The 114,726-nt window shown below is 34.0% G+C and overlaps 7 protein-coding genes and 1 pseudogene across 8 annotated transcripts; 5 read left to right on the top strand and 3 right to left on the bottom strand.

The window, feature by feature from the left end:
* Nucleotides 1-3,675: 3,675 nt before the first annotated feature.
* On the top strand, nt 3,676-7,330 carry LOC145584235 (cadmium/zinc-transporting ATPase HMA2-like; annotated as a pseudogene). Its single transcript, XR_014100342.1, has 9 exons — nt 3,676-3,772; nt 4,290-4,545; nt 4,836-4,939; nt 5,040-5,295; nt 5,482-5,619; nt 5,718-6,049; nt 6,126-6,327; nt 6,435-6,640; nt 6,734-7,330. The product of XR_014100342.1 is annotated as a cadmium/zinc-transporting ATPase HMA2-like (transcript).
* Nucleotides 7,331-20,699: 13,369 nt separating this feature from the next.
* On the top strand, nt 20,700-22,330 carry LOC145586478 (1-aminocyclopropane-1-carboxylate oxidase 5-like). The gene is made up of 3 exons (XM_081643319.1): nt 20,700-20,909; nt 21,021-21,247; nt 21,482-22,330. The coding sequence occupies exons 1-3, from the start codon at nt 20,808-20,810 to the stop codon at nt 22,116-22,118; spliced, it is 966 nt and encodes a 321-aa protein (XP_081499445.1). The 5' UTR covers nt 20,700-20,807; the 3' UTR covers nt 22,119-22,330.
* A 2,388-nt stretch (nt 22,331-24,718) lies between these two features.
* Nucleotides 24,719-33,774, bottom strand: LOC145586477 (NAD kinase 2, chloroplastic-like). The gene is made up of 8 exons (XM_081643318.1): nt 33,168-33,774; nt 30,304-32,223; nt 29,298-29,419; nt 28,704-28,845; nt 28,387-28,611; nt 28,022-28,096; nt 26,751-26,852; nt 24,719-25,173 (listed from the first exon to the last, which is right to left on the bottom strand). The coding sequence occupies exons 1-8, from the start codon at nt 33,378-33,380 to the stop codon at nt 24,970-24,972; spliced, it is 3,003 nt and encodes a 1,000-aa protein (XP_081499444.1). The 5' UTR covers nt 33,381-33,774; the 3' UTR covers nt 24,719-24,969.
* Nucleotides 33,775-35,686: 1,912 nt separating this feature from the next.
* LOC145585257 (uncharacterized) lies at nt 35,687-47,515 on the bottom strand. Its single transcript, XM_081641972.1, has 17 exons — nt 47,138-47,515; nt 47,009-47,051; nt 44,345-44,466; nt 44,072-44,179; nt 43,674-43,815; nt 43,479-43,592; nt 42,847-42,939; nt 42,249-42,738; nt 41,724-41,866; nt 41,205-41,554; nt 38,916-39,083; nt 37,787-38,077; nt 37,350-37,691; nt 37,065-37,109; nt 36,897-36,982; nt 36,611-36,692; nt 35,687-36,455 (listed from the first exon to the last, which is right to left on the bottom strand). The coding sequence occupies exons 1-17, from the start codon at nt 47,312-47,314 to the stop codon at nt 36,375-36,377; spliced, it is 2,877 nt and encodes a 958-aa protein (XP_081498098.1). The 5' UTR covers nt 47,315-47,515; the 3' UTR covers nt 35,687-36,374.
* A 2,358-nt stretch (nt 47,516-49,873) lies between these two features.
* On the bottom strand, nt 49,874-66,863 carry LOC145586476 (ubinuclein-1-like). The gene is made up of 13 exons (XM_081643317.1): nt 66,130-66,863; nt 64,905-64,991; nt 64,642-64,731; nt 64,370-64,446; nt 63,395-63,932; nt 61,357-61,456; nt 61,139-61,248; nt 60,938-61,024; nt 60,379-60,504; nt 58,777-58,911; nt 58,601-58,648; nt 56,409-56,510; nt 49,874-50,723 (listed from the first exon to the last, which is right to left on the bottom strand). The coding sequence occupies exons 1-13, from the start codon at nt 66,454-66,456 to the stop codon at nt 50,214-50,216; spliced, it is 2,337 nt and encodes a 778-aa protein (XP_081499443.1). The 5' UTR covers nt 66,457-66,863; the 3' UTR covers nt 49,874-50,213.
* An 8,177-nt stretch (nt 66,864-75,040) lies between these two features.
* On the top strand, nt 75,041-81,386 carry LOC145585256 (PLASTID TRANSCRIPTIONALLY ACTIVE protein 6, chloroplastic-like). The gene is made up of 6 exons (XM_081641971.1): nt 75,041-75,588; nt 75,974-76,042; nt 77,155-77,259; nt 77,448-77,567; nt 80,806-80,895; nt 81,034-81,386. The coding sequence occupies exons 1-6, from the start codon at nt 75,112-75,114 to the stop codon at nt 81,148-81,150; spliced, it is 978 nt and encodes a 325-aa protein (XP_081498097.1). The 5' UTR covers nt 75,041-75,111; the 3' UTR covers nt 81,151-81,386.
* Nucleotides 81,387-87,599: 6,213 nt separating this feature from the next.
* On the top strand, nt 87,600-90,262 carry LOC145585255 (agamous-like MADS-box protein MADS9). Its single transcript, XM_081641970.1, has 7 exons — nt 87,600-87,787; nt 87,950-88,016; nt 88,764-88,825; nt 88,987-89,086; nt 89,256-89,285; nt 89,507-89,551; nt 90,134-90,262. The coding sequence occupies exons 1-7, from the start codon at nt 87,600-87,602 to the stop codon at nt 90,260-90,262; spliced, it is 621 nt and encodes a 206-aa protein (XP_081498096.1).
* A 2,587-nt stretch (nt 90,263-92,849) lies between these two features.
* On the top strand, nt 92,850-99,259 carry LOC145585253 (floral homeotic protein PMADS 2-like). The gene is made up of 7 exons (XM_081641969.1): nt 92,850-93,154; nt 93,281-93,347; nt 94,166-94,227; nt 94,399-94,498; nt 94,676-94,705; nt 94,900-94,944; nt 98,738-99,259. Exons 1-7 carry the CDS (start codon nt 92,967-92,969, stop codon nt 98,882-98,884), a joined length of 639 nt encoding a protein of 212 aa, XP_081498095.1. The 5' UTR covers nt 92,850-92,966; the 3' UTR covers nt 98,885-99,259.
* Nucleotides 99,260-114,726: the final 15,467 nt, after the last annotated feature.

The following is a 114,726-nucleotide window of genomic DNA, read 5'->3' as shown; positions in this document are numbered from 1 at the left end:
TGGTAGATTGGAAACGTTAGGAGAGTTAGGGTGTGCTTTGGTGTCGAGTTAATAGTTAATAACCATTTTAGTTAAAGTTTGTCGATTTCATTTGTATTGATTGATATATGAACAAATTTAATGGTAATAGTTAGGTGTGTGGGATGTTAATTCTAGTCATTCTAATTAAAGTTTGCTAATTTTATTTCTGTTGATTCATATGTGAATGTATTTAGGGGTGATTAATTCGGTGTGTGGGGTGTTGGTTTCTTATTATTCTTATTATAAAGATAACAATCTATTATTTTTACATATCAGGACACCTTATTCTTAAACTGAGTATTGTTAATCCTTTTTAAAAAAAAGGTCAAGAAAAAAACGTAACAAAAAAAATTAAAAAATTAAAAAAAAAAAGGAGGATGGCAGTGGTGAGGGATATGGAGAGATGGAAAATGGTGGGCTGAGTCAGTGAGTTTGCTTGATTATGCTTAGATGAGTTAGTGAGGTTGCTTGCTTATGATGATATAGTCTTTCATGTTTTAAGGAGTCAAGTTATGTGTTACTATTTTGGTCATTTGACCATCCATACATAGCTTTGAATATGTACTATGGTCTTTGGCATTGGTATTGTTATGAGTGTTACTTATTAATGTTGCTTAGTGTGTAGGAGTTTAGCTAGCTTTTTTTTCCCTTTTTTCCTTTTTTTTTTTTTTTTTTGTATTGGTTATTTGTTTTTTTAAAAAAAAAAATTGTAATCAGGTTATTTGGGTGCTTGTATATATATATGTATAGGATAGGCTTGTTTCTGTAGAAGAGAGAATGTGCTCTACATTCTGAAATTTAGTGGTTTGTATTTTGCTTTTACTCAGGGTTGACAGAAAAGGTATACAACAGATCCTTAGTTTTAGCCAAGAAATATTCAGGTAACTTACCTACTGCGACATATTTACGAGCTATATTCTTCCTGATGTAGTCTTTGCTTAACCACCAGCATTGTATGGACCCTGTCATACTAGAACTTCCAGTTATTTGCTATGCCAGAGAATTGATCAGCCATGACATTAGATGTTCCTATGCGTTATAGGTATATGACAAGGACATAGTAGAATTCATAGCCTTTGTGGTTATAAATATATTGTGTTTGCTGTTGTTGTTTGCTTGTGACTGATGGTGTTTAGATAATGTTGATATATGCTTTGTTTAGTGCTGTGTTAATTTAATAGTGGCTTGTATTGATGGTGTATGTTTTGGTTGTGCTTTGTCTGTCTGTCTGTGATGCTTATATCGTAGTAGTTACACAATGGTTGCAGCAGATCAGGCTGCTCAATCTCAGACTGGAGATTCTGGACAAAAGAGAAAGAGATCTAATGTTGATGATGAGATTGTTGTTACTACACCAGCAAAGGATGTCCTTGAAGCAGTAACACAGACAACAGAAAAAGTTTCAGACCCCATCAAGGCAAAAGAAGCAGAACAAATTGCTCGTGCTGTTCTCAAAGGAAAAGTTGTTAGCATTGATGGAGAAGCAAGTATTGCAGAGAAAACAGAAGGCATTAAGCAGGAAAATCATACCATGCGTCGAGCCCTCGTCTTTCAAGATGATGAGTCTAATGAGGACATATAAAAAGAAATAAACCAGATAATGCAGATCAGTTGGGTAACAGCTTCATCTATAAATGTTTCCTAATATATCTACTCATTACGGCTAGACTACAAGCTTAAATTTTTTGCATCATGTTACTTCCATCTTAGATCGGCTATGCTTTAGTGTATATAGCTTTTGCATCCTATGGCTTACATCAGAAGTAGATATGCCTAGACTACTTCTTATGAGATAGTGCAACCTCAACTAAATGAGTATGCATTATCATTTAGCCTTTTGGAATATGTGGCTTTGAATAGGAACAAGTTCTATCACTGTACATGTTCCTATATAACACCACTTTTTAAAGTACTAGATTAAGAAAGTTGTAATTAGTTAGCTTTTGCAGCCTGATTACTAGCAGGGCTTTAGATCAGGCATCAAGCATTATGTACTTGTGAAAGAACAAGCTGCTACTGCTGTAGTATTGTAAGCAAGTAAATCAATCTTATTATGTAAATATAATGCAAAATATTATTATTATTATGGTTAGTTAAGTACTTTGGATGTTTTAGTTCCTTTCCTATCAGATTCACTAGAGAAGTAAACACATAAATACACTAAATTACCAGATAATATCTAATATAACAAACATAAAATTTAAGACAGCTAAGGAGATACCATCAGCACTTCAAAATGCACCATACTTTCATATTTCATTTGATAATAGATCTTTACACCCTACTTACATGCTTACCTAACTAATTTACAAGCCATTCACTCCTAACAAATTTACTATAATCTACAACTAAAAAAAATCCCCTGACAGACTTTAAATCTGCTAACATTTCTGAAATCTAGCCAAAAAACACCACACCATCAACAAACAAAAAACAACAATGGTGTCTAATTCTTTACAGCTAATTTTCAATCAGGAATTTTCATGGCAAACATGGAAGAGTCTTCGCTTGTCTCTTCATTTGCTCCCTGATAATTCCCCGAATCAGACTTTGCGCCGCTATCATCATCATCATCATCGTCATGCTCATGACTCTTTGACTCAAACGATACATCAGACTCTGCAGCAGCTTTTTCCTCGCTTCGAGTTTCAGACTCGGAATTCATATCACTTTCAGCATTCTCATCAGTCTCGTCATCTTCCTCGGTCTCCTCTTCTTCTTCAGTATCTTCCCCTTCTTCTGACTCACCTCCTTCTTTCTTACCATCTTCCTCAGCCGTATTTTTCCCTTTAGCATCCTCCTCATTCCCTTCTGCCTCACCTCCTTCCTTAGGATCATTTAGAACTTTATCACTTTCTGACTCAATAATAATCACAGGCCAATCTCCACAACCATCTCTCTCAATTTCTCTTTTTCTCTTCTTACTGGATTCCCCTTTTTCCTTTTTGCCTTTCCCTACCCTTGAAATTTCTTGTTCTAGAAATTCCAGGTGACTGTTCATCTTCTCCGTCATATCCGTCACATACGCACGAAAGCTTGCAGCATTCTCTTCCTTTGATCTTGATTCATTTGGTCTCCAAATCGGAGGTGTAAACACCCTCCCAGAAGTAGCAGTACTGTCAGTACTAGCCATTGTTGCACGAAAAGAAATTAGCTTTTTAAGAGAAAAGGAAATAGAAAAAGAAGACTGAAAAGTAGACAAGAAAGGCAAAGCACAATTTATGGACCACGCAACCCAAGTACATCAATTGACCAATCAAGTAGCAAATTCAACAATCATGACAACATCTAAAAGAATATAGACCTTAAGACTTCCATAGTACAACTTTGATGTACGTACTCTTAAACAATCTAAAATAGAAAATAGCTTTTCATAACCTTCCCTACATGCACAACATTTATACACACGTGTCAATCGAGTTTTCAATTTTATAGATACGCCGAGCTATTACTTTAAAGACCTGTCTTACAAAAATCTAAAAAAAATTTAAAAGACAATACTTAATCAGCACAATAAAAATTTATTCAATATTAGATAACACAAAAACAAAATCGGACATAATCTAGCCCGATATCCACTAAACTAATGATTGCATAACGTATTATTTCTAATCATTACCTTCTCATCAAACGTTCCCATAATTCAAAATAACCATGTTAAATAGCAACAACCCCACCCATTTATACCACCAGACACAACAAATCCTTAATTCGTTTCCTTTAAAACCTTCGATTTATTTCAATCCAATACGTGTGAATTGGGCTATCGCGCGCGATGGCACAACTAGTTTAATTAAAAGTTTAAAACACAAATCATTAGGTGCAGCCTACCCCTTATACCTCTATGTTTTCCTATTTTTTTCATGTTTGTTTTCCTTGATGTGATTTTTTTTTTTTTTTTTAAAAAAATCTTCTAGCCTTTTCCCCTCATCTAATTCTCTCTTTAGGAATTAAACATTCAACATCAATTCCTCATCAATAATACTTATATTATAGCAATAAATAAACTCGCTCAATTACGTATGTAAATTTTTTTTTTCTGTCTCTCTTTGTCCTTTATTTTATTCTTATAAGGTTTAAACACGCATATTAAGTGTAAATAGTCTAAGAATATAACTTACATTATGTACACTTACACTATTATTTTGTGAACTAGAACATGATCTTACTCCCTCTGTCCCTATTCACAAAACAAGTAGCTTAGTGAGCTAGTATGATCATCATTTCCTAACACTTTCTCCTCCCTTTTATCGTGTTGGGTGTTTCAGTACAAGCATTGAATCAAGCACGACTAGAAGCAAGTGTTCGACCTCGAGGAGAAGCCAACTACACCAAGAAATGGCCAAGGAAGTGGAACATAACTTGTGGTGTATTGCTTCTGTTGTCATTGTTGAAATATGTGTACCAACCTATGCAATGCTTAGCCATTGTTGCTGTCCTTATTGGAGTTCCAAACATTATTTGGAGAAGAATTGCATCTATGAAATCTGACTCTCAATATTAATGTCATTGTTCTAATTGCAGGTAATTAGCTCATCTTTTAATTACCTCTTGCTTCTTGTAAAATGGCATATACTTGTAGCACTAAGGGTCTGTTCACATTTACTGAACTGAGCTGAACCGAACTGAACAGATTGGAGCTGAGCTGAACTGAACTGAGCTGAAATGAATATTTTATGAGAGAGGGAAATTAGGAGCTGAACTGATTGGAGCTGAACTGAACTGAACTGAACTGAAATTAAGTAAATGTGAACAGGCCCTAACATGACTCGAGTTTTGGGACAATAAAACTTCATGTCACATCCATTTCTGAGCTTGTATTGGAAGAACAATAGCGCTGCAAGATTACACAGATGCAGCTATAATCGTCTTCTTGTACAACATAGCTCAGTGGCTCGAGTCAAGAGCTAGTTACAAGGTATGGTTTCTCTCCTATATGAACTTTCATCCGTACCTTTTGAGATATATAAGTTGTTGATTATGAGTTGTATACATTTATTCGTGTTGTAATTATGTAGGCTATGTCTGTTATGTCATCTCTAACAAGCATGACGCCCCTGAAAGCAACACTGGCTGATTCTGGTAAACAAGTTGATGTCACGAGTGTGAATCTAGGAACCATAATCGCAGTTAAAGCAGGCGAAGTTATTCCTATTGATGGAGTTGTTGTGGAGGGTAAATCAGAAGTGGATGAAAAGGCATTGACTGGTGAATCTTTTCCTGTCATCAAAGAAATTGGCTCTACTGCTTTGGCTGGCACTATCAATTTAAATGGTTAGTTCAACACTTGTTAATTAGTATCATTTAAATTGAAACACAGTTTTTGGATGCAAGTAAAGTTCTTTTAGCTGTGAATTAAACTTGGAGATAGCCTTAGTATTTGCAGTTGTCATGAACCAAAAGATCAGATGAATTTATTGTTCGACTAACTCACTTTTGTGCCTGTTGAAATCTCTCTAGGCTATATCGGTGTAAGAACAACAATGTTAGCCGAAAATTGTTTAGTGGCAAGGATGGTGAATCTTGTAGAAGAAGCTCAGAGTAGGAAAGCAAGAATTCAGACATTTATTGAGAACTGTACAAAGTGGTACATTCCTGGTAAGTAACAGATTAAATCTAAGCTCGACAATGGTTTGCATCTACTGCTAGAGAATTTTCAATTTTCTTACTAATGTTACTACTTAGCTTTTTTGCAGTTGTTGTTCTGATATCAGCTGGTGTTGCTGTAACTCCTATTGTTTTACAAAGTAGTGATAAAACGCGCTGGTTTCATCTAGCCTTGGTTGTACTGGTGAGTGCATCTCCTTGTGCACTAGTAATCTCTACACCAGTCACAATTTTCTGCTCTCTTTCAAAAGCTGCAACAGCAGGGCTTCTCTTCAAAGGTGGAGATTACCTTGAGCTTCTTGCCAAAGTTAAGACTGTCGCCTTTGATAAAACCGGGACAATCACAACAGGAGAATTTGCTGTCACACACTTTCAGTCCCTGCACGAAATAGTTAGTATTGAGAAGTTACTCTTCTGGTTAGTTTCTAGTCCTATTCATTCAACTAGTAGTACTCACTTTCTTCTCTTAATTGCTGATTTATTTGGACATTGTCAAGATTTCGAGCATTGAGAGTAAATCGAGCCATCCAATGGCAGAGACACTTGTCAACTATGCTGCATCACATTCCATTAAGCCAAGTCCTGAAATGGTGGAGGAATTTCAAAACCATCCAGGAGAAGGAATATATGGAAAAATTGAGGGTGAACATATTTTCATTGGGAATTATAGAATCTCTATAAGAGCAGGATGTACAGAAAGTGAGCGCGATTTTATTTTTTTATTGAACTCGAAACAACTTAGATTAATTAAACTATAATCTACAGAAATGTTGTTTAACCACAGATTTTCTGCTGCTAATTTTCAGAATATGACAATGATGAGTTACATAAGATGGAAGAGAAAGCGAGTGGATTTATATACATGGGAGCAACTCTGGTGGGAAACTTTGCTCTATCCGACAATTGTCGGTCAGGAGCCATGGAAGCAATCAAAGAGCTAAAGGAATCAGGGATTAGAACAGTTATGCTAACTGGTGATAATCATGCTGCAGCACAACAGGTGCAATATCAGGTATGTACAAGTACATATATTGTTAATGTAGTATTTTTTTTGTTTGTTTGAATTGCAAGAATTTTCTCAATGACAAAGATTAATTGTATGCAGTTAGAGAACGCGCTTGACATAGTTCACGCGCAGTTACTACCAGAAGACAAGGCTAAAATCATTGAGGAATTGAAGAAGGATGGAGTAGTAGCAATGGTAGGAGATGGAATAAACGATGCACTTGCTTTAGCAACAACTGATATCGGAATATCAATGGGAATATAAGGTTCTGCACTTGCAATGGAGACAGGACATGTAATTCTGATGTCCAATGACATCAGAAAGATACCAGAAGCAATTCGAATATCAAAGAAAGCATCTACAAAAATCGTTGAGAATGTGATCATATCATTTTCGACAAAGGGTTTAGTCCTTGCATTAGCCATTGCTGGCTACTCTATGCTCTTAGTTGCTGGTGTTACTGATGTTGGTACATGCCTGCTTGTAATACTCAACAGCATGCTGCTTCTACGAGGGGCTGACGAGTACAAGAAGCCGAGTACTAACATTGTTCAGAATAAGTCTTGCTGTGATAAAACTGCTAAGGGAGAAGTTAAGTGCCAAAGTTCAGTTAGCAAAAAGGCAATTCAGCAGAGTAGTGAGAAGGCAGAGGAGCTGAAAAAAGGGTGTTGTGCTAAAAAAAACTTGTACTGCTAGCGCGATTAAGGGTGGATGTAGGGTGGATGTTGTAAGAGATCAGCTTCAAATTGTAGGACTGAGAAGTGCAAATCTTCTAGTGGGTGTAGTCAGTTTGGTGCAAGTAGTTCAATTGATGTTGTGATTGTATAGATAGATTACATGAAAAATATGAGTTTGTTGGTTTTTTTTTTAATCATTTTTGGATGTTAATTTTTCTCATGATGATTGTAGCTTAAAGTTTAATCTTCTCAAGTACGAAGATATTTAAAGATATAATAATTAAATTTATGTATTAGAAAATGTGATTAAACACATGTCAATTAATTTGAAACAAATGGTGTAGATACATAGGGTATGGTGCTGGTGAGTATGACACAAACGCGTATATAGAAAATGATAGTTTTGTGGAAATGTGCATGTGCCCAACTTTATCCAAATAAGCTAAGATCGATGACTATCTTAGGCTCTTAGCGGTGGAACTTGAGCATACTTGGGATGCCCAAGTTATCCTACACACTTTTTTTTAGTCGGGTACAATCGTATTACAACATTAGATTCCATGAGAATCAAACCCTTGCTACTAAAAAAGACACCAAGCATGTATTTCGATCTTGAACTAGAGCATTATTATAATTTATTATGAATTGATGTATTTAAACTGAATACCGAGTTTATTCTTGATATTCGATCATCAAGTACGTGTAAAAATGGTCAAGTTTACTTTATAACTTTACTAGTTTTGTGTTTTTTTTTTTGTGCGATACCCAGGTTGTTTATTGAATTTTAAGATAAATTTTTAATCTATATGTCAAATTTTAAAATGTATCATTGATATATAATTAGTTAGAAATTGATGTACTTTTGTAACGATTTGCTATATAATAGGCATGTAATGACTAATAATAATGTTTGTGGAAATGTTCGATTTAATTCATTAAAACAATAAAAAAAAATAGAAAAAAAAATAAATTAAATAAAATAAATGTTCAAAGCCCGATGGGTTAACCCGAACCCAAAACTTTGGGCAAGGGTTGAACATTTCTTGACTCGTAACCTAAAGTGACCTAATCTAAGATGACTCATGACTTGAGCCTAATTTACAGGTTTATATAGTAATAAAATTCTATTAGATTGTGAAGTATATTATTTTAATTGATTAGTATATATTATAAATGGATGTTTTATAATTTGAACTACTTCTTTCGCTCCAAAAAATATTATAATATAAAAAATAAATTAATATGATACTCCCTCCGTCCCTAAATTACATTCCTACTTCTCTCTATTATGTGAGGAATAAATGTTAGAAGTAGGAATGTAATTTAGGGTTGGAGAGAGTATTTTTTTAGAATTATAATCTAATAATTTTTTTGAATAAAATTATAATTCAATTTGTACATCTGAAATATTGGTATTTTATCGAAAATAAAACTCTAAACTAACAATTCTATCCTAAAATTCTATCCAAATAGAATTCTAAACTAATTTTTTTATCTTATAAAGTCTATTTAAATCTATCTAATGTGGCGTGACACTTGGCGAAAAGTTAGAACGCCAAGTGTCGTTGTCTCGTGATCTGGCTAAAAGTTTAGCTTTATATATTAGTTATATGATTCATCACAAACTTTTATATAAATCGGATGTACAATAAAATATTATCCTCCGTTATAAAGTTATCCTAAAATGAGCAAAGATTACCCTAATATGAATAAAAATTACAAAGTATTTATGCTTTATTGATAAAAGTTACCCAAAAAAAATGTAAAAAATGACCCTAAATTTGATAAAAAAAAAAAATGACCCCTGATGTACAATAAATTATTGTACACCAGATATATACAAAAGTTATTCTTAGGGTGTGTTGCATTTACTTGATTTTTACTTATTTGAATTTATCTTATCTTGACATCTGAAGACTTTAATAAAACTTATTTCAATTACAATTTGAAATTGCACAAGTACTATCAAACCTTATTTTTTTTGGCTTAAATTTATCTAAACTTATTCGATCATTAGGATGAACAAAACATACCTTTATTATTCAAAGGATGAGGATTGTTTCATATGGAGTTTGCCTTTTGTTTTTTAAAGGATGTGCATTAGTTATTTTTGGATTATTAACAAACGATAAAGTTTTGAGATAAATTTTTTTGAGGGTAACTAAAATTAAAATTGAGACATTGAATAAACAACCTTTATTGATGTAGAAGCTCCAATAGGTATGCATTTAGCAATGCAACAAGAAAAACCTTAGTAGCCATTTTAAGACACGCAAATAACTTCATCCGCCGCCGCCGAAAATCATCGTTTGATCAAGTATAAGGCTGTAGAAGAGAAGTTTAAGACGCACGCAGCTTGGCACTACCTTTCATACACATACATGTCTATATATGAATGTCTCAACATATTATAAAACATGAAAAATGAAAGATGGTGCCAAGCTTCATGTGCCCTAAACTCTCCTCTTCCTACATACTAACATACGTATGATATTTCGCTCTATTATTTTTTTTTTTTTTAATTTATTCCAAGTAAAATTTCATAATGAACATGAGAATAAAGGAAGAGCCTAATAACCACTTATATAGATTGTAGCCAACTAGCTAGCTAGCTCGGTGACATTTGGCTAGTTTTAGGCTTTGTAAACTTTCAATGAACTATAATAGTAGCACAAGTATACTTGTAGTTTATCTTTGGGAATAAAACAATAGGTGTCATTGTATATGCATTACTAGTGTTATTGTCATATATTCACCAACAAATCCATTCAATTAAATATAGTTTTTTTGTCGGTGACATTATCAAAACTTGATCATAATAACTATTTAGAGGTGATTAATTATGATCCGGCCTGCTAGCCTGGTTCGGTAAAGGGGCAAATTTAGGCAAGTCTAGAAACACAATTTTAGTTAAAAATCCGAATCCTGCTAAAAAAAAAATCCAAAAAAATCCGACACTTTTTACGGGTTTGGACATTAGATTTCATATAAGGCCCTGTTTGATTCAATTTTTGATCACCTCTAGTTTCATATTTAAATAAAAAGTGAGTAATCAATTAAATTTATATACTTTTTAATACGCATCTAATCCTAGTTTAATTCCTTTAATTATGTAGAACAATTCACATGTAAGTGGCGAGTCCCTTTATTTCTCATATTCCATGAAGTCATAAACTTTCTTGTTCGTATTGGATCGAATTGAACAACTATCACGATGTTAATGCCCCTATTTTGAGCCAAGGCAAACAATATTAATAACCTAAGGTACTTCCTTCGTTCCTAAAAGGTTATTTTTGTCTTTTTAGACGTTTTTTTTAACGGTTGCATTTTAACTATTTCTATTTTCAATAGATATACTTTGTACGTTTGACCCCTTATTATTGAAATTTTCTTAAAAATTCTCCTACTTACAATGTATTCCCCCAGTCAAAGTATTAGTTTGAACATTAAAAACAAATTATTAAATTAAATATTACTGTAGTAACCCTATAATATTAATCAAATAACTCATATATAACCCCTGTAATAATGCATGAGTAACCCTTATAATGATGACGAAATAATCTCTTTAACACAGACTAACTAATTCCTATTGCACTATATATCGAAGTAACCTCTATGATATGATGGTTGGTAACACGGTGTGACCAGCCACATATAAGAATTTGTAAAATAAACTTATTCACTCGGCCTTTTCGAAACGAAACGGAGGTAATACTCATAGAATCGTAGTAGAAGAATTGGATAAATTTTGACTATGTGGACAGGAGGCATCGTTTCGTCAGGACACTATTTAGACAGTTGGAGTAGTGAAAGCAATTACCCGCAAAGTTGACACACAAGAGAATTAAATACTAGTTCATGGGCTCATGGCTCACGTAGACTCTTCCATGGTGACTTCAAACTCCCTATAGTGTTTTGTTCTTTACCCCCATCAACCGACCAAGGTTACTCCAAATTTTTTTATTCATAACGATCGTATTGAGGATGTTAATTTTATTTCTGATTTATAATAACAAACTTATTAGAAACTATATATTTTTGTTATAAATTGAATTTGGATTACCCTTATTAGCTCTTATTAAAATTAATCTAGACTTATTTTTGCAGATTTTTGTCTTATTTAAACTTACTTTATTTATTGAGTTATTTGAACTTATTTTTACTAAAATAAATCGAAATATATGAGTTGACAAAAGATGATGACCTATATTAAATTTTGTATATTAAGACGACGAAATGAGAGGGTGGTCGTGGCAATTCGATCCCATATACAGGTGTTCAATAATAGAAAGTACAAACGACATAAATCTAGTACATGCCAAGTATAAATCTTTACGTACATGCACCCTAGACTGATTTATGAACCTCATCTACTCAAGATAATGCCTATTTGAGAGACACAATTGGTCAGCCAACATGTGATACACATACAGAAAAATTATGAAAAACACTAAATTAAAGGAGCCTTTAAACTAAAAGGGTTACATAAAATTAATCAATCTATATATTAAATATTATATGCATGTACATAATATTGATCTAGTTGGCACAACCGATTTGTGAGAGACGGAGAGAAATTATTATTTGTCTGTCTAAAATTCTAAATACTCACACTATTAATGAGAGTTTTCCTCAACTTTGTAAGTGAGGGTTGCCAACCTATATTTACCAATACATTTAAAATTTCTACATTTTCTCATTTTATTAACAGACTACACATACACCACTATAATTAGATATTATTCTTTTCTAAAAATCATATAAATATACATTGAAAAGAATCCAACAAAACTGTATTTGTGCAATACGTAAAAAAAAAAAAAAAAAAAAAAAAAAAAAAAAAAAAAAAAAAATTGATAAAAGGGAGAGATGAAAATGTATAAACATTTAATATGATATAGATAACTAAAAATTAGACCAGAGGAAATATTTTTTTGTACCTATGGCTTATATGGCTAGGCTTAATATAAAGCCATAAATTATAGGTTCAGGAGCAAAGAAATGATGATTGGGTGATTGAATGAAATTAAAATTATTGGGCACTTTTTTTTTTTTTTTTTTTGACAGGGAATTATTGGGCACTTACATATGATAATATTATTGAGAGTACTCTTTAATAGTTATTGGTTATGACTTCAATCCCAAAAATATAATTGAGTCGTTCCTAGTAATCTTGGGATGTAAGAATAACGTTAATTTCAGTAGATGTCAATAGTTGAAAACTGATTGTCATTCTTAAATCCTCGGCAACATGTACGTTTTATTATGGGGGGAAAATATGCTAATTAAATATTCATGCACATAATTCACGTGTTTAGCAAAAATTGTTTCACCAAGCTCCCTCGGTCAGTCGGTCCCTTCTAATTGCCAATAGGGTCCAAATCCATAATTAGTTTCTTGATCAGACCCCAACCCCTTCCGGTACAGTGGTTCTCTTGTAGTGGTGGTGAGGCGGCCGATATATTCAAGATTAAGCCATGAATTATTTAAAGTTACTAATGAGGTAAGAGGATGGAAGATGAGTTGGTTTAATTAATTTTATTTTAGTGTCTGGCTTATATAAGGGCAATAGTTGATTCCTACAGGCACATGTATGGTGTAACGTACAGTCCTTTTGTAGGAAAGAACATGATATATAAAAGTAATGAACCTATAGTTATAGTGAAAAGAACATACTATTAAAATATAATGAACATATACCTGGAGACCTAGAGTGAAAATAACTTACTATCAAAATGTAATGAACATATACATAGAGTGAAAAGAACATATTTGCACAAAAAAAAATGAAAATAATGATAGAGGGTATAAAACATATTCCTGAGCCTCAACCATCAATTTAAGCTTTTGGTTAAGTTGGTCTTTTAACATGGTATCGGAGCAAGCGTGACACAAACGTCACGGGTTCGAATCTCATCTCCATGTTGCATCCACACTTCTAGCCCAAATGTAGACGTGTATTACATAATATACCTTTCCTTCCACACACACACACACACACACACACAAAAAAAAAAAAAAAAAAAAAAAAAAAAAAAAAAATGTCATGGAGTACAAATTATGTTAAGAATATTATTTTTATTTTTTGCTTAAGTTATAATTGTCAATATGTTTTTTTTTTTTTTTTTTTTGAAAACTTGTATCAAATCTTTTTCCTCAAAAAAAAGTTGTATCAAATCTTAGCTTCTATTATACTTTTTATGTAATTATTACTTATATGTAGAAAGATTTAATTTGTTTCTTAAATTGATTTTTCCCAAAAAAAAAAAAAAAAAAAGAAAAAAAAAAAAAAAAAAACTTATGAACACACCAGGAGATGACATGTGTCATTGCTTGTGTGTTTTTTAGTATATAGTTATTGATTGATAGAAGCTTCTTGCGTGAAAGTCTATTCCTTCTTTTCTCTCTCAATTGCCAAGGATGCCTTAATTACATTAAACATTTCCAAAAAAAAAAATGATAATAATAATAATAATAAATAAATAAATAATTTTAAAAATTGATGAAATTCAAAACAATGGCCATTTATCTTTGCAAGGGGCGGCCAAATAAAGTTAATTGAGTGAACATGGGAAAAACTCAATCCCTAAATCTTGGTCTGCACATATAACTTCCATCTCATTATCTTCTTCTTATGGGAGAAGTAATCCAACGACTTTTTATAGTTGCGAAACGGTCAATGTTTAACATAAAGTGGGCCCTGTACTAGAGATTCTAGCCGGAATAATAATAAAAGAGGTAGTGTTGCTTAAACCTTTTACATATTTGTAGTAGTTTTTTCAAAATAAAAATTTAATTGTTAGTTGTTGGCAAAATTTCTTACCTTTAGTGAAAGTTATTTTAAGATGGAGAAGAGACAATGTAATAAACTAACACAATTTTGTTGTAATATCAAATCGGTGACAAAGTTGAACTAATAGAGTTTGGATTATGTCGTGGATCTTAATTTTGATGTATTCTTGCATTATTTCTAAGAATAAAATCATTTTTGAAATACTTGTTGAGTTAGTTCATGAAATTATTGATTGGTTACACCCCTACAAAGATTTTAGACGCTAATTTGATCTGAGTAGGTGAGAGTTAGAGCCAGAAACTTCCAGTGTCTTCATGAATGATACTCCTAATCCACTAATTAAGGCCTAATAATTTCTCAAATAATACAATTATGAAGAATAATAACATCTTGAAAAATGCAAGTATATCCCACAAAAAACTTTATTGTATATGAAGATTTGAGCTAAACAATATGATACGCATCGCCTTTTTCTTGATTACATGATATGATAATGGACCTCCTGCCAAATTATAAACCAACCCTCATAATAGCCTTTTTATAGGCCCACAAGCCCAACACCTCTTCTCAACCCTTCTAGCGTGTCTATAGCATTTTGGGCAATCTTTCATACATGTATATCAATTATGTAATGTAAGTAATTATTAAGAATTTCATGTGGCCTGACTTATTTTATTTTGGTTATTTTATGTGTATTTATTAATAATAATAATAATAATAATAATAATAGTAGCAAATGTCAAAAAAAAAAAATAATAATAATAGTAGCCGTAGTAACAATAATAATAAATGTAGGAAATGATTCTTCCAATCCGGATTAGATTGGTTAGATTCTATTTAGCTTCACTGCAGTTCTTAATTTCCTTCTCTTATAAAATATTCATTTCATTTCAGCTCAATTTAGTCAATCAGAACGGGCTCTAAATCTGTCTAGGTGATCATGAGTTTTTTTTTTTTTTTTTTTTTTGGCTCTTATTCAACTATGCTATTGATTTGCTTGTTTTTATAACTGAATAAATTAATAGTAATTCACAATAATATTTTATCCAGGTCCTAATTTTGACATTAAATTTCGAGTTGTGATCAATTAATCTATAAGAGATGAGTTAGTTTTGTCAAGTATGTAAATCTCTAGATACACGTAATTTAGTCAATTATAATCATATAGATGCATTTGCCTCTACCACTCAACACTCAAATGAGCAATAACACATTAACAACACTAGTTTATTTGCTCTTAAGAGCAAAACGTACATAAACTTTATGTTAGATGTAACATTTTGTAGTACACGTACACCCATATCCGCTTGTATGTAAGAATTTGTACATATTTAATCTATTCTCATTGTGATATTCACTGCTTTTTTCTTTTCTTTTCTTTTTTTTTTTCTTCTTTGTAGTGAATTCTGCGTAATAACACAACCTAATGCTTGTCCAAAATCACATCATTATATTGTCAAGAAATGTTAAAATTAGCCAGCTAATAACCACTCATATTTTAGACAAGTTCTGTAACACTTTCGTGGGAAATTTAGTTAATCATTTGCAACTTGAAAATTTTGACTCATCACCTTATTATTATTATTATTATTATTATTAATATTATTGATCTTTCAACATTATTAACGGCCATTTCATTACCTTACAATATCACTTTGTTTCTACTCTTTTCTTTTCTCGAAACATGAAGCATGCCACTTTGATTATTTTATTATTGTTGATCACCTTTCTAATTAAATCTCTAATCTAGCTTAGCTTAACCATAATTGCTTTTGTTTAAATCTTATACGTGTATAAGCAACGGTTGACAGTTGGGAACATTTCTCGAGGCAAATAATGGATTAGTTTAATCTAGGTTAATTAGTTTCCTTAATTTGACTCTGCAATGTGTCTATCTTATAACTCATATGTCGTACAAACCACATGCACTTTTGATTCAAAGTACTCTTGTAGGACAATAATCAGTTAATCACTCCTATTATATTCATGTTTTATGTACTTTGGTTGTAGTTTTATTTATAGTTATTGTTTTTACATAGGCTTGATGTGCATTAGTGCATTACTAACTAAACACGCGTTGTAGTAAAACTAATACCAATACAAACACGCGTTTATAGTAAAGCAAATAAGAGTTTGTACTAATTACGATTTCACCTTATTGTAATAATGGTTTTGATTAACTAGTTGTATAAGGTGCTTAATTTGCACATAAAAGTGTTCGGTATTACTAGATGAAATCTGTAGCTGTGTTTATTATTTGAAAGTGTAATATGATATACAAGTACTAGAATATGGTTATAATTTGCCATATAAATTTGGAGAAATTAGAAAAAATAATTCCAACTTTCATCCATTTTTGTAGAATAATCTTAACTTTAGATTATTCTAGAATAATCCGAACTTTGGGGGTCTTCTTTTTCTTCAATCCCAAACCGGTCAACAAAAGTCAATGACCTGTTGTAACAGGTTATGTGCCATGTGTCAGGCTACAATTGGTCCAAAAAAAAGAAAAATAAAAAAAAAATTAAATTTAAAAAAAAAAAACAAAAACCCTTAATCCCCTACCTGACAACCGTAACCCCCACCACCACCACAACCTGCCACCGCTGGCCGCGCCAACTCCTCCCTTCCCCTGCCCCAATTGTGCGCCTCTTTCCCCCCAAACGCCCTATGCCGGAGTTGCGACCCACTTGCACCCACAATTCCCTCATTTTCCAGTCGAAACTCCCTTTGAAACCCCTCCCCTACTCCCGAAAACCCCCAACAGCCTATTTCTCACCGTCGAAAACCCTAGCGGCTTGGGTTTTCAATGGTGGGGGAAGGATATTTGGGGGTTTTTCAAGAGTTGGGGAGGGCTTCAAAGGGAGTTTCGAGTGGTGGTGGTGGCTCGAAAAAGAGTTTTGACTGGTGGTGGCGGTTGGAAAGCGAGTGATGGTGCCGGCGGAAAAGGAGGGGACGAATGTGGGTCGCATCACCGGGTTTGGGGGGGGGGAACCGGTGTTGGGGGTAGGGTGAAACCGGCGCAGGGGAGGAAAGAGTAGCAGCGGCTGCCGGAGATAAGTTTGTGGGTGGCCGGATTGGTTTGGGGTGGTTATTTTCTTTTTTTTTTTTAAATTTGTTTTTTAAAATTTTTTTTTGTTTTTATATTTTTTTAACCAATTAACGCGTGATACGTGTCACTTTTTTAAAAAAAAAACCTATTCAACCGGTAACCGGTATTTGGGATTGAAGAAAAAGAAGACCCCCTAAAGTTCGGATTATTCCAGAATAATCTAAAGTTGGGATTATTCTACCAAAATGGATGAAAGTTGGGATTATTTTTTCTAATTTTTCCTATAAATTTTAGTAACTTTAAGACAAAATTGTCATTTGGCTATATTAATTTCACAACTAGATAACATAAAAATCTCATATTTCCCAACAATACATCAAAGGGTTCAACACTAACACTTCATTAATTCAACTCTTTAGCAAACAACAAAAATAGTGGACTTAACCTTCAAAATAGGTCAAATCAGCTCACTTTGATCAAAATTCTCTTTACCAAACAAAGCCTTGGCCACTTTTATAAACCAATAAGCACTAAAAATTTTGTAATATGCTTTTAAGGTATAGGTAATATAATGACCTAAATCGACATGTGCACTCTAAACTTTTAAAGTAGAGGTGTCAAAATCAACCCGACCTAAAAATTGACTTAAAAAAAAAATGATTCTAATTTTATAATAAATAATCCGGTCTGATTCAATGTTACATAACTCAATCCGAACACAATGTCAAAAAAAAAAAAAAAAAAAAAAAAAAAAAAAAAAAAAACTCAATCCGAACACCCGAATAAACCCCTCCAGCTACTTCAATGTTGAAAATGAAGCTTGATTTACCAACTTAAGAAGGCAAAACCACATCCAATACATGCAAATCTAAGAGTTAAATATACAGCAGAGTTTTAGTATAAGTGTCTTAAAAGGACAAAACAAGAGCTTACAGTACAACTGTATAAGTACAACTAGTATCAGGCAACCACACCGTGAATTATTATTCCACTATTATTTTTTAAAAAATTTAAACCCCAAATAAAACAAATTCCAACCGATGGATTTCCTCTTTCCTAAATACAGTAATTATCTGGCGGTGATAATACTGCCACGTCTCCAATAATGTTTCTACTTATTTGGGCAAATCACAGTTAACAGCATCAGAAGGTTACAATAGTGCCAACTGTGCCAATTATCTTCCATTTAAGAATATTATTCACATTTTGTCGGACGGCTATAATATTATTGCTTCATAAAATAATGAAGCTACAACTCTAATTTTGGATTTTGAAATAATTATAGCAGGAGGTATTTTAACTTTCACCGATTAAAATTGAGGTGGTCTTTTTTATTTCTGCTATATAAGTCAACTCTTGAAAAGTTTGGTGTCCACTTAAAAAATCTAATATGTTCTTAGGGTCTGTTCACTTCAACTTAATTTCAGTTCAGTTCACTTCATCTCTAATAAGTTTAGTTTAGTTCAGTTCAACTCCTAATTTCCTTCTCTCATAAAATATTCAGTTAAGTTCAGTTCAGTTCAGCTCCAATCAGTTCAGTTCAGTTCAGCACCAATCAGTTCAATTCAGCTCAGCTCACTTCAGTAAATGTGAACAGACCCTTACTTTTAATTGCAAATTAAATTTTAAATTGTTCTACTATTTTTGTCTTAAATTTATAACATGTGTTGCGAGCATTTAATTCTAAATACTACCGTATAATCATTACTCGTACAAATTAATAAGCAACATTTTCAACAGTTGTAACTAAAAAAATGCTTGTAATTCTCATTAGCAAGGCTTGTCATCAATTCAGATGTTCTTAGACGCATTTTATTTTGATCATAAAAGTGACAACTTTCGTTCTGTTTCTGATACGACATCAAAGTTTCGTGTGACAATTAAATCGAAACTAGAGTAGTAGAAGGCGTGTTCAATTCTAATGGATAATTAACAAACTACTAGTAGGAAGATAATGGGTTGACAAAGTAGACAAAGATTGATGATGACTTATTTATGTTACTAACTGTTGGTTTTATGGCTCTAAAGTGTTCTAATTACTTGGCCCTCCTACTATGCCGACAATTAAGTTATCTTAAATTCTTAATTAATTAGTTGATATTCAAAAAGCAAACCCCCCATGTGTTAAAAGTCAATTAGGAGGCGTGGAGTTTATCTTAATTTAGAATATATTTTAATTTGTTGGTCAACATGAATTAGGGCTATAATAGAGTATTAGTCGGCAGAATTTTGATTTTTAAGCAAACACAAATCATATGAGCAAGCTTAAGGCTTTGAAAGTAAGAAACTTTTGTGCAACCTTGAAAATAGATGGTACAACTTCGGTTTGGTACAATTACATTTTTTTAAAATAATATTTTCAAGATTAAAGTAAGTTATATCAAATTAATAAGTTATATTGCTAAATTGAAACATTATTTTTGTATGATTTATCGGGGGAAAATTAAATCACAGCTGATCAATAAATTAAACAACCCAACATGGTGTCGTAGCATCTACAATATGGTTGGTATGCTCGTAGAAAAGGATAGCTATTTCATAAATGGAATGTGTTAAAACCCCATATTATATTTTTGTGTTTTAAAAGTTCCATATTTAGTGTTATCATTACTAAAACTAATGCATCATTAAATGCATTAAAATATATTATGATGAACTAGTAGTTGACTGTTTGTGCCATTTTATAATATAATAATATTTAAAAGTCAAAACTTCAAATTGCATCAACTTCCCGTCAAAATAACTTGCATCAAATTCCTATTGCAAGTACGAGACCATAACAATACACAAATGAAATCTTAGACGTTATTACTAAATATATGTTCATTGAAGTTTTTAAAGTACTCTAATCTAGATTATTGTGCAAACTAAAACAGTACTGTATGATTTTAGTATTAGTTTTAAAATTTTCATCATTCCTTGATTAGTAAGCTTACACGTCTTTTATTGTCTAAACACGCTTATACACAATATTACAAAGTATTTTGCAATACATTTAATAAAGTAAATTTTTTTTCCTTATCGATTATCAGAGTCAATTAGATATTATATACTATTACTCAAAAGTTCTAAAGAACAAAACATTTTCTTTTATACATATTTTTTTGTTGATTCAATTATCAATCAACTTGTTTCATCTTATACTTTAAGGAACAATTCTTGAAAGATTCGGAAAGTGGAACTATACTAGCCAATACCATACCTATATCAATATACATACCATATACTTTGACAATCAAGTTTTATACTCCGTATTATTCTTTTAAGTAAATAACATTGCCTCATCAATGACACTAAACTTGACTATGCTTTTGTTATAACTAACCAAGTAAGCGTGTACTAGTAGCATTGACCTAACTATAATTTGCTTTATGTAATTAATATAACTAATAATTACTGTAACTCCTAATTAAGGCCTCACAGTTCCTATCACTTCAAAAAAGAAATTATATATATATTTTTTACAAAAAAGAGTTATGATTGACTAATAATCCCACTTTTTGGGAAGAAAATTAGCATTATAAATAGCCTCTACCTCCACCCTTATTCTAACACACAGCATAGCAAGCTTAAGAAAAACATAAAATCATACACAACTTTTTCTCTTGCTCTATCCCTTTCTCTCTTAACACATCTTCTACAATCACAATGGGGGTTCCCGTTTACGATTTTTCTAAACTTGATGGCGAAGAGAGGGCTGCTACCATGGCTCAGATCCATAATGGATGTGAAGAATGGGGATTCTTCCAGGTACTTTATTGCATAAATATTTGTCTTGTAATATAATTTTGATCATTTTGTTATAATGTATTGGCCTTAAAAAGAGTTTGCTAAAGAATGTGGAGCTGATTTTTCTTGCAGTTGGTGAATCATGGGATTTCAGAGGAGCTTCTGGAGAGAGTTAAGAAAATCAGCTCTGATTGTTTCAAGCTTGAACGAGAAGAAGAGTTCAAGAAGTCGAAGCCTGTGACAAAGCTGAATGAGATCGTCGAGAGCAAAAGTGAAGAGAAATTGGATGATGTTGATTGGGAAGATGTCTTTCTTCTTACTGATGACAATGAATGGCCATCAAAACTTCCTGGATTCAAGTAAGCAGTTTTCTTTATTCCTCTGCAAAATCTTTTTCTTGGGTTTTCAGAAACATTTTTACTAACAGTCTATACTGGTCCAATATAATAGCATAAAAATGCATCCAAGCTTGACAAAGATCTTCAAATCTCGGAAATTTTTAATCATCCCTAATAAGGATATAATTATTGTTTGTTGAATTATTAATTATGGACTATGATATTTAATAATATCAACAATCATGTGTATGACAGGGAGACAATGACAGAGTACAGAGCAGAACTGAGGAAACTTGCCGAAAAACTGATGGAAATAATGGATGAGAATCTTGGTCTGCCAAAAGGCTACATCAAGGCGGCCTTCAACGATGGAGAATCTAGTGAAGGAGTGGATGAGACTGCCTTCTTTGGCACCAAGGTGAGCCACTACCCACCCTGCCCCCACCCTGAGCTTGTGACAGGCCTGCGAGCCCACACAGATGCCGGTGGGGTGATCCTGCTCTTCCAAGACGACATTGTTGGTGGTTTACAGATGCTTAAAGATGGAGAATGGATCGAAGTGCAGCCTGTTCCAAATGCTATAGTCATCAATACAGGAGATCAGATCGAAGTCCTAAGCAATGGAAGGTACAAGAGTGCCTGGCATCGGGTTTTGCCTAATCTTGAAGGGACTAGGCGGTCCATTGCCTCGTTCTACAACCCATCCTACAAGGCATCCATTGCCCCAGCCCCACAGCTCATCGAGGAGGTCAAGGAAGAGGAGGAGGTAGAGAAATCTCCCAAGGAAAGTGTCAAGTATCCGAGGTTTCTGTTTGGAGACTACATGTCTGTTTACACAGAACAGAAGTTCCTGCCTAAAGAACCCAGGTTCCTAGCTGTTAAGGCCGTGTAAATTTTCTCTATTTTAAACTTCAAGCACATAATATAACTGTTGGAACACAAAGTTCCATCAGTAATTTTTTTTAATCTTTATTCCTTTTTTTTTTTTTGTGTTTTTTCAAAGCATTCTACCCTCTAATTGTGGGTTGGTGGATGTCTTTGAAGTAGTATGGTGTTAAGAAGTTGGATTAATGTAATCCTTATTGTGTAATCTAGACTTCTTTTAATTTTTCGCGGTATCAGTAATCCTGACTTATTTATCGCAGCTTATTATGTACGGAGTACTTATGTTCATGTTTGGTTTGTTTCTGATACTTCCCCAAGCAATACAGCACAGTTAATTCCTTTTTCGGATCAAATCATTTTAAAAGTTTTGACTATACTTTTCAGGAAATTATGATTCAGATTCATTAAGAAATGCAAAAGTTTCTCTCAGTTTCACGCAATATACTTATATATGTTCACCCTCATGAAAGCAGTAATTATTTATATACATCAAAAACATTAAGTCAAACAGCAAGAAGAGATTTGTGGATAATACTATACATATTTGCAAAACTAATGCAGAGTGTTAAAAAAAATATGGAAATGTGATAACAATAATAAAGGCATGCAACAAAAGCAAAGTATACAAGCAGATAAATATCAGCTAATTCAGCAGCAACAGGTACTTCTAATAAAAGAGTTATAGACTAACAGAATGCCTTCGCTTCGGTTTTCTTTTTCGCTTCACCCATTGAAGTCTTCATCATCTTAGTGCAACGTAGTCATAAATTGTTGTAGAAGTTCTTACTTACTACCAGCTGTCCCCAAAACTTCGACCCTTTTAAGTTGATTTCGCGTTTATTAAGAAACTTAAATAAAAAGAAATAAAAACATATTAAAAAGATAAATTTATATGAGATTTGTAAAAAAGTAAAGAGATAAAGTATTAAAAAATACATGGAAAAACAAAATTTTATATGGAGAAACTAATTTTGCACAAATATTCTTGTAAATTGGTGGGTATTTTAATGCAAATGGGTTGATCATTTTCGAACTAAAATTAAACCTAAAAGGTCGAAGTTTTGGAGACGGAGGGAGTAGTATTTAGAAGATGATTTTTTACTGTTAGGTTTATTTTCCCAAAAGTTGGTCATAATTTTAGTTACAAGATTCTTCATCTTGCTATGTTTATAACATTAATTAGGCAAATTACTGTAAAATCAGGGAGCAAAATTGTTCAGCCTACACCAAGAGGAAAATGGAAGCAATAATAAAACTCAATACAGAATCGTAGTTTTACCTCTGCTTTCTGGTATTCCACTGCCTAAGACACACTACTGATCTAAGATGCCCTCAAATTTTGAGCATCTCATCAAAAATGTTTTGGACCTCCACTTAACATTTGGTTGCGCTTTCAATCACATCACAGAGCAGTAACAATCGGTACAAAAGCTCACTCGTAAAGGATAAAATCAGTAATATTCATCTCATTGTCCAGTGTCCACAGGCCACGATAGGGTTAACGCCTCCAAATTGAATGCACCAGAAGGTTAAGTGTGCTTTAAGAAATTTTGTAAGACTACCTAGAGCACTGGCCTTTACACTGCTCCCGCTCAGTATAGACTTACTTGTACAATAGATTCTATTTCAAAGCTGCAAAGATAGCCAACTCTATACTGAAGAAACAAGGAAATGTCCTACCTCCTGACTGTTCCGATAAGATTTCTACTCCTACTCTCTTCTATTTCTGCTCTTCTCATAAACAGCACAATAAATCTTAGAGGAGCGATAGATTGATCTAAGCCCTTAATGTCAAGTATAGCCAAAGCCATTTTAATTACCCCCACAGGCACACAGCCATCACCTTTTTACTCGCTACATTTAGCAACTCTATCATACATTCTTTTCATTTCAGTACAACTAGGCTTCATGTAACTCATACACAGCATTAATTTTGTCAAATTTCATAATCGCTTTGCAGTATTAAAATATAGTTACACTCTTAGCAGTTTTAAGTTTTTAACACAATATCTAACGAATAGGTTTTCATATCAAAAAATATTATTTTCCATATTACAACTCAATTAAAACCTTTTGATATTGTTATTCTTTGTAAATCACTTAACTTTGATTACATTAATCAAATGTGGGCAGTACTACATAGAATAATGCAGTTCAACATGACAAAAGAAGCAGGAAACCTCAGTTGGGAGAAAACAAGGTGCTAGTTTAGCAAGTGAGGCAAGATGCATGTTGTAGTAGTTTGTACTGAACCACAACATAGTGGTATGTTCTAGATCCAATCAAATTATGTTTTGGGTTTATTTTAATAATTAATGATTCGATTCCAGGTTAGTTCTTAAGGAGTACACTCATTCAATTAGATTGGAACTGCATTGTCAGACAACCAATTCTGAAACAAATAAGATTCAAGTAGAGGCTAAATTATTATAAGAAAACAAAATGTGTCATATAATGACTGTGTTAATCAGCTTCAACATACCTTTTGATGAGAAAAAAATTCCAAGTTCGACGTTTCAATTGTTTATACTCTTCTGAGATCTGGGAAATTCCTGTTATTTACAACTGAAGCAAATTGCAATGAAAATAACAGAAGAAAGATCTCTATTGTGCTAGAGAAATAAATGAGTTTGTTGTTATATATGTATGGGACTGAAACAGTATACAGTGTGACTTCAAAAAAATTGTGTAGAAAAAAAATGACGTGGCAACCGGTAACTTTACGTTGGAAGCCGAAGTAGGAAATAAATGGTATTGTTAAACCCTATAATTATGATATTTGCAGACTATAATTAACAAAATTATGTACAGCAATTTACATGAACCTGTAAAGTCACCACAAAACCATGGAGCCTGCTTCAAAGGGCCTTCTGATCAAGCCTCTCATTCCAGTTTAGGCAACGGATTAAACTGTGGAACCAATCGCCGGTCTGATCTGCTTTGTTAACTGTTGGGATTGGATGCTGGCTCATCGATATCCGCACCGAGTCTCCTCGAGAGAGTTGTTGCCTTCTTTTGCCATCAAATGATACCCATGCATTGCTTCTTGCATCGTCAGGGACCTGATTTTCAATTCACCAGTGATTAAATTCCAGAATGAATACTACCCCAAAGAAAAATCTAAAAAAATTGAATAAATAAGTACACTGCATCAATTTAATATTAAAACTTTTCCAGTGTAACTTTTATATGTAGATGTTATCTAGAACTGCTGCATCACAAGACCTAACAAAACTAACCTAATTTAACAAATGTTCTCTCTGTTATTTTATTGATATACCCTCTCTCCAAATTGATGATATTTATTTGATGTACCCATTTCTACTTTGTTCTATTTTTGGCAAACACATTTTATCAATTTTAAACCCTCACCCACAATGTCTATCCCTTATCACTCACTCTTTCTTAATTTAATCAACCCTTAATTTTTACATAAGGAATCTATGTGATCCTGGCATACCTCATAAATTGAAGGGTAAATTAACCGAACGACAATAAGGCCTGCTTTGTTATATGGTATAAAATGTTAGGCTATAAAGCATTGCCACGTGCATAAGATAAATGTGATGGAGATGTGTATGTTGCAATGGACGTGTGACCATACAAGAAAGGATCGGTTGAGGGATGAGATAATTAGAAAGAAAGTAGGGATTACATCGATTTGAGTAACAAGATGAGGAAGAACCGGTTAGGGTTGTTTGGTCATGTAAGAAAAAGACCAAGTCAGTCTCCAGCAAGGAGGCTTGAACAGGTGCAAAGTGTTGGGATTGCGAGGGGTAAGGGAAATACCTAAGAAAACTTGGAAGAAGGTGATTGATAGTAATTTGAGTGCTTCGGGGAATGAGGAGAATATAGTGTTTGATAAGACAGTGTTGAGGGAGAAGATTCACGTCAACGTGTCATGATTATATATCTATATAGTTTGTTTATTATATTTTAGCATTTAATTTTATTATTTTACTTAATTCCTGTTTTATAAACTTTATTAATTTCCTTTTCTAAATTTTTCTCAAACCATTACGTTTTTTAATCACTCGTTTTTACCACCCTTTTAATACTTTATTAAATTTATTCTTATCATTCTTTTAAAACTCTCCTAAATTTTACTTGGATGCTCCTTATTTTTCACTTTACACACCTCTTTTCAAACTTTTTCAACTATCTTGTTATATCCTTTTTTCTTTGTCGGATATTTTCTTATGTCGATTCATGTTAGCCAACCCCAAATCATTTTGGGACTAAGGTTTTGTTGTTGTTTTCATGTTAACCAACCACAAATCATAATGGGACTAAGGCTTTGTTGTTGTTTTTTTTGCACCAACCCATTTTTTAACAACCTCTTTCTTGTTAGATCCGCCTTTTTTCTTACACCCACTCACTTCTCCTATGAACAAGAGTCTATGGGTTGGGTAGATCCAAAGAAAACGGAGTAAATTATTCTGTAAAAAGGGTTCCATAATGTTTCATATTCTCATAGCTTAGCCAACACATACTGAAGCCACAACTACCACAAGTATAATGTATGAAGGTATATCGTCTATATGTTATCATTAGTTTATAGTGTGGTTGGAAAATTCATGTTCAGGAAGCAACACAATTTTCACTTTCATATAAATATATGCAAAAAATTTGACTTTACCTTCAATTCCAGTCGAGCAGAATCTGGGAGTATCACTGGCCTAAATGAAAGCGAGTGTGGGCAGATAGGGGTAAACAGCATGCAGGGAACATTTGGATGAACCTGTATATCCATTAAATTACAAGTAAATCGTTATGACATACGCATGCAAATTAGTTGTACAGTTTTGCTGCAATAGAAGAGTATATTGAGAAAGGAAAGCAAGAATAACAATATGAACACTATTTAACAATACTATTCCTCACTACTACTATGATTTAGCTCTCAAGGAGAAATGTAGAACAGAATCAGAAGACGAGCCAAGAGAACAAAAGGTGCAAGGTACCTTTAAACTCACCAGACGACTTCATCTGAGCTTCTCAATTTTTAGGGCAGATGAGCCTGGGAGGCTGTGATTTTGGTTGTTAGTTGGTTAGCAACCCACCCAGTATTCTTTTTTTTTTTTCTTTCTAATATAGAGTACTAATATAGAGTATAAAGGAAAAAGGGGGTTAAAACCCTTAAAAGATGTCTAGCTGAAATAGAGAATTTCATAATTTGCTGAAATTCATAATAGCCAGAATTAAATGTTGCCTTAGGACAGCTTGACGGGTGAGATAGAAATATTGCAAGTTTGAAGGCAAAAGATCACCATATATTGATAAATATACATACGACCCGTATGGTAGAAGGTAATAAATGGCAGTAATGGCAAAGAATTTTATGTAGTTTTGTAAGGAAGATTCCACTGTCAAGTGCATGGTAATTTTTTAATGCTCATCCATCACATATATCTCCTTTTTCTTCATAGATGACCATTAATAGACCATTACCACTTATGAAGTGGCAGAGGGATAATGAATATATATTTAGAAAAACACATGATTGGAGATGCAGTTACATTATCAAATTTTTTAACATAAGGATGTCTTTTCTGCAGAACATCTAATTAAAACAGAGGGAGAGCTGACAGCCATGTCTTAGATCAAGGATCTAATGGAAATAGCTACTCCGTTACCATAAGGGTAACTATGAACATTGACCCCCCGCCCCCCTCTCTTCTCAACCCACGAACACACATATATACACAAACACACACTAGGTGGGGCCTCTGTATAAGCCTTGGGAAAAGTCTATATTGCGTTGAACTGTTGAAGTATATCATTGTAATGCTTTCAAGAATATCATCTATTTAAACGTGAAAAAATAATTCATAAAGCAGAATCCACAGATAGATGACAGTAGAATGGATTATAAAGTTTTTGAAAACAATTTCAGAAAAGTAAGCTCACCATGGAACCTCCTGCAGCTGTTGAATACGCTGTGCTTCCAGTAGGTGTTGCCACAATGATTCCATCACCTTGGACCTGCAGCACAATATATCAATTTGGAAAATAATTTGCAAGAAGAATTTAAGGAGAAACACAATTTTTTTCCTTAATCATGTCAAAGACTTGGAAAGAAAATGTTCATGTCATACAAGTTTAAGTTAAACTGACTGCAAGAACTTTCATTATTTTTCCTACAGGCAAGTATCCTAAACACTTGTTATGGATGATTGACATATATCTAGGAGGAATTTTCAACACAAAGAAATCACCCAAATGATGTTAGGTCATAATGAAGCTAGTAAACTTTGGAATTCCAGTCACTGTACCTTGGTTATAAGTCGGTCATGCTCATAACACTCAATTTTCGACAGGTAAGGATTTGAACCACGATCAACCACGACCTCATTTAACACATCAAAAATTTTACCAGGCATTGCCTTGCCATTCCGAAAAACCTCACACCGAAGTCGCATTCTCAGTGTTATATACACACCATCTATAGTATTATTTCCGTGAATAACTTGTCTAAGGTCTTGTTTATAGTCATCAAACTGCACAAATTACTCTGAAGAAATTAGTTGATGACCAATAAGTTAAATGGAGACAAGCAACCATTTAATAAAGCACTTGGTCGGAACCGCACACTATGGGAGGTGAGAAAGCCAAGAGATCCAAGGTTAAATGACACTACTGGAGGCACGGCATCTCTAAATAAATTTGATGCATGAAGAATCACCCCATCTCCTCCGAGACATGCAACAAAATCAACCTTTTCATGAAGATCGCTGCAATAGAAGAACAAACTAGCTCAGAGAGCTTGCAACTAGAATTTTCCCACATGAACTGAAGGACTAATCATGCAAATAAAATAAAATTCTATGTTGCTCAGATTTGGGATTTGGGTACTTGTGTCTAACAGGGGTGGGTGTCCAAGCATTCTGACTTGATAACTATGAAAAAGACTCAAAATGAAGGGTTAAAGTGTTCAGAGAACTCCTAGCGGCATACTGTGTAAGATCAGTACAATTTTGGTACCAAAAAATGTGTGTTTGTACAAAAAATTTTGGTACCAAAATCACATATTTTGGTACCTGAGTAAGATTTGGTAAATACCTCACTGTGAGGCCTGCGACTTACTCTAAAGTGTCCTACCCTGCTACCCATGTCCGAGTCAAGACTCCAACATGAATACTTGAGGTAAATGAAGAGTTCGAGTGGACTTCGAAAAAATTATTACCTTGTATCTTGACCATAAAATGTTTGAACAAAACCAAATCCAGGTATTCTTGCAAATATGTCATGCACATCTGGCTCAACAAGAACATTCATTTTTTCTTGATAATACAAGAAATAAGCAACCTACACAGCCAGAAGAGAAAAGATTGCCCTGAGAGGTCGGCATGACATATAGTTGCTTACAGATCAAAACAAAACATGACACATTGTTTGTCATTATTCACTACTGTATGTCTGTTACTAAACAATATATAGTAATGCGTCAATGAGAGAGAATAAAATGCAGCTACCTTGAATGTACTAACACACCAAAAACCAATTACAAGCAAAATATTTGTCACAGGTAAGCAAGCAAACTCAGTGGGTGACATTTCTTGGCCTCTACAATTGAATATTACATGATACTTATCAAGTAAAAGGAGAATACATAGATGGATGGGTTTGGCTGCAGAACCTTATTAATGGGTGCAATTGTTTGTCATCAAAGCTTAAATGACAGGTTTCATCAAAAAGGAAATGCCATTATTGATGAACAAGCCCAGTATATCTAATGCAACTATTGTAAACCTAACAATAGAACACTACTACAGCCAAATCAATCTTCGCCACAAATAATTTATGAAAATATTTTCCTTTTTCCACTATTGCCATCCCTTCCCCCTGTTTTAAGCAGTTGTGAGAAGGTCGCACCAATAATGCAATGCACCGTTGTATAAGCAGATTTTTGACATATGTATGAGCTATGATTCTTTCATTATCATGTAAATTTTTGGATTAGCATTAGCATAAGAAACCATATAAACAGCATTTATCCCACCTTCAGCAGAGTCTAGGGAGGTTAAGATGTAGACAGCATTACCACTGGCCAGTTGAGACTAGTAATGGCAGCTGTCTCAGTCTCTGAGACCCACAAAATCATCATTTAAAAAAAAGGGGCCCAGAAAGATGGGGAGTTTACAAAAATTGTTTGAACATCGGGAGGAAAAAGTAAAGAGAGAAATTTTTACATCTTTAGCCTCTTCCATAAGTTCTGGTCCAAGCTTCTTCAGTAATAGAACAGTCTTTGGTGTAGATTTCCACATAAGCATCTGCTGCTGTGTACTTGGGTGAGTAAATGCAAGTGACGATTCTGTCACCTTTTCTCTTGTACAAGAGAATCCATCAGTGCGTACAAGGAACATTTCAGCTTTTTTTCTTGACTGTATCCTAACAACACCAGTTGCCGAAGCACACATGTTCTCGTCAACACCCTTTTCTCCTGGAACAACAGAAGAATGACCATTACTCATCTGATCAGACTTACTAGCATCAGATGTGTCCCTGGCCAAATTTTTATTCGTCACACTAGTTACAACATCACTCCTTATAACAAGAGGCCTGTCTCCATTAACAATTGTGCCACTAGAGGCATCTCTGTAAGCTAGAGTCATACCATTGCCTGTGGCTTTATTTAAGTCACGGAAAGAGGAATCTGTGCTGCCAGTTGACCCATTTGAATTCTCAGGTTCTGTCAGCACCGACTCAGACTCAATTCTAACTTGCTCAATTTTCTCAATGCTACTAGTGTATGTTTCTCTGGGGGAAGGAAGCAACACTGAACTCCTCCGTTGTGTTTTGACAAAAGTGGATGGGGAGATCTTTCTGCTACCAAAAAATCTGGACATTTCTTTTCTAGACAAGACGTTGTTGGGAGGAAACTGTGACTTAAATGGGTTAATATTTGCGCCTGTACCGGACTCTAACATACTAGAATTCACTTCAGTCAATGAAATACCACCACTGTGAATGATGGGACCCCCCTTGGTTTGCTGAACATTTGTTTCAATAATTACAGAATCTTGACCATGCAGCACCCCATTGAAGCTACGTGTATAATCTGTCATATTTGGAAGCAGAGCATTTCCATCCTTCAGCTGTTTCTCCTTATTTACACTTGAAGGTGCATCAGTTGAAGACATTCCATCTCTTCCTTGCACTAATGTTCCATCAACTGAAATGGGACTATTGGAAACGTGCTGTGACTCATAGCGAGCCACATATTGCCTCCATCTTGAAACCACAGCAGATGTTCTCCACACACCTTCTTTACTATGCAGATAGAGGGGTCTCCGGCTGGGATCAGATACCAAAGATGAAATTTTCTCAACCTGCTCCATTGAAGGTGATGTTCCAATCTCAACCGGCAACTTAATTAGTTCAACCTTCCCAGAGCCAACAGCCTCATCTATTGCAACTTGATAGAAATTGTCTTTCACAGTCTCAGCTCTAAGATCAACAATGGTCCGAAATCCTTTGTCTAATAGCCACTGTAAACCTTCTTCAGTCACCTGACCACCTCTCCAAAAAGCCACATCAGAATCAGTGGGCGTTATATCTTCTTTACTAGTGGACATAGATACTGGAACCCAATTGGCAAACAACATATGACTGGGTGACTCTTCCCCACGTTGGAAACCCAAATCATAGCACACGTTTTTAAGGCGCTGGAGTTTCCTCCATACATCAAGGTTTTTATCATCTCCAGGTGTCAAATAATTCTCCAGAGCAACATGCAAGCTTTCACAACACCTCTTGATTTCACTCCTAAAAGTTGCAAGTGGTGGAAGTTTATCCTCCATAGTGTTTATTTCTTCAACTCGAAAGGATGTCATAAGTGATGACCTGCCAGAAAGAACATCTTGTCTTCCTTTATTTAAAAGAGAGATCATCCATCCAAGAACTGTTACTATTTTATCTTCCAACACCTCTGAGGAGAAATCATACGACACTGTACAAACACCAGTGAGAGGGTCACATAGCATGTTCATCAGCGTAGTATGTAAAACTTCTGCAGCCCTAAATATCCTGCAGTAAGCCTCCACCTCTGCAATATCTCCAGGAACAGGACCAATCCAACGCAGTTGATTAACATCATGAGGTTGATACGTCTGCCAAGCACAATAAAGCATCTTCTAAATTTTTTTTAAAAAAATGACGGAAAAGAGCTTCAAACAAATTGTAACTTCAGCATCCAATATGACAAAATTATTCCATATTGGTCCAGCTGACAGAAGACATAATACATTTACTAGCCAGCACACAGAAATACATTTAAGATGTTGTGGAACCCAAAAATGAACAGCTGTCTGGTTTCAGTTAGTCAATATGATACCAAAATAAGAAATGAGTGTATGCTACTCAAACCAACCACAGCCTCTTGTCAACAAGCATTAACTGTGGGAAAACAACAAATGTAGGAAAGCCTAGTTTAGCATCACAATATCTCTTAAGTTTAAACAAATTCTACAATATTGACTAAAAATTGATGATGTGAGAAAGACTCTGTCAGTAATCCATCTCATCATATGTAGACTTACAAACAAACATCGAAACTGCGAGGAAGACACGGGAAAATCGAAATGTTCACAAAATTAAAATTGCAGTATTGACCATATATGATGGAACTTGGTGTGCAAGGAGACAATGATTGAAATTACAACAGCAGAAGATTCAGTCACCAACAGAAAATAGAAATTGAGCCTTGAGACACTGTTTCATTGCCATCAAAATCTCCAATACAAACAGAAATAATAATGAACAAAGCACTTAAATTAAAAGATTTCACCACTCCTAAAAATAACCAAACATGCATAGGTTCAAGCATCCAACTCTTTGCAAAAACAACAACAAAAAATTTGGAATGACAACTAGCTTAGTTGATTAAAGACTCGAGGGATAGTACCCAACACCTCAGATCATATTCCGTCTACATCACTGCCCTTCGTAACTCCCAATACCCCCATAAAAAACAACAAAAGAAACCCTATTCATGGCAATTAATTATCAATTTCAATGGCATCAACAAACATCAAATTACTAATAAAATCAAAACCTGTGAATCCAAACCGAAATTGAGAGTAATAGGCCTAGGAAGCTCAGCAGAAACCACAAATTTGAGGCGATGAAGCTCCTTCCTCTGCAACACTAACCCATACGAACCAACAAACAGCTTCTGGGCATGCCTAAAATCGGAAAATTTGAAGTACCCATGAGGGCAAAATTGGAAAGAAGGTGCAGTGCTTGTTGCTGCTGGAGAATGGTTCATTTCAAATTACCAGTAACCAAAGAAACCCCACAAAAAAGCATCAAAAAAGTTCGATTTTTTTCCTTAATTTTCAGATTCTTACAGGCTGATCATCAGCTCAAATAATCAGGGAAGATTCAAACTTTTGTGGGTATTTTGTAAATTTCAGAAATTCATATTTAGTGAAGTTGAAAATAGTGAAAGACTGGTAAGATTGTGGTGGGAGTAAGAGGAGAGAGAAAGTGTGGATGAAAATGGTGTGGGTAAGGTTTAGGACGAATTGGGTGTTGGGATTTTGAAAAGGGTGTCATTTTCAACCTCAAAATTATCATCTTATAATCAAATCAAATCAAGCTCAAGTATTCTTTTTTATCCAAATTCCAAAATTTTCTTGGGTGTGGATTTATCAGTGTTTGTGTTTGGCACAGAGGTTGAAGGTGACAATGTAATTTGGCAGCAAGCATAGATAGGGGTGTAGGACAGTAGCCATACGCAGATACGCTTGATGAGTCCTACTGTCCTACATTGATTGGGATTGTACCCAATTAAAATGGGTTTGGACTTTCGAACTACACCCTTGTTCTGAATTTTAAGAATCGTATTTACATGGGTAAAAATGTTCACTCTACTTTTTTTTTTGGTGTTTAGAGAGCCATAAGGGTCTGAAGTTTAAAAATCGTACTTACATGGCTAAAAATGTTCACTCTACTTTTTTTTTGGTGTTAGAGAGCCACAAAGGCGGGTGACGAGAATCAATTCCAGTATCACCTGGAATCGGGAGAGGAGCTCTAACCACTTGAGCTATCCCTCACTCTCAAAATGTTCACTCTATGTTCTTTCAAAAAAAAATGTTCACTCTATGGATTAAGAAATGTATCATTGGGTTTTCAAATAATGTTATCGGAGATTTAATGATGTCGTACAAAATCACTCTTAATGTTAGTGGAATTGGTACTGTACAAAATCACTCTTAATGGTACTATACAAAATACACTATTAATGGTAATAAAATAGTTCCAATTGTATTTTATATGCGTCCATGGGTAATAGTCCCATGATTTTATTTTCTCGTTTTGCACGTGAATGTAAATCCGACAAAAAGGTGTGAGCCCTTTTTATAACATAAGAAAACCTTAAATACACCCCAAGTAAATCTCAAATAGTCGTCATGTGGTAAAAACTGAATTAAGAAATAATTTCATAAGTTATAACACCTTGATCAAAACCACTGAGCTAGAGGTTGTCGCAAGCTCCATAAGGCCGAGCTATAGTTTACTCGCCTAAAGCTATAGCTCGGTGCTGCTATGTTGATGTGTGAGCTGTACTTCACTCTTCGTCGCAACTTTCTTACCTACGCATTAGCTTGCTAATCCAAAACATCGATTTAAGGTATATTCCGACAATTACTCGTGAAAATTACTTTTTACTAATTTGCTATTAAATTTAATCTTTGATCGGAAGTTATTGATTTTTACTTATAATTTTTGCTAAAGATAACTTATTTTTACTAAACCTTGATGAATTTATAGAATTTGTTTTTGACATTTTTTAAAAAGGTGAACACTTCATGGCATTAAAGGTCATTTGGTTATAATTAAGATTAAGATGATGTTATGTTCATTGAAATTAGCCTTTATATTCCTGGAAGTTAGACTTGATGTTTAAATGCACAATGAATACTATGTATACACCTTACCATCAACATTGACAAACCATACTTTGTATTATCTACGTATATATAAAGTACCTTGTAAATAGGAGTCATACATACTATGTATCAATCAAAATAATAAATAAATAATTGTAAACTTGCATGAACCAAATAGAAGACACGCGTGTTATGTGTCTACCGAAGTATGTACTACTTTGAAATATAGAAAATCCAATTTTGAATAATGAATATGCTAGGATGAATATTAAAATGTTTCAAGATCAAGGGTCTGTTCATATTTACTGAATTGAGCTGAACTAAACTGAACTGAACTGATTGGAACTGAACTGAACTGAACTGAATTGAGCTGAAATGAATATTTTATGTGAGAGGGAAATTAAGAGCTGAACTGAACTGAACTGATTGGAGCTGAACTGAACTGAACTGAACTGATTGGAGCTGAACTGAACTGAACTGAACTGAAATTAAGTAAATGTGAACAGGCCCCAAGAGTCAAGTTATAGCTAGGCATGAAAAAATATAGCTCGCGCCTAGCTCTTAATGAAGTGATCAAATAATTAGTCCCTTGTGGTGGGCCCGGATGAACTATTTTTTTGTGTAACTTGCACAAAGATTACCAAGCAAATATAATATTTAAAAGGAAACGAAGATCAAGGAACAAAACGCTACACAAAGCTCATGCAACAAAATGCAACCTCCTTCATACAGCATAAAGGCTACACATTACACTAGTGTCCAATTATTATACTACCTCCAATTTTTATTATTTGCAACTTTGGAATATTTTATATCTTACAAATAATACCCAAAAGTTGCAAACAATAAAAATCGGAGGTAGTATTTACAAACAACCCTAGCCACAGCATATACAGAATCCCATGTACAAATAAGAATCCTTGAGAAAGATAGGAATTTCCGTGCAACAAGCAAATGCATTTCAGAAACCGAATCACAATGCATATTTATAGCAGCCTGTATCAGTAATTACCGTTCACTAACATGTGAATCAGCAGCTTTTGATTCCAGCTTCCAAGACTGGAAGTCATATACGGGAGAAGCAAAATGATGTCCAGCTGCTGTTATCTGCTGCACTCCTCTGTAATTCATCAGACCCTTGAAAAGGCTTAACCAACTGCCAAAAATGATGATCACTGGAAACAAATGCTCCATTCCAATGTAATGATTTATCAAGTCAGAGTGTCAGACAATCTGAAATTCAATTCTGCAGAGGGAAAACCTATTTAAGTTCCCCCCTGCAAGGCCATGATTTTAGTGACTTCTTAAGCATTCCCTACCGGAACATAGCCCTGCTCCATTCCTTCTCATTGAGTCAGTAGAGAAATTCAAGTCATGCTACTACTTATGGTTCGAGCTTTGTCCAACAACAACTGTCTGCCACTTAGATCTTCTTCATAACCAACCAACTGCAATTGTGACTTTAAGTTAGCAACATCTCAGATAATTGAAAAGGATTTCAATTGATCCTCTACAAGAAGTCATAGAATGTAAATCTTCCCATGGATTGGATTGTTGAAGAAATAAAGGACAGCGAAAAAGGAGATTTTATCAGTACAATGACCTGAGAATCTTGTGTTTCAGTAAATCCATCGTTATTGCCTGTGTTAAGATCTCGAGAAGCAATGTGAAGCTCCTTCCCTAGACTAAACGATTACAACCAAAATAAACCAGGTAAGCCAAAACATGATGCAGAATGTGAATCACGAACTCAAACAAAACAAATTATGGAAAAATTTCAATCAAATCATATCCCAACCCAATGACCCATAAGTGCAGTAGAAACAAAGATATCCATAACATCTACAAACTTTTTAGGTAGAGATATGGACAAAGGTAGAGAAGGTTACCTGCTTAACCAATGTCTTGAAGGCCCAAACGCAGAGTGAGAACCTGAATGATCTCTAACGAGAATTGAACAGTCAGATGAATAAATCTATTTCATCATTAAGGAAGAACAAAAATGACACACAGAGTTAGCAAGAATAAAAAACGAGGATAGCAAAAAACAAGGATACTTTTGTTTCACACTCTCTACTAACTGGTGACTTTAGATCCTGAATCTGACATCCAAAAGAAAAGTTTTAGCCAGCAATTGATTACATAATAAACATTAAAAAAAATGCAAATAAAATGGCCAGAAAGGAAGCATACAGTTCATCATTCATACACTAGGTGTAGAATAACAGATCTCAAAAACATGCATGCACTTGAACTGACTAATTAAGATATCTCCACACCCACAACCATTATTCAACGAAACACTACAAACGATCATATCAACTTAACAGAGCAGATTGTACCTTGCTTGTTTGCTCCAATAAGTCCTCTATAGCAGCAGCAACATCAGGAACACTTTGACCATTTTCTTTAGCATTGCTATGAATCTCCACAGCTGCAGAATTTATATGCGATTTATCATCCTGATCAGAAATTTGCTTTGATTCCGATAACCTTAGCCTTTTACTAGAATGTATGGTATTTTCCTTTCTCAAATCCTGGGACTGACTTGAGAACTGTGACGAATTATCCATAGAGATAAATGTAGCAGCTTGAGTAGGATACTGTGTCACAGTGCAAACCCCTGCCTCAGGATGTTGAGGAACTTCTTCTGGATGGAAATCATCTAGCGAAACAATATCATTCTGCATAAAATAGCATGTCCAAATTGTTTACAAAAGGGATACAGAAATAAGATGGACTATTAGCATAAAAATTTGGATGTACCTGGAAGTCTTACCTTCCTGACACACTCATAAAGCCACTCGCATCTAACTGGACGTACTCCCCATTTGCCAGCAGCTTCATATTTGGGGCCATTGGCGAATTTGCATAACAGATGAGTAACCTTCCTCGTAAGTTTCTCCGCAAACTTAGCACCAAGGACAAAACACAAATTGCGCAAAAGCATTCGCTCTTTCTCCGGATATTGTGATACACAGAACCGTAAGCCCTCAAAACCAGGTAAGGGAACCCGACAGGGAAGTGGAGAAAAAAGTATGTGACTATCAGCATCTAGCAAACGTCCATCCTATAATGCAAAATTACTTACTTTGTTAATTTTTTCAATAGGGAGACATACGTCAGCAAAGGTCATTAAATTCTTCAGTATTCTCAAATCAATAGTGACGGAAGTCTAATGAACATGGTGTCTACCCATGTTCTAGCTAGCTAGAGGCAGCTAGAGCAAAATAGAAGTCGAAAGAGATTATTGCAAATGATATTATATTACTCAAACAGCAAAGTGCTTCCAGATAAAGCAGCAAAATGCAATCGCAAAAGGCGCAGCAAGTGCTGTGGTTTCTTCTCTTAATGACAACTTGATGACCTATAGTATATACAAACAACTGTGCTATTACCACCGCCCCCTCCTCTTTTTAAAAAGGGACATACGAAAACAACAGATTCTTTTGAGAAGAGAATCAATTGACAAATATTGTGAAACACGTGGAGTAACAAGATACCAAGTGCAGCTAAGTGGGACATCGGTTTAGTCCATTATAATTCACATCTGAAAAGATTGTCACCTTTGGGCCAAACTTGAATCTTTTCAGACGTGAATTATAATGGACTAAACAGTTTTGGGTATATTGAAATAGAAGAACATGCTGGGCCAATTGTTTGTACCAGTTAAGTAAAGCATCATTCCCTCCACAGCAAAGTCAAATTTAATTACAGTTCAATAGTATTTTCAGCAGCATTGATATGAGTAGGAAATGACCAGATCATGAAGAAATCATTCACATCAAAAGCTTCATTTCATAATTTCATGCATCAACATTAAAACATACTAGAAGTAACCCAATGGAGTAGTATTCAATATGACCAGTTGAATAAACCTCCAAAGGTACACATAAATACGGAAATACCTTTAGGCAAGACCGAATCCAGTGACTTGACACATAAGTAGTTTGCAAAGTGTTGGTTGGTCTGTCAAGCGCACCATGGGATTCAATGGTGAAGTCCACATCAATGATGGTCTGATCATCTACTACCTCACCTCCACCTTCATTTATCCATTGAACAACTTCACCTCTCTAAACCATCCCCCATATATAAGCACCCACAAAACAAATTCAAGTAAGTCTGTTAGAATACTCAACAAATTTGAAGAACAGAGCTATTTGAAAAAGTTGGATGCTAAGATACTGTACAAATTAAGTACTTTAAACAACAACAAAACCAAGTGCATCGTCATGGAAAAAAGCATTGCATGAGTTGCACCTGTATACAACATTGACCAAACTTATTTAAAAATCCTGGATTTCCATCAATGTTATTGAAATATCATGTACTCATAATTATATCATTTTGGGAGATAGCTGACAGCTATTATATATGCATGGAGTTTAAAACCATAATATAATTGCCAGTTTGCCACCAGTGTCCATACGCACACATTTTAAGACCCAAACATTCTCATATTCCTTATCTTGGAAATGGTCCCCCCACCCCCACCCCCCCCAAAAAAAAAAAAAAAAAAAAACTCTCCTTATACATGCCCAACTGGCAGTCATGAGAAGAATGGGAAAGGTGAGGGATATGACTAGGGACGAACAGACACTATTGTTGTTGTTTAAAAAATTCAGCATTGGCTCATCAAAAAAAATGGTTCCGACTCAGTTTGCTTGTTAGCAATTTGAATTCTAGCTCAAAATTAGAGTTTCAAAATTTAACAAGCCAAACTCAAATTAAATTGTATATGGCTCATAGTCTCGCGAGCGTGGAAAACATAATTATGTGATAGATAATATTTAATAAATCCTCCATTTAAAGTAGGCATAACATAAACCCTTTGTTTTATTTCTCTTCCCTATCAACTACCTCTAATTAACAAAAAATTTTATCAAATTATAATTGAAGATTGTGATTCCCTATTTAGAAAATCAGAAAACCAATCCTACAGACTATGCTCAAAGTTGCAGCCTGGCTCAAATTGTTCTCAAGTCAAGCTTCAAACTCAAATCAGAATCTAAAATGTAGCAGTGAAGCCAAGTTCAAGCTGACTTTTGTAGATCAAGTTGAGCTTGAACCTGAACCCTAGCCTGGTTAAATAATGTTGAATTGAGCCAAGCCTTATGGATGTTTGATTCGTCTCAATATACATATGAAAACACCAGTCAATATGAATCTCCCAATATAATTAGGAAAAGTGTTAACCTATTTTAAGGTTAGGTGAGAGAAACTCTTCCCACTTAAGATATTCCAGATTTCTGACACAGCCTGCTAGTAGCTAGCTAGCTTTTTCAGATAAACAAGTAGCTAGCTTGCTAAAGGGGTAAATTAAAATTTTTAAAAAATAAAAAAATAAAAAAAATACACATATTTAAAAATACGCATAAAATCAACGTATATACATAAATCACAAAACCTGTGGCACAAGTATTATGGAAAAAAAATTTAATGGCATCAATTTTAGTACATTTGGCTAAATCACTCTGACAGTTTGACAACAAAATTTTGGAAGGTCAAATGAGGCAAGTGTGCTGACAAAGGGATAGCATTGTGGCAAAAGAACAATAGATGATCCATTAAGTAAGTTACAACAAGGATCAAATATACTCAAGGGACTTTTATTTAAAAAAGAGAGAGAGAGAGAGAAGGTGCTAGCATAATTGACATGCAAAACTGCAAGAAAAGCTCCCTGACAGTATTTTTTAGGTAACTCCTACAACAAAATTATCTACTTTTTCATTCATTTATCCCATTAATAGACAAAATAGTGCCTTAAACATAGGGTTAGTTATAACCAAATAAAAGTCAACTAAACATTTAGTGACAACTGACAAGAAATTAGACCTTTCATGTAACACATGAAATCATAATCTATTGCCCTATCCTTACCAGAAACTGAAATAGGCTGACATTGTTGTTGGTTATTAAGAAGCGTGAAAAATTAGCTTAGTCATACAAGTATACAGCATGGATGCCTAAGATAATGGAAATAAGACATTAAACATTCATGATGATATTTGGTGAGAGAGGAATATGACGCAAAAGACGCATGCACCAGAAAAGTAAGATGGAAAATTTCAGTTATTACAAACGGAATAATCATGTGTCCTGCAGTTGTTATTTTGCAAAAAGAACATAAAGGCAAATGCTTCACAAACACCAAACTAATTGCCTAGTAGAAAAAAGAATCAGAAAAAACTAACCTGATCAGCAGGGAAAGAAAGTGAAAAACCAAAACGCTTCCCGATGAATACATGTATAGACTTTCCATTATGTAATTTATTTATTTGACTTGTGTCTTTGTCATTTGAAGCAGAAGCCTTTGCACTCCGTGGAGAAGTCTTTGTTCTCTGACTTCTCTCAGTAGAGAGGCTATTGTTCAGGTTGCTATCAAAGATGTCTTCTCCACTTTTCTTGAGTGAAATATCAGTAATTGAGCCTACAGCTTCCGAACTTGGAGCAGATGGTGGGCTGAAAAGCATGCTTAAGCTTTCCTCTTGTTTACCACTGCTCACACCAGGAACTGGTGCTTTACTTGACAAGCTCATTGAATCTTTAGAGCACAAGTGTGGAGGACAGAAAACAGTTTAATACCATTCACCAAGTTAGTCCAAACCATTTGAAATAGAATACACAGAAAGAAAGCAAAGTCAAGCAACTAGAACAAATAGATAAAATTCAACAAACAAAAAGAAGAGTCATTGATAGACAATGAAAGAGACCTTTGCAAAGAAGTAAATCATAAGCAATGTGCTTCTGAACTACAGGGACTTCTTTCCTTTCACGATCGCAATCTTCAAGCCAGTTCCGTTTAACAACACGTATAACACCATGAGCCGCCAAGCCTCTTAACTCCCGCTTTTCGCTGGTAAACAATGCAAGATGTAAAAGGTAATATCCATCTTAGATTTTACAGAGATAAAACATAAGTGCAACATATCAAAAAAGAAGTTTTTAAAAATCACAAATAGAAGAGAAGCATAAAGCATGAGATCTACTAGAAGCTGTTCTACTCTGGGGGTGAAACTTGAACCTTCAACTTGCAAGCAAGTATGGGACTCAATCACTAGCTGACAACTGAACAAAAAACTAGCCAGTAAGATCCCACAAAAAGGGGTTCTTGAAAGATGATATGACCAATTTTTACACTTGGAAAAGCAAAGGGACTATTTCAAGCATAACAAAAAAATATTCGGAAACATAGCATTTTCTTCAGCACCAAAAAAAAAAAGTGAAAGAGGACTTACGCATCTGATGGCTGTCCAACAACTATATGTGTCAATCTCTCACTGCATGACATGTATCGAGAGCCCCCACCTTTACGAACAATACTAACTAGTTTTCTCACATCAGAAGCACTAAAACCAACTAGACAAATTCTGCAATCAGACAGGTATAAGCCATCATCAGATTCAGAATCATCAGCAATATAGCAATCCAGCTCCTTGGCAACACCAGGAAGATCATGTCGTTCAATTTCCTCATCCTTGGAAATGAAAGAGACATTCTGACAACCAGAAGAAAGATTTTGAGATTGAGCAACATCCAAATCAGAATCGGTAGTCCACACAGATGGAGCAGCTTGCAAAGATGAATCTGTGGCTGCTGGTGACAAAATAGATTGTGACTTGATTGTACACTTGTCCTGATAGGACTTAGATATTAGTTTTTTCCTCAAGGCAGAAGCTGAAGAGATGGAAGGACTCTGAACTGAATAGGCTTCCTCATCGAGACATACTGATATAACAAAGAATAGTTCCAAGGTAAGCATTCATAGTTCAGCATTACCTATGTCCTAGAATAAACAACACAAGTACATAATAAACCCTGAACAGTGAAGCATACTTCTTCTAGCAATCGACTGATCAAACCATTTTCGAACAACAATACAGACACTCCCCCATCTCTTTGCAACTTTGAATTTGTCACCTTCGGGAACTTGAGCATGGTTAAGGAAAAAAATAACAAAATCTGCAGAGTTTCTGGACAAAAGGCTAGGCGCAAAATTTCTAATTGACGAAATATACAAGTGACATCTACAAGAAGCATCTTATAAGCAAAAGGTAAGCCAAGGAACAGAAGCATGAGAAATTCCCATACAAAGAACAAAAGGGGTTAATAAACATTTGCTTTACAATGAGTTCCAAAATGGGGGAATTATAATTCAATACTGTAACAGAAATATTGTGAAAGAGATATATAAAATCACAAACAGGAATACAAGCATACTGGTGACTGCCACCAAATAAGGAAAAAACTAAGTGAAGAAAACTGTATTAACTACTTTAATATGAAATTAAGCAGAAGAAATCATTTTCCAACGAAAACAGTGTGAAACTAACATTGGTGACGACGTGACAATATAAGCTTCATGTAACAGATTAACTGGTATACTTGCCAGAGAGAAGGATAGTGGAATTTTTCTACCATAGTGAAAGATAATTTACATAAATATATGAAAATGAATTAGAATGAACTGTCTAGTAAAATTAAGGATATTTCACAAATTAGATGTGTGCAGAGCTTGGTCAGTTCAGCAGAATACTTTCCCCCATTTTGTATGATAAGCTTCTCCATCTCCTTCCGCTCATCTGGAAAGATTGTTAATAAATTGCCAGCAAATTTAGTTAATGAAAATAGAGACAATATCAGCATATTCATACAAAACTAACCTCCAGGAATTCTAGTGACACAGATGATCAATCCTGAGAAGGGTGGGACTCTGTATGGTTCTAGGGGAACGACACGGTGTTCAACCCAGCATTGGTTCAGCCAATTAATAGTGACTATATTCTTCTCTTTACCCACAGCCCACTGCCAAAACATGAATTGAGACATATAAAGAGAATTGAACAGCAATAATAAAGACAGAAAGCACATCTGAGGTCGCTGACATAGACAAAACTACATCTGAGTTTTTCAAATAACAAGGTAGAAAGTTCATATGAGAAGACATTTAGAAAAATTAACAAATATGCATCTTGAAGATCCAAAAGTTTTAAAAAAAGAAGGGGTGGCGGGGGGATAAACCATAAAATAAAAAATATAAAAAAATATTAAAAAAAAAAACCTTGTACTTTCCAGCCATCACATTCTTCACGATAATAAAGTTAACATCCAAGGAAGTCTTAGTAGTAAAGCTCCCACTCATAGCAGTCACTAGCTTTCCTATTCTTTCCTGCAAAATGTTAACTAAAATGAGGTATCAAACAAAAAAGAACATATACATAACCAAAGGCACATAAATGATTATTATCAAGATAAGCCAAAGCATCTCAGGAAGAGATCAAAATGTAAATTCCCAAGCAAAGTCAAAAATAATGAACAAAATCCCTTATAATACCTTTTCCTCTTGCCCAAAGCCGGATGCAAGAACTTTAACACCATCCATAGCAAGACAACAACAATAACCTAGCCTAGGCAGCCCTCGCCTCTCTTTTGCACAGGAAAGAACACATTGTGGACCTGCCAATAATATAGTAATCATTTTACAATCTATGATCTAGTATATTACAGAAAGACTGCAGAAAAGTTGATAAAGACAAAAAAAAGGTTACAGAGAGACTGCAGAAAAGTTGATAAAGACAAAAAAGTTTTTTTTTTTTTCTCCTTATACCTCATCCATCAACATGCATACAGTAAATAATTCAATTCAATCAGCATCAGCAAGGATACATCGTATAAATCAAATCAACAAGCAGGTGTCAACAAGTGCATGCTTCCTATAAATAAAGAAAGAGTAACATGCCAAAATGTAAAAAGTGATACAATTGCTTAGTTGTAACTTGAAAGTACACCCAATTTATTATCTTTTGCCAGATATTCTAACATAATCCAACAATTCATCAGTCTGCCACTGTAGCGGGATCTTTCATATGCTATCATGCACCTAACATAATATTATGCAAACAACCATTATTTAGAAAAAAAATCATAAGGAGTTATGGGTTGAAGACAGTACTGAAAAGTACAGCAACTGAAAGTAAGTTTCAACCAGTTAGGTGCTTAAAAGTTAAAACACAAGATTGACTGCTCCAGTTTTAGCGTGTGATAGAATTGATAACATAAAAAATCTCGCATTAACTGCTTGACTCATGGTAATACAAGGGACATGAATTAAATAATACCTTCCATTCAAACGTTACCAGTCAAATGTAGATGATGATCATACAAGATATAAAGCAGCTATTTCAATGAAGCTCAGCAACATGTGAGACCAGCAATGAAACCCATAAATCAAAAAGATATACACATTTGGTTCTTAACTCAGATGCATTGTCCTTCATTTTCTAGACCAACAATTCCTGGAAGTTTACAGTTTGTTTGGACAGAAGGAAATGGAAAAAGAAGAGAAAAGAAAGAGGAAAATTTCTCTTGTTTGGATAAAGGATTGAAGGTAGGGGAGGGAGGGATCCTCCCTCTCTCTTTAATAAGCATCTCTCTTTAATAAGCATAATCACTCCAAACTTAGAAAAAATTTGGAGGGAATTTAATTCCTTTCTCTTCCCTCCCATTCCTCCTCTTTCCCTCCCCTTCCTTTCCTTCTTTGCATTCCAAACAAAGCGCTAGTGTCTTCTACATCATTCACCAATACATTAGCTTTTCATTAGAGCAAACCACAGTGAAAGTACCATCCAGATTTCCCAACAAGAAAGACTGTATAGTGTAAGTTGTATACAATAATACAACTACTTGAGAGGAATATGTAAAAGGACAATAACATCATCGGTCACTCTATAAAATAACATCGGTCACTCTAGAGAGTGTACTCTCGTACTTAGCTACACAAGACACCCACTAAAAGCCCCCAAGTAAAATGACGACACTCACAGGCACATATCAAATGATATAACATATACTCCCTCCGTCCCATAATATAGTTCCTATTGTGATATTTTCACGGTATTTAAGAAATGGGAGGAGAAGTGTAAAAAGTACATTAAAAATGGAAAAAAGCTAGACAAAAGTTTGACAAAAGTACAAGGTAAGTGGATAATTTAAGGGGAAAAAAGTGAAAAGTACAATTATAGACAAAAGTTAGAGAGAGAAAGTAAAAAAAAATACAATACAAGTGGATAATTTAAGGGTAAATTAGGAAATTCAATGAATATAAAGTTTAAAAAATGAGGGTATAATGATCTTTACATAAAATAGAAACAGGAACAACATTTTAATTCTCAAAAATAGGAAAGAAGGAACTATATTGTAGAACGGAGGGAGTATATAAGTATCTATTCTCCAAGCATATCTATTCTTTCAAAATAAAGGTATTGCTTTTTCACAAGACCATTCCGCATGGCACCCTCCACCTGAACATTGGCAATGACATCACCCTCAAGCTTAGCATTTACAATGACGTGTTGTCATGTTATACATGACTTTGCCTTAATTATGATTTACAAACTTTCAACTAGAAAAATGGATTAAAGTCAAATACAAGACCTCTCATTTCACATGAAGGGTTTCAACCACTAATCTATTTAAAGATATGATATCTTTAGAATAAACCAATATTTGACAAAATACAATTCAAAACACTCGGGGAAACAAAAAGAGCAACATTACAATCCTAACATTGTTGCTCTTACAAGTCTCACCAAAATCTTTCCAAACCCTTCTATTTCCACCATTTATCATCCTAATATTACGCAACCTTAACAAAAATCATCACCAATCATCGTATTTGTGGCCATCCCCTCACACCGCAAACCACAACAATCCTACCAAAACTACAATCATACTATAACAATTCACAAGTCATCCAAAATACTTGCATCCTACAAGGTCAATAACCAGTTATAAATACTACTCCCTTCGCTTCTTTTCGATGTTCTTGTTTTCACAGTACACTATTGTGAATGCACAATTTTGAAAACTCTAATTATGTATTAACAGTTACAAGAATCCAAATAAAAAGTAAGTATTGCACAAGTCATTCAGTCTTCAGCAATTATCTACCAATTGAAACAAAACACAAAAAATGCCAAAATAAAAGCACGCAAATTACCTAGTAAATTGCATTTCTTCGCCCTCATATCCTCAAATTTTTCCTGCAAAATTAAAAACCCCAGAAACAAAAATTAAAAAATAGCAAGAAATTAAGCGCAAAAAAAGAGAGAAGAGGAGTAATTCAGACATGGTGAGATGAAGCGATGACATGAAAATCGTTGGGAGAGTTGCGAGAAGGATCGCAACAAAGGAAGACAGTAGCACCGTTGAGTTTTAGGGCATCGTGAAGAGAATCGAAGACTTCAGGAGGTACTAAATTTCTGGACATGAACACATTTGAACCCTTAAATGGCTTCGATTCCATTGTTTTCTGAAAGTTGGAAGAACAAAAGAGGAGAGAGAAAGTGTGTTGATTTTGAGTTAAGTAGCTGAGAGGAAAAGAGAGAAAGTGAGAGTGGGAAGAAGATGACGGAAAAAGGGCGAAATTGTAACGCGGGAAAATGGGAGATGAATTTTTAATCAAAGAGAAAATACTTCATATGGAATACTAGTTTATTATTTTTAGCGATTTCCATGGATAATGTTAAAACACGAACTTATTCTTTATATATGCATTGTAGCATTAATATGGAAATAATTTATCGTTATATTATTTATGTAGATTTGATTAAGATTTGAATTAACTCATTTAAACTAACACTATGTTTGGATAACAATAGTAAAGGGAAAGGGAGGGGAAGGAAAAAGAGGTAAGGGAAAGGGAGGGGGAGGGAGAAGGAGACCTTCCATTTTCCTTCCAAATATTTCCAACAATGGAGGGATTTGATTTATTAAAAATGGAAGGAAAATGAATCCCTCAAATTCCCTCCCCTTCCCTCCTTACATTAGATATCCAAATAAGGGAGATGCATCCCTCCATTTCTCTTCTCTTCCTTTTCCTACATTTCTCTCTATCCAAACATAGCGTAAGGTATTTTCAAGAAAAATAAATTTAAGTTAGAAGAGTTAATTTTTTTTTTTGTTTATAAGGATAGAATTGGTAGAGATGGATTGAATTCTAAGAGGATAGCAAAAAAAATTATGGGAATTTTCGTTGTGTACACATAAGACTTACAAAAATATGTAGAAGAGAGAAGTATCTAAGTATGCAAATGATTATCATGTTAAATGTCTTATATTTTACCGTCGCTAAAAGATTGTTTTATACCTTTAGTTCAAATTTATTAAAAAAAATACATCCAAATTTGTGCAATTGGTCGAACACGTTTCAAGATGAAGAGAAAGAAAACTAGAGTACAAATGTACAAGTAGAAAAATTTATTGAGCAACGTATAAGACAATCTTTTAGAGATAGAGAAAATAAGACGAAATACATAACATTAACTATTGTTACTTTATGGTGAAATAAGTCATGGATGTGGGTAATGAAATTTTAATACTACACCTGGGTCCTCATCATAATCTCGATCAAACAAAAACTTAAAACATATTGTTTAAAGAATATGAAGAATTGTCTTTTTTTTCAAAAAAAAAAAACATATAAAACAATATGAACATATACTTCGTATTTTATATCAGTTTATACAAGTTTCTTTCCATGGTAAACAAAAACAATTTATCACCAGGCCCAACCCTAGACATAGTCGAGGAGTGCGGTGGCCTAGGGCCCACGGCAGTTAGGTGCCCAATTTTAAAAATTCACCATAATTAAAAAAAGATATACTACCTCCGTTAACTTTTAGTTGCAACTTTGGAATATTTTATTAATTTATACCTCACAAATAATAAAACAAAGTTGCAACTAAATATTAACGGATGTAGTAAAACAATTTTGATGTAAATAGTTATGTTACCCGACATTGTGGATCAGTGGTTTAAAACTTTAAGAGATTTTCCCCTTTCATGACTTATGAATTATAATATGATTTTTAACTTTTAACTGTGTCTTGTTTGTTTGTTTGTTTGTTTTTTTTTTTAATTTATTATTATTTTTTTTTAATTTCTGATTTAATTTGTTTGTTATCTTTAAAATTTAATATCATATAAAAATTATGTAAAAAAAAAAAACTGATATTATTTAAATAGTCATCAAGAAAAATAATCTAATACGAAGTAATATCTAACCTTACTAAAAAAAATTCTTATTAATGTTAGTCAAAGTAGAATATGTGAGTAGAATACGAAATACTTCGTATATACTATGTTAAAGTGGCGAAAAAAACAAAAAAAAATAATAAAATAAAGAGCCCTCACGCATTGTTTCGCCTAGGGCCCAAAAAATGTCAGGATCGTACCTGTTTATCACATGACATTTTCGTAAATAAGTCAACAAAATTTTCATTAATACAAGCTCCACAATTGATGGTGATAGGATGAAATTGTTGATTTATCTACAAAAATATCATATGAATATGTGATAGCAAATTTGTTTACCACTAAGAGAAGCTAGGCAAGCTCATTGTATATACATTAAAAATAGAGAAATGAACTGTAATTTCATTTAATGAGAACAGTTATAAAATTACAAACATTTGAGTAGTTTAAATTCATAAACATACGTAGCAGCAAATATATACAAAGCATAAATTAGCAAGAAAATAGTAAATGTGTTCGGGAATCATGATCCATATCGTTATTTAAAGTGCAACTGCATGATATCACTCATATCAGTAATTGATTTCTCCACCCAAATTTCCCAATCGAATATTTATTGAATCATACTAAATTGGGGTTGTACAGTTAGTAACAAATTCAGGGCTATGTTTGCCTCATGTTAAAGATTGAGCTTTACAGTGTAAATTGTTTGATAATTGTTGATAAGAAGAGTGGAAGAGGGTGTTAACTAGAAAAAACAAAAAAAACTTTCCATCAAAGTTTGTCTCATCTTTAAATCATAACGATAAGAAACTCAGACCTCAACAACTACAGCAAATTGATGGATGTATTGCAAAAGAGTGATGAAACTGGTTGAACTCGCCCTTTCGGGCTGTATAAAGCTAGGGAAGAGAGACGATTCAGAAAGGATGTATGAACAATTATCAGCTACCAGAGACATACAGCTCTACTTTACCTCTATTCAATAGTAAAAATGAGCTTCTAAAAGAAGGAAAAGGAAATTTAATTACAAAACTGGCTAAGCTAAACTCACCTGCTGAAGACAAATGGAGCCAGGGGCGAGATGAGAAATAAAGATTTAAAAAATAAATAAAAAAAATCAACTTTGTTACACAAGCAGGTTCACGATGGTGATGATGATGTATTGATCACGTCAGTGGTTCAAACCGAAAGTTGTCGTAACTTGACTTAAGAGAAGAATTCTGGAGTTGGTCAGCAGTTGCAGCATGTTTGGGCTGTTTTTGTCTATCATCACCTTGATGAGAAGATAGCTTCTCAGAACGCAAGGGTATCTCTCCCAACAGGTTTTCCGTCCTCTTCTTTACCTTTTTCTTTACACCCATATCAATCCTACCATCTATCAGAGAATTGTTCTGTGTTACCTTCACTTTCTCTTGCTTCAAACGTTCAAAATTGGGCACATTTGTCGGGGGGATTGACACAGAAGTGGCAATACTTGTGCTAACTGCAGTCGTAGTTGCAGGTGCGACACTTGTCACAGTGGAAAATCTATTTTGCTGAGTTGCAACAGCTATACTGGGATCAGAGACCATTCTCGTGTCCACAAACTGCGATTGAACAGCTGAACTAGACTCAACACGAACAGTTTCTTCTGTGTTTGCAGCTAGCACTTTCTTCCTCCTGATTTTCTCCTGATCCTGCATAGTACAGGAGCAGAATATTTTATTAATTCATAGTTAAAGGTCATCATCATGGCATATGGCTTCAGATTATAACTGCTCAAGACAATGCAAGGTTAAACTATAAAAAATTTACTTTCTACATTCCCACACAGCAGCATATCGGATGAATTGAAACAAGTTTAAAGCCAATCGCAAACCCACAAAATGTAAATGCACAATCTCACAATCCAAATGATGCTGATCATCTCACTATCTCAGGTATGAATTCCATGTTCAAGTAGAAACAAATAATGGTGAAATATGAGGTATTCACCAAAAACAACAACAGAACTGAAGTAAAAGCAAAAACAAAAACACAAGGGTAACTAAATTAAGCTATCATGGAGCAGAATGAATCAGTTAGGGAATGAGAGGATCACCACGAGTGATCAAAATGGAATCTAACCTATTTCTTGTCAAAATATGAGCTATATACCCAAAACAACAAAAGCACTGCAGTCAAAGCAAAAACAAGAATGAAAGGGTAACTAAATTCAGCTAGCATGGAGCAAAATGAATCAGTAAGGGGATGAAAAGATCACCTTGAGTAATCAAAATAGAGTCTAGCCTATTTCTTTTTGGACCAAAGCTAAAAGAGACTATGTGACAAAGAGCTAGTATAAGAATGGAGCATTACAAACAACAAAGTTTTACAAAACAACATCAACAAAATGTTTCTCATATTTCAAGAAATACAATCATTTAACTTGGATCAGTCAAACCTCATTAGAACAATGTAAACCAATTTAAATTAAGCCATATTTGACCAAATGGATCACAATCAACTCAATAAAATCAAATTTTATTCAGTTGCATAAATTACAAGCAAATAGGGTCTAAGTAATTTAAACATATCAAATGAACGCAATGATAAAACAGCCTAATTGGATTAAAGTAAACTAACTTGGATCAATCAGGCAAACATTATAAATCAAAACAGTTTTTTTAACCACTACCCCCCCCCCCCCCCCCCCCAAAAAAAAAAAAAAAAAAAAAAAAAAAAAGAAGAAGATAGAGAGAGAGAGAGAGAGAGGATCAAAAACAACCATATAAGCTAAATTGGTTAGCCAGATTCAAGCAACATTTTACAGAAGAAACTCAAGAACAAATGGTGAAAGGAGAGACAGTGTGGAACCAGCTCAGATGATCAATACCTTTTAATGGCATTGGAGTGTCTTAAAAGATGAAAATCACAACCCTAAGAATTCACTATCATAAGGAAGTTAGCATTTAAACTTTAAATATTTAACACTTAGTTAAGAATACATGACCAGGCTAGGCTGATACTTTAGAAACAAAAACAATAAATTCAAAAAATTAATTAAAAAAGGGCATCCACCACTGATTAAGAGATCCCAAAAGACAAACTAACAAGCCTATGGGGTGGGATAAAGGGAGGAGTGACACATAAAGAGAAACCAAGGAAGAGCCCAATGCCACAATTACAAGCAGCTTCACATAGTAATTGAAATGGGATTACTATAAATAGAAATAGCAGTCCAAATTATAACAAATTGCTACTTTATTTGATGATCTCACAACATTATCCACCCAAAGGTCCATCAATACCCAACGAAAGTGGCAGATCAAAACAGCAGCTACTTACACATTATCAGGACATTTCCCAAGATCATACTTGTTGAGTTGTTGGCTGGAATTGTAATTCAGAATATCAAATAAAGATTTCCATCCGATCATTATTTATGTTTTCTTTTTGTATCTACCTCAAATATCCATAACAATTCACAATCTGAATGCTTGAATTCAGACTACAAATGCAGCCCAGCATGAGAAATAAGTAAACTGGTTCACCACACACACGCAACCATATATCCCTAGTACCAAGGCACGGGAATGTACATTTAGTAAAAATAAAAATACCTAAACAAACATTTATATAGACAGGAAAATACAATAGCCTCTTACAGCTGGCACTTATACAAGTGTAAAACCTGATTTTTGTGAGGAAATAAAATTTGAGACAACTTAGTCTTCCTTTACACTAACTAAAATAAATATAAATTATCAAAACAAAGATTAGAACATAAACAACACATCAGATAGGTGATCATAAAGTCATAATAAGCGGAAAGAATGATATAAAGTGAAATTTTGCGAAGATTTGTATTGTCCTAACGTATAGTGTTCATAGTAATGCAAACCCATCCGCAAACTAGTGTGATTCAAGAAAAAAAAAAAAAAAAGAAAGAAAAAAAAAATCCCCATTACCATATTACAACCTCCTTGAGGGGTAATGGATGGTAACGGAAAAATTTATGGAAAAAGAAATAAATTGGAATAAACTAGAATTACCATGGTCATAGATATATAACTTTCCTTACAAACATGCAAACAAATTCATTGTTAACTAATGTGTTGCCACATACCAAACAAGGCATACGGACTAAAGGGAGATTCTCGGCAGTCCAAAAAATAAACATTATCAAGAATTATTGCCACATACCAAACAAGGTATACGGACTAAAGGGAGATTCTCGGCAGTCCAAAAAAAAAAAAGGGAAAGATATTTCTACTAAAGATTATTTTTGAGCAATGTACTAGTGCTCCACATCAATCCAAGCACCTGAAATCACCCTTGTACCCCAGATATGAAATGGCACACATTAATTTAAGAGGACATAAGTTCCAGAAAATAAACATGTCTAATATCAAATAAACCCCTGAACCTGATTCTCGCCCCCATTAAATAGAAAAAATTGCAAGATCTCTGGTCCTAGCAAAAATGCATGTATGTTATTAGTTAACATACTAGTGAACATCAGAACACTAATATTTTACTAGAATGCATACCAATGTTTTTTTTTTTATTTTTTATTTTTTTGTTTTTGAGGAAATGCATACCAATGTTTACTAGAATGCGTACCAATAATTTACATATCATACGAGTTTTAAAAACCTAACAGATCAAGCAAAATCATATATAAATGCAAAGTATTCTATAAACTTAGTAGATTCAGCAATAAATATGAGTCACGCAATAATTAAATATAAGACCTATGTTACATGGACTCTTCATTTCACTTCAAGTACTCATGTTGGACTCTCGGCACTCGAACATGGGTATGACACTTGGACACTTCACTTTTGGTTCAAAACTATGGATTTTTTTTACAAAATAGCCGAGTCGGACACTTGGACACATACCCGTGTCAGACAAGGGTACCTGAGTCCATGTAACATAGCATAAGACGCAAGAATGACTCTATATATTCCTTACACTTCCAATAAAATATTTTAGTAACAAATTTGGTATGTTATCTTTTCATTTAGGGGCAACTTTCTATATGAGAAAACTCCTTAGAATAATACCCTTAATCAACTTAACGGTCATTTTTGTCTCACATTAGTGACAGTAAGCAGCACATACACCTTTTGTGACAATTCTCCAAATGGAAACTCTCCTAGATTAGCTAATAATAGCCAAGTACCATGGACAGCGGTGAAAAAAAAAAAAAACAAATCCTGAATTTAGACTCAAAAAAAGGACTAAAAGTGCAGAAACTACCACATCAAAAGCATAATAAAGGGATCACTAAGTATTTTGTGTCCATGCTACTTAAAAGTTTGAACCACTTAAACTTCTTGGCTTCTTGCCATCACTCATTTTGTTAAGCATCGTTGTCTTTTCCTTTTTTGTACACGGAATGGGGAGAGTCAAGCTTAGCACATCAATTATGACTTTTATCTTTAAAGCACTTTATTGAGATACTCTAGTAATTGAAGTAGAATAATATCTAAAGATAGCAATTGCTAGATATGAAAAGGCCAAACTATCATAGCTGCATCATTGAAGCGGCAGTCTTCAAAACAGCTTCCAAATCAATGTTAGATAAGGTAAATACGAATGTGATCGGTTGGAGAAAAATACATATATAATTTCGGTAGTAGGGACTAAGAAGTTAGAACTAATCAGATCAAGACCATGGTCCTTACCATAAGGATCACAACCATCTACGAGATCTACCACCAATCATGTGATCAGAAGGGTTGGAACCTAAAAAAGATCAAGCCAATTCCAAGAAAGTGTAGATTTTAAATTCGTACTCTTACCATATCAGATAAATCACAGCATTTACCTTTATCAATCGTTTCTGATTGACTGCAACACTTCATCATTGGGAAAGGGCCCAGTAATATTAAATAGCTCCTAGCTTCACTATATATTATAAAATCCTACTCTCATTTTCACACAATATAAAGGCAGGTATTAGCTAGGAGAAACGGGTAGCTCCAGGACACTACCTGGTTGCGAGTCGGTCCGACAGGTGAATGGCCGACCAAGGGAGTCACATTCAAGCAAAAGAACGGGACTTTCGCATGCAGTACGCAAAAGGTGGCTCCATACTAGTAAAAAATACCTTTATAGAGCAGAAAGGCAAGGGAAAAGCAAGCTTATACTTTAACATGAGTAAGAGTCAGCCCGGCCTGGGTTAACTCACTTGAAGGAAAACGGTAGATACACAGCTTTGGGAGGGGAAACTGATCCCATTTTTCGGCGTGCCGCGCCGATAATCGGACCGTTACCCACCTAGCCCTCTAAAATTGCTCCACCAACTCAAATTTATATTATCAAGTCCCAATATCCCTTTTCACACAATATAAATGCTCCGATAATCCCACTTTATTTTATTTTATAAAGTCACAACTCATTCCCACATCCTATATTGTCTTAAAGTCTTAACTATGTGCAACACTTAGTGCCATGAGCTAATGACTGATCCAAAGCAAAGGGAGTACAAGGTTCGTTTACACTCTCTTGGTTTTCATTCTGTTCATCCATAGGCCGCACAAAAGGGATCTTCACAAAAGATTCTAGAAAGAACAGCATTACAGATGAAGAGTGGGAGCAATATAGTTCAGGAAGTAATATTTGATATACTGATATAAAAATAACCTAATGAAAAGGAGTAATTAACTGTCATACAAGTAGAACTCCTCCTTTCTCCAACCCCAATAAATCAAACTCATAAATAAAGTAAAATCACGACAAATAATAACACTAGAGAAAGAAAAATGATTCGACAAATTGCACTTTGTTAAAGCTACCCTGATATAAAAAAAAATAAAAAATAAAAATAAAAATAAAAAAAACATCACAGAACTACTTAGATCAAACTTTAAATAAGATTATCACAAACGGCCGCCATAGGAAAACAAAATCAAGCAGAACAAAAAAGAAGAGAGGAAGACCTTGTCACATAAAGAATAAACACAGCAAACCCTGAGAGTAGCATGAAGACAAATTATGTCCAAGTAAAAGTTCAGGCAATAAGATTTTCAAAAGGAAAAGACACCTAGGACAATCTTCTAGGCAAGCCAAAAAAAGAACAAAGAAAAAAATGTATCTAAACTACAGAGGTCAAGAACCTTGTTTCAAATAGCACAACCATGCTGTGATTGCTATCAATTAAAATTCCACACATGAACTGATGAACATGTACCATGTAGTCTCTAACCCCACATCACCACTAAACTGAAAATAATATGTCCTGTGTAAGTGAAAAAAACAATAGACACTACTGTCCACACCAGAAAACAAGCAAATAGAAGACCATAAGAAACAACAGGTAGTAGTAAGCAACCCTTGCTGACATCCAAAGCTCAGTAGATGTACATATAATACTCAGAGATCATCCCCACCTTATTCTTCTCATTCAGTGCCCTCTTCCGTTCTTTTGCTCGACAGATAGCACGCTTGATCCCATGATTGTCCATGACTCCTTTAGGCCATAGTTCAGCAAGCTAAATAATGAAACAATAAATATCAAATAATCTATAAAAAAAAAAAAAAAAAAAAAAAAAGATGCAATGTATGCCACTGAAACAAATAACAGAATAAAGTAAAGAGTAACAAAAGTCATGAATATGAAATGTTTCTGCAGAAAACAGGTAGATGCCACAATTGACTAGCAATTGAAAAGCGGAATTCAAAAAGCAATGAACAACTAAGAACTAAGTCAACAAACACCTAGAAACATTAAAATAAGCTAATCTTCAAATCCCAGATTGCCAAGAGCAGCACTATGTAAAATTTGGAAAAGGTGCCATAGCACCATTACTTTATAAATATCTCCAAGACAAATCTCCAATGGATAACAAAAAGGAAAATTTATATAGTGAGCAAGCACTCTATATAAATGGCCCAGCTACATCAGATTATGAACCAAATTAGAAAAAAAGTTTGGTTCCTTCATGCATATCAGTTAGAAAAAAAGTTTGGTTCCTTTATATAGGGAACACCTAAGGTCCTAAGTTGGTAAAGCACAGCTCAGGCATATTGCAATACAAAACATTAAACAGTACTCCATCCATTTTAAGCGCCTCCAACGCCTATAAATAAAAGCTTTATTGCATCACTTTCCAATATTGGCTGTTTTTTTAAGTGCATCACTTTTTTTTTTTTTTGGACATCCTTATTTTTTATTATATCTTTCTCCTCACATGGTCCCCACTCATAAAACTTTTTTAAAATTAGTTCCCTCCTCTCACATCCCTGGAGTATAACTTTTAATTCCCCAACAGACCCCACATAACAATATTTTACTCCATTCAACTTACTTTCCTAAAACTATATGCCGGTCGAACCGATGCACTTTAAAAAAAAAAAAAAAAAGTAATATTTAATTGTCCAAGAATTAGTGGTTATTAATATATTAGTGACAGTACCTATTAAATTAAACAAGTGACCCACTTTCTAAATCAGGGAAGGGGGAAAAAAGACTAGGAAAAAATACATAGAGATAGGCAAGCTGTTGGTCATATCAGCATTGCCTTTTAGTAATGCTAAGCTAGGGCTGGGCACAATAGGTTAACCGTACCGTTTAGCCTTAACGGTACGGTCAACCGTTATGTCGGCTACTCAAAAATGCGAACCGTAACCGTACCGTTAAGGAACGATGTTCCTTAATGTTACGGTTACAAATTAACCGCTACCCGTTAATAAATTTTAAATCAACATTGTATTTTAATACAAACTTTAAAAAAAATAAAAAAATAAAATAAAATTCATATTCAAATTAAGAGTATATACCATTACAAAGTTTTAATTACTAATTTTTTTTAAAAGCGTAAAAAGACATACAATCTAAAGATATTACTCATATTATATTAAATTGTAATATTCAAATTAAGACCATGGCATATTGGTAGACCAACAACCTAGAAGATCAAATTGCATCATTATATATTTTCCCTAAAAAATATAAATAAAAAAATATATATTTATTTTAACGGTTAACCTGCTTAAAATTGTAACCGTAACCGTAACCGTTAACCGCTACATTTAGCGCTACGGTTAACCGTAACCGTTTAATTTAAACGGTTCGGTAAATTAACCATTAAAACAAGCCGGTTATACCGGTTAACGGTTACGGTAAACGGTTACGGTTTTTTTGCCCACCCCTTATTGCTAACACTCCTAGAATACTGTGATCCTCAAACCGAGAATTTATCACATAAGATTTGAAAAGGCTTGATGGACTATATCACTTCAACAACTCAACAAGTTTAGCAAGAGCAGCCAATGAAAAAAGATCAATGGACTCTCAAGTTAGAATATATTGTATGCATAATTAAACTCTCAGTTCATTGTCTAATTTTCACTAGAGTAATTATGTTAGCATGTTATTTAATATTTCATCATACAAATACAGGCTCCTTTGTATACAAGAATCACCAGGTAAGAGCATATTGCACCATTGAAGAAATAATAATAACTTATACATGACATGACCAAGAATGCTCAATAGAAAAAACAAATAAAAAAGGAAAGCGGAGCCATAGAGGCGAGCAATAGCATGCTACAAACGGACAGCAATGAAATAGTAGCATACCTCAGCATATAATTTTCTGACTTGAGGAGTTGCATCTTCATCAAGTCCCTGATTAAAGAAAAAAAATTGCCTTATCCTAGATTAAAAACTCTACAAGAAAATCATTCATTTTTATAATTTATTATTTTTTGGGGGTATATATTTGCTTAAATGAAATACAGTATTGATGGTCATACATCAACAAAAATATCATAGAGATCACAAATCTTATCCTCCAATGTAGCATCCATACAAATCTGCCCTTTTCCTGTCTTTTCTAAAAGACCACACTCTTGAAATTCACCCAATCCTCCACCTTGTTGTTCAGCTGCCTGCAAATAGGTGCAACATTGGTAAATTCAGATTGTACCCTCTTTTTTGAGCTGAGAAATAGATTTTCTCTAGTAGAGAATAATAATTACTTTGTGCATGTAGGCCAACCAAATTACAAACTGCCTGTGATATTGCCATATATACAGATATAAGTAACAAATCAAACCACAATATACATGCTACATGTTTTTCCTCTGATCCAGTAAGCTGATGAATCATATAAGATAATCTCTCCCAATCTAAGATTTCTGTACTTTCTATTTTGGTCTATTTCAATTCAACTGTCCTAGAAGTGGTAATCACTCTGCAAAGAGCATAGCTCCTAATCTTTAACTATTGATCCTCTTAAATTCTTCTGAACGTTTTTTTCTAAACAAGACAAATGTAATGAGCTACAGGAAGAAATCATGTTCTTTCAAAGTATTAGACCAAGATCATTGCAAGTATTTCAGAAACAGATCTATTCCTACAGGCATCTTTCCCTACCCAGGACCCTGCCCTCAGCAAGATCTTCAATACAACACTTTGTTGTATCAGTTAACATAAAGTAGATAAACATATACTATATTGGATCTTAACTTTGACTTACCTCCACAAATCATTGCATCAGCAACATGAATACTTATTGGTATCAGACATGTATATCACAGCTCCAAAACCAGTATATCACAGCAGCATATGGAATCTGAGCTCTTAACTCATCTGAATCCAAAATTCTTTGACAAATTTTTAAATAACTACCCTTTTCAAAGAATAAGAACAGATCTCTTTCTCAGGTTTGGAAAACACCGACACATTAATCTATTAAAGCTACTAATCCACCAGGTAGTAAAGCCTATAATCTTACACACCCGAAGCAGAAGAGGGAGATTACAGGAGAAGCTTACGTATTACTACAGATTTAATAGAATATGTTTATTCTAAAAGCAACAGCCTTCCACAAAAGCCTTAGATAGTTATCCTTTTAAATGATAGAGAACAAGCCCCGTTTTTAGGTTTGACAAACACCAACACATTAATCAATTACAGTTACCAGTACACCAGGTCATAGAACCTATAGTCCTACACAGTACACACCAAACAAAATAGGAAGATTACAGAAGAAAAGTTTCATCTATATCTTACAAATTTATTAGATGTGTGCACCAAAACTACATGTTTATTTGATGTTTTCAAAAGGAGCAACAACTTTCCACAAAAACCTTAGATAGTTATCCTTATAAAAAGAAAAGGAACAAATCCCTATCTTAGGTTTGGCAAACAGCCAAACACCAACACTTTAATCTATTAAAGCTACTAGTCCGCCAGGTCATAAAGCTTTTAGTCCTACAAACTCAGAACAGAAGAGGAAGCTTACAGAAGAAAGTATTATTTAAATCTTACAAAGAAAATACTTTCTAAAGGTACAACGGCCTTCCATAAAAACCTATTTAAGGGATGACATAAATGTGCATGGATGTGCGTACCTTAGACATCAGGGACGGAATACGAGTTTTAATCATTTCAACAACCTCCTTCTTTGTTTGTTGGAACTTATCATCTTTCTCTTGTTTCGCAGACAAGCTCATGGTCATCATTAGTTTTAGGTGCCTCTGTCAATTAATACAAAAGAGATATTTTAAAATGATATATAACTGCTGGACATTAAACTCAAACTCATTCAACTATAACTAAGAAGTAACCAATCAGATACATCCATCAGCAGCAAGAAGACCAATAACTAAGAGATAACCAACCAGTTTTCTATCTTATCCAAGATGACATATCATAATATCAGCTGTAAGCAGATAGTTATAATATGTCACAATTGTTCACAAATAGTGAAGCCCACACAGTTCTATTATCATAAAACAAAACAGCAGTAAGAATCACACTTTTGGTAAAATTTTCAACACATAAGAATAAGAAGACTAGAAGAGGAAGCATCTTGAAAATTTCAAATGGAGATTGCAGCTTGGGTAGCTTATAAAGTCTCATCAACAAACATGTCAAAGCTCAGATCAGTAATTACTATTAAACAGTTACCTTTAAGGTTCTGAGCTGAATTAAATGACCCAAACTATCCATAAGACGGTTCAGGAGTTCCTTTGACACCTTACCATTGTTTGCATGCTGCAAAACCATGAGCAGATTGCTTTAGTTTTTATATACAAGATATAAGAAAAATAAAGATCAAAACCAGAAGATGCACAAAAAGAGGTTCCAATCCAGATTATGTTCACATACAGCTAGTCTAGAGACTTTGGCAAGCCGCTGCTTAATTTCTCGAGGCAATCTTCTTTTCACAGACTGCCCTGATGAGTCAGCATCTTGAGCATCTGGAGCTGGTGGTCTCGCTGCAAGGTTGGAGAAACAAAATTACAATCGGGCCTAGAAAAAAGATACAGCAATTGATATCAGATATCAGAATCGATGAACCAATGCCAAGAAAGCATGCTCCTCACATTCTGCAACTGCCTTTTCCAGTTCTCTAACGGCCTTCTCCAACACATTAGCTTTGGGCTTAACACTAGAACCTTCCTTTTTATGCAAAACAGAATTTTTCTGCAAATGAAAAATCAAGTCAAAATACTGATTACTGCAAAAACATACATAGCAATCCAAAGAACCTGCAGTTTTGTGCAATGCATAAACCACCAAAGGAGAAAAGGGAGAAAGCCTATATGTAATAATAGAAAAGAACTTTAAACCAAAAGGCAAGAATTGGATGAAGTGACAGGAGGAATCTAGCCATCAGAAAGAGTAATTCAATGTACTCTTATGTAAGCCCTTAATTGATGCGGTCATTACTATAATCTTTTCATCAAGGATAGATCGACCAGAAGTCCAACTCCAGAACCAGGATTATGGAATGAATTTAACAGGCATAAACAACTAGAATTTATATATATAGCAAATAAAAAAATAAAAAAAAAAACTATAACAAGAAAAGTCAATAGTTAATGTAAATGTGCGGAAACAGAATAAAAAAAAAAAAAAAAAAGGTAAACACCATCTATAAGACAACTGAAAACAGAGCATCATTGAGAAAATAAAATAAAATATAATTAAACCCCATTAACCAGTGTTTTATAAGGCATGAAGCGCACAGAGGTGACAAGGTTCCAAAAGCTAAGCATAAGGTGAGAGGCATATGTATGCGGCTAGACAAAGAGAGGCAAATGTTTCCTATGTAAAAATGTATAGTTACAATGATCCTACACAGAATGTTTTACACATTTTAGAACAAAAAAGGTATAAAATCACTGGATACTAACACAACTGTGTCATAACATCATAACAGTTAATAATTAAACTACAGGATTTGCAAGCCTTTTCACACTGCTGTTAGCCATCACACATTGCATAGAGCTCCAAGCAGATGGACATTAATAACGGTTATGCATCATTGAAAGCTACCAAAGAAGGAAGGCAGCGAAACAAATACAGAAACGGTAAACTCAGGTAAAATGATTAACATTAACAGTGTTCGGGAAACTTTATTAATGAGTAAATCTATGGAAAAGTAAAAGTACGGAAATATGTAGAAAAGCAAACATATTAAATAACAAGTTTTTATTTGTTTGACAACTGAAATTAAAGGAAATGTTTACTTAGCTTTCTTTGTGTGGTTTGTTTGATGAGGGAAAATATTGACATTGCAAGTAAAACCAAGAGTATTATAAGTTTCCACAGTTTTGAATAATTTTTCCATCGATTTTGAAAAGAAAACTATATTACTCATTTCTAACAATAAGATTTCCACCAGTTCTACAATTATACTTTTTATTGTTTTCTCAACCCATAAACAAACATGGTAAAATTGAAGAATCCACATATTTATACACCTTTAATTAGTCTTAACTATTAATGCCAAGTTCACAAACATAGTATGATTGAATCTCCCAAATTTTACGGCCAAAGCAGACCAATTACAACCCCTCTTAGAGAAAGGAGAATTCATCAAGAAAGCAGACGAAAAACTCTACAGTCAAGTCACATAAGACAAGATAATTTACTCATAGATACACAGACAAAAGGATTGGAATTAATTAATTATGGCATACTTTTGAGCTTACAAAGAAAACTCATTAATAAGTTTCCCAAACACGCTGTTAATATTAATCATGTTCATCCTTGATTTATGACATACTATAAGTACCCCATCCATCCTACAATAATTATAGGTGAGAAACCATAAAATTAATAGAAATATAAAACATCTTTCTTTTAAAACTCTCTCTCTCTCTCTCACACACACACACATAAGCATGACCCTTAAACAAAGATAATAACCTTATTTGTGTTCTTAACAAATTTAATATAGAATATGACAAGGAAACGCAATACAAAACTTCAGAGAGAATAATGCCAAATTCTGCAAATCAGATGTCATTATGACATACTTTCAAGCTTACAAAATAAACTCAGAAGGCGACAAAATGTAAGCAACATCTTAAATCACAAGAGTAGAGCCCATCAAAGTAATAGGCATCAGCTTACCATAGGCTGTATAGTCTGCTTATTGTCAGGAAGATTAAGGTCTATCCTTTCACGCATGCCACTCTTATCCTTTGGCTGTGCAGCTAAATCAGATTCCTCAAGATGGTTAGGCTTAAGGGATTGACTTTTATGTATAAATTCGGATTTATCGCCATTTTCGCTAGCCTCTCTCAGCTTGCCACTAGAATTCTTTGCCATTATCCCAGTCTTTTGCTTGTCACTGTTCTCTGCTAAAGCTGAGGATGTATCACCATGTGAAGTCCTCAAAGATGCAGAAGGATCAAACAAAGATTTACTGTCAGCAGTGTTTTTCAGAATGTTCTGAAATTTCATGTCTTCAGAGCTTTTCAATGAAGGACCTTGCGATGTAGGCAAAACGCCCTTGTCAGCTGATGAGGCAGACTTGCCAGCACCCTTTTTGCCCACTTTCATGGGCTTAATGGCACCCTGACCATCATGATTATCCCCAGGAGCCTTTGCTACTTCCTTCCTCCTCCTCTTCTTCGGCTGCTGATTAACTGATTCCACTGGCTCATTTCTAGGTTAAAGGAAGAAACATTATATAAAAATATGAAATATTAGGCCATACTTAGAAGTTGAGTCACTGCAATTTCAGGTGAGAAAGAGATTTCCAATTTGAAGAAAAAAGGAACTTCAAATCTTAAACAAGGGAAGAGCAACTACTTTTCTTTTGCAGATGATAAAATCCAAAAAAATTAAAAATTATATATAAAAACAGAGACTTTTTTTTGGACAAAGAGAGGGGGTAGGGAGATTGGCTAAGAGAAACATTTAACAAGGGCACAGCCACACAACAAACAAAAGCTATAACAAAAGGGCTCCAAATGTCCAACAAAATTCTTTCAACTTAACAATTATGATGAAAAAAATTCATATTTTTCTGTTATACTCTCAGCAGAAGCACAGTCAGAGCATAAAGACAATACAATGAATGGTAAACAATTAAGTACTTACACTTTCTCCAGTGTACCCCGATTAACAAAGTAACCATCATGCTTAGTCTTTGACTTGTCAACTTCAAAGTACTCATCCTGAACAATAATATAGACAAGCAGATTTAATTCATATAAAGATATAACCACTGCCAACAGTGATTGTCAAAATTTTGATCTCAAATTAAGTCATAGCAGAGGCAAACAACTCCAAAGTTAAAAGGCAAACAAATTAAAAGGACAGAAACAAAGCCAAATGTCTCCACACAATTCAGTACAGATACAAGTACCAACCAGTTCAGCATCATCAATAAATGAATCTTCGGTATCATATTGATCGTCATCTGGAATGTCATCAAGATCTTCATCATCACTATCCTTGCCCTGAGAAGGTAAGTTTAACCGTAAAAAAAAAAAAAAAAAAAAAAAAAAAGAAACAACCTTCAAGGCAAAGGACCAACTAGCCTTTTATAAGTTTTTGACAAAGAGGAGGTAATTTCCAAGCAAACACTTAACATGAAAGCCTATCACTCCATTAATCAATAAAAAGTTCTCACCGTATACAGACGCTCAATCTTCTCAATAACGGCACTGAAACGATTAGGAGCAGGTGCATCATTCAGATCATTTGCAGCAGGTTGTCCCTACAATTGTGAGAAGCAAACAGCATCTTAACATATGTTACTACTTAAATCTCTCATAAAATTGTCAATTTCAACAAAGAAGATAAACTCCCAGAATCTATTTACTCTTGGCCAAATAAAAATAGGAATTAAGACAAATCAGCATGGAGAAAATAAATTTTTTCCAAAGTATATAACCAAGTAATTGAGCCAAAATTACAGTGCATTGTTTCAACATGAAGGGTCAATATCCTCACACCCAAAAGCTGTTCTTAATTTTTATCAAAGATCAAGGAGCATACTTTTTCAATCAAAACCTCAACAAATCATTCGCACACAATCAAATACAAATGATTGATTATATAATGCCTCCTCGAGAAAAATATATAGAAGAACATGAACACAATGAACTGAAACAAGTCTAGCTACGGTTACTGTGATGACTGATAAGGGCAAAACAAAAAGTAAAATCCCAAAAACTTTTCGATCTATCTACAAAAGGGGGAAAAAATCAATAATCTATTTCGGTCAGATGATAAATGACCCTGTTTGTAAGAATGGAAGCTTCTCTCCCCCCCCCCCCCCCCCCTCTTTTCTGTTTTGGTGATATAAGTATGCCACACTAGTCAGCTGAAAAATTAAAGTCAAAAATAGCTAATCGAATGAATTGGTGATAAACAATAAACAATGTACTATGTAATTAACACACATCCAACAACAGATCACACTTAGATATACTTGCACTATAATTTCAAGTGATTTCAAATAAATACAAGCGGAAATCCTAATACTAAACCCAACACTGGCTACTCGGCTAATACAAACAGCTCAAGACTAATGAACTCAACAAAAAATGCCTAATTTAAAATTCGATCACAATCCGGTATCACTATATCTCTAATCGTTTACATCTCGCAAAAACTGAATTCAATTGCCAATTGACATTAGTCTACAATAACAACCAACACAGACAACAATCTGAAATTCATTGCTCGAAACCTTTGAAAACAACAATCAACAAAAACACATAAAACTAACTTCAATTGAGCAACATTACACGGCATTCTAATTACTAATCCAAATAAAATAAAATAAAACGAAATCAAACTCCCAACATTGGAAATTCACAAGACTAATAACACAACAATGCTAATTATACCGGAGCAAGGCGAGACTCGAGTGCGGTAAGCGAATTATTCGGTCCCGTAGGAGCGGCAACAGCAGCCGTGCTAGCGGCAACCGCACCACTGGCAGCAGCCGCAACGACAGGAACGGTAGGAGCAGCAGCGGTAGCGGCAGCGGCAGCGGCGGAAGAGGCACCTTCAGTCTTAGCAGCATCTTTCATAAGCTTCTTCCATGAAACAATGGTAGTCTCACCAGGTCTCAGCTCCACCGTAAACCTAGTCCGGTCACCGATTTTCGCACATGCCGACGGCCCTCTCGACGCCGAATTCGACGATTCTCCGGCAATTCCTCCTTCCACCATTTATAAACCCTAGAATTCACCACTCCAAATCAAACCGAAGAATCAAAACCGAAGAAATCGAAACCGAAGAAGATCGAATTGGTTGAAGAATGAAGAACAAAGGAAGAAGAGAGAGGAGAGAGAAAATGGAAGAAAGTAACAATGGCGGGATATACGAAACGTTTCGAAGAAGAAAAAAAGAGGTTTTTTTTATTTATTTTTTAACCGGGAAGAAACGTTGTTGTTGTCATCTTCATCCTTCTTCCGTTCGATGGCTGCGCTTTACCATACTGTGTGAGAGTTTTTTCTTTCCTCTCTCTTAATCTTCTTCTCAAATCTAATTTTTGTGTTTGCGTTTTTTTTTTTTTTTTACCAAGATGCAAAAATATGAGTGAAGAGAATTTGAGATTTGGAAGAAGAAGAAAGAAAGAAAGAAAGAAAAATAATGGTATTTTTTGGGGTAATTTGGGATTTGATTAAGGGTTAATCAAAGAAGATTAGGGGAGAATTTGGATTATGGAACATGGTTTTTGGTTAAGGAGGTTTTAGGGTAAAAGTTATGGGTCAATGTGATGATAGCAAAAGGGAGAGGAGTGATGAAAGGCTAATTTTGTGGCAATGCATAAGAATAGAATATAGAGTATCTTTACCACTTCATTTTGGTTTTGGATCATTTGGTGTCCATTAATATCTATCTAATCACAATTTTTATTACTTGTTTGTATAAAATGTCTTTTTCGATTTTTTTTTTTTATTACTTTATATCAAAATTATGTGTTTTTGTGTTTTGCTATCCAAGGTTATTGAGCTTGTTTTTATTAAACGGTTTTATTAGTCGGTTTTGTTTAACAGATTTATTTGAAGGTTTTTTATCCATTTGTTTTCTTAGATATAAGTTTAACCTTTGAGGGTATTTTGGAGTCTTATTTAGCTATTTAGAATTTTTGTGTAACTCTTTCACGTTTCACATTGTGATTAATATATCTTAACTTTTATTATTTCTTTTTTTAAAAAAAAAAATAACTTTTATTATTTCTTGTTTATTTAATATCTTTTAATCTTTTATGATCACAAATTGAAATCTATTTATCCAAATTTTGCCAACTTTTTCTTACAAAATTCCACTGTATTTTATCCAAATCAAATGACTTTTATTATTTCTTGTTTATTTAATATCTTTTAATCTTTTATGATCACAAATTGAAATCTATCTATCCAAATTTTGCCAACTTTTCTTACAAAATTGCACTGTATTTTATCCACCACAAATTTTTTAAAAAGGGTTAAAAAATCAACAATAAAAAGAAACTAAAGGTGTAGTTTTACATTGGAATTTAAACTTTTACACTATACCAATTGAAAAGGAATAAAATATAGCAAAAAAAATCAACCATGGAAAGAAACTATCAATTACATCATATTGGATCATTTAAAATGTATTATTACCACAAGTAAAGATTATTATTGTTTTTAAAAGATTATTATCTTATTATATGTAAAATATAGTTATTAAAAATTTGAGTGAAGTCACAAATCTTATTTTTGTTGAAGTGACTTATTTTGCTAGTATGTGTGGATTTGTTCATGGGCTCAACATTCCCCCACTCTCCTCATATGTGAGTTATCCATAATATTAGACCAAATCACAAGTCCAATGAGATTTCATTACAAAACCATACGACAATAAGAGGAATAGCCCCCCCTAACCTTATAAACTACTCTATTTAACTTTCTCTTATTTTCTTAATGTAGGACACTTACATGTGTTGTTTGAGAAATTTACACTTCAACATAACCTGTATTGATACTATTAACAAATATAATTATACTCCGTACTTATTATAGAGTTAGGCCTCATTTTCTTCACCTTATTTTTGTTGAACTGAAATTATTTTTACTGAAACAAAATTATATTTGCTGAACTCAAATTATTTTTACTGAACTTAAATTAATTTTACTGAATTGAAATTATTTTTGCTGAACTGAAATTATTTTTACTGATTTTCTATTATACTTGTTCTTTAAGAAAATTGAATTTTACTGAACTGAAATTAATTTTACTGAACCGAACTTATTTTTACTGAACTAAAATTATTTTTACTTAATATTTTTTTTAAGGTGAAGAGAACAGGGTCTTAATATTATAAAATAAATATTTAAAGATAAAATTTAGGTAGCTTAATACATGCCAAAACACACCACTTGAAAAGTGATGGCATTATCTCATGTTTTAATTTGTTTTATAAAACAAACAAATACAAAGTGCATAGTATTTGGGAACAACCAATGAGACATTGCTTTGTGGTTAAGAACTTAAGATTGACTTTTTACATTAGGTTGCAAGTTCAAATTTGCTAACTCTATTTGTAATTGTATTGTTCCTGTAATTCTTTTCGGTTATCAAACAATTAGTTTACCAAACACCCCTAAAATAAAGGAGGCATATAGCACCAAACCAACCTTCAGTCGTAGTTTACTACTCTCTTTGTCCTCATTTATTTGACTCATTATTATACTTTTCACAATTTTTAAAGATATATCTTAATATGTAAATATCTCCAAACTGGCTTATGCAAAATTTATAAAACTTTGACATTCTAAAAGTTGACATTAAAATTAATTTAAAAAGATCCCACAAGAATTTTTTTAACAATTTCTAGCTTATAGATTAGTGATAATTTGAAATCAAAGTTTTTTAATTTAACTCACAAAAATGCAACGAGACAAACACATAGGGACATAGGGGGTCACTAATTGTTAGACTTACATTAATCAAAAGTTCACTCTTGATAAAAAAAAAAAAAAAAAAAAAAAAAGTTACATGATGTTGTTTCTTAACTCATTCGGTTATATATCGCAAAATTTCTTTTTTGTTATATGCATAATTTATATTAGATTATCAAGCAAGTTTGAAGTCTTTCTAAACTTTGAAAAACAACATTTCATGTCAAAAACCGATACCCAACTATTTTTACACAATTCTACAAAATTAAGACTGTGTATTGATAAAAAAAAAAAAAAAAAAAAAGAAAAAGAAAAGAAGAGGTAAAATATAATTTACCTTAACACATTGCTTTTAATATCCAACTTGGCCCAACTAAAATGACTCACTAGTAACTTAAACCATATTCGAAAGTCAAAAGTAGCCTGAATCAATTCAACCTAATCTAACCTACTCGACAACAAAGTCTACAATCAATTATACATGTAGTTGATTTTATTTCTCACAATATGCTACCCAATATTGATTGAACTTGTACGAGTAGCACCCTAATAGTCTAAATATGTCATTGTATGTGAATAGACCCAATACATTAGAACTCATTTATGAATCGACATGTGAATGATCAACTAAGTTAGCTTGCTAGATTCTTAAAGGGTGGTAGTCAAGATACATGATCAAATTCCGTCTAAAACATTACCACTGTGCCTCTCTATATACAAAAAGTTTTAAAAAACAATATAACATAATAATTCAAGTTGTACAAAGCCATACTAAACGACCTTTGACACCTCAAAATGTTACAGAGTATACAATTATTATTATTATTATTATTTTTATTGTAAAGTCATGTTATCTTCACCTTAAAATAATAAATAATTAAAAAATAGTTTAACTTTAGTAAAAATAAGTTCAGTTCAACAAAATTAATTTCAATTTAGTAAACATATTTTTTTATTTGGTAAAATTTAAGAACTTATAAAAAAATTATGATTGAGAATTAGTAAAAATAATTTTAGCTCATAAAAATTAATTGCAAAAGTTCAGTGAAAAGAACCAGGCCTAAGTTCAGCAAAAGAGGTCCCAATTCCGGAAGTGTCCTGTGATATTTGTAGTACATAGGTTGAAGATTTTAGCCATTTGTTTAGGGATTGCAATATTGCAAGAACAACATGGAGGGGTACGTGGCAGTTTGGGCCTTCACTCACAAGTTTATGGACACCTTTTCTCTCTCATATTGGATTCAAGATTATATCCAACTTTTTCATTAGTCATGATGGGATTTTGAGCGCAAATTATAAGATGCACCATGGTGTACCTTAAACTGTATACACCACCAATGAATTGACGCCACGTAGTTATTAGTTGACAGTTGTAGCTTTCTTCTTTAAAAATTATTCTCCCAGTAGTCTCTCCTCACATTTTCTCTCTCCTCTAATCTCCTCCCTCATACTTTTTTAATTTCTGGTTTCTTTCTCCTCTATCTTCTCTCTCTTCTATTTTTCTCTCTCTTAAATTAATTCATTATTTTGTTTTTTATTTAATTTCTTTATCACCGATCATTGTTGATCACCATAAATTGATATCTTTAATCTCATCCTCTTACAATTCATAATTTCTGATTCTCTCTCCTCTATTTTTCTCTCTCTTAAATTCATTCATTATTTTGTTTTTGATTTAATTTCTTCATCACCATTGTTCATCACCATAGATTGAGATCCTTCATCTCCTCCTCTTACAATTCATAATTTCTAATTTCTCTCACCTCTATTTTTCTTTTTCTTAAATTCATTCATTGTTGTTGATTTAATTTCAAAATTCGTTTTCTTCAACCTTCAATTTGAAGCTTTGTTAATGGAGTTTTTACAAAGAATTGAAGTTTAAAATGGCGGATTTGACGAAGAGAAGGTGTTTAAGACGACGGAGATGATTATTTTCCAATGAGATTCCATTGTCTAAATCATTATGGATAGGTTTGAGTTTCGAAATATGTAGTTTTCATATTATTTTGATTTTTTTTTTGTTAGTGATATTTGTGTATTCTATTATCAACAGTTCTGTTTTTTGTTATCTTTTGGTATTTTGAACATTTAAGTTAAAAATATGAACGTAGGATACGTTTCCTATAAATATATATTTTTACTGACATATATTTTTGGATTTATGAACATCTTAATTATAGTTTTGAACATGTGATACATTTCTTATGAACTTTTTTTAGATCTATGTATTTTGTAATTATTTTTTTAAAAAAATTGGTGTTCTGTACTCTACAATGTATATATCTGAACATTTGATTCTTTGCATATGAAAATTTATTTTGGTTTCGATTTATGAATTTTTAAAACCTTTTTTATGTTTTGTAATTATGAATCTATTATGTCAGATATCAGAACATGTATATGTTTTTTTTTTATGAACAATTGAGTTAGATATTATGTCAGATATCAGAACATGTATATTCAAATATTTTATGTTATTTAAGCTGCTGAAAGTGTGTTGAATTTGATTTTTGATTTTAATTGCTTTTTTTTTTTTTATGATTTTCAGTTTCATTTATAATTTAATTGTTGAATTGATGCTTTAATTTGTATTTATGAATATAATTTGTTTATATCATGTCTTTGAACATTTTGTTCATATAATTCGAGTAACGCACTTTTCATTGTATTTATTATCAAAATTGTTATTAGCAATATCATATTTTGAACACTGTTTCTATTTTTATGAACATTTAGGTTACTTTAATGAACCTTTCCGTTTTACATAATTCTCTGAGTATATCTATATGCTTTTTTAAAATAATTGTAAACGTGATGAATTTGATCACTTGTTGATTGAACTATTCATGAATTTTGTTTTATATGATTCTGAACATTCGGTTCAAATGAAATCTGAACTTGATTTTGATATTTGATAATAATTGCTTATTTTTTTTCCCGTATTTGAACTTTGTTGTTTTATTTTTGAACTCTAGTAATGGTTATTATGAACTGTGTTTGTTTATTGCAGTTAGAACGTATGAAGTTGTTTATAAGGAAAGTCTGAAGGCTGAGCGGCATTCTGAGCAGTGTCTTCAGGTGCAGAAGTTTTTGAATGGTGATTAGTGGTTGGGGTTCAGAAGTTTTTATAGGGGGTTTAGAGGTTTTTGTAGGGTATTCAGTGGTTTGTGATTGGGGTTCAGAAGTTTTTATAAGGGATTAAGAGGTTTTTGTAGGGTGTTTAGTGGTTTGTGGTTGTTGTTCAGAATTTTTTGTAGTTTGTTCAGTGGTTCGTGGTTAGGATTCAGAAGTTTTTGTAGGGTGTTTAGTGGTTTGTGGTTGGGGTTCAGAAGTTTTGTAGGGTGTTTAGTGGTTTGTTATTGGGGTTCAAAAGTTTTTGTAGGGGTTCAGAGGTTTTTGTAGGGTGTTCAGTGGTTTGTGGTTGGAGTTCAGAAGTTTTTGTAGGTGTGTCAGAGGTTTTTGTAGGGTGTTCAGTGGTTTGTGGTTGGGGTTTAGAAGTTTTTATAGGGGGTTTAGATGTTTTTGTAGGGTGTTTAGTGGTTCGTGATTAGGGTTTAGAAGTTTTTGTAGGGGGTTCAAAGGTTTTTGTAGGGTGTTCAATGGTTCGTGGTTGGGGTTCAGAAGTTTTTGTAGGATGTTCAGTGGTTTGTGGTTGGGGTTCAAAAGTTTTTGTAGGGGTTTTGATAGGGTGTTCAGTGGTTTGTGGTTGGGTTCAGTGGTTTTTTAAGGTGGTTAAAATGTTTTTGAAGGATGTCCAGTGGTTTGTAATTGGGGTTCAGAAGTTTTTGTAGGGGGTTCAGAGGTTTCTGGATGCTTTTCACTTGTTTCTTGGGGCTTTTCAGCGGTTTCTGGTGGGCTATCTGTGTTTTCTGGTGGCTTTTCAATGGTTTGTGGGGGGCTTTTCAGAAGTTAGTTGGGGCTGTTCAATATTTTGTGGGTGTAGTTCTAATGTCTATGGAAGTTGATCAGTGTTTTGTGGGAGATAGTTCAGATATCTGTAGGGGCTGTTCAATGTTTTGTGGGGGCTGATTAGTGTGTTTTGGGGGCTGATCAGTATTTTGTGGGGGTAGATCAAATGTTTTTGGGGGCTGATTAGTGGTTTGTGGGGGCAAATAAGTGGTTTGTGGGGGCAAATAAGTGGTTTGTGAGGGTTGTTCAGTGGTTATGGTGTGTTGTTCATAAGTTTCTGGTGGCTGTTCAGTACTTGGTCGATATGATAATTAAAAATCAAACAACAAAATGAGCAAATAAATAATATCTAAACAAATTATTACATCATACAAACGTACTTAATTGAATTTCTAAACAAATTATTACTTCATAAAGCACATAATATATGGACATAAAGCACAACGTATATAAATATTAAACAAAAAATATATGAACATAAATATACCTGTTAATTGGATTTTCTGATATTTCTTTGTCTAATTCTTCTAATATTTTTTTATGAACAATTGGACTTCCTTTAGGTATATCATCTAACTTTTTTTTTTTTTTTTTTTTTTTGGTGTTCTGATGTTGAACATTTTACTAATTGGACTATTAAAAAAATTTAGGGTTTAATTTAGTATTCAATTCCAAAAATCAACAATTTAAGATAAAATTGGGATTTTGAGCAATCAATTAATTACACTTCTTCATCTTCATTAGTAGGAGAAGATAGTTTTTATTTTCTACAAAAATTAAATTGAAAGAAAAAATTAAAACGACAATTATGTTCATGAATTTTGAAATTTGTTGAATTATATTAGTAAATTTAAAGAAATTTAAGTAATGTTCACCTTTTAGAAGGAGTAATCTTCTGATATTTATTATCCATGGCAGTAAAGTAGTTTTTTAGAGAGAGAAAAATGGAGAGAGGAGAGAGAAAATTAAAAATGAGTAAATGAGGAAAAATTTTGAAATTATGAGAAGAAACATAATTTTTCAACAAATTAAAAAAATTGATATGGCGGTTGAGAGAGGAGGAAACAATTTTTTCTTAATAAAAATCTGAATCTGAATAGGTATTAGGCTCATATGTATTGTACATGTTTTTTGGGTGGATATAACTATTGGGCTATTATTTGGGCTTGGTGCACCATGGTGTATATAATACCAATTGGATTTTGAGTCCCTGCATTAGCACCTTCGTTGGTACTCTTTGGGGTATTTGGTTATTCAGCAGGGTATTCAATCCTGATACGCCTATTACACAACAAGTTGAATTACAAATTTTTGTCATCCTACAATCTCATACTATCTTTATGGATGAGGATGCTGCTATGGAAGTTTCTCCCTCTTCTTCTACTCATGAGGGTTTACCCCCGCCGGGATTTTATGTAGCCCATTTAGGAAAAAATCTCACAAGTTCGAACTTGGTTCAAATTCAAATTGACGGCACATGGTGCAAAGACACAACACAAGCAGGAATGAGTTAGTGTTTCAATAATACAGATCTTCTCTACGAGAGAATTATTGGAGGGAGTAATTTTGGGCTATGCACTTCATCTCTCTATTCAGAAGCCCAAGCTTGTTTGTATGCATTACAATGGGCATCAAATCATAACATTTAGCCACTTTGATATTTATGGATTCTTATAATCTTGTCACTCTTTTGTGGAGCGACGGGGGATATCTGTCATTTACGGCTGGTGCAGCAGATGCAACATTTAGAGTCCACCTTTCAACACTGCACTATTTACAAAGGTAGATAGACAGCGTGTTCACAGGCTCACCAAATTACGGAAGAGGATGCCGTCCTTTTTATTTGCTTTAGTAGTAGTGTGTATTAGTGGGTTTTTAATTTTTTTTAACCTTTGTGTAAAAAAAAAAAAAAAGCTTCGTACCCCGTTGATTAGATTTATCCAAATCAAAAAGACACCAAATGACCCCATTTTCAAAGTACTCCTAATTTTGACACTCCAATTCTCTTGCTTATCCCCTCCTAAAACCTCTCAAACTCTCACCATGACATCCACCTTCCTTCTTCTCCCCACCAAATTCCTCCCTCCAAAACCTCCATTCCTCCCACTCTCCACTCTCTCTCCTCCCAACACCACCACTTTCTCTCTCCTCTCCCCAAAACCCCTCTTGACCCCTCTCAAACTCCGTGACTTTCGGGTTTTCTCCGATGACGGCGACGCCGATGGCGGAGGAGATGACTACGAAATGGACGATGAGGAGGTGGAGGAAGTCGATAACAAGAAGGATTTCGATGTCGAATACGAACCACTTGGGATTGTTTCCTCTGTTGGGATGAATGATGATGAGGTTATTCAGGTTATTCAGAGTAAGAATTTTGTTAATACTCAAGAAAGGGATTCCGATTTGGTGGTTGATTATCGGATTAATGAAGAGGAGTTTCATAAGATTTGTTTGTTTGATTGTGATTTCTTTATTCGGAAACCCCCTGATCCTGATAATGATGTCTATGATTTTAGAGAGGTAATTTTATTTTTACTTTCTTAAGAAATTTGTTTTTGTCATTCTTAGAATTCTTAATGTTTGTAAATAATGTGATGCATATTTTGTTTATAATTACATTTTTTGAGAATTTTCTGGGTTTATAGTTATTGATAGAGAGCTTGCTGTTGATTATGTATTTGTGTCTTTGTGAGATTATGAATTTGATAGAGAGTTTGCTGTTGAATATGTATTTGTGTCTTTGTGAGATTATGAATTTGATAGAGAGTTTGCTGTTGATTATGAATTTGTTTGGTTAAAATTTCTTCATAATTTGTTATTACTATTAGTTTGTTGACATTTTTAATGCTTCTTATATGTGAATTTGTCATAATATTGTAACTTTGCTCTTTGACATTTTATACAGATGTATGTTACACCACCAGACACTGATGTTTACTCAATTCCCAAAGTTCTGGCTCCCATGCCTGATAAGGTTAGCTTGTTTCATCTGGCTACTTTAATTTTTGTATTTGAGGAATCAATTGTGCAATATAAATGTATTGGTGGAAATGCTTAAAGTCTGTTCTATTCAGCTTAATTTCAGTTTAGCTCCAATCAGTTTAGTTCCTAATTTTCTTCTCTCATAAACAATTCATTTCAGCTCTATTTGACCAGTTCAATTCAATTCAGCCCTAATTAGTTCAGTTCAGTTGTTTTCAGTAAATTGGAACAGACCCTTAGTATCTCCGTTATTAGACTGAATTGGAAGCCATTACCCCATCTCTTTCTGAGAGGCACCTCTTAGGAGCAGGGTAATGGAGTGAGTTAGATGTATGTAGTTTAGTGGTACAATGCCAAATTGGCCGCTCTAAAGTCTAGTCGTTCTCCAATGTTTGCCCAGAGACTATTCTCGTTGGACATCAAAATGGCTATTGGTGGCCTACATTGTCAAATCAAATTAAATTAAATAAGAAATGAATTAATCTCTTGCAATCTAAATTTATGCTAAAAACAGTGTCTACATAAACCACATTTTGAAGGCATTTGGCAGGGGTTAGTGTTAGTCACATGGCCTTTACAGGAACCCTTTTCTAGTAAGTAGACTTGAATTCATAGCTTTGGTTCCCATCATCATGTCAGCTCAAAGGGACAAAGATCACTACTTGATTTGTTTATGCTAGTGGGGGGATAGATTCCTCGAATGTTCATCTTCCCATAACCATAAAATTTCACTCCAAACTCTTTAGGTCGTAATTTGTGAGCTTGATTAAACATGCCACTCCTCTAACCTAAGCTTATTGGGTCAAGTAGATCACCTTTGAAAGCTCACTGGCATGTGTGGAAATTAAAATTCCGCTCTAAGCTTACCAGGTCAAGTAAATCTATTCTGAAAGGTCACTAGCTAGCATGCTTGATGCTTTCTTGGCTATTTCTTTGTTCAATGTTCATCTTTGCTGAAACTAGGCAAATAGATAATTTCCAATAAAATAGGTTATATTCTATGTAATGATAATTTGATTTAATTTTTGTTTGTGATCTTTATGTTAGTACACCAATATTTTAGCATATCATGTTCATATTTTTGTAATTATGTGTGAAGTGCAGTATATTCGATGTGCAAAGAGTGATTATGGGTGTTACAATGTGACTGAACCACCAATTGATGCCCCTCGAGATCCAATGTATAAATCTGAGCGGGAAGTCTCGAAGGTAAAAGGACTTTTTTTTTTGTTAAAATCAATTTCCCACTTTTTGTTTGCATGACATTAGCAAAGTTCACTTTTTTAATGCCGTGAATATATTATCTTTTTCTTTCAAAAATTGCAATCAGCCTGTCCTGTTCTTGCTAGCTGACCAAAATTGTCATTTAATCAGATTATTTTCTGGCTATTTTTCAGGTTTTCCTGACAAAGCATTATAGAAATAGGAGATTAAATGACCCAGAATTTGTTTTAGATTTCGAGGAGATATATGTTATCGATTCAAGAACAAAATCTATTACACGTGCAAAAGTTTTGGTAAGGATTATCCTTTATCTTTCATTTTATCTCCTTACACTTGTGGCTATAAGTTATCTATGGAAATTTAAATAGTTTCCTGTGTACTAGACTCATGATGCATATGGGCTACCCTCCTCACAATCTAATTCATCCACTTCACAGTAGGTACCTTATAGATGTTGATGTCAAGAGTAATTGGATGAGTCTTCCTAGAAAGTAGAAACTAATTGCGCTACCTTTTTTGGGTCTATACCAGCAAAATTGTAAATAAGATAATAATTGAATGAGGTGTCAAATTTGAAGAATTAGATCATACAGATGAACTAAAATAAGCATTGGAGGCAGGGGAGGATAAAAGGGAAACAAAATTGTAAGAGGGGCAAAAAATTTGTTGGATCTCTGTGATAATTCTCCCTCTCCCTCCTACCCCCCCCCCCCCCCCCCTCTCCCCTTTTTTTTTTTTTACCTTGGGGATGTATGGGAATGTTTGTGGGAACTTCAGTTATCTTATGCGAATTATTCCCACACATTGAACATGATGATTTACTGTTTTAGAGTTTAAAAGCCTTAAGGTGCAAATTTTAGTCATAAGATTAGGAGTTGGGATTTTTGAAAATAGAATTTCTGCTGGTGTTGTGCATTTTGATTCTTTTGGAATTACGGTTTGACCTTTGTGAGGGGAATTACAAGATGCATATGGCAGATGGACTTAGTCAGGTGATTGTTTTCTGCTATAAGCTCTATCCACTTTTTTTACCACACACTAGCAGTCACAGTATATACTGCCCTCATCAGTTCAAAAGGCCTGGCTGTGTAGCCTTAATCATTGCCAGTATTACCTTTTACATTTTGTCATTTTAAATAATTCTTTCTTAAAGAATTCCTGTTTATCCATTTATGACATGAGTAGAAATGGCTTTCTGAGAGCATGCTTGTCATGAGATCTATTTAAGGAATGGAGGTGTATGCGTGTATGTAACATCTACACTGGAGAAGTGAGAAAGTCATCTTATTTCGGGTTGGCATAACCATGATGAGTGATGAATCCTTGAGAAGGGGGATGGAAGCTGTCACTTGTTTGGAGCATTTAGTTTGTAATCTCTTCCCTTGTGTTTGTTCTCTTTGGGTAATATACCTCCTTCATTTTAGGTTAAGTAGTTGATAATGGACCAAATTGGTAGGACACTTGTACGGTGGGACCAAATGTAGTGGATGTGAGAGTAAAGTGATTTTCTTCATGGTCACTTATCGTGTGGAGCAAAATCAAAGGAACAAATCAAAAAGGAAACTGGGGCAAACAAAAGGGGGCTGAGGAAGTAACTGTGATGATGGATTGCAGGAATGGATTCCATGGATGTGATGAAATAGATACGTATATATTGGCAGTAATTGAGTAAAGGGGAGGAAGAATAGCTAGGTTATGGAACTAGCTGTATTTATTAGAACATTCTGGCGAATGGGATATACATATATATATCTAATTGATGTTAGTCAGTAGTTCAGTACCCTTGGATACCTTATGTTTTCTGCTTGTTTACCTGCTCAATGAACTTATTTATAGAACTGTAGAATCATAATTGATGTGGTCAAGAGATAAATTAATAGTATGGACTATGGAGTAGTTTATTAAGTTCTCCACTTTTTTACTGGACTATGGGTCAACTTTCTACCATAGGGTTAGTTTGAACTTAAACTTTCATTTTATTATTTGTCTGCTTTGACATATATTACGTCCATTAGTTTTTCTAGTACTAGTTAAAATTTTTGTACGCATTTATGAATATATGGCCTGTCATTTTCAATTTCTTGCATGTAAAAGAGGAGGCTCTCTGTACAATTGTACTAGAGAGATTATTGGCTATGTAGTCCTGCTGCTCCTGCATCTCTTCTTTATTGTAATTCTTCCCCCGTATCAGAGGGAATAATGGATGTTGTAGTCCTATTATTGTACTGCTAATTATAATTGAAGATAACATCCTCATTCCAAAGAAGTGAAAGAACCATTACAAGCATCTTCATGAAAACTTCCCCTACCTTTACGGAGGGTTTTTGAAATCCCATGAATTCATGTGCTATCTTTATCTTGAATCTGCAATAATACTCCTGAATAATTATCATCTACTTATAACTCTAGAAAGACAAGCAATCAAAAAACTTGATGATTACATCTATAGACTATAATAGGAAATCATAGCGCCTATTAGGTCCCTAATTGACTTATTGTTTGGTCATGCATTTGAACTCTGTCCCTTGATGGATCATGCTTCTTTTCAATACGCTCTCGGGAAACTTCTAATTCTGTTAAAGGATGAAAATTTTCTCTACAGGCCTTGCTACTGTTGTACTGTACTGCATTTATTGAGTCAGATTGTAAACAATATGGAGAGGTGTAACCCACTGCTTTTGCATTCTGAGCCCTGATGCTCCAATAATAGTTTCTCTGGCTTCATTAGTTTCAAGCCTGCCAAGATAATGTTTCTCCATTCCATTCTTTAAAATCTCTGCCAGTTGCTTCTGTCTCCTTGTTTCCTTCATTTTGGTTTCTGACATTTTAGCTCAACCAAAATTGGCAGAAAAAAATCCCATATTTTGAAAGTTGTACTTTTAACAATTCAGTGTGGCGTTTCATTTTTCTGTTATTCCCTTACGCATAAGTACAATTACACTAACTTGAACAGAGAAGAGGCTGTACAGAACCTGTTGCCTGCAACTGAAGGACCCGGAAGTCATAACCCTTATTCTTCCAATTCATAAATAAAAAAAAAAAAAAAAAAAAAAGTGTTTCTGGAAGGTCTTTAGCACAAATCATCCATATTGCATTATCTTTTCACATTTGTTTTTAATCGTGACATGAATGGTTGAATGGCTGTATGACACTAGTCTCTAGGATCCTTCTATAGTATATTTCTTTGTATCTTCATCATCATGCTGTCCACAGCATGGCCTTCTAGTTCTTTACATTTTTTTTAACTGAGAAATCACAGCCATTATCATTTTTTAGAAACATTGGTTTAGTTGTCCATGTGTTTCAAGTATAAATATCAGCTGTTCTTTCCTGCATGCTTAAACTCTCCCTCCTTGGGCTTAGTTTGGTATGATTGGTAACTTTGGCAGGCTTGGTGTGATCATTATGCTCTAATTACATGCATTTTGTATGCGCGCATGAGGGTATTCCTATGTTTTGTTTTGTTATCATGCTCCATCATATTCTTGTATTGATGAGTTTGCTGACTGATTGGGTCTTTCCATTGATTAGGTCACAGTGCCAGAAGGGAGAAAGAGGGACCGAAAGGATGACTTGCTTGTCATACGTGATAACGGGAACTCTTTCAAAATAATTCCTGCGGTCAGTATCCTTATTCTGATAAGCCCCCCCCCCCCCCCCCCTCTCTCTCTCTCGAATCATCTCATGTAAAACTTGCATAACCCATATTTGGGAGTTAAAAAAAATAAAAAAAATTAATTTACCTGATGCATGGTGCAGAATCAAAGAGACGATCCAACCACTGTCATAGAACGGGAAGAGTGGACAAAATCTAGGCAAGACATGGAGAAACATTTAAGGAAGCTACGTGATTTCAGCATATCGAATTGGATCTAGAACCGCTTCCATTAGCAAGGCAGGCATGATTTGTAACTCTCCTTAGTAATCACTATTGTACATTGCAGAGCACTTATTATTTATGATAGAAACTCAATTAAATAGTCAAGTTATCATGTTGTACTACCAAATTAGCCAGATCCAGAAAATTAATGTGTTCATAGAGTAACTTCACATTTAGGCCAAGATCTCTATCAATTTAATTTGAATTGACACTTTCACATCATTTTTTTTAATGAATGTGTTCATAATAACTTCGCATTTTAGGCCAAATCTCTATCAATTTAATCCGAAATGACACTTCCACATCGTTATTTTGGTAATATTATTCGAACTAAAGAAAGTCTGGTGGGTGGGAAAATAACACTAAGTTTATCTCTAAAATAGTATCAATCCATCACTTGAATAGTAATAGTAATTATAATAAAAAGCTCTCCTTAGGGCCTGTACTGATTTACTAAGTTGAGCTGAATTGAACTGAATATTTTATGACCGAAGGAAATTAAAAACTGAACTGCTTGGAGTTGAACTGAACTGAACTGAAAATAAGTTGAAAAGAACAGGCCCTTAGTCTAATGTAAGATTTTGTGAGACCGCTATATACAAGATTTTATCGTAAATAAAAATATACAGTAGTTAATTTGGATGTTACAGGTAATTATTAAGTTGGATATGTTTAAGTATCGTTTTTAGATATGTACTGTATTTGTTGTTTTAAATTTTCAAGATCAAAATTTAAAGAGAGTTTCTCTAATACCATATTGATTAAACTGTTTTTAAAAATATCATGTATACAAGTAGTCCACTGTGAAAGTAGCTAGCATATTCTAGACCTGGCAATCCTGACCCAGACCCGATGACCCGACCCATGACCCGAAATTGACCCAAAACCCGAATTAACCCGACCCGAAGTGGAATTGACCCGACCTTGACCCGAAACCCGAGATGACCAGACTCGAAGTTGACCCGAGACCCGAAACAATCGGACTCGAAATGACCCGAGACCCGAAGTTGACCTGATACCTAAAGTGACCCAACCTTTAACTTGAATTAATTGACCCAAATAGACTCGAAACCCAAAGTGACCCGAACCAAAATTATCTTATACCTTAAATGACCAGAACTTATTTAAGTTAAAGACTTGACTTGATCAAACCAAAATAGAAAAAAACCACAATCAAACCAACTTAATTTTTTTTTATTAATTTGTAATGTGTAACAATGTAAGTAATTTACATATTTTGAGCATTACTTTCTCGATTTCTTCGGCCTTTTATCTCTATAAATTATTAAAAATTCGTAAAAAGATTGAAATTTAATGACTATCTACGAAGTTTGTCCATAAGATTAAAAAAATTAACTAAAGCTCGAAATAAAAGTCACAATTCTCACAAGTCTAGGAAAAAAAAAGGAAAATTTGCAAATTGCAATCATTTAAAGTTCGTATTTTGCAAATTGCAGCCATTTAAAAAAAAATGCAAATTGCAGCCCAAAAGTTCGTATAAATTGTAAATTACAACCCTATTCAACTTTTTCATCGATTTACAAGTCGAAAAATCTTCGATTAAGGTTTTAGGGGTCATTTTAGTTCTTAAGAGTCCAATTTGAGCTCGAAATTAGCAAAAAAATATCGCAAGTGCCTCGTTTTGCATAACAAAAATGTATCGATTTGTGGGAAACTTTAAAATGAGACACTTACGTTATTTTTTTGCTAATTCCGAGCTCAATTCGGACCCTTAAGAACTAAAATGACCCCTAAACCTTAACCGAAGATTTTTCGACATGTAAACCGATGAAAAAGTTGAATCGGGCTGCAATTTATAATTTATACGAACTTTTGGGCTGCAATTTGCAAATTTTTTTTAAATGGCTGCAATTTGCAAAATACGAACTTTAAATGGCTGCAATTTGCAAATTTTCCAAAAAAAAATAGTACAATAATAATGCGTACATAACATAATGTTCAATACCAAATGAAATTACTAAATAATCTAAAGTCAAACAATTATTGTATTCCATTAAAAAAGTAGCCTTAATAAATATAGTGAGTTTCTCGTCAAAAAATATATAACAATATATAGAGAGTTGAATTTAACCCAATGCATCGACCCGAAAATTGGACCCAAAGATTGACCCGACCCGAACTTGACCCGAAACCCAACCCGACCCGATTATCAGTTGACCCGAAATCTACCCGAAACCCGAAATGACCCGACCCGAACTTGACCCGACCCGAAATGACCCGACCCATACCCGACCTGAATGACCCATTTGCTAGGTCTAGCATATTCTATCAAAACAATTTTATCTCTCAAAAAAGAAAAGATTTTAGACACACACTTATGGATAATTAAATTGTAAAAATTACTACCTCTGTTACATATTAGTTGCAACTTTGGAATATTTTATCTCTCACAAATATTACCCAAGGAAAAATATTGCATAGAACGGACTCACGTGAGTCCGTTCAATTGTTAGAAATTAAAATATTATAGTCAGGAATTAATATATTATAGTCAGGAATTACTATATTATAGTCAGGAATTAGACTATTTTCATCAGGAACAAGACTATTTTTATCATGAATAAGACAATATTTTATCAAGAATTAGACTATTTTTATCGGGAATTTTATTTTGTAATTCCTGACAAAAATAATATAATTCCTGATTGAAAAATTATAATTCCTGAGAAAAATATGCTTATTCCGAACAAAAATAATTTAACTTCTGACTGAAATAATCTTATTCCTGACTAAAATTTTATAATTCCTCGCAAAAATAATGTATTTCCTGACTTAAATATTCTACTTCCTAACAAAAATAATTTAATTTCTGACTAAATTAATCTTATTCCTGACTGGAATTTATCTATTTCTGACTGAAATATTCTAATTCCAGATTGAAAAGATATAATTCCTGAGTGATATATATTTCATTGTTTCCCTTCACTTTACCCCTGCCAACGGATGATTGTCGAGGTTGTGTTGTGGAATCAGCATGTTCTTGTTGAGCAACAAACGAAGAGCTGCTTTTGCTAGAGTCATTATTGAGGCGAGTTTCTTCAAGAAGGAGTCGAGACCGAGCCATCTGAAATGATGGTAGAGGCTCTGTTTGAGCGAGCATGGACGTTACAGTGTCAAATTCTGTTTTGCAAAGTCCCGCAACAAGTTTGAGAACCAAATTTTGATCGGTAATTGGATGATCGACATTAGCAAGTTGATCGGCAATGCTCTTTAAATGTTGACAGAAAGCTGTGTGGGGGAGGGTTGCCGGCGTCGGGGGATAGATGAGGGAGGATCGCCGGCCGCCGACTGGGGGATAGATAGTGGCACTGGGTAAACCAGACTTACGTGAGTCCGTTCTACGCAAAACCTTCTGATTACCCAAAGTTGCAACTAATATGTAACGGAGGTAGTAATTCTTTGTATTTCTAATTGATACAAACTCTACATTCTAGCTGCCTTAGATGGTGTTAAAAGTAGTAATTTCATGCTTGCTACAAGGATTTGGACAATTAGTTAATAAAAAAAATTGAGAGTAATACTCAATATCCAAAATCAAATTATCGCAAGAACTTCCTATCAGACCTAAGCCACAACACGAAAAAATGGACCAATTGTCAAAGCTCAATGCAAGAAAAACAGCCTCACCTGAACCTAACCCACGATCAAAGGAGGAAACCCAAGCGTTAACTTCATCTTTATCGCTAGAAAAATTACGTTTAACGAATTTTTCTTTTAATAGTGGCGTTAAGAATAGCCTCGACGGCACACCCTAAGTGAGAAGAGCGTCAAAATTATTTCTCATTATGTAACATGTACATTGGTACATATTCTAATTTTAGTAAATTGTAATGTTGAGAGACGACTTCTCTAATTTATAGCGTTGTTTTCTTTCCTTAAACAGAAAACGAAAGTACAGGATATAAGCAGCAATATCATTAATAAGGGTATATTCCAATCTTTATCCATAATGGTACAAGGTCATTGTCTAATCAAGGCATTATTTGTAGTTGTAATTAATTGAAGCACGTAAACAACAAAAGTCTAATCATTTACAAGCTTCTATTAATATCACATGCATGTATCTCATCATACTAGTACGGATTTATATCATTTCTTACACGGCTAAATAATACACGATCATACTATTAACCACATACTTTGACTTTTTTTTTTTTTTTTTTTTTTTTTTTTTTTTTTTTTTATATATAATTTTTTTACAAACTACTTTATTTTGAACATAATTAAATTCGATTTGATGGTGAAGTTATGTGAAGGTTTTTCCCCAATGTCCCAAGACTCCCAACATATACTTGAATACTTCCTCCATTTTGTTTAGATTATCTTATTTACTGTACAATCTTAATCTTGCACAATTTTCATTGCAATATTGTAATAATAATACTTTTAGTTAACTTTTTTTTATTTTTTATTTTATTTATTTTTTATTTTTATAATTACACATCCAAAACTAGAAATCGAGATTAATTTAACAAGATTCCACGTGACTATGAAAGATATGTATGTCCAAGGTTTAGGGCCTGTTCTGATTTACTGAGCTGAGCCTAGCTGAACTGAAGTGAACCGAATAGAGCTGAAATGAATTGTTTATGAGAAAAGAAAATTAGGAATTGAACTAAACTAAATTGAACTGATTGGAGCTGAACTGAACTGAACTGAAATTAAGCTGAAGAGAACATGTTCTTAATCTAGAAGGTGAAAACCCTAACCCTCCTATGGCTAATCATGCACGTGAGAGGTGAGACCATCATTATCACAGAACTAATGCAATGGCCGTCAGCTGATAAAGTTGTCCATCAACAAAACACCCTTTGAATTAAAGGAGTTGTATTCATACAAAGAATTGTATTTATTTGTATCCAAAAGATCGAGTCTTCTCCAAAGTACCGCTTCCTCAGTTTTGGATGAATTATCCAAAAGATCGAGTCTTCTCCAAAGTACCGCTTCCTCAGTTTTGGATGAATTAACTTTCTAATGATGAAAGCTTGTAAATCTTGACTTTAAATAAATACCATAATCTGTATATAAAGCTAAACTAGTGGAGTAATTAACTAAGTTAAATGCATCATACTACCTCCGTTTCATGTTTAATTTTTTGCAACTTTAGGGTATTATTTGTGTGATATAAAATATTCTAAATTTACAAAAAATATGAAACAAAGGTGGTATATAGAAAATAAAAATGCTATATATACTTCCAAGTTTATTTTAGAAGTATGTAGTGGATCGCCAATGACAAACGTATACAGTTCTCAAACAAGCAATGCTACATTGCTACTTGTAGTTAAGATGTTAATTGACTTGATTTTATTTTGAAGTTATTGAAACATAATAAAAATCACTATAGTTGTACATAGATTATTTAAAAGAAAGCTTAAAAATACACTTGAATGAAGACTGAGCAAAATATTATAGTTGTCACTGTAGTTCTCAATCAATTATTTGTCAATTAAAAATAATATAAGTATGACAACAATTCAAGACTGAGAAAAATACACTTGAACTGAATCTAATCCATACTTAAAACACACTTGAAATTGAGTGTCTCAAATTTTATATTCCTCCCTAATAGCTTAACATAATTACTTGAAAATAATGAGAGTGGATTAAATTGATCCAGGAGAGTAGGAGTATTTTTCATGATAAGGCATCTTAAAACAAACTCAAAATTAATTTTACCACCTATTAGACAGGGCAAATTAAAAACCCTAATTATGAGATCGATCCTTGCACAATGCCGCTATGGATATGTATATGACCCAAGAGGCAAGAACAAAAACCAATTGTAGGTCACACACCCAAATAAAATATGGTACATAATTTTTTAAAAAAATAAGTTTCAAATATGAATGTACTTGTAATTTAATACATATTGTGAAATACGGAGTAATATTCATGAAATACCATAGAATTGAATTCTACTTTATGTTAACTTTCCCAAATATACCAAAATAATGTAAGTAACCATGGTTTCAATGCTAGAGTAGATGAACAAGTAAAAAAAGTAAAAGGAATAGAACACAAACAATCAATCATCACTCTCAATGATGATGCAAACAATAGACCAACGGTTAACAAGGTGACACTAATCAACAACAACCCAATATTTCCATCAAAATTAAAGAAAGTAAAAATTCCATCTTTTTTATTTTATTATTTTATTGTTATTTTTTTTTTTTTTAAGAAACAAAAAATCAGTCTTTAAATTCAGTTGAATATCACTTGTCAAATACACCAACCCCTTTTCAGCCAAACCCTACTACCCTCCCTTTGAAAGTTCCTTGTCCTTCATTCCTTTCTTTTTCTTATTACTTAATTTTTTATTTTCTTATTTTCTTTCATTATTATTCATCATCTTTATTCAAAAACTAGCTAGTTTACAAATTAAAAACAACATAAAATAAATAAAATATAGAGAGAGAAAATGGGGAGAGGAAAAATAGAAATAAAGAGGATAGAAAACTCAACAAATAGGCAAGTAACTTTCTCAAAGAGAAGAAATGGAATCATCAAAAAAGCTACTGAAATTACTGTTCTTTGTGATGCTAAGGTTTCTGTTGTAATCTTTGCTAACAATGGCAAAATGCATGCTTACCATAGCCCTTCTACCACGTATGTCATCGTCGTTTAACTTTTTATTTCCGATCCTTTACTTTATTATTACTTCCTCCGTTCAGAATTAATTAATGGTCATACGTGTTGATAGTTTATGCACTTTAAAACCCCGGTAGTCGAAATTTTTTATTTTTTTAATGGATTTTTTTTTCTTTGAAGGGTGGAACATATACTGGAAAAATACCAGGAAATTTCCGGGGCGAAGCTCTGGGATGCTAAGCATGAGGTGGGTTGATGACTTAATTATTACATGCAATTTTTTCTCAAAAAAAATAAAATAAAACTCTTTATAAGGTGTTTATTATGTTTTTCAAATTTATTTTTTGGGATTTTATAGAAATATATGTAAGAAAGATAGGAAAATTGATCATATGAACAGATCTATAAATGGGTTGGGCTTGATTTAGTATTAAGCTTTATATTAGTAGTTTTATGGGTTTTTGGACAAATATGGAAAGCTATACTACCCTAGATATCCGATCTGAATACTTGTTATGTTACATCCTGTAGATCTCTTCTATTCAAGTTATTTTTCCATTTTATTTTATTTTTAAATTTTATTTTATTTTATTTTTTTAATTATTGTATCATAGATCTATGCAAGTTCAACAATATATCCATTTTTAAATTTTTTTTTATATTAAATTCTTTTTGTTGATTTTGTTTTTGGTCATCCCTAACCCTATGTATTATTAAAAAAAAACATAAGTTGTATTCATATAACATTTTTACTTTAATTTTATTAGTTCTTGTTTGCTTTGACATTTTTAGGTAAATTTAGATTGGCAAAAGTAAAGGGCTGTGTACTAATTAATTGCTAATTTTATTAAATACGTTAATAAAATTGTAGCAAGTACTATCTAGTATTTTATATTTATTCCTAGTTAGGAGATTGTGTTTCTGTGCTAATTATTATTTTTCATTATTGAAAAGCTAATTTATGGTTCATGATGCAAAATTTGTGTATTATCAGAATCTCAAAAATGAGATAGATAGAGTCAAGAAAGAAAATGATGACATGCGGATCGAACTCAGGTAATTAATTAAAATCAACCACTTAATTAAATAATTTTTAGACAAAACTTGATACTCTATAATTCGTATAGCATGATATGGAGTACTCGATAATAACATAATCAACAAGGTAAAAAAAGAATTAATTGATCATGTGTTACGTTTATATAAACTTTATGTAGGCACTTGAATGGAGAGGACATTGCATCTTTACAATACCCAGATTTGATTCGCCTCGAAGAAGCTCTGGATATTGGCATTGCTAGAGTTAATGACAGGAAGGCAAGTATTTTCTCCTTATTATTAAATCCATATGAAATATAATAACACAATTATCCTAGTTACTTCGTATGATTTATAAATGAAAATAAAAGATGAGATTATATGGAGTCTATTATTATTTACTAAGGAGTATTTATGTTACTTATTTTGTTTTCTTTGTTTTTGACAGATGGAAATTTATACAATGCACAAAAATAATGTAAGTGTAAAACAATTGAGTATCAATTCTTTTACTTTAATTTCTTCACCTTGATTTTCACTGACCTAATTGCTGTTTATTGTTGAACTACTCTACTGTTATTTGATTTGGATCATCAAATATAATTCATTGAGATTTATTGCTGAATTAACAATAATGATTTATTGGCCTATTTGTACATTGATTTATGATTGAAAATGTGATTTTTGAAAATTGATCAGACATCGATGCTTGAGGAGGAAGAGAAACAGCTCACTTACATGTTGGTGTGTTTTTCGACTTCAATTCCATAATGCTACTTTCTTGCTTACTAATGCTTGGTGAACATGAGGACAATGATTTATGTGAAGCACACAAATACCGGTTTATGTTAATTATGTGATACATAGTAAAAAAGCTAAAAGCAACCTACTTAGCTTACAAAAATTAACTATGAAGAAGATTAATTTTCATAGGACATCCTAAATTTAATTTCCGATAATGCACTTAAACCTAACAAAATAAACACACGATGTTGTGCAATGAGACTTTTGCATATAATTAAGCTTAAGTTATTTCTTGGACACTTGGTCATCACTATGCTGGAACAATTTTCTGCGCGCTAAAACTTGTGCTAAACAATACGCACTATTTATCATTGTATCATTGTATGTTGTTTCCTAGGCCTTATAATTGTTTTGTGCTATATACACTATTACTTACCTTGGTCTAAAACCAATCTAAGAGTTTTTGTAAACTACAAGTTACTTATTATGTTATATATACCTCATATGAATGTTAATTTAATTAGTTCGTATTTGATTGAATTATTTCCTTATTTTGGGCCTTGCGTTCTTGTACATACACAGAACAAGCAAGAAAATGAAATGATGGATGGTGGTGTTCGCCATGCTCCACAAGAGAGGGACTTCCATTATCAGATTCCTTGTGGTTATCGATTGCAACCAATGCAACCAAACCTACAAGAAAGGATATAGATGATCTGATGTTCTGAAAAATACTGCTGTCGATGGCAGCTTAGCTTGCATAATTGCTAGCTAGCTACTATATATACTTCTCCGGCCTTACCACACCCGGAAGAAGATCCTAGCAAGCTAGCTAGCTACACGCGTGTGTGTGTTGTAATAATTGAAGGCTATCATCATTGCCTTGATACTATGTATTTGTGTGGGTGTATCGTGTATGTGTGTGCTTGTTATATATCAATAGCTTGTTTGTTTCAAAAATCTAAGAACCTAATAAGCTAATTAAGCAAATGGATTGTGGTTATGTTATAACTCATGAGTCATGGCTGATCATGATGGTTAATATATTCTATATTCCTTTGCTTAAATCATATTCTAACCCTAATTATTTCCACAAAATATCTTTTTAATTAGGCAAATAATTGAAAATTGTGGCTTTTTTTCCATTTTTTTTTTCTAACATTGGCGGTTTAATTTAGTTATTCTCCTTCGTGTTCTAATTTATTTTAAATGTATGTCTCTTTCAATTTAGCGAAACCATAGTCTTTTTTTATCAATGTTCGTATGGTTGTGAGACCGAGTTCATTTCTTTTAGGACAATTGCGAGATATTGTAAGATGAAGTTTTGATTGAGGTTGATTGTTACTTCATATTATTAGCGACATAAATATGATGATAGTACTACATACATCTCTTTCTATGTGTGTGTGGAGAGTGCATACAATGAATTGAAGGTGTGATCAAGTGAGCGTATAGATAATGCAATGTATGGCTTGCACGCATAGAGCAACCGCACACATGATACATTGACCACTTATTCACTGATTATGACTAAATGAGTTGTTTATCTAATTGAGTATCGTAGTATGTAGATCATTTGGTGTCTCAATCTATCCTTAGACTACTTATATATATATAGTTACATCTAATTTTAAGCACATATATAGGTACTTGCAAGATGCAACGAACAAGTTATAGGATTAATGCTAAAAGGTTATGCGACCCTTAGGGTTGTCCTTTGTGATATAGTCACGTTGGTTTTTAACTATTTTATGTTGAATGTTTTGAAATTAATAGTTCATTGATGTAAATTTTTTTTTAAAAAAATGTCCTTGCGCACATGGAATACCAATATACTTATCAACATCGGGTCAATCATACATACCAGGTCTAAGCGGTTTGTGTGCTAGCCTGACCAATTTGATTCCGATATGCTAAAATAAAATAAATAAAAAAGAAAGTGTCAAGGCAACAATTTTCATTAATTCGTTTATTATGGAGGATTCGAACATGTGCTACATCTGAAAATGAGGAGTTTTACTCTTGGCTTATCCAATCTTTTTTCCAAAATTGTACAAAGTCAATGTCTAAATTTTTGTACCAAAAAGAGCTCCAACAAGCTATACTATTTACACAGATATATAAATAACACACAATTATCTAGCTTGATTATCACACAATATGATGTGATTTGATGGTGAATAAGATGTGTGACTTTCATACAAGAAATTGTAAAAATGATTTGAATGGCTAGGTCAAAACCCTAACTCTTCCTATGACTAAGACCTTCATTTTTCACAGAACACAAAACATACCAATCAATATGACACGTGTCAATTGATAAACACCCCCTCCAATCCAGTTCATCAATTTTCTCGAAAAATAATCAGACAAAGATTAAATAGTAATCCAAAGTCTTGTCTAAAGTACTAATAATAAACTTTTTAAAAAAGCAACATTTAACACACTAGTAAAAAGGATGCAAAAGAAACTACCACAAAACAGATATTGCACCATTTGCACACACAAAAAAGTACATCTAAATGATGCAAAATGACCAACGGTTAACAAGGTGACACAAACTATCAAATGCCTAATCAAAAAAGCAACAGAAAACCATGACATCAAATCATACTATACTTTCAATACAGAGTATGTAGCTCCTTTTTATAATAGTTGAACCATTTGATTTTTCACGAGTCTAAGAAAACTACGGAATACTTCGTACTTTGTATATTTTTGAAGTCACCACATAATTTTATTTACACTATGTATACAAAAATGTGGTTATATAAAAAAAAAAAATTCAAAATGATTTACTAGTCTGTACCATTTAGCAATCGGTAAATTATAAAAACTACTTCATATAAATTACCAACGATGGTTTTTCCTAGTTGTTAAAGGCATGGAGTCTTGTAGTGAAAATTATAATTAGGATTAGTCTCAAAGTATGTTTTCAAAATATCAACTTCATATAATACGAGTATCAATTAAAAAACTGAAAACATGATAAAAAAAAAATACTCATAACATGGTACATTAGCAAATAATAATGTAAAGTTAAACCTGTGCGTGCAATTATTTTAAAACAAAATAATTACTACCTCCGATTTTTTTTAGTTGCAACTTTAGGAGATATAAAATATTTCAAAGTTGCAACTAAAAAAAACGAAGGTAGTATATAGATTGGAGTTAATATAATTCAAAAAAGTTTAAACATAAAAATCATTAATCAAAATAGTTACACTAATTTTTTTAAATTATTCCTTATATAACCAAACCCTATTTCCCAACTTTTTAAAGCCCCCTTGTCCTCAAACCCTTCCTTATAAAGGCACACCCCTTACCTTCATTACCACACCTTCATCTCCGGCCTCCTTTCATTGTTATTCTCCATCTTCAGTTCAATTCATTACCAACAAAGTTAAAAAAAAAAATGGGGAGAGGAAAGATTGAGATAAAAAGAATAGAAAACACAACAAATAGACAAGTAACTTACTCAAAGAGAAGAAATGGAATTATCAAGAAAGCTTCTGAAATTACCGTTCTTTGTGATGCTAAGGTTTCTTTGGTTATCATTACTAACACTGGCAAATTGCATGCTTATCATAGCCCTACTACCTCGTAAGTCATCTTCACTCGTTCAGATTATACTATCAACGTGATTATTAGTTTCGGTCAAAGGTATTATTATTGACATATATGCTTGATTTTGCTAATTTTTTTTAACCTTTATATTTTGTTTTGAAGGGTGGAAGATATACTTGAAGACTACCACAGGATCTCTAACAAGAGGCTTTGGGATGCTAAACATGAAGTAAGTTTTTTTTTTATTTTTTTTTATTTTTATTTATTTATTTATTTATTTAAGGGAAGTAAGTTTAATTTAATTCATTTCAATGAATATAATTTAAATCTATAATTTTATTTTATTATTTAAAAAAAAAAAAAAACTACTTTTTTCTCAATCTATTTTAGAGTGCCTGTTTTTCTTCAGGGGATAATTTGCACTTTGTTAAACAAAACTATTAATCTTATTATTGGGTTTCTAAAAATATGCAAGAAATATAAAAAAATTCATCATATGAACAGATCTATAAATGGCATAAGTTATTATTCACAATAGTTTTAAGGTTTATTGGACAAAAGGGAAAGATATAGCTGCATGCCCTAGATCTGTATATGTTATGTTACATCCTTCAGATCTGATCTGGTTTTCTTTCTCTTTTTTATTTTTATTTTATTATTATTATTATTATTTGGACTAGAGAAATTCATCACTTTTCTTCAAATAACCAAGTAACAAAAAAAAAAAAAAAAAAAAAAAATCATAATTTTAATTTGTTATTGTTGAAATTCCCACATATTTCCCAAGAATACAATTTTTTTTTTCTTTTTTTGTTATCTTGTCCGTTTTTATGCAATTAAGTATCACTAGTACTTAAATTAATTATCTAGTACGAGTTTAATAAACGGGAGAGTTAAATAGAAAATCTAATTAAATGGGGTAAATCATAAATAGGCTGATTTTTGTAAAAATTATTACTTCAATTTTTTTTTTTTTTTTTTTTTTGACGAGGTATTTAATTTGTTTATTATACTTCAAATTGGTAACATAAATGGTCACATGTACAGAATCTGAGCAACGAGATAGAGAGGATCAAGAAAGAGAATGACAATATGCAGATTGAACTCAGGTAATTATGAATCTATGATATATGCTAATTATATCTTCTAAATTCATAAAATCATATCATATGTTATTAATCACAAGAATATTATAATTAATTAGTACTCCGTAATGATATTAAACAAGCTAAAGGAAAATTTTTAGTTTAAGCGCGATTTTGTTTGTTCAAATTAATTAGGCACTTGAAAGGAGAGGACATTGCAGCATTACCCTACACAGAATTGCAGCAGCTAGAGGATGCTCTTGAACATGGTATTTCTAGTGTACGCGACAAGGAGGCAAGCAACTACTTAAATTTCTCCTAAATTTGTTGATTAAACCCCTTTAATTACACATGTTTTATTTGTGATTTTATCTAGAGTATGTAAAATTGCAAATCGTAATAATCTTTGTCAACCTAAATTGTCTTTTGTTGTATGTATTACTTATTACGGACTACATTTTTATTGTAACAGATGGAAATCTACGGGAAGCTCCAAAAGAATGTATGTGTAATTCACTAATTCTTATAGCGTATCTTGTTAATTTCATCGTTTAGGTCTTATAAGATCATATACTTCTTGCCTAATGCTATTGATTTGAACAAATGGTTTTAGCGAAAATATATAACTAATTATATGTATATCTGATTTGCGGTTTTCATGCTTGATGTAATTTTATTTCTTGAAAAATTAATCAGGTAAGGAGGCTTGAGGAGGAGAGAAAGGAGCTCACTTATGTATTGGTAAGCTTTCCAACCAACTCCAAGATGTTTGTTTCCCTCCATATTCTCCAATCACGTTTATTTGCCTAGAATTAGTAGCTATGTAAACGTTGATAGTGTAATTTGAACGTCTAAAGTGACAACTAAATTCAGAAAATTCAAATGAGTATTAGGAGGTAAGGTGTCTCCGCCCTCTTGCATTGGATGAGTTAAGCACCTCCATGGCCTATAAATAGAAGCCTCTTTCAGTCTATTTTTTTTTTTGATGCAAAGGAGGGGGAACCCCGAAACCAACAAGACAATTACACCACCAATCGTGGCAGAGCCACACCTACCACATCCTCCCAAAGAAGGTTTTTTATTTCGATCGGAGGAGCATCGAAATAAACCACCTTCTCCTCGAGGCTAACTCCTAAATTAGCGAGTTTATCCGCCACTCTATTCCCTTCCCTATAACAATGAAACAAATTAAAAAACAAACCAAACGATTTACTAAGATTACGACAATTATTAATGATGTGAACACATTCACTGTGCTGTTGAGTTGGATTGGTGATAGCCTCTATGCATGCCTTGTTATCCATCTGTACTACCAGCTTCAATGTGCCTTTCTGTCTAGCAAGTTTAAGGCCATGTTCCAAAGCCATTAGCTCTGCTCTGTATGCTGAACAAATTCCATAGTTTGCAGCAAAGCCAGCGATAAATCTTCCTTCTTCGTCTCTGATGACACCCCTTCCACCAGCTAAGCCCGGGGAACCCTTAGCAGCTCCATCCGTATTAAGCACCCACCATCCAGTAGGAGGTGCTAACCAGCGCACCTGAGTTTCTCTTCTCTGAGTAGTAGCTTGTACCCTTGCGAGGAGTTGCAGACGTGGCTTAGAGAAAACCCCCCAAATTTCTTCAACTTGAGCATGAATAAAGGCACCTGTATCAAGGGGCATCTCTTCACTGTGGTTGAACACAAATTTGTTCCTCCATTTCCATATCCACCATAATGTGATGGCAAAACAGGTAGCCCATTTTTCAGAAAAGGCCTGTCCACTTGATTCCAAATTTTTTACCAACCAAGTATTCAAGTCCTCTGTAAAAAAGGCAGAGTATAAAGCATCCCCTGCTACACATCGCCATAATTTTTGAGCAACAGGACAATCACGAAGGAGATGTAAAAGTGTTTCATCATCACCTAAGTCACATCTTTGGCACCTTGGGTCATCAGTTAACTGACGCTTGAGGCGATTAGAATTGCACAGCAGACGGTCGTGAAGAGATAGCCATAGGAAAGTTCTGACTCTTTGCTGAACCGGGGTTGTCCAAGCTAACTCCCATTTGGGATCACGTGGGATCACATCATCTTCTTTCATGAGCTTCATAACAGACTTGACAGTGAATTTACCACTAGAAGAACCTCTCCAATACCAAGCGTCTTCAACAGTAGGGTCCTCAGCTAGGGAGTGAGCTGCAATCAATTTGAGCTGTTGTTGAGGCAGAAGGTGCGCAAATAAATCCCATCTCCAGCCAACATGTGCTTCCCACATTTCTTCTATGATTGCTCCATCTATCGCTTCAGGGATTACATCAGTGATAAACTCTCGTAAAGGCTTGTCAGTAGCCCAAGAATGGTCCCAAAACAAAGTTCTTCGACCATTCCCAATGGCAACTTGAGAGCCTTGCTTGATCCATTTCGAATTATCCGTGATGCCCCTCCAAACATTAGACATATTAGAGGTGGGTGTAAACATATCGATGTCGCACCTTCCTCTACAATATTTATGTCTAAGAACATGAGACCATAATGCATCAGGTTCTTTGAGTACTCTCCACCCAAGCTTCGTTAAGAAAGCCGAATTAGCTTGCCTAGCCGATCTAATCCCAAGACCACCCTTGTCTCTTGGTAATTTGAGCGTATCCCAGGACAATAAATGAATTCTTTGTTTCTCATCCGAGCTACCCCAAATAAATCGTCGCGCTTTTTTGTCTATCTCATCACAGGTCGAGCGAGGAAGCTTAGCCGTTTGCATCGAATAATTTGCTAGAGTGGTAAGAGTAGCCTTTGTTAAGGTTATACGGCCAGCCAAAGAAAGATACTTAGTCTTCCACCCTGTAAGTCTGCGATCCACCTTCTCACAAAGATGGGCATAAGTTTCTTTTGTAACACGATTAGTCAGCGTAGGCATGCCTAAATAAAGGCCCAGATCATCAGTTGGTTGCATCCCCAATTCAGCACTAATAAGATCTTTCTCACCTTGCTGCAAATTTCGAGAGAAGAAGACTCTCGATTTGCTGAGACTAACTCTCTGTCCCGAAGCAGAACAGAAACGGTCCAGGCAACTCTTAATGATGGCAGCTTGTTTGATTGAAGCCTCCGCAAATAAAATAAGGTCATCTGCGAAAAATAAATTCGAGAGTAGAGGACCCCCACGGCTAGCATGAATCGGCTTCCAATCTCCCTTTAAAATTGATTCTTCGATGACTTGATTAAGTCTCTCCATACAAAGCACAAATAAGTACGGGGATAAGGGATCGCCTTGACGAACACCTCTTGAGGGGAAAAATGCATCGGTCTTCTCACCATTCCATAGAACTCGCATCGAAGGAGAAGAAACACACTCCATAATGACTTCAATCAATAATTGAGGGAAATGCATTTCCATGAGAGTGTCTCGAATAAATGACCATTTAAGCCTATCATACGCTTTTTCAAAGTCAATTTTGATAGTCATAAATCCTTTACCCCCTTGTTTCCGTTTCATAGTATGAAGCACCTCTTGAACAATCACAATATTATCGGTGATTTGACGACCCGGCACAAAGCTTGCTTGGGATTGAGCAACAAGTTTTGGGAGTACTAGCTTAATACGATTAACTATGGCTTTAGTAATGATTTTATAAGAAACATTACATAGCCCAATAGGCCGAAATTGAGATGGCAATTCCGGGTTGTCAATCTTGGGTAATAATAGATCACCTTATAGCTATATATCTATTATTATGGGCTAATTTGCAACATCACTTTGTATAGTGTACTCAAATTTGACTGATCGACTTCAAATTAAATCCAATCTGCCTATGAATCTTCATAATTAAGGGTACAATTTTATATTAACAATGGAATTATGTATACATGATATTTTTCAGGTTTTCATTTAAGTAGTTAACTAAGCTACATTGGTATTGTAGAGTTGTTTGCTAGATGAATTATTATTGATAATGAAGAGGAATATAATAACAGAGATATGTTGATCCATACATAATTAGTCTACGTTGAAAAAAAAAAAATCAAACAACCCTAAATTCGTTGACATATAAGCTGAATTTAGTACGAAGTAATAGTTAATTTTGTGCCAATTTTGACATGTTGGGATATGAAACAATTATATACGACAAGTAGATAGCTAATGATGACGAGGTTTTGATTAAAGGATCATTATTGAAGGAAATTAAACCACCTTAAACCTTTAAATGAGGGCATTAAAGACTTCCCTAACCAATAAAAGATCAATTACTCTTATTTTGTAAGTATGCATTAAATGGACCTGAAATTTGAATATATATAATAAATCTTTGATTATGTACCATCTACTACAGAAAAAATAACGAGGCAATTTCTAGCACTTTCTGTAGACTTTTTTTACATAATTTATATTCCCTCCATCGCTTAATTAAATTCCTACTTTTAGCATTTATTGCTCACATATAATAGAGAGAAGTAGGAATTTAATTAAGAGATGGAGGGAGTACAAGTCAAAGTACTTGTATGTATTTTGTATAAATTATGCCCTAATTAATATCGCTATGTTTTCCATTTTCTACACAGCACTGTCAGCACAAGCAAGAAGTCATGGAAGGAGACATGGGTGAAATTGAGGGTGGTGTATGCATTAATCCACAGGATAGAGACTATCGTTACCAGATACCGCCTTTCGGACTATCAATGCAACCAAATTTCCATGATAGGATGTAAAATGAACTTCAATAGTTCAGTTGCTGCTGCTGTTACTTCTGCTAGTTCTTCATATCAAAATTCTGGATCGGATTGGATATGCATGTGACAATAATGCTTCTAGCAAGCTAGTGTGTGTGTGTATGTTTTGTGTAATGTGTAAGGATTTATTTCCTTGATTGATCTTCCTAGTTAAGCAACTCTCTATGCTAGAGTGCTGTAATTTACTTCGTATGTGAATTTATGCATTATTAGCTTGTTGGTAGTATAATTTAACTTGGTAATATATAATTCAAAAGCAACTTTGGCTAAACACATTTTTTTTTAATTTGCATGATGTGTAATTTTTTTTTTTGGTTTTTTTTTTTTTTGAAGTAAATTAATTCACTTATATAATAGTTATATGACATCTACAACAAAATCAAAACTAGCAATACACGATTAATAGAATCAAATAAGAATCTAATCAGCCAAAACTAACCACGATTATTGTTTTTATGAGATCCGACATTGATAAATATTTAGTGAGTAAATTGATTAGAATTGTCATGTGTTGAAACTTCAGTTGTCCATTGTATTAATTATTACTAAAGAGAGAGTGGTGGAAGATTTTTTTTTTTTTTTTTTTTTTTTAACTACAACTAAAAGTCTAAAATAAGACATGTTACACTATAAACCAGTCAAATTGAAAATATAATAAGAATCGTTTTGAGAAAAACTCTAAAGTTAGATACCCTGAGTTAATAATAGATCAATTGATACATATTAAAGATGAATCGGTCATTGATAAGTGTCATTTATGTCACTATTTTTTAGGATTTTCTAGTTATTCTTTCATAGTTTTGATATCTTTTTACTTGGTTTTAATAATGTTTTATTACATTTGTCATGTTTGCGTGTGAAATGTCGTTATTGCTCAATTTTGGATTTTCTTGCATATTTTGGTTGCTTATTGAATTAGATTAAACTTTATTGATTTGTTCTTATGTTTAGGAACACTTGGATAAGTTTATTGTTCAAGATTGAAGAAATATAAAACATAAAAGAACAAGTAATGAAGAAATGTGCACTTGATTTGCAAAGATCAAACTTCAAACGCCTATATCTTTTGATCTATAAAACATTTTGGAGTGATTCCAATTGGAGATGAAAGCTTATCTTGAGAGCTTTCCAACGACAGGTCATATGCTTGATTCCGATGTAAAACGAGGGAGTTATGTTCGTTTGAAGCTGAGCAGTTTTGTCTAGCGTGTAGGAGCGGGCACGCAGTCTAAGAGGAGCGCCCGATCCAAACTTTCTGGAACGATTCTGCCTCATTTTGCTGCAGCTAGGAACGTCCACGCAAACTTTTGGAGCGCCCGCTCCTATACATGCTGTTTGACTTTTTGCGGAGCTTCCTATGCAATTTAGTAAGGAGTATAAATAGATTTTTTTCTCATTTTAGAGGGAGGAATTCATTTTTTCAGTAGTTTGTAGATTAGTTTTAGGTTTTCAGAGATAGAAACTCTCAAATTTTGGAGAGAGAAAGTGAGAAACACAATGGTTTTCATAGATTTTGGATTATCAAAGGAGGAATTTGATGATTTGAAGATCTCCATCTTATATCAATGAGCATTCTTACTCTCTTTTCTCTTGCTTTCTTTAATTGCTTTGTTAATTATGTTTGAGTAGATTTCCTTCTACTAGGTGTTGAGTGAAGCTTTGTAATGGTTAATTGAGTTATTTGAGATAAATTTGATGATAATTGTATGATTAAATTGATTGAATTGATGGTGGCATGTTGTTTGTTTTAGATTGGATTGATCTCCCATGATAGCAAACTTAATTGCATATTAGTTCTAGTTTGACAAGGGATTGTGAATTAGAATTGATATATTTGATTGCATTTTGGGTAAATTTCTTCTATGTACCTAGTCAATGAGGGATGTAGGCTAGGAATTTGAGAGATTGCTCTTGAGTGTAATTAATTCCCATTTTAATTCTTTCTTTGCATGATTGATTATCAAATGGATTCTCGTTAACTTGTTAATTGTTCAAAGTGGATCTTTGCCCCTAGTAGACTTTATAATATTTTGTTCTTTATATGTGTGTTAGTGTCGTTGTAGTGTCCACTATCCATAAACCGACTTCGGCGTAGCTTAAGCATTAGATAAGAACAATCTAACATTACCGTTCCTTGTGGTTCGACTCCGAACTTACCACTAGACTTGTTTAGGGGTTAGTTTAGGATTATAATAAATTTTGTTTGGCCGTGAGAAGGTTAGTCAACGACCTAATTTCCCCGCATTCAGTCATAGAATCATAGTTAGGACTACTGGTGTCAATTTTTCTTTTAAGAAAATTATAAGTGACTTAAAATATATATATATATATTATAGTAAAAGTTAGTTAAACTTTTTCAAATGCCTAAAAATCAAAAATGATTTGAATTTTTGGAATTAAAGGGAGTAGTAATAAAGTCAAATTACTACTTATGATGAATTTGAATATTGACAACCGTTTTTATTTCTTTAAATTTTTTTTACAATTTTATGTCTTTTTAGTTGTAGTCATGTACTCCACTAAATTTTTGTACCATTACAAAAAAGAAAAAAAAAGTCAAATTTTAAAATCTTTGACAATAATATATACTACCTCCGTCCGAAAGTTCGACTCACTTACTATTCAAGTGGTCAAAATAAAATAACTTTGACTACATTTTATGAATTATACAATCAAAATAAATTAACAAGTTTGATCTTATCAGATTCCCCTTAAGATGGTTCGCGACTTTTTTGAGGGACGCCGAAGCCAAGTAGGTCATTCATGGTGTGAAGATTCGAAGAAGTGTTTAGCCTATGTCGCGGACAATAGCCTCCTTTTCACAAGGGCCAATGAAACCAAAGCTGAAGCTGTTCTTGACATCTTGTCCACCTATGAGCTAGCATCAAGTCAGAAGATTAACTTGGAAAAATTGGAAGTTTCTTTTTGTCGTAATGTCGATTTCAGTATGCAGGAAATGCTTCATATGAAGCTTAACTTTACGATGGTTGAAGAGTGCGAGAAATATCTTGGGCTCCCCACCTATATTGGGAGTTCTAAGAAAGTTGTTTTCCAAGTTATCCAAGACCGAGTTTGGAAAAAGGTCAAAGGGTGGAAAGAGAGGTATTTGTCAAGAGTAGGAAGAAAGGTCCTTTTAAAGCCTATTGCGCAAGCTATACCAACATACTCAATGCAGTGCTTCAAGCTTCCAGCTTCGGTCATAGAGAACATTAATTTAGTCTGCAGGAACTTTTGGTGGGGGCAAAAAGGGAGTGAAAGGAAGATGGCCTTAATTATCTGGGATAAATTGTGGAGCTCGAAGAACTTGGGGGGCTTAGGCCTGCGAGACATGAAGGCATTTAATATGGAATTGCTAGCCAAACAATGCTGGAGGATCATTGAACATCCAAGCTCTCTGGCTGCTACAATTTTAAAGGGCAAATATTTCCCTCGATCGTCTCTGTAGGAAGCAAAAATCCCTCCAATTGCAAGTTATACTTGGCGCTCTATATTAGGTGCAAGAGATTTAATTAAGGAAGGCTCGAGATGGGTGGTTGGGAATGGCAGGCAAATAAGGATTATGGGAAGATAATTGGATTCTAGAGCTGCCGGGAAATTGTCTTTTTCAAAGGCCTAATACAGAGGATTATAGCCATAATTATGTAGCTGATTGGATCTCAATTAACAATGAAGGGGAACAAATCTGGAATGTTAAGTGTTGGGGTTTGGTGAGTCCGACTCACCGCGGAAACAACCCCTCCCAAGGAACCACTCGCAATAATTAAAATCACAAAGCATAAATAAATATTCACAAAGAAAAGATAACAAATCTTACCCTCGAAGCGAGCTTCGCCCAAAACCCGGGGCTCTTACTTGAAATCTACTAGCACGTCAAGCGTCGCGCCTCCGACGGTATCCACCCACAAATGGGCGAACACAACTTTAAGGTCTACTACCTTGGGGTTAGCAAGGTCCGACCTAAACCCGAGTGTTATGTGAGTTTAAGAGTTTTCCCAAAAATTATGGAATGCTCTTTTTAACTCCCACTCAAGCACTTTACTCCAAAACCCAAAGTTGGTATTTATAGAGGATAGTATGAGTGGGAATTTCTATCCCATCAATGTGGGATCATGAAATTCCACAAATTAATTTAAAGCTAAATTAAATTAAAATTGCAAACTAATAATAAATCTACAAGTGGCATTACCATGTGAGATGGGTTGGTGAGGACCACATGGAGAGTAGGGGACCATACTTGCTCCCCACTCAATACTCTCCTTGTGCCACATGTCCTCTCCCACTTACTCCCATATTCCAAGCTTCCCCTTGTTCATGGCCCTATGGCCCGAGCCCGGCCCGAGCCCGACCCGCACCTGGCCCGCAGCCAGCCCGCACCAGCTGCTGCAGTGCGGCTGCTGCTGCGGTTTGGTGCGGCTGCGGCTGCTGCCGTGGCACGGCGCGGCTGCTGCTGTGCCTAGCCGCGGCTGGTCGGGGCTGCTAGCACGGTGTGCTAGCTCGTCTTGCCCCTAGCATTCGGATGCTTGGGGCACACCGATGCTAGGGGTATTTTCGAGAATATGGTCGATTTATTATTATTTTGCGCGTCTCGTCTTTATCATTTTAGACTCGACTTCCGACGATCGGTTTCGACGCTCTAAGCTCGAATTACCGACGTCTAAATATTTAACACTCAGGCGACGAATTAATTTCTTCCGAATTAATTCGTCGAGTTGGTTCGCATATATTTGCTTGGGTGTGACCCGAAGGGTTCAGTCAAGATTAAGCTGTAATATTAATTATATTAATATTACTGATCGGAAGCGGCCTCCACCCAGGCATTCCGATCACTTGACCTTACTGAATATATTAGCTTTCTAATAATTCTGAACCCGCTATCAGAATAATACACTTGTTCGAAGGACACCATTCCTTTCAATCTCCCACTTGTCCTTCCGGACAAGTGTGCATTTAGTGTATAGCCCTTATCCTATGTCTCTTCATGTCTCTTCATGAACTACAGAGTAAGATTACTAGTCATCTCTGTTACGTCCAGAAGTGTTTCTCGAAATCCGAGTTTGACTGTCAATAAGCAGATGATTTCTAAAATCCATCTGAGCACGGCCATGCATTTTTCACAGTCTCGCTCTTCGAGAGGCCTTGTAAACAACAAGACATGTTCCCTATTGTTAGTAGGGGGACATTTCCAGTCTTGTAATGTAGCTTCTCTTACTAAGAGGACTCACCCGCCCGATATCCGTCTTTATAATCCCCAATTACGGCAGACGTTTGGCGGATACCAAAGCGGACCAGTACTCAAACAAGAGATCTCCCACTACTCATGGTCAAAGGAAAAGAGTTCCGATAGTAATAATGAGAAAATACTTATGACGATTTTTAAATCTCTTAAAGTATCCTCATAGGTCTATCCAGTATGGTTCTAAACCAATACCTGTGCAAATGATTTGTATCCTCATAGCACAAGAAACGGTGCTACAAATCATACTACACACTAATCTCTGATGGTCATTATTCGTCCACAAAATACGACCTTGATTAGGGATAATTTTCGATTAAAATATTCAACGTTCACTTAATAGGTGTTTCTTTATCCAAGCCATTGACTTGATACCCTATTTTGAATATTTATTAAAATCGAATGGACTCATTATTTAATTCTAAACCACAACTAAATAGTTTTGTGGAATATTTAGAAATATTTTATTCCACTATGAAACTTCACAATGTTTCATCTTATGATAAATGGTTTTTCCCAAATGTTTTAAGAGTAGTACTCTTCATAAAACATTCATAGAAATCACACTCATATTTGATATGCTTGATTTCTTTCATGCAATTATGAATGTTGTCGTTCACTTATTGTATAAGTTTAGTTATAATTACTTTGCAAACCTTAGCATCTTCATTATCCACCATTTCCATAATAAGATGATAAAATTTTGAGAGTGTTAATGGATTACATGTGATTCAGGATTTATTGTCCAAGCAATGGCTCCCACTCATTTTCATGATTTGAGACCTTCTACTTGACAACCTACAATCATTAATGTTCAACAACGAACCTTTCCATTTAACATCTATCTTATTATTGCCTTTAAAGCAACAATATTCTCAACATATATTTTAGTAGACTCCCCGATGATGCCTTGCTTGGGTTTTACTCCAAGCGACTCACAACGATTTGGGATACCCTAATCACTTGTGATCATGGAAATTTTCCTTAAATTCCCGCACATTATACATGGATGCACATCCATGTTACCATTCTCAAGCCACGACACTTCTTGCCTCGTGCTTATAAATGGCTTCCTTGCTAAGGAACTAATCCTTGTTAAGGTTTGTACTTGCAACATATAAAACTCAAATTATATTTGTTTCCATGCGTCAGAACTCATCCAACTACTTATCTAAGTTCTTTGGATGTTCTTGACTATAATCTAATGATCTAATATTTAGATTAATGTTGATTGGTATTATATACGTACTTCACATGCTCTAAGCATGTAAGTCATTTGACGATTCCATATCATAGCTTTACATGATGGATTTAATTCTAGAATTATTCTCAATTTTATTCCATCCATGTGACATTTAGCTCATACAGTTACACTGAGTCTTGCCAAATTGTTCGCTATATGATATGATTGAAAGTCTCTTACTAGAGTCTTTCTTGTTTGATTTAGTACTTAGCCTAGCTTATACTTAGTTCAAACATTTACTTAGCTTCATACATATGGGTCGAAAGCCTTTCAAAGTCCTTCATGTTTAACATGGTAATTTCCTTTACTCATTTAAACATTTTAATTAAGTCTATACCATAGAACTTAATTCCCAACATGTACTAAGTATTGTCTTTAGCTCGGTCCATTGTCGAAAATACTTTCAAATCTAAGCATTTAGCATTTGATAGTTGTTTCACAATAGAGTTCGTAAACATCTTGTTGGACCATTACTTTTGCTCCCACTAAACTTCTTGTTCATTAGAATTTCTATGTTTCTCCATAAGTCAATCCTCTTATTAACTTTATGAGAAAACACGTTCCAATTTCTTCATGCAATGCTTTCTTTAATCCCATGACGGATTCCATGTGCTTGCTTTCAAATCTAGCATTATTTAGATTTTCAAAACCCTTAGACTATTCCATAGTCACTTCCAAAATTCCATTTTGGGAAGGCGGTTTTGGTATCTATTTAGTCATATTTCATATGCGCAATTTTGCTAGATCAATCACGAAAAGACTTGAGCATTCCGATTGGTGAATAGGATTTTATTAAAATCAACTCCTTGAAATTAATTATATCCTTTACAACCAATCTAGCTATGTATGCATATACATTTCCACATTTGTTAGTTTTCTCCTTGAAAACTTATTTGCAATGGATGGGTCTTTCACCTTTCATGCAGATTAATCAAGTTTCAAACATGATTTTCAAACATGGAGTCTATTTCGGATTTTCATGGCTTTTAACCATTATTCGGAATTTGGATTTGTCGTAGCTATCTTACAAGACATTATTCCTTTACTATCTAATAGTAAATAGTATGCTTGTAAGTCTTAGGTTTGTTTCTAACTTAATAGAAAATTTATAGGATTCAATCCAAGCCTTTGGTGAATTCTATACCTATACGGGGTAATTGCATCAAACACTGAGCTTTAAGGCGCTTTCAAAGCCCTTTTATTATGTTGATCTTACTCCAACATCTTTAATGTTTTGTGAGTAATGAATTCTCTTTTAAGGCACTTATAAAGTCCTTTTGAGTATTCTTGATCAAGCATTATCACGAAGTCCTTTAAGGTCTTCCGAGATTCTCAGTTCTAGTTTGTTGCTAAGCTCGATGGTCATCGAGTTCATTTTCCTCCCACTTGTCGTTTTGGAAACGTGTTACTTTCCAGAAAGACACTACTTAGAGCAACAAACAGTTTTTTTGTCCTCAATTAGGATGTGGAGGTAATACCCGTAGTCTCACTTGAATGCTTACAAAGAGACATGTATATTGTCTTTGGGTAAAAGTTCGTTGTGAAACAAACAGTTAGCTCCTACTTGAGCTATCTTAGTCTTTATTGAGCCATTCAGCTCCCACCGAGTCACCTAGCTCCCACTGAGCCACTTTGCTCCCACTGAGCTAGTGAACTCCCACTGAGACTAAGAGCCTTAGACATATACTTGAAAAGACTTTTAGAAGTTATTTCTATCCATAACTAAATATGGCGTCCTTTCTTAGCTTCGACATTTTGTTTAGTGTAACATTAGTCATTTGTGCAAATCTTTAAGAACTTTATAGGAAGGGTTGTGAACCATCATCGTTCGAGTCATTTTCAAATGACACCGAGGTCTCCGTGAAGACACACCATGTTCTTTGTGGAGTTATTTATGAAATTTTCCATTCATAACTTTGAGATAGTCACGCTTGGCTCAAGCAAACATCGCTCGATCTAATCTAGACGTTTTGATATCTTGCCAAGTCGATTCTGTACTTCACTGAACTCTTGAACTACTCAAGTCAAGTTTGTTCACATTTGATGAATATAGCCATATCCTTTCAAATTCTTTGTGAAACGTTGAAGTAATTGAATCCTCTTTAGCCTTCGGAGTCAATTGTCTATACCGAGAACAATAGCTCTATGCTTTGTCGGTTTCAACAAGTAAGACTTTCTTGTCTTAGAACGATTCCAATTCGAGCAACTATCAAGAGCCTATCTAATAGAGCCTTGAGTACGTTCTTGTCGATGTGACATTTCTAAAGATGTTTGTAATGCAAATCAAGCCCATAACTTGAGCTTAGTGAGTTTATCATGTTAGGGAAATGTTTGTTTATAATCAAGCATTCTTGACTCAACGCTTGGATAGCCATGCCATTCAAATAAATCTCGCAACTATTGCTCATTATTTTGAATGCGAGTCTTTCCGTGTGTAAACGGATCAATTGCTGATTATGGAACATAATAACCATTACTTGTTCCAGCCTTTGGCTTAAAAGGTCTTTAAACAAAACATACGACCTTACAACTGATGTAGCTCTTCTTGCTTCATTCTAAGCTTGTAAGTCGATAACTTAACTTAACTTCAATAGTTTGAGGTCACTATCATAGTGGAACACTCAAGCAGTATCCGATACTTGTGAAGATAACGAATTGCTAAGTAAACTACAATAACATGAACTCATGAGTTGAAATGAAATCTAATTCCTTTTCTTCGTTCCTTCTTTCCTATATTTCTTATCATACAATATCTCATAATCTTACTTTAAGAATCATTTCTTTAAGTACCTTGACTCTTATACTTTGTTAGGCATAATCAAGCACCTAGTGCGCCGTAAAACAAAGTTCCATCTTTTCCATTAATTCTTACTCGAATTACTACATCAATGAGTCCTACTCAATTATGTATGATGCGAAAAGATACGTTGGTTGTCAAACATTGACAATCTTGAGTTTTCAACTCAATACCTCATGTTTTATCAAAACTACCTAGTATTTTGATTACATGATGTCCAACCGTCCTTTCGGACTTAGTTATAAAAGTCATTTATGAGAATTGTATTTTAGAAATGCTTTTCTTGTCTTTGAGAACTATTCTCAAGGATTTCCTTTACCAATCATGGAAACAATATTATGTGATTTAGAGTACTATGAATATAAGTGCAAAGTATAACCATTTATCAAGAACATAATAAGTTTGAAATTTAATAGCATTCATGCAAACTTCAATCTTATTAAACGTCTTATTTACGCATAAAAATTGTCCCTATTTGGCGAAAATAAGGCGATTCCAAGGTCCGAAGAAACAAAGAGTGGTTAAGCATGCTTTGGCTTGTCTTAAACACTCAATCTTCTAGGTAAGCATTGCCTTGCTAATGGCTCTAAGCCACTCTTGGTTAGACAATCGTCGCATCTAATGCATCTTTGACGATGTATCTCTTTTGCCACGGTATGTGAGGACTCCTCACTCATACCGATGAGTTAAACCAAAACCAACGTGCACACCCGGTGTGCCTTATGCCCCTTAGAGGAGTGATGGCACCTCGCTTTGGCGTAGCCTACCATCACCATCGTCCGGTTAGTAAGTGTTGTTTTGGAAAGGCAAGTTTTACTCAATATTATTAGGGACCTAGGATTTCTATGTTGGTTGATTTAAGTGAACTTAACTAATCATCGCAACATCAAGAAAACCTAAACATGCATCTAACGAATATTTTACACACATATACATGACCATAAAATATAAAGCGAAATAATAGATGCATATTGGCAACTAGCATGACCCCTTGAAATCTTCATATCTTCAAAAGGTCTTCATTTGCATTTCAAGGCTTTGTCTTCCAAGATACGCCGTCTTCAAAACTTAACCAAACTATGCAAAAACTAGTGTCTATAACTAGGAATAATCTAAATATTAAAGTACAAAAATACTTAACGGTGCGTAGACCGTATTTAGATTTACAAAAATACATAACGGCACGTAGTCCGTATTTTCTATCCTAGTCGGGTCCCACTAGTTGCCATTTCATAAAACCTGTGTGAGAGAGAGAATATATATATTCCATTCATCCATTCACTATTTGTGAATGGCCTATGCAATTTACAAAATTAACAACAAGTAAAATGCATTCAAACAACGCGCGCACTAGTAACTAATCTAGGTGGTTAATCCGATTAACACGCCTAATTAAAACTAGTCAAAGTTGTTTAACCGATTATATAAATTACGTCATTAATAATTGAAGCTCCCACTAAATTCCGCATTTCCTTAATTAATCCAATTAATTAAGTCGGTAGCACCCAAATTTGTCAAAATGAAACTTTGCCAATGCCGCTCAAAAAACCCGAGGCCTAGCCTCCCAAAATTTTAATTAAAATTAACAAAATTAATTAAAATAAATGAACGGCAAAATAATTAACATCAACCTACTACGGCTAATCACCTCACCGCACCAAGCATACGCACACGCGAAGACCACGAACACACGGCCCACGGCACACGGCCGCGAGCCGCTGCCACAGCACAGCCGCGCGTGAGCTGCTGCTGTGCGTGGCTGCTGCCGCGCGTGTGGCCCACAATCGAGGCGGCGCAACCACCTTGGCAGCCACATGCGGGCTGCTGTGCAGCCCGGCTCGCCATGATGGTGCATTGCCTCGTTTTGCGTGCCACTACCTTGGATTTTGATCCCTTTTCCGCGAGACAAAAATAATTAATTCTAAATTAATTTTAGAACTAATTTAGTGAGCAAAATAAAATTTTAAACAAGTCTAACTTAATAAAATTTCAAAGTGCAATAACCAAAATAATTCCAAGAACCATCTTTAATTAAATTGGTTTAGCTTGGTGCAAAATAAAATTGAGGCAATTTCTCACTTTCAATTTAATCAATTTAAATTAAACTTGAGAATTTGACAAAGTAAAGGGAAGTTGGAAAAATATGAACTTTAATGTTCAAATGAAAATTCCAACATCTAAAATTTGTGAATCCTTGAAAATTATATCTTCCAACATGAAGATTACCAAATTTCTATCACAAAAATCGAAACTTTATATTTCTAATCAACTCAAAATGATTAAAACAACAAAGTTCAACTCAAAATAACATGGAATTTAGTGGTTTTCAAAGTTTCAATCACTTATCACAAATAAAGATTGAATCTTTAACACTTAGGAAGCCTCAAAAATAAAATTTTCACACTAAAAAGCAATTAGTTTGCAATTATGTGAAAATAAATCAACCTTTAAGCATCAAATACTACCAAGTAAGTGTGCTTTAAGGGGACATAAAAGTGCAGAAAATTATGCAAATAATCAACCATATAATCAACAATTTATGCCATTAATTTCAAGGTTAGAAAAGACTTAAAATTTTTCGTCAAAAACGAAAAACCCCTCGAAAAAGGCATTTCTGGTCAGAATTTGGCTAAAATCACAGCCCCAATAGGATAAAAACCTTTCCAGAACACATTTTCCACCCAAAATTCACTAGTCTTGGGCGAAAATCTGGGTTCTGGGCCAAATTCGACATTAAAAACGGGATTAAATAAATAAAACCGAGCTACTAATCTAATTAGCAACATAAACCAGAAAATTAAGCCAAAAATAAACCTTGAAACACATGATTATTAAAATAAACGAGCGGGGCTCCGATACCGCTGTTGGGGTTTGGTGAGTCCGACTCACCGCGGAAACAACCCCTCCCAAGGAACCACTCGCAATAATTAAAATCACAAAGCATAAATAAATATTCACAAAGAAAAGATAACGAATCTTACCCTCGAAGCGAGCTTTGCCCAAAACCCGGGGCTCTTACTTGAAATCTACTAGCACGTCAAGCGTCGCGCCTCCGACGGTATCCACCCACAAATGGGCGAACACAACTTTAAGGTCTACTACCTTGGGGTTAGCAAGGTCCGACCTAAACCCGAGTGTTATGTGAGTTTAAGAGTTTTCCCAAAAATTATGGAATGCTCTTTTTAACTCCCACTCAAGCACTTTACTCCAAAACCCAAAGTTGGTATTTATAGAGGATAGTATGAGTGGGAATTTCTATCCCATCAATGTGGGATCATGAAATTCCACAAATTAATTTAAAGCTAAATTAAATTAAAATTGCAAACTAATAATAAATCTACAAGTGGCATTACCATGTGAGATGGGTTGGTGAGGACCACATGGAGAGTAGGGGACCATACTTGCTCCCCACTCAATACTCTCCTTGTGCCACATGTCCTCTCCCACTTACTCCCATATTCCAAGCTTCCCCTTGTTCATGGCCCTATAGCCCGAGCCAAGCCACGAGCCCGGCCCGAGCCCGGCCCGCACCAGCCCGCACCTGGCCCGCAGCCAGCCCGCACCAGCTGCTGCAGTGCGGCTGCTGCTGCGGTTTGGTGCGGCTGCGGCTGCTGCCGTGGCACGGCGCGGCTGCTGCTGTGCCTAGCCGCGGCTGGCCGGGGCTGCTAGCACGGTGTGCTAGCTCGTCTTGCCCCTAGCATTCGAATGCTCGGGGCACACCGATGCTAGGGGTATTTTCGGGAATATGGTCGATTTATTATTATTTTGCGCGTCTCGTCTTTTATCATTTTAGACTCGAATTACCGACGTCTAAATATTTAACACTCAGGCGACGAATTAATTTCTTCCGAATTAATTCGTCGAGTTGGTTCGCATATATTTGCTTGGGTGTGACCCGAAGGGTTCAGTCAAGATTAAGCTGTAATATTAATTATATTAATATTACTGATCGGAAGCGGCCTCCACCCAGGCATTCCAATCACTTGACCTTACTGAATATATTAGCTTTCTAATAATTCTGAACCCGCTATAAGAATAATACACTTGTTCGAAGGACACCATTCCTTTCATTAAGTATCCCTTGAGCAATAGTGATTGGGTCATCGTAGGGCCAAAGTAAAGACAAGGCAAAACAAACATACAAACACACAATCAGCAATGCTGAGTACATAAGCGTAATTAAAACACAATAACATGCTTTCACCTATCATCACACAACTTACCTTGTTGCACCTGCTTACAAGCATATAACATACAACATGACCCTCAAATAAATAACTAATTGATTCATTTAGCATTGATTACGCAGCGAACGGGTTTTCCCCCTAAACTGCCCCAATAAAGGGGTACTAACACGGGAGCTAACCGTGTCAGTATAAAAGAACCACTCGTAAGTGGCGGAATTCCTGCGCATAATAATAAAAGGAATATATAGCGTCCTGTACTCCCAGTAGAAGTTATGGTTAAATATAAAACCCATAACTCCCCCCCATATGTTCATACTCAAGGTATATACGTTCCAAGAGTTTTAGTGCGTAATCTCTTTCACTTTACGTTGTTTACATATTATTAAACTTGGTGATGACTCTCAAACTATAACACAATCAATCATTATAATTATTCAAACAAATGAACATACCAATTTAATTCTTGAATAATTAGTGACCACATAATATTTAATGTTGAATTCTTTTTAATCTACCTCGGTGTCAAAGACACCTTAAACGCATAATGCGCCAAAATTCCTATCCCTAGGTGTTAGAAACACCTTAAGTGCAATAAGGCACCAAAATATAATTTAATCCTCGTGTACATTGACACTTAAATAGTTCTTTCCTCATACTTAAAAATTATATGAACCTTAATAAAATTCCTTTTCAATATTCCAAACCAAATTAAACATTTAGTTTAATTAAACATGCTCTCTATCATGTCAATAATAAAAGTGTGGTTCATATACAACATGCCAAATTAATTGTTTTCATTCATTAATCCATCACAAATAATCCATGCTCCATAATTCAATCACCAACATCAACCAAATAGTAAATTCTAATCAAAATCTATCATGATACTATTTGGAATCAATTATTCAAAGCCTACCATGTTTCTACATCACCAAATAAATATCAAGTACGCGAACGTACCTTGAATACGATCTTAGAATCGCCACGTCTATATGAAATCACTCACTTGGAAGTCTCAATCCAAAATTATAAAGAGACATTAAAATCTACTCCATACAAATTTCCAGCAATATATACCCTCCTTAAATCACTCATAATTTATTTAAAATAAGCTGAAATTTAATTTAAAACCCTTTACTTTAATCCCAATTAATGGGTAGTAAAAAATTCCTTCAAGAAATTTAATTATAGCTTACTAACAAAATTTTCAGATTTATTAAATCATTAAAACTTGCTGTAAATATGTTTTAAAACCCCCAAATCAAAGATTTAAACCACCCAAAATCAAATTCCTTTAATATGCAATAATTTAGAAACCTAGGGTTTTCAATTTGGGGCTTTTTAATTAAAAATCAAATCTAAAAATTTATTTACATACTACCTATAATCAAACATCATGAAAATCATCACAAAACCTATAATTAATAATTAGATTTAGGATTAAAACAAAAGAATTAAAAAAATATTTTATTTTCTCGATGTGTGTGCACCGGGCAGTAGCCCCGACACCACAGCCGGCTGCTGCCGCGCTGTTGGTGGTGTCGTTGCTACCGCCGACGCCTGCTGGTGGTGCGGCAACCCGCCGGTGGTGTGGTGGTGGCCGGCGGTGGTGCTAAAAAAAATAAGGGGAAGGGGAAAAAGAAAGAAAGAAAAAGAAAAATAAGAGAGAAGGGATATAAAATTACCTAGGGTATTCTCCACTCCGGGCAAAGTTTAATTTGCCCATGTGTTGAATATTTATATCCCTTTTTCTCTAGAAACCCTTCTATACTTAAATTCCCTTTTCTATCCTTACTAATCCTTTCCTATTCAAACTTGTGTTTTGACTTTGACTTTTATAAAAATTTCCTTTTATAAAACTTTCCTTTTATAAAATATTTCCAAACTTATTAAAATAAATAATTAAAATGCCATAAATAATTGATTTCGAATTATTTAAATATTTCACAAAATACTTATTTAAATTAAAATACGTATAAAAATACGTGGTATTATTACATCAAAGTTGTTCATTGGAGACCATGCAAATGTAAAGTGAGTCGAACTTTCAGAAACGGAGGGAGTACTTCATATACTCTTAATCTATAGGAGATAATATAGTCATTATATTTTATTAATATTTAATTTTTATTACTTTTATACATATAAATAAAAATAGAGATAAAACCGTTTTATAACGAGTCTTGAAAACTATGAAAAAACAAATTAGATAAAATATATGGGAGGAAGAAATTGGTTATGGAAGGAAATCAAGATCACTAACCAAATGATCAACTTCTCCCCTTGAACCAAGCACTTAAACGTGATTGGTTCTTGATTTGCAATCATGGTCCGGGAGTTTGGGCCCCAAAACGTGTGACA

Source organism: Chenopodium album, chromosome 16 (assembly GCF_948465745.1).
Source record: "Chenopodium album chromosome 16, dcCheAlbu1.1, whole genome shotgun sequence".
In the NCBI taxonomy this organism is placed as follows: domain Eukaryota; kingdom Viridiplantae; phylum Streptophyta; class Magnoliopsida; order Caryophyllales; family Amaranthaceae; genus Chenopodium; species Chenopodium album.
Note: the sequence above shows the minus strand (reverse complement) of the source record. Positions and strands in the feature narration are given on the sequence as shown.

Coding starts and splice junctions, on each gene's coding strand:
- LOC145585253 (XM_081641969.1), top strand. CDS start 92,967: ATGGGGAGAGGAAAGATTGAGATAAAAAGAATAGAAAACACAACAAAT. Junction 94,228..94,398: donor AATATGCAGATTGAACTCAG/GTAATTATGAAT, acceptor CAAATTAATTAG/GCACTTGAAAGGAGAGGACA. Junction 94,499..94,675: donor CTAGTGTACGCGACAAGGAG/GCAAGCAACTAC, acceptor TTATTGTAACAG/ATGGAAATCTACGGGAAGCT.
- LOC145585257 (XM_081641972.1), bottom strand. CDS start 47,314: ATGGAATCGAAGCCATTTAAGGGTTCAAATGTGTTCATGTCCAGAAAT. Junction 36,983..37,064: donor GTAGAGAGTGTGAAACAAAA/GTATCCTTGTTT, acceptor ATGATGAAATAG/ATTTATTCATCTGACTGTTC. Junction 36,456..36,610: donor CTGAAACACAAGATTCTCAG/GTCATTGTACTG, acceptor TCACAATTGCAG/TTGGTTGGTTATGAAGAAGA.
- LOC145585256 (XM_081641971.1), top strand. CDS start 75,112: ATGACATCCACCTTCCTTCTTCTCCCCACCAAATTCCTCCCTCCAAAA. Junction 75,589..75,973: donor ATGTCTATGATTTTAGAGAG/GTAATTTTATTT, acceptor CATTTTATACAG/ATGTATGTTACACCACCAGA. Junction 80,896..81,033: donor CTTTCAAAATAATTCCTGCG/GTCAGTATCCTT, acceptor TGCATGGTGCAG/AATCAAAGAGACGATCCAAC.
- LOC145586478 (XM_081643319.1), top strand. CDS start 20,808: ATGGGGGTTCCCGTTTACGATTTTTCTAAACTTGATGGCGAAGAGAGG. Junction 20,910..21,020: donor AAGAATGGGGATTCTTCCAG/GTACTTTATTGC, acceptor TTTTTCTTGCAG/TTGGTGAATCATGGGATTTC. Junction 21,248..21,481: donor TCAAAACTTCCTGGATTCAA/GTAAGCAGTTTT, acceptor TGTGTATGACAG/GGAGACAATGACAGAGTACA.
- LOC145585255 (XM_081641970.1), top strand. CDS start 87,600: ATGGGGAGAGGAAAAATAGAAATAAAGAGGATAGAAAACTCAACAAAT. Junction 88,826..88,986: donor GACATGCGGATCGAACTCAG/GTAATTAATTAA, acceptor AACTTTATGTAG/GCACTTGAATGGAGAGGACA. Junction 89,286..89,506: donor ATACAATGCACAAAAATAAT/GTAAGTGTAAAA, acceptor AAAATTGATCAG/ACATCGATGCTTGAGGAGGA.
- LOC145586477 (XM_081643318.1), bottom strand. CDS start 33,380: ATGAACCATTCTCCAGCAGCAACAAGCACTGCACCTTCTTTCCAATTT. Junction 28,612..28,703: donor GCTTTCTCACCTCCCATAGT/GTGCGGTTCCGA, acceptor TAATTTGTGCAG/TTTGATGACTATAAACAAGA. Junction 25,174..26,750: donor CTGCTCGACTGGAATTGAAG/GTAAAGTCAAAT, acceptor ATTGAAAATCAG/GTCCCTGACGATGCAAGAAG.
- LOC145586476 (XM_081643317.1), bottom strand. CDS start 66,456: ATGGTGGAAGGAGGAATTGCCGGAGAATCGTCGAATTCGGCGTCGAGA. Junction 64,447..64,641: donor TTATTGATGATGCTGAACTG/GTTGGTACTTGT, acceptor ATTATTGTTCAG/GATGAGTACTTTGAAGTTGA. Junction 56,511..58,600: donor TCAGAAAATTATATGCTGAG/GTATGCTACTAT, acceptor TTCATTATTTAG/CTTGCTGAACTATGGCCTAA.